The sequence below is a fragment of the Canis lupus genome, chromosome 6 (assembly GCF_011100685.1).
Source record: "Canis lupus familiaris isolate Mischka breed German Shepherd chromosome 6, alternate assembly UU_Cfam_GSD_1.0, whole genome shotgun sequence".
In the NCBI taxonomy this organism is placed as follows: domain Eukaryota; kingdom Metazoa; phylum Chordata; class Mammalia; order Carnivora; family Canidae; genus Canis; species Canis lupus.
Genome location: NC_049227.1, coordinates 16,648,052 through 16,792,230, shown reverse-complemented (window position 1 = coordinate 16,792,230; position 144,179 = coordinate 16,648,052). Strand labels below are relative to the sequence as shown.

General features: G+C 48.9%; 2 long non-coding RNA genes across 7 annotated transcripts; one reads left to right on the top strand and one right to left on the bottom strand.

The window, feature by feature from the left end:
- Positions 1-54,655: 54,655 nt before the first annotated feature.
- Positions 54,656-57,015, top strand: LOC111096245. 2 transcript variants are annotated; one of them, XR_005360348.1, is made up of 2 exons: positions 54,656-55,406; positions 56,849-57,015. It is a non-coding gene; the product is annotated as an uncharacterized LOC111096245 (long non-coding RNA). The 2 variants fall into 2 exon arrangements; XR_005360347.1 differs by having other exon boundaries at positions 54,656-56,023.
- A 3,453-nt stretch (positions 57,016-60,468) lies between these two features.
- Positions 60,469-106,890, bottom strand: LOC102154866. Of its 5 annotated transcripts, none has more exons than XR_005360711.1 (4): positions 106,786-106,890; positions 82,760-82,933; positions 82,239-82,339; positions 60,469-61,003 (listed from the first exon to the last, which is right to left on the bottom strand). It is a non-coding gene; the product is annotated as an uncharacterized LOC102154866 (long non-coding RNA). The 5 variants fall into 5 exon arrangements; XR_005360713.1 differs by lacking the exon at positions 60,469-61,003 and adding an exon at positions 61,721-63,823; XR_005360712.1 differs by lacking the exon at positions 60,469-61,003 and adding an exon at positions 77,202-78,869.
- Between the last annotated feature and the right edge of the window lie 37,289 nt (positions 106,891-144,179).

The following is a 144,179-nucleotide window of genomic DNA, read 5'->3' as shown; positions in this document are numbered from 1 at the left end:
GAGAGAGACAGAGACAAAGGTAGAGGGAGAAGCAGCTCCATGCAGGGAGCCCAATGTGGGACTCAATCCTGGGACTCCAGGATCATGCCCTGGGCCAAAGGCAGGCACTAAATCGCTGAGCCACCCAGGAGTTCCAAGCTCTGTCCTCAATGGGAATCCACTTGAGATTCCCTTTCCTCTCCCTCTTCCTCTGCCCCTCCCCCTACTCTAAAATAAATCTTAAAAAATGCTGGAGTAGGGCTCCCTGGGTGGCGCAGCGGTTTGGCGCCTGCCTTTGGCCCAGGGCGCGATCCTGGAGACCCGGGATCGAATCCCACGTCGGGCTCCCGGTGCATGGAGCCTGCTTCTCCCTCTGCCTGTGTCTCTGCCTCTCTCTCTCTCTCTCTCTCTCTCTGTAACTATCATAAATAAATAAAAAAATTAAAAAAAATTTAAAAAAATGCTGGAGTACCAACACTTATATCAGACAGACTAGACCTAAAAACAAAGACTTCATGAGAGACAGAGAAGGGTACTATATAATTATTAAGGGTACAATCCAACAAGAAAATTTATGCCCCCAACATAGAAGCACACAAATATATAAAAATTAATAACAGATATAATGGAATTCATTGATAATACATTAATAGTAGGGGATGGCAAAGAGATTGAATCAGCAATCAAAAATCTTCTAACAAAGTCCAGGACCAGATGGGTTCCCAGGGCAATTCTATCAGATATTTATAGAAGAATTAATATCTGTTCGTCTTAAACTATTCCAAAAGTAGAAAAGGAAGGAAAACTTCCAAATTCATTCTATGAGGCTAGCATTACCCTGATACCAAAACCAGATAAAGACACCACTACAAAGAGAGAGAGAGAGAGAGAGAGAGAGAGAGAGAGAGAGAGAGAGAGAGAAAGTAAAGGTCAATATCCCGTATTGACAAAGATCAAAAACTCTCAATAAAAAACTAGCATAGTGAATCCAACAATACATTAAATAAATCATTCACCATGATCAAGTGGGAGTTATTCCTGGGTTGTCAAGATGGTTCAATATTATTGAATCAATCAACGTGATACACAACATTATTAAAAGAAGGGCTAAGAACTACATGATCATTTCAATAGATGCAGAGAAAGCACTGACAAAATACAACATCCATTCATGATGAAAGCCCAACAAAGTAAGTTTAGAAGGAATGTACCTCAACATAATAAAAACCATAGATGAAAAACCCAGAATATCATTCTCAATAGGGAAAAATCAAGGCCTTTTCCTCTATAGTCAGGAACAAGACAGGGATGTCCATTGTCATCACTCTTATTCAACACGGTCCTGGAAGTCCTAGCCATAGTAATCAGACAACAAAAAGAAATAAAAGGCATCCAAATCAGCTAGGAAGACGTCAAACTTTCACTATTTGATGATGACATGATTTTCTGTATAGAAAACCCAAAAATCTCCATCAAAAAACTGCTAAAACTGATAAATTCAGTGAAATCACAGGATACAAAAATCACCTTGCAGAAATCTGTCATGTTTCTATGCAACAATAATGAGGCAGTAGAAAGAGAATTAAGGGATCAATTCCATTTATACTAGCACCAAAAACAATAAGATACATAGGATTAAGCCTAACCAAAGAAATGAATGACCTGTACTGTAAATACTATAAAACATTGATGAAGGAAATTGGGGAGCACCTGGGTGGCTCAGTAGTTGAGCATCTACCTTTGGCTCAGGGTGTTAACCCTGGGATCCTGGGATCGAGTCCTGCATCGAGCTCCCTGTGAGGAACCTGCTTCTCCTTCTATCTATGTCTCTGCCTCTCTCTCTCTCTGTCTCTCTCATGAATAAATAAATAAAATCTTTAAAAAAAATTTTAAAAAATAAATTGAAGATGACACAAAATGGAAAGACATTTCATGCTCATGGATAGGAAGAACAAATATTGTTAAAAAGGCTATACTACTCAAAACAATCTACAAATTTAATGCAATCCCTATCAACATAGCAATAGCATTTTTCACAGAGCTGGAACAAATAATCCTAAAATTTGTAGGGAACCATGAAAAACTGAAAATAGCCAAAGCAGTGTTGAAAAAGAAAACCAAAGCTGGGGCATCACAATTTCAGACTTCAAGTCATATTACAGAGCTCTAGTGATCAAAAGGGTATGGTACAGGCACAAGAAGTAGACACGCAGATCAATAGAACAGAATAGAAAACTGAGATGAGATATGAACCGATAACTCTATGCTCAATTAATCTTCAACAAAGCGGGAAAGAATACCCAATGGGGAAAAGGGAAAAGCCAGTCTCTTCAACAAATGGTGTTGGGAAAACTGGACAGCCACATGCAGAAGAATGAAACAGGACCACTTTCTTACATCATATATAAAAAATAAAATCAAAATGGATCAAAGACCTAAATGTGAGACCTGAAACCATAAAAAGAAGAAAAGATAGGCAGTAATGTCTTTGACATTGGCCATAGGATCTTTCTAGATAAGCTGCTGAGGCAAGGGAAACAAAAGCAAAAATAAACTATTGGGACTTCATGAAGATAAAAACGTTCTGCACAGTGAAGGAAACAACCAAAACTAAAAGGCAACATACAAAATGAGAGAAGATATTTGTAAATGACATATCCAATAAAGAGTTAGTATCCAAAATATATAAGGCAAATATAAATCTCAACATCCAAAACATGAATTATCCAATTGAACATGGGCAGAAGACATGAATGGATATTTTCTCTAAGAAGACATCCAGATGGCCAACATACACATGGAAAGATACTCAGTATCACTCATCATCAGGGAAATGCAAATCAAAACCATGAGGTATCACCTCACACCTGTTTTAATGGCTAAAATTAACAACAAAAGAAACAACAGGTATTGCTGAGGATGTGGAGAAAGGGGAACTCTTGCACTGTTAGTGGGAATGCAAACTGGTGCAGCCACTGTGGAAAACAGTAGGGAGATTCCTCAAAAAGTTAAAAATAGAGCTACCCTCCGATGCAGAAATTGCACAACTAGGTATTTACCCAAAGGATACAAAAATACAGATTCCAAGGGGTACATGTACCCCAATGTTTGTAGCAGCATTACCAACAATAGCCAAACATTGGAAACAGCTCAAATGTCCATCACAAGATGAATGGATAAAGAAGATGTGGTATATACACACACTGGAATAGCACTCAGTCATCAGAAAGGATGAAGCAATGCCATTTACAATCACATGGAAGAAGCTGAAAAGAATTATGCTAACTGAAATAAGTCAGCCAGAGAAAGACAAATACCATACAATTTCATTCATATGTGGATTTTAAGAAACAAAACAACCGGGCAGCCCCGGTGGCACACTGGTTTAGCGCCACCTGCAGCTCAGGACATGATCCTGGAGATCCGGGATTGAGTCCCACGTCGGGCCCCCTGCATGGAGCCTGCTTCTCCCTCTGCCTGTCTCTGCCTGTGTCTCTGCCTCTCTCTCTCTCTGTGTGTCTCTATGAATGAATAAATAAAATCTTTAAAAAAAAAGAAACAAAGCAACCTGGCAAAGGGGGAGAAATGAGAGAAGCAAATCAAAACTATAGAGAATAGACTAATAAATACCAGAGGAAGGTGAGGGGGTGGGGAAACAGGGGATGGGGATGAAGGAGGGCACCTATGATGAGTACCAAGTATCCAACTGTTGAATGACTATGTTATACGCCTGAAACTAATAATATACTGTGTTAACAATCAGGAATTTAAATAAAAATTTAAAAATAACAATTGTTAGTATTCATGAAACAGGTGTACACATAGAAATAAAAACAGAAAGGAAAGTGAATATCCATATAAAAAGTATTTAGAGCCACAAATCCCCTCCTTATTTCAGCTCAACAGATGGCTCCCATGTCTATTCTCACCCCAACAGGAGCCTGGAGTTTGATACTCTGGAGAGGACTCTGAATTGATGATTGCCAAAACATACCCTGACCCAAAACATAACTATAATGCTTAAAACTAACCCACTGAGATACTGGGAATCCCAGATGCCAGGGACATGCCCAGACCCCACCTCTAACTCTACACAGAAAATAACCCTAATCCTAATCTTAATACTAACCTTAACCTAAGCCTAACACTAGACCTATCACTAAAAACAAACAAACAAACAAACAAACAAACAAACAAACAAACAAACATTAACCCCTAGCCCCTAATCCATAACACCTAAACCTAACTCCAAACCTAACCTCTAACCCCAATCCTAACTATAACCTATAACCCTAACCAGTAACCTAAACCCTAACCAGTAACCCTAACCTGCTGAGCCAAGCCCCACGTTCAGCATCCCCCTGAACACAAACCCTGAGCCAGAGCCTCATCCTCACCTTCGGTTTCTACTCAGCTCTCTGGGTGGATCTCAAAACTACCTCCACATAGGAACCTCCAAGCTCCAGGACCCTAACCCTAACCCTAGGTTGGGTTCTGAACCCACCCAGTCCCAGAGCCTGGCTCCAAACCCCGAGGGACACCTCAGAGATACAAGAAGACACAGCCAACAACACAGGAGGGAATTGTGCCATTTGGAAGAGCGGCAGATAGCCATGGTAGGAGAAATCCGAAGTCCCCCCTGAGCCAGGACCCATGCTCAGAGTCCCCCTAAGAACAAACCCTGATCCTAAGCCTCACCCTCACCCTTGACCTCTATTCAGCATTCCGGACAGATCTCAAAATACCCCTACATAAGATCCTCCAAGCTCCTGGGCCCTAACACTAATCCTTGGTTGGGATCTTAAACCATCCAGCCCCAAAGCTGGGCTCCGAACCCTGAGGGATTTGGGATACCGGTGTGGCACCAGAAGACTCAGCCAGCAACCCAGCAGGAAATTCTTCCATTTGGAAGGCCTGCAAATAGTGTGAACATGAGAATTCTGAAGGTCAACCTGAGCCAAGCCCTGTGTTCAGTGCCCCCTGAACACAACCCTAAGCCTGAGCCTCACACTGCCCATCACCCTCAACCCGTCCCTCAGGGCAAGTCTAGACACTGCTGTCAGATCGGACCCTCCCACTCCTGGGCCCTAACCCTAACCCTAACTCTAGGTTGGGTTCTGACCCCACCCAGCCCCAAAGCCAGACTCTGAACCCCAAGGTATTTGGGATACCTCAGCAACACCAGAAGTCTTGGGCAGCAACACAGGAGGAAACCATGACATTGGGAAAACCTGGAAATCTCTGGAGCAAGAGAAATCCGAAGGAACCCCTGAGCCAAGCCGCATGTTCAGCACCCCCATGAACTCCAACCCTGAGTCAGAGCCTACCCCTTCCCCTTGCCCTCTACTCAGAACTCTGGGCAGATCTTCACACTCCTAGCAGATAGGACCTCCAAGCTCCTGGCTCTGACCCTAACCCTAACCCTAAGTTGGGTTCAGACATGACCCAGCTCCAAACCCTGGCATCGAATCCCAAGTGATTTGGAACAGCTGAGCGACACCAGAAGACTTGGCCAGTAACACAGAAGGAAATCGTCCATTTGTAATGAGGCCAGAGATGAAGATATCTGAAATACCCCCTGAGTCACGCCCCAAATTCAACGACCCCTGAACACCAACCCTGAGCCTCACACTAACCCTTGCCCTCAACTCAGCTTTCTGGGCAGATCTACAAATTACCTCCAGAAAGGACCCTCCAAACTCCTGGGCCCTGCCCCTAACCCTGGTTGGGATCTGACCTGACCTCAAAATCCAAGTGATTTGGGACACCAGGTCAACACCAGAAGACTCGGCCAGCAACCCAGGAGGACTTTGTGTCATTTGGAAGAGTGGCAAATAGCTAAGCTAGGAAAAATCTGAAGAACTACCTGAGCCAAACCCCATGTTCAGTGCCCCCCAGAACATGAACACTCAGTCTGAGCCTCACCCTAATCCTTGCCCTTAACTTAGCCCTATGAGCAGGTCTCCACCTTGCTGGCTGATAGGACTCTTGAAGCTCCTGGGCCCTAACCCTAACCTTAGGGTTGGTTCTGACCCGAGCCACCCCCAGTGCCTGGTTCCTAACCTCAAGGGATTTGGAACAGCTGTACAACACCAGAAAACTCAGCCGGCAACACAGGAGGGAATTGGGCCATTTTGAAGACTGGAGAAGAGCTAGAGCAGGAGAAATCTGGAGTGGAGAAATCCATCCCTCCTGGATGGTGTCCACACTGATGGCAAATCAAAACCTGCAAGCTCCTGGGCTGTAGCTCTAACATCCACTGGGTTCTGACACTCCCCAGCCCCAAAGCTGCTTCCAAACACCGAAAGATCTGGGACACCTGAGCAACACCAGAAGCCTCAGCCAGCAACACAGATGCAGATCTTACCATTTGGGAAACCGGAAAGGAGCTAGAGCATGAGAAATCTGAAGGAAAACCTAAGGGCACCCACACATTCAGCGCTCCCCTGAACACAAACCCAAAGACTGACCCTTGCCCTAACCCTGCCCCTCAACTCAGCCCTAAACCCTAATCCTAATCCCTGACTCCTAAAGCCTAAACCTAACCCTCATCTGAATTAGAAAATTGGATCAGAAGGGTAAAGATATTTTGGATAGTGGGCAGGCGGACACAGTTGAAAACTGCTTGGGGTTATAATGTGTCATCTGTAGCATTTCCTCACATAGGGTTATGTGGTGCCTCCTTGGGAGAGTGTCCTTGGCTTGGCTAAAACACACTGAATTATTCCTTGTGAAGTGGCAGGTGGAGGTAAAGAGATGACGGCTGCGGAGTCTGAGGGTTGAGATAAGGAGTATTTGTGCTGCTGGGACAAGTTTACTGCTGGTTTCAAATCTCTATGGAATAAGTTATTCCTCCCAACGTGCACGTGAGCACCCCGCCAGAGAAGCAGAGGGGGGGACACCCAACTCTGTGAGGGAGGCCACGCCTACCCAGACCCAGCTCACCCAGGGTGGAGAGGCCACTTGTCCTTATAGGAGGCCACAGGTTAGCAAGAGGCATGTGGGAGGATTATACGAGTGGCCCCCATGCTTTGGGTCCAGTAGAAGCAGTGGGATTTGGGATTACAATTTCCCACCATGCTCCACCAAAACATGGTTAGAACTATGAGGATGAATGAAGGGAAACCTCACTAAAGCGAGCTCTGGATTCTAGAAGGGGAGGCTGGAAGGGGGGCCGACCACTCCGTGTCAGTCACAGGAAGGACTGTCAAGTACAGACCCCAACATCAGGACCCCCCACAGGAGAGACGCCCCAGGGACAGGCCCCAACAGGGGAAGTTCAGGAAATCTCCTATAAGACATTGACGCTGCCCTGCAGCCCAGCCGGGGAGAAACCTCCATCACCCCGAACCCCAGCTTTTCTCCAGGGGACGTTCCTTCAAAACAACCTGCCTAACTTCCTCCTTCTCCACGAAATAATGAACAGGTGACAGGCCTGTGTCTGAAACCTGTAGACACCGACGACAGAAATCCAGGGAGCCACACGGAGACGCAAGTTCCTCTGTGCTCAGCGAAGGGAAGAACCGATGCAGTGAAAATACCTGGTCTGCCTGAAGCCGTCTACACGGTCAGCTCAGTCCTTCCAAAGTCCCAGCGGCGTTTTCACAGGTGCAGAACCAACAACCCCGAAGCGGTGTGGACGTGGCGGGAGTTCCCTGAGTGCAGACAGTCGGAGGAGCCCCAGGAACCGAATCCTTGTGGTGCATAAACACCGACGCGCGGACCCGCCCAGCGGCTCTGGAGCCCAGAAAGGGGGGACCCGGCAGCCCAGCGCACAGCCCCGTGCGGGACCCCAGGTCACCGCACACATAGCGACGGAAACCCCAGCGTCCGCGAGGCTCGCCCTTCCTACGCGGGGTCCTGTGAGCACAGACTCCCCAGCCACCTGGCTCGGGCGCTTCTCCGCACCTGCTCCCCCGCGGCGGGTCCTGAGGAGGCGGGGCTCCTGTCCGCGTGGACGCAGGCCCACCTCCTCCACAGCGGGTCCTGAGGAGGCCGGCCTCTGTCAGTGTAGACGCGGACTCATCTCCACTGCTGGTCGTGAGGGGGCAGGGTTCCCGTCGGTGTGGACCTGGCCCCATGTCCTTCATAGCAGGTCCTGAGGAGGCCGGGCTCCTGTCCGCGTGGACTCGGGCTCAAACCCCTCCACAGCGGGTCCCGAAGAGGCGGGGCTTCTGTCAGTGTGGACACGGGCTCACCTCCTCCACAGCGAGTCCTGAGGAGGCCAGGCTCCTGTCAGTGTGGACCTGGCCCCATGTCCTTCATAGCGGGTCCTGAGGAGGCTGGGCTCCTGTCGGCGTGGACGCGGACCCATATCCTCCACAGCAAGTCCTGAGGAGGCCGGGCTCCTGTCGGCGTGGACGCAGACTCACCTCCTCCACAGCGAGTCCTGAGGAGGCCAGGCTCCTGTCAGTGTGGACCTGGCCCCATGTCCTTCATAGCGGGTCCTGAGGAGGCTGGGCTCCTGTCGGCGTGGACGCAGACTCACATCCTCCACAGCAGGTCCTGAGGAGGCCGGACTCCTGTCAATATGGACGCGGCCACTGGTCCTCCACATCAGGCCCTGTCAAGGTAGACGCAGCCCCATGTCCTCCCCAGGCCCCCACAGCGGGTCCCGAGGGACGCCGGGCTCCTGCCAGCGTGGGCGCGGCCCCGCGTCCTGCTGAAGCTTCCACAGGGGGTCCTGAGGAGGCGGGGGTCCTGTCTGTGTGGACGCGGCCCCGCGTCCTCCCGAAGCTCCCACGGGGGTCCTGAGGAAGTGGAGCTCCAGCCTGGGCAGGAGGCAGGCTGAACACGCGCGCGGGGCGTCAGGGAGCTGGGCTCGGGCGCCCCCTGCAGGAGGCGGAGGCAGTGCAGGATGCGCCGGCTCACGGGTCGGGCGAGACCGCGCCCCCTCCCGGGGACCAGCCGAATCCATTACATTTTTGAAGCTCAAACTGAAGGGGAGCCCAATATCCCTCAACTTCTCCAAAAATAGTTAAGGAACAGTCAATTGGAAGCCATATGAAATGAAAGGTAGGCACAAACTTTACAACCTACACAAAAATTCACTCTAAACTGTAGATAAATTTAAAATTCAAGCACAAACATCAACCCACAAAAGAGAAAAATTGATAGCATGGACTTTATAAAATTAAAACTTCTACTCTGAAAAACCTTGTTCAAAGAACCAAAAGACAAGCCACAGACTGAGAGAACATATTTACAAACCATGTATCTGATAAAGGATTTATATGCAGAATGTACCCTGATCCTAAATCCTAGTTCCCTCAAGGTCTTCTACCTCTAGGTTGGAACTCACGAGCTGCAGTTACTCAGCCTAGTGCTCTCCCTAATGAGCCTTCTGGACAACCAGGTTACCCTGGGATCTTCCATCACCTCAGCCTAAACACATACCAAGCTATCCCATTAACCATTATGTCCAATGCTTCAAGGCTCACCATAACTCCTTATGCCTTTGTCTCCTAAACCCTCATTCCCTAACCATCACCACCTGATCCCTCTAATCTTTCAACTAATAAACAATCCCTCAAACCCTCTAAACACACACCCAATACTGTTGCCCCTCACCACCTAAACAATCACCCTCTCAAACTGTCACTCACTCACCCTTAAATCATTATCCTCCAAATTCTGAACCCACTAGCTCCCCACACACCACCCACTGAACCTCCTAAACCCTCCCCCTGCAAATACACACCAGCTCCTGCCCTCATCCACTCACCCCCCAAAAAACATTTCCACTCAGACCCAGTAACACTCATTCCCTCTTCCTCCCACCTCCTCACACTAAAGCACTCAAAAAATAAGGGTGTGAAACTAAAAGCCAAATGCCATAACCCTAAAATCATACACCATTAAACAATAGAATAATAGAGTCATTATCTATAAACCATATACCATGAACTCAAACCAGATACCATAAACCATAGCCATAAACCATAGCCATGATCCACATGACATGAACTAGAACCAGAACCATAATCATAACCGAAACCAACATAAATATTCATGACAACATTGTTCATAATTGGAAAATGGCACAAAATATGCAAACTTGCCACAAAGGGTAAATGAATACACAATATGGATAGTCCATAAACTGAAATGTTCTTCCACCATATCAAGAATGAAGTAAAATTGTGCAGCTGCTGTGGTAAATTGAATGGCAGTTCCTCAAAATCTTAGAAATAGGAATAATTATTACACCCCAGGGCATATACCCAAAATATTTGAAAGCAAGGACTCTCTGTATTTATTCCCCCAAATCTGTAGCACCATTATGCACAATAGCCAAAAGGCTGAACTGACCAAAGTGTCCACTGAAGGATGAATGAGTAGTATACACACAAGGGAATATTATTCAACCATGCAAAGGACTAAAGTATTGATTCATATCACAATATGGATGAGCCTTCAATTTACTATGACAAGGGCAATAAATCAATCACAGAAAAGAATATTATAAGATTCTACTTGTTTGAAGTATCCAAAATAATCAAATTCACCTATAGAAGTAAGATCTGGTTACCAGGCAGAGGGGACAAGGGAAAGGGGAGTTCGTGTTTAATATACACAGACTTTCTTTAGGTCAAAATTTAAACTTTTCTGAGGTGGAAGGTGATGATTTTTGTATAACAATGGGAATATACTTAGTGGCATACAACTATAGACTTCAAATCTTTTATTTTAAAAAATCTTTTAAATGGTCACTATTATGTTTTATAAACTCACAAATAAAGTCATGACTGAAATACTGAAACATGTTACAACATGAACAAAGATTGGAAACAAACTAAATTACAGAGCCATACAGAAAAAGGCTGCTGCCCAGATTGGAGCCCTTTGTGATGTTTAAATCAATCATGGTTGTGAAGTGAGTGAAAGTCTTGGTAACAGTAAAGTGGGTTACAACAGGAGGAGTCATTGTCACACAGTTCGGGCAGGTGGTGACAGTTGAAGTGGCCTCTGGATTGGATTATAATGAGGAACCCATAATTATTTCCCTAAGATCAGGAACAAGACAGGGATGTCCACTCTCACCACTGCTATTCAACATAGTACTGGAAGTCCTAGCCTCAGCAATCAGGTAACAAAAAGAAATAAAAGGCATTCAAATTGGCAAAGAAGTCAAACTCTCCCTCTTCGCAGATGACATGATACTGTACATAGAAAATCCAAAAGTCTCCACCCCAAGATTGCTAGAACTCATACAGCAATTCGGCAATGTGGCAGGATACAAAATCAATGCCCAGAAATCAGTGGCATTTCTATACACTAACAATGAGACTGAAGAAAGAAAAATTAAGGAGTCAATCCCATTTACAATTGCACCCAAAAGCATCAGATACCTAGGAATAAACCTAATCAAAGAGGTAAAGAATCTATACCCTAAAAACTCAGAACACTTCTGAAAGAAATTGAGGAAGACACAAAGAGATGGAAAGATATTCCATGCTCATGGATTGGCAGAATAATATTGTGAAAATATCAACGTTACCCAGTGCAATTTACACATTTAATGCAATCCCTATCAAAATACAATGGACTTTCTTCAGAGAGTTGGAAAAAATCATCTTAAGATTTGTGTGGAATCAGAAAAGACCCCGAATAGCCAGGGGAATATTAAAAAAGAAAACCATAGCTGGGGGCATCACAATGCCAGATTTCAGGTTGTACTACAAAGCTGTGGTCATCAAGACAGTGTGGTACTGACACAAAAACAGACACAGAGATCAATGGAACAGAATGGAGAATCCAGAAGTGGACCCTGAACTTTATGGTCAACTAATATTCGATAAAGGAGGAAAGACTATCCACTAGAAAAAAGACAGTCTTTTCAATAAATGGTGCTGGGAAAATTGGACATCCACATGCAGAAGAATGAAACTAGACCACTCTCTTGCACCATACACAAAGATAAACTCAAAATGGGTGAAAGATCTAACTGTGAGACAAGATTTCATCAAAATCCTACAGGAGAACACAGGCAACACCCTTTTTGAACTTGGCCACAGCGACTTCTTGCAAGATACATCCATGAAGGCAAGAGAAACAAAAGCAAAAATAAATTATTGGGACTTCATCAAGATAAGAAGCTTCTGCACAGCAAAAGAAACAGTCAACAAAACTAAAAGACAACCTACAGAATGGGAGAAGATATTTGCAAATGACGTATCAGATAAAGGACTAGTTTCCAAGATCTGTAAAGAACTTATTAAACTCAACAGCAAAGAAACAAGCAATCCAATCATGAAATGGGCAAAAGACATGAACAGAAATCTCACAGAGGAAGACATAGACATGGCCAACAAGCACATGAGAAAATGCTCCGCATCACTGGCCATCAGGGAAATACAAATCAAAACCACAATGAGATACCACCTCACACCAGTGAGAATGGTGAACATTAACAAGACAGGAAACAACAAATGTTGGAGAGGATGTGGAGAAAGGGAAACCCTCTTGCACTGTTGGTGGGAATGTGAACTGGTGCAGCCACTCTGGAAAACTGTGTGGAAGTTCCTCAAAGAGTTAAAAATAGAGCTGCCCTATGACCCAACAATTGCACTGCTGGGGATTTACCCCAAAGATACAGATGCAGTGAAACGCCGGGACACCTGCACCCCAATGTTTATAGCAGCAATGTCCACAATAGCCAAACTGTGGAAAGAGCCTTGGTGTCCATTGAAAGATGAATGGATAAAGAAGATGTGGTCTATGTACACAGTGGAATATTAGCCATTAGAAATGAGCCATTTGCCTCAACGTGGGTGGAACTGGAGGGTATTATGCTGAGTGAAGTAAGTCAATCGGAGAAGGACAAACATTATATGGTCTCATTCATTTGAGGAATATAAAAAAAGTGAAAGGTAATAAAGGAGAAAAGAGAGAAAATGAGTGAAAATATCAGTGAGGGTGACAAAACATGACAGACACCTAACTCTGGGAAATGAACAGGGGGTAGTGGAAGGGGAGGTGGGTGGGGGGTTGGGGTGACTGGGTGATGGCACTGAGGGGGGCACTTGGCGGGATGAGCACTAGGTGTTATGCTATATGTTGGCAAATTGAACTCCAATAAAAAAAAAGAAATACAGTATTTCTACTGGTATGGCAGATTTTTCTGTATGTCAGAAATTCACGGACATTAAATTACTTCTCAAAACAACCATATCAGTAACACACCAGGAAAGTATAGAACACATCAAACTTCATGGTGGAGACCAAACCTTACCTGGACACAGTTCACACGATGCGATGTATTACTAAGGGACTCTGTGACAGAATCATATTAGTGGCCACTACGCTGTGGGTGTTGTGGATGAACTGGGATATGGTAGAAACATGACATTTTGGCTTCCCAATCTTGCACATAGTGCCACCAAAAAATGTTAAGACACATAAACAATCAGTGAAATTGCAGAATACAGAATCAAGAGAGAAAAATTATTAGATTGGACAAACTCATAATGAACCATCACAAGGAGAAATTAAGAAAACAGGAAAAAACTTTACTACAGACATGAAAAACCTGTATACCCTGAAAACTATAGGATATTGACAAAGAAGTTGCAAAACAGGCATCTGGGTGGCTCAGTCAGTTAAGCGTCCGATTCTTGATTTTAGGTCATGATCTCAGGGTTGTGAGATTGAGCCTTGTGTTGGGCTCCACCCTGGGAGCCTGCTTAAGAGTCTCTCTCTCTTCCTTTGCTCCTCCCCCTCCTGCTCTAAAAAAAATTGAAAAAGACACAAATAAATGGAAAGATTTTATGTGCTCATGGATTGTAAAAATAAATATTATAAAATTGTCCATTTTACTCAAAGTGATGTACAGATTCAGTGCAATCCTGATCAACATTCCAGTGCCACTTTGCACAGAACTAGAACAACTCTGAAAGGACCCTGAAAAGTCAAAGCAATCTACAAAGAAGAACAAATTGGGAGGCATCATATTCCCTGATTTCAAACTATATCACAAAGCTATAGTAACCAAAACAGTATGTTACAGCTGAAGACACAGAAAGACAAATGGAGCAGAATGCAGAGTCCAGAAACACGTCCACACATAAGTGGTCAATTAATTTACAACAAAGGAGCCAAGAATATGCAATGGTGAAAGGACAGTCTCTTCAATGAGAACTGCTAGGAAAACTGGACAGCTTCAAGTAGAATAATACCAGACCCAAAACTACACCACACACAAAAACTAACTTAAAATGCACAGCAGCTGAGAGGAAGGAGGAACACCAGTACTGAAGTCAGTTAGCCCCAGTGCCTTGATGGGATTCATTCCCAGTAGGGGCTCTGGTGAGGCCTTCAGTGGTTCTGATTTCCACCTGAGCTCCTTTGAGCAAAGACAATGTTGGGTTCAGGTGTCTCCTGGTGATGTTTCCAACTCTGAAACAGTGGCTTTACAAGGGAACAAGAGATTGTGCTTTAGAACCTTCCTCAATGAGGGAAGGAAGAGGGAAATTGAAAGGGTTGAGCCCCAAGGAGCTTTTCCTGCGAGGGACCCTGTGGTAAGGGGCAAGGATAGGACAGCAGGGAAGTGATGGAGAGCAGCCCACCAAGTGTCTCCCTTGAACATGGGAAAGGCTTTATTCTGAGGGCATCACATCAGGGGGCTCCTTCCCTCAGTCCTGACTGAGGATTTTGTCTTGGAGAGGGGTGTTCCAAATATTCACATGCATCTTGTGGCTTAGGGTCAGAATCCTGATGGGGAATCCCTTGCCAGGTATGTGTCTCCAGTGACACTGTGGTCATCAGACACATCAGAGGTTACCTACTAAGGGACCCTCCCATGACGACTTCTGAGAGGTGGTCCAGAACAGGATAAAATGGGCTGGAGTGGAAGGTGTATACCTCACGCAGGAATTCCATCTCTAGGCACCTCCAAGTGTCAGAGTCCTGAGGGGTTCTAAGTGCTGAACCCAATCCCTTCTGCTCACTCTGACCCCCTGCCCCAGCAACTGTCTCCTCAGCCTTCGCACGGAGATAAGACAAGTTCCTTAACACATCAGGCATTCAAGGAATTCTCGTTGACAACTGGTGGGCACAGCTTCTGCTCAGGCACCGGTCCTCCAGGTGCGCAGTACCAAGCAGGCATCAAGGGCGATACCACAGCAGTGTGGGGGCTGGAAGGGGTGCGTACTGGGCTGAACTAATTCTAATATTCAATTTTTAATATCTCCTGAGTACCAGCCAGTTACTGGGGTTAAAGAGACAGAAAAGCCCCCCTCTGTGCAGGGCCTCATTGGGGGCCCGCCACTGACCATGGAGCCCTGAGCACTGACCCTGACCTCCGAACACACTTACAAGCTGGCCCAAACCCAGAACACTCAGGCCTGGGGTCTTTAACCATGGGGGGCATCTTTCCTCAAAACCACACCCTGGAGTGCCCAGAAAGCCCACATATTCTGTTGGCTATTGGCAGGCTGGAGGGGGATAAACCAAAAAAGTGAAACCCCTATGGACAAAATGCAGAGGAGACCCATGAGTCTTTCCCTCTGGACCCATGGACCCCTGGTCCCAAAGGCTGGTGAGTAGGGTTGGGCTGAGAGGCTCTCTTTGCCTTGTTGTTGATCTTTCCTTTCTTAGATGTGGCTTGGAACCTTGGAAATAAATGCTGACTTTATAAGATTGGCTTTTTCAAGTGTTTTCCTGAAACAAGTGGTTGAAGCTTAAGATGTCTTCATGCTGCCATGGATAGGCCCACAGTGGAGAGCAGTCAGAACTAGGGACAACTTGCTTCCCTCTACCTCCCTGGGCTAATGCTCCTCACTCACTTGGTAATGGAATTTCCCATAGGTTAGTGGCAGGAAGAGGTGAGAGGGGGGTGGTGTCGGGGAGGGGGTGCCTAAGGGTCATTTCAGTACCATGAACATCTCTCTACATCAGCGCCATACACCTAGTGGTTCTGCTCTGCATACTGTATCCCCTTAGAAATTACATCTGGGGGATCCCTGGGTGGCGCAGTGGTTTGGCGCCTGCCTTTGGCCCAGGGCGCGATCCTGGAGACCCGGGATCGAATCCCACATCGGGCTCCCGGTGCATGGAGCCTGCTTCTCCCTCTGCCTGTGTCTCTGCCTCTCTCTCTCTCTGTGACTATCATAAATAAATAAAAATTAAAAAAAAAAAAAGAAATTACATCTGGGACCAGATGCTATTAGGTCCCTGTTCCAGGCTCCATACCAGAAGCCCATCTGCTCATGCTGAGGCCATGTATGATGTTATGGGCAGGAGGCCAACCCTGCTCACAGGGGCGATCTCCAGTTGGCAGAAGCAGGAGACATGACATATGCCATGGGAGCGGAGTTTACACGAGGGTCTCAGCTACAAGTCTAATGTTTGATTTGCTGTTCCATGAGTCAGGGCTCATTTTCTGGAAAACTTCCTTATGGCGGCAGCCTTCTCTGTCAACTCAGATTTTCAGAAATATCTAATTGGATTTGATGTCAACTAATGTAATATGAAAGGACCTTATTTGATCTTATTAACTTCAACGCAGCTGAATTAGCAAACATGGGCCCTATTTACCAGGTTGCCATTGAGGAGACAGCTTGAGGTCAGAAAGTACTGCATCAGAAGCCAGCTCCCCAGTGTCATCCCTTTGCAAACTGCAAAGACCTGGGATGTAGTTTGCAGGTACCACTGATACCCTTGCTCCTTGGAAGGTGAAAAGGATGTGAGCTTGAGTTATGGCTGAGAAGCACGTGGTACAGAGACCTGGGCAATCCCAGGTCCCATTGGAGACTTGACACACACATCTGCAAGACCAAGATGTGGCCCATTGAACAGTAAAGCAGTAAGTTTGTCAAAGAAGCAGCCCTGACACCATCTTCCCCATCTACTGGCCTTTTGATTTTTTGGACCTGCTGCTCACAGTTTCCCCATCTCTTGCTCATGTCACCACTGCAAGCATGCCACTCCTGCAAAAGTAACCACCTCCTACCTTCCATGGTCTATGCTCCAGCCATCCTGTGGCTTAACTTTTTAGAACAGAGCACAGAAGAGAACAAGCAGCCATGAGCTAATGCCCGAGGGCTGCACCTGTGTGCAAAGATATGCCATCATTGCGACTGTCTGGATGTGGTGTGGCTACTTAGGGCCTCCTGGATGTCTGTGTTATCCACGCACATGTCACATGGTCAGATGTGCATATATGAGCACCTGGCTATGCCTAACTCTTGTTAGCCAAAATAATATTTGATCTTACAGAGGCTATAGCCCTATATATCAGATGACATTCAATCTCCTGACATTGATGCCCATGAGGAACAGTTGTTCTCTGGCCCAGCCCATATCTTGTGTCTGACTCAGAGAAGGAAAAGAATGCAGGGTATGTTTGCTGGGGCCAGTCACCTCCATAATTGCATGCTCCCTGAAAGGCAGGCAGGAATTCTCCTTCCACCTCTGGAATATGAGTATGAGCTTCCTGAAGGAAAGCAGTCCATACAACTTACCCTTTATTTGGAAAAGGCATATGAATTCAGGTAAAACAATTGGATATCTGGTAAGATGGTACCTTATTCCAAATACTACTCAGGAGTGTTTTTTTTAAAGGAATGTTAATATTATTGTTAATAGCTTAAAAAAGGAATAATCCAACAGCATGGCACTGATTAAATAACAGAATAACCTGGGAACTTTGCAAACCAATTTTGTATAAGAATGTACTTGTGATGGTACTTATTGAAGTCAATATGAATATGCACACAGAAGACATGTGACAATTGTGGAGCAAGTCCAGCCTGGCTCAGGGTTCTGATGATAGGCAGCAATCATTTCAAAGAAGGCCAAGTTTCTAGGGGTCACTCCCATCTCTCCCAAACCTACACATTTTCCTTTGGAGCAGGTGAACACAGGAAAATTATGTAAGAGGCAAAAGAACTTGCTTGTGAGTTTTAAGAGCACTACATCTTTGTCCTCCAGCAAAAGATCTAAGCATCCTAAGAAGGGCTAACCAGAGCCAGGATCAAACATAGAACCTGCCCCACAGTAGGTGTTCAACAAATAACTGCTGAATTAATATACTTGTTCCTATGTGGAAGCTATGTGAGTGATCTGCACATCCCACTGCACATCATAGAATAATCAATGAGAATGCCGGCCCTCTAACAAGGTATATGTTGATTTATTATGGAATTTAACAAATTCATTTTAAAAGGCAGCACAAAAGAGTGTCTTTATAAAGAACATACAAAACCTGTCATGTTCATCATCATACAGATCAACTTTTGGGCAACACAGCCATTTAATTACTTCAATTAGCATTCACTAGATGTCAATTATTAGCAGATGACAACTGGAAAGGAATATTGTCCCAGACATGCATGTTTATTTATGTGTTCAACCATGGGTATAACCATCTCTCTAAATGCTGTGAAACATAGAAAGCAGAAGCTGCCAATTCATTTTTGGAAGTTAAAAAACAGGTAGTGATGACAGAGAAGAAAACAAATGAGATCAAATTATTGTCCTCTATATACCGTGGACATGCTTGTCTGATATAATGGCACAAAGTGGGTGAAAAAGAGTAACTTCCACTGACTTACTCAGGAATACCTGATTCAGGGCAGCCCGGGTGACTCAGCGGTTTAGCACTGCCTTAAGCTCCAGGGGTGATCCTGGAGACCCGGGATCGAGTTCCACATCGGGCCCCTGCGTGGAGCCTGCTTCTCCCTCTGCCTGTGTCTCTGTCTCCCTCTCTCTCTGTGTCTCTCATGAATAAATAAATAAAATCTTAAAAAAAAGGAATACCTGATTCAGGTGCTTCCCACTTGAAAAGCATGTGGATTGACGTGGATGAAACTGGAGGGTATTATGCTGAGCGAAATAAGTCAATTGGAGAAGGACAGTCATCATATGGTTTCACTCATATGTGGAATATAAGAAATAGTGAAAGGGATTATAAGGAAAAGGAGGGGAACTGAGTGGGAAAAATTAGAGAGGGAGACAAACCATGAGAGACTCCTAACTCTGGGAAACACATAAAGGGTTGCCGAAGGGGAGCTGGGCGGGGGGTTGGGGTAACCGAGTGACAGGCACTGAGGAGGGCACTTGTTGGGATGAACACTGGGTGTTATACTATATTTTGGCAAATTGAACTTAAATAAAAACAAATGAAAAAAAAAAAAAGGAAAGCATGTGAAGCAGGTGACTTCAGGTTTACATCTGGGAACAGCAGGCATCAATAGCATGGAGGAACCAGGTCTTGCCCAGTACGACACAGGGACTGAGCTCTGGAGTTTGGCAGTGGGGCACTAGTACCCCTGAGACTTCACTGAGATCCCAAACACCTGCATAGAATTAACCCCTCAAGCCAGACTCCTTGGATGCAGCTGTTGAGACAGAGGCAGGCTGTGTCTGTGCCCTCCAGAGCACTCGGAGGAGCTGCAACTGAAAGAGGTGGTGAAGACACTCTTCACCTCCTCCAGGCACATTGTCCTCCATAGACAGAGAAGCTATCCCAGGGGTCATGAACCACAAAGGCTCATTGACCAAATTAGAATGCTGAAATCAAAAGGTTCTTTAAATAAATTTAAATGGCACAGAGAGAAGCAGAAGGGATGAGACAGAGGAGCACATCACCCGATCCCAGGGGTGCAAACATTCATGTGTCCAGTCTCTCTCTGCCACATTAGCCTTTCCTGCCCGTGGGGAACTGAACTCAAGTCTGAGCAGCAGTTCTACTGCTGGAAGGGCCCAGAGCCAACGGCATACACTGGCTCCATCAGACAGGCATGGAGACAAGGTTGTCTGGTTCCAGCATACCTGCACAGCCCTGAGTGCTCAGGTGAACACCTGGCCTGCTTTGTACCTGAAAGATATGCCAGCACAGCAGCTTGACTACCAACTAAGACTACTGAGGAAGTTTGTGGGTTTGGAGACATGACTGCAGGGAACGGAGGGCAGGTTCATCTGGGAATTCTGAAGGCAATGTCTATAGAAAGTGGAGATCCCTCCATGAGGTAGTTAGAAATGAAGCTAGAGATATAACATCTCTATGGTCTGAATGTTCTTGTGCCCCCCAAACTCATGTGTTATAATCCCAACACCCAAGATGATAGTGTTAGGAGATGGGGCCTTTGGAAGGTGGTTAGATCACAAGGATGGAGTCCTCATGGATGGGAGTAGGGCCCTTATGACAGAGACCCCACAAAGCTCCCTCACTCCTCCAACAAGTGAGGACACACAAGGAGGTGCTATATATGAACTAGGAAACATGCTCTCACCAGACACCTGATCTGTGGGTGGACAAGTGATTATCTCCTGTCCCCATGAGGAGAAGATTGATGGGCTCATGCAGATCCCTGCTCAACCCATGAGCAGCCCCTTGGCCAGAGTCTGTATTGCCTGGACTCCCGGTCAGACTTCACTCCAAGCCAGACCCTGCTTTCATTGTGTCACCCTGGGGTGTGTCATCCTGAGCCAGAATGCCCCTAAGCCAGCATCCCACAGAACATGTAGATGATGAGGCAGGGGTCTCCCAGGGCCAGAACAAATGACACAGTGGCACTGCTCTCCTCCCCAACCTGGTCTTAGCAAATTTCTCAAGCACCCTGGATGTGGGTGGGCAGCAAGCAGGGCCCAAACATCAGAGCCACATGACATGTGTGGAAGGGCAGGGAGCACTGACTGAGGACTTTGAGCTTAACAAGGTTATCCTACATTGCAGTCCTGAGAGATTCTCCAAGGGTCAGGACACTCTTGAGAAGCAGAGAGAAACAGGAGAGAGTGTTTACCCTGTGCAGAAGTGGAAGGGCCTCACCTTGGTGATGTGATCCCATTTTCAAGATACAGGGAAGAAACTGAGGCTTTCAGAACTAGCTGCTCCTGAAGCACCTCTCTCACCTTGCATGCCCCGGGCCCATGGCCTGCAATGGCATTGCCTAGCGAGCCTGTGAGCTCTGCCCCCAGCACCGCAGCAAAGGAGAAGAAGGCCAAGAGGTTTCTCTGGGCAGGGCCCCACTGGCCCCTTCTGGACTCAGTGCCATACTGCCCTGCCTCAAGTCCTGTGTGTCCACCAGAGGCTCCTGGCTTCGCTATGCACATGGCATCCAGCACAGGCGCACAGCTGAATGGGGCTCCAGAGGAACAGCATTCTGCTTCAGGGAGGACAGATAATTATCTGATGCTGGAAGAACAATCAATTTTCTGGGTCTGAAGTTTACAAACAGACTCTTTTGAGGGGCCGCCAGTCCCCCAGGCCTGAGCAGGAAGGAGCTGGGTGGACAGAGGGGTCCGCAGTGCTGCCCCACAGACGTGAGAAGCAGGGGTAGTCAGTGCTCCAAGATAGGAAACTGCCACAAGAACAGGCCCATCCAGATGAGGCTGACCTCTCTGTCATGACCCCTCTTGGTGGGCCTCCTGGACCACAATGGGTCCATGAGCCTCCTTGAGGCCGTTGTTATGTCCAGAAACCCCACAGAAAATGACTCCTGTATGCCCAGGCCTCTGCTGCTTTAGCTCAATGAGCTATAGTGTGAAACAGAATTCAGCAAAGCAAGCATGTGATCTCATTCCCCTTCTCTCTTCTTCTCAGCTGGGAGTCTGCAGCTGACAATGTGCATCTGAAGGAAGACAAAGAAAAGACTAAGTCAGAGGCAGGGCCAGGGATGCCAGGGGTCCAAACAAGTTCCAGCGGCTAGCCTCTGGCTTGTTCCCATGTACACTACCTGGGGATCATCCTGACTTGGAGGTCTCTGGACTGCCCCAGGTTGGTGACAATCTAGAGAATCTCCCCCTCCTTGACATTTTCTGATGTGAATCCTCTGTAGGCCAGGTGTGGTTAGAACTATTCTGGAAGGGTTACCCTGCTGTTCAATGGCCTCAAAAGCATGTCACAATCCCATTGACTAGGCTTTGATTGTTGGACAGAAAGGAGACTAGTACTATTGGGAGACACCCCAAGGTCCGGAAGGGTTTTGAGCTCTCTGTCTGCACTCCAGTTGATATTTTGAGGACCTTAGGATTCCTTCCCACTCTGGCCCTGGTTTGTTATTTGACACCCATGTTGCACACACAGGGCATGAGGACACACATGCTGTGGGGGTTCTTGAGCATGCTCTTAAGCCCACATGTATGTTCACAAAAGCCCTTGCATGTGTGTAAACCTGTGCACACACATGTACGCCCACTTACACACATGCGCACAGACATGCATCCACACAGAGGCCTCACACACACAGATGCAGACACGCAGCCATGCACACACGCAACCCTGCATACACTACACGCGCACACACACCAGACTAATCGAAATTTAATAGACTAATCCACAGTGTCCATTAGGGGCATGTCTTTGTCATTCCCAGAAAAAATTTTCAAGAAAGCACAGGATAAAATGCATTATTTCTTTCTTTCCTTTGACTTGCTTCCAGTAGCTTCTAGTATAGATCACTCAAGAGCAGGAGCTTGAGTGATCTCCTGCCCCCAGGGGTAGAAAGGCATCCAGTGTATCTGGTACAATCAGCACTGCCCAGCAATTCATGTCAGATGCCCTGGAAAACAAGGTGGTAGACATGCCCGGTGATCACACTCTTCTTGGTCCTGGAAAAAGCGTCCTTTCCAGGGTGTGGAGGCCATCTATGATATCCTGGATCTTCTTCTAAGTTGCAGACTCCCCCAGGAGGGTGACCACTAACCCCCTAAGCAGCCACCCTAAAGAGGGCTTTTCAGATCTTTCCCTTCTTCTGTGAGGAAGGCATCTGCTCCCTCAACAATGAGAGAAAATGAAGAAAAAGAGTGTCAGCACCAAACAGAAGCAATTATTTTGGCTTTCTGCTGATCCTCAGGAAGAGGAAACACAACAGCAGCCAGACTGAAGCAAACACCGTGCCTGGTGGCCCTAATGGGCTTCAGCGCCTTAGATGGAAGTCTCTGCTCTAATCCTGCTACTTGGAGAGATTCTGAGAAGAGTTACAGTTAAAATGCAAATAGAATACTGTGACACTGCTCCCTGATGAAACGAAGGTGGGTTACTTAACTCACATTAACTCACTGAAGTCAAAGGTACTTAAGGCTTTGGATTAAATCATATCCAATTGATGTAAACACCCTCATGTTTAAAAATTCATATGGGAAAAATAACGTAAGTGTATTATTTTTTTCCAAAAAGAATGAAGGGACGCCTGGGTGGCTCAGTGGTTGAGCGTCTGCCTTCAGCTCAGGGCATGATCCTGGGTCTGGGGATCAAGTCCCACATTGGGCTTCCTATGAGGAACCTGCTTCTCCTCTGCCTGTCTCTCTCTCTCTCTGTGTGTGTGTGTGTGTGTGTCTCTCTAATGATTAAATAAAATCTAAAAAAAAAAAAAAAAAAAGGAATGAAAACCATGGAGTAAAACTGCTAATTTCCTGTACAGTGTGAAGGGCAGCTCCGGTCTTGCTGTAGACTGTGGTTCCTCACTGGCCAGGGCTTGGGCGAGGTCTCCTCTATTTCTTATTCTCTCCAACCAGGGTGTTTTAGATAGGGAAACTGCCCCCATTCCCTGCCCTCTCTGCTTCCTTTCTGGTCGTTGAGTAAAAGAAGTCCCACAAAGAAAGCTCATCTGTGCTGCTGGACATGGGGTGCTAGGTTCCCCGGAAGAGGCAGTGCCTGGGAGGCCATAGCAGGGGCTTCAGGGAGCAGGACATGTCCTATTTCTGTATCTGGGCACTGGTCACACAGGGGTGCTCAGTTTGGGAAAATCCACTCAGCCGTTTCCTATGAGTATATGATGCCTCAGGGAAAGGTTTAAAGAAATTATATTTACCATAAGCCAAATATGATTGGTTTCCATTGGGTTTTTGGGGTCTATTTTATTCCTATGCTTCTCTTTTCCTTCATATTTCCTCTATTTCATAACTGAGAAAAACTCCCCTGCGTTTGGAGAGTTTCAGGTTTTTAGGATACAATGGGAATTTGCACTTCTGAACTTTGTCCCTTCCTGTGGTAATCTGCAGATCCCCTTTCAGACATGTGCTTGTTCCGAAGGGGCCACAGAAGCACCATGTCACCACTGCCTCACGTGTTGTAATGAAACACCACAGATGGGGTGGGGGGCTTACAAACCATAGAAATTTATTCCTTGAAGTTCTGGAGGCTAGACTTCCAAGATCAAGGTGCCAGCAGGGTGAGGTGAGGACTCTCTTCCCAGTTTGTGAATGGCCAGCTTCTCACTGTGTCCTCACATGGTGAGGAGTGAAAGCTCTCTGGGTGTCTTTTATAAGGGTAGCGATTCCATTCATGAAACCTCCACTGTCCTGACCTAATCACCTCCCAAAGGCCCCACCTCCTAATACCTAATGCCCATCTCTTGGGCATTAGGATTTCAACAAATGAATTTGGGGCTGGGGGGTATTGAACATTCCAGACCACAGCAGAGTGTTCCATATTTCATGAGATGACAAACAGGGAGGAAGGTCATGTGAATGCATGTTCTTGACTCTAACATTAGTAGCAAGTGAAAAGGGAGGAATTACCCTTGGGGTCAAGGCTGGCCCCATCTTCAGGTACCCTACTTGCTCGTGGGCACTGGGGACTCTAGATTTCATTGCCTCACTCTGCCACTGGCTCTCCAGGATTTTGCCTGACTCATCTGCTGTCAATTGGAGATTCGCGTGGTATCCCCATTTCATGACTGTCTTGTGTGTTCTTATGCCTCTGGCCTTAAATGTTGTCTCTCATCCCCACTGTGGGCCATCTTAGTCTCTCCTCTGGGCCATGCTCCATGGTGTCCCAGCTTCTGCTCTGTGATACTCCCCACATGTGGTTGACTTCTGCTTTCTCTGCTCCTTTGCCCATGGGAAACTTCTGGCACCAGCATTTCATGGGACCCTAAGGACTGACCCCAGGGCTGACCTGAAGGGTCAGGAGAAACAGCTGCAGTTGGGTGGAGTCTGCTTCAGGGAGGCTGGGCTGGTCACTTGTGGTTCCAGGAAAATGACCCGTTTCCCAACTTTGCCACCAGGAGTGAAATGTTTTAGACTTTGGCCACCAGTGGTGTCAAAGACCACTGGTCCAGGGACGCTTGGGTGTCTCAGTGGTTGAGCGTCTGCCTTTGGCTCAGGCCGTGATCCCAGGGTCCTAGGATCAGCTCCCGCATCAGGCTCCCTGCAGGGAGCATGCTTCTCCTTCTATGTCTCTGCCTCTCTCTCTTATTAAAATAAATAAATAAAGGATATGAAAAGGATATAGATGAACAACTAGGAGATGAGACACACAGGGCAGATTTGGATGGGTGGTCTTTTTTAAAAAATATTTTATTTATTTATTCTTGAGAGACACAGAGAAAGGCAGAGACAGAGGCAGAGGGAGAAGCAGGCCCCCTGCAGGGAGCCTGATGTGGGACTCGATCCCAGGACCCCGGAATCACGATCCAAGCCAAAGGCAGATGCTCAACCACTGAGCAACCCAGGCGTCTCTGTCATAGCCTTTTAATAAACTGGTAAACATAAGTGTTTCCCAGAGTTCTGGGGGCCTCTCAGGCAAATTAACCAAACCTGACAAAGGGTTGTGGGAACAATGTGTAGCCAAGTAAGACAGAAGTTGTGGGTAACCTGGGTACTTACCGCTTGCATGTGGCATCTGAAGTAGGATAGCAGCAATTTTGTGGAACTGAACTCTTAAGCTGTGGGGCCTGACACTACCCAGGGAGATGGTACCTGAATTGAGTTACATTGTACAATGCCCAGCTGGCATCTCAGAGAACTGCTTGGTGGATGTTGAGGGGAACCCTCCCATATTGTCATTGGGCATTTTGGCATTCCTTTGCTTTTAAAAAAGTTAATGCTATACTTTTTAAATCCCAGCTTTAGGTTCACAGAAAAGTTGCACAAAAGGTAGAGAGAGTTCCCATATTCCCCTACCCCCACACATTCACAGCCTCCCCTCATTATCTGTGTCACCCTGCATGGTGCATGTGTCACAATCGATGACCCTGCATCAACTCGTCATCATCGCCCAGAATCCACAGTTCACCTTTAGGGTGCACTCTGGGTGGGTGTACATTCTGGGGGTGTAGACAAACGTGTGAGGACAGGTATCCACCATTATAGTATCATACAGAGTAGTTTCACCGGAAGCAAAAGCCTCTGTGGTCTCTCTATTCATTCCTGTCCTTCACCTGCATCACCCCTGGCACCCACGGTCTTTCACCGTCTCTGTAGCTCTGCCTTTTCCAGAATGTCATGTAGTTGGAATCACTCAGTACGAAGCCTTTTCAGACTGGCTTCCTTCACTTAGGAACACGCATTTATAGTTCCTCCATGTCTTCCATGGCTTCAAGCTCCCTGTTTAGTGCTGAATAGTATTCCACTGTCTGGCCGGACCACAGTTTGTCCATCACCTACTGAAGCACATGTTGGGTGTTTCCAAATTTTAGTAGTTAAGACAGCTTCCAGAAACGTCTGCAATGCAGATTTTGGTGTAGATGTAAGTTTTCAGTTCCTTTGGGTAAATACCAAGGAGGATGATTCCTGGATCATGTGGTGAGAATATGCTCAGTTTTGTAAGAAACTGCCAAACTGTCTTTCAAAGTGGCTGTGCCATTGTACATGGCCACCAGCAACCTGCTGCTCCACATCCTCGCCAGCATCTGGTGGTGACAGGGTTGTGGATTTTGGCTGTTGTAATAGGTATGTACGGGTATCTCACTGTTTTAGTTTGCATTTCCCTGATGACATGTAATGTGGAGCATCTTTCCATGTGTGTATTTGCATCTCCAAAATCCCAGCTGCACAAGTGCTGGCCCCCAGAGGGCTGGCCTTGGCTCATGGCTCTCCAGGGACTGACCCCTAGGAATGCAGTAGCCTTGATGACACTTTGTAACATGGGATTTCCTTGCATTCTGTCTCTCCTCCCTGCTCTCTCCTGCCTGCCTCCTGGGATCACCTCTTAAATGATTACTATGCAAAAACCTTTGACTCCAGCTCCAAATCTACATAAGCCATTGGTGTATTTTGTGATGATTTTCTCCATTCTACCATCAGGAAGCTGAGGATCAGATGTAGTTACTGCCCCAGGCCACACAGTGAATGTTAGCAGGGCCCTCATTTTGGCCAATACTCTCTGACTCTGGATCAGAGCCTTTGGCCATGGCACCACATGCCCTTGCAAGGCATGTGAAGTATGAGGATGGGTGAGGTGAGTGGGCCCAACACCAGGCTGCACAGAGAGGCCCCATGTGAGGCAGAAACAGGACATTTCTGTGGATGATCAGCATTGGGACCTGCTCCCATGCTTTCTGGTCTTCCCATCCTTGGACACAGGCAAGGTCCAGGGAGGCCCGGGCAGGCCAGGAGCCTGGGAGCCTGGGAGCCTGGAACACAGGTGTGCCCCTGCATCTCCGCACAGCATCTACAGGCAGGGGTGGCCTTGTCAGTCTCCATCCTCAGCACAGCAAAGCCATGTCTCTTCCCATGCCCTTGCTTCTTTGGATGGATGGTGGGGCTGCCAAGGAACCATTACCGGCTTTACCTAGAGGCTTCCCAGATGCCATTACCTCCATGCTGATTCCCCTGGGTGGTAGGAACCTTAGCCAGGAGGGTGTGTTGTTTTGCTACCAGAGGCTCCTTCCTCAATGGGGATCTGTGCTAAAGTCTCAGGACACATGGTATCATCTGAGCTGAATGCACTGTGCAAGAGTAAGGGCCACTCAAAGGCCAAAACTCTCAGATGCATAAACTTCCAATGCCTCACGATCATTGCTGAGCTGAGAGGCTTCAGCTCAATTTCTTATTACTAGTGCTTATGTAAGTATCATATCTTATGACTAATGCAAATAACTGTATTGCAGTCAAACCCCATTTGTATTACAAGGGCCAAAGTTTGTTGCCAGGACCAGTTTACCTGCTGGTGGGTGAGGGGTTTAGCAGAAACATTTCAGAAACACAAGCAAAGTGTGTTTCTTTCCACACACCATCCTGAAGGAAGCTCCATAGAAGCCTGGATGCACACCAAATATATTGCACATCATCATGGGATGAAAACCAGGGATGAGAGCGAGGCTCAGCCTAGGGGGTCTCTGCAGACAGATGACCCAGCTCGCAATTGTTTCCATCTTGCACTCCTGCTTTGCAAGGATAAGAAGAGGGCAACCACAATGTGCATGAAGATGTGTCACCCTATGGCTGAGCTCTGCTTAGCTGGAGGTGTCCAGGGTCACCTTCTGGCCTGGCATGGCCCTGGGGATAGTACTGCGGGTCAGACAGGATCCCTGCTCCCAGACCATGCTGCTGGGAGAAGCCAGATATTTGGAGATTCGGTTATACTCTGGGATGATGAATGCCACGGATATGGATATAGACTGAAGTATTAAGGGTGCTTGTGGCAGGAGGGGACGCCTGAATGGCTTAGGGCTGTGGGTTCTAACAGTGCTGGGCTATACAGATAGACCCAGGAGAGGCAGGACCAGTCCCTGATGCTTTTTTCTGCCTGCCTTTGAATCAAGTCCAGATGTCCCACTAAGCCCAGTTCCAGGGCAGCTGCTTTGATGTGAGCTCTGCAAATTACATCTGCCTAGACCAACACTGAGCACCGTGTTTACAGAACCTCTTTGCATTTAGGGAAACCAGCGGTGAGTAGATCTGCACATGGGCCAGCCTTTCTGTCAGCTTACGTGCAGATAGGCCAGCTTATCCACAAAGAAGCCATTTTATCTGCTCAAGGAACAGTCTGCAAATAAAACAGCTGCCTGCATATGGGCCACGAGCTAGACACACATGCAGTGTCAGAAGATAGTGTTAGCAGCGAGGACTCTAGTCCCTGGCCAGGAGGATCCTCCAACATGCCTCCCCTTCTCTGAGCCTCCTGAAACATGTCCTTTGTGCTGATACCTTCAGCCCATCAGTTACTCTATTGGCCCAAAGCTTGGACATCTGTAAGGCATGCCCTATTTCTTCTAGGCTGACTAGTATGGCATGGACTTATGTTTTAAGATGTGCTGAGGAGGGGCACCTGGGTGGCTCAGTCAGTGGAGCATCTGCCTTTGGCTCAGGTCATGATCCCAGGGTCTGGGGATTGAGTCTCGTGTTGGGCTCCTTGCTTAGCGGGGAGCCTGCTTGTGCTCTCTCTCTCTCTCTCTCTGACAAATAAATAAATAAGTAAAATCTAAAAAAAAAAAAAAGAGGAAGATGTGCTGGGGATTTGTTTTATTTATTTATTCATGAGAGACACAGAGAGACACAGAGAGGCAGAGACACAGGCAGAGGGAGAAGCAGGCTTCATGCAGGGAGCCCGACATGGGACTCAATCCCGGGTCTCCAGGATTATGCCGTGGGCTGAAGGCAGCGCTAAACCGCTCAAGCACCAGGGCTGTCCTGGGATTTGTTTTAATCAGGTGTGGGAAAATGACAGGCATGGAAGCAAATGCCTTGAAAGAACAGTTTATCTCTTATAATTCCCAAGGAAAGGGAACACGCCAGTTCACCACGCAGGGCCATGCAGGGAAGCACAGGTTGGTCAGAAGGCAGAAGGAGCCATGGATGGAGCATGGCCCAGAGCCTCTGTTGTGGCTTCCATGGGAAGGAAAGGGTGAGGCAGAGTCAGCAGCTGAGCAGGCTCAGGGTTGGGTAGTTTGAAGAATCTTGGCAGGCTCTGGGCCATAGGGTGGCTGGTTCTTACCCAGCATGGACAGCAGAGGCCAGGCAGTAGGTGGTGCCTCTCCCGCCTCTCAGAAAATGCCATTTGCCATTTTATCTCAGAGAAGTGGAGCTCATGTTGTCGGGTGGGGACAACTCTGTTTCTGGGTTCCTTGATGCTGGGAGCACCCAGGCTGGGCAGCCATATCTCACCCATCCTCATTTTCTTATTTTCTCATCTCCTCTCATCATTTGAATGAGAGCCTTATGCAAATGCATGCAAAAATGGAGTTCAACAGGTGCAGAATTTAACTTATGGGGTCAGAATCAACCTAGGTTCCTTCTTCCAACAACGCTAAATGTTTTTGGAATCCCAGACAAAGGAACAAAGCAACTCCAAGATTTCGATGGTAGTTCTCTTCAGAGCCAAGCTTCTCCAGCCCCGGCAGAGACTCAGTTTCCTTTGCAGAGGCTACCATGGACACAGAACCCACTAGAGGCTCTCCTGTCAATGGGATCTTGGATGTGTGCCCAATAAGGTCAGACAGTCATCCACCCTGACTGAGGGAGAGAGGGCACCTGGGTCCTAGTAAGAGGACAACATCTGAGCAGGGCTCAGATGGAGCAGATGGCACAGAGAGGGATGTTAATAACTATTCTTGGGAAGGGAATTATGGTCCAGTTGCCCCATTAGGGGTGGCCTAAGTGTGTGGAAATGGCAAGAAGAGAAACATAGTTTGAGCATCTCTTTTGAAAATCAAGTTTTCTTTCTTTTTTAAAAAAATTTTATTTTATTTATTCATGAGGGACACACAGAGAGAGAGGCAGAGACACAGGCAGAGGGAGAAGCAGGCTCCCCTCAGGGAGCCTGATGCAGAACTCAATCCCAGGACCCCAGAATCACACCCTGAGCCAAAGGCAGATGCTCAACCACTGAGCCACCCAGGTGCCCCTGCAAATCAAGTTTTCATATCAAGAGTAAAACATAAAGTGGAATCTGGAAAGATTCAGCTCAGATATTCTCTGTGCAGGTCTCGCTCAGAGTCAGCGTCTGGCCAGGCCACCCAGGGTGCTGCTGGCTCAGGGACCACAGGCACCAGAGGGCAAGGTAGGCAGGTGGGTGCCCTCTATGGCCACTGGCCATGAGGGGGGCAGTGTCACAAGAGAAGTTACCTTTTAAGAAGACTATTGATTCTGTTTTCCTTTGAATTATATTTCTGGGAGCTTTTATATAATCCCAGCCCATGGGATCACACTATTTCTGTTAAATAACTCTTGGCACTGCCATTTGTCTGATGGAATCATAACATGTTTCAAAGTCATCTGGAGATTGGTACTATTATTCCTGCTTAACCAGTGGGAAAACCAAGTCACAAGCTTCTCTGCTTCCCAGAAAGTACCAGGGCCAAGTCTTGAGATAGGGTCCAAGGGGTCTTTGTCTTGCTGGGGATCAAGCATCTGGGTAGGCCAAAAGGGAGGGGGAGACAGCCAAGTCCCTTTCCTGACCATCAGCATCACTCCACTGTCTCCCACCACCCTCCCCAGGACCTGTCAAGGATACTTGGGGTCAAAAGTCTGCCATCACCACATTTACCATCTGAATAAAGAAGCCTCAGTTGGCATCAGGAAAATGCCCCATTCTGTGGGCTTCCAAGCCTCATGTGTGCTTTCCTTCTCTCTGAAGGGCTCACTGCCCCCCCCCCCCATGTTTGGTGCCAACCTGCTTCCCAAGCCCCTGGCCCTGCCTGAGGCAGGTGGAAGCCCTTCTCCTTTGCCAACCCTGGAAATTCTCCATGAATGGTGACTGCTGTCACCTGGAATCAGCCCCACTCAGCCCCATTGCCAAGTGCCACCCACCCAGCACTCTCCTTAGAGCACAGAGTAGGTACTTTGCTGCCATTTCAGAACTTTGGGAAGCTTCTCTTTCTTCCAACATTGTTGTTTCTGCTTCAGCAGACTAGCTTCCATATACTCCTGTGCTACTTTTTCAAGCCTTAATTATGGAACGGGGCTTTTTAAATGAAATAGGCTTGATGCTGGGGTATAATTCTCAGAGCAGTTTAGGCACGAAGACAGCCCTGCAATTAAAGCCTTCTCTGATTAGAGGAATGCCGTCTCTGTGTCTCTTGTACGTGGAAGGTCTGTGTCTCCTCTTGGTGATGGAAAGGGCATCTGTGTGTATAGATGAGGCCTCTTTGTACAAGAACCAGCTCCTTGGGGGCTGCAGGGCCTGGTCTGCCAGCCCAGGTGACCCTATGTAGAGACAGGCTTGGAAGCCCTTCAATCTCTGGGGAGCAGAATGGAGAGCTCCTGCAGCCAAGATCAGAGGACCTCAAATTCCCACCCAGAGTTCTCGTTGTGGTCCATCCAATAGACCTCTGTTGACAGAGCTCCAGGACCAGACCCACCACCACACCACCCCTCTTGGGGCACAGCCACTCCCCGCAGTTTGGGGGCCTCAGCATGCCCTCTCCCTGAGCCCACTGTCCTCTGGTTTGAACTCCTTCCTGCTAAACTCTGGCTCCTGGGCATTCCTCTCCTGCACCCCCTCTGATCTCCCATTTTTTGGAGGAAAAGGTGGGGAGGACTCTTCTTTTGTCTCCAGGTCCGTCTGCCACTGAGCCTTGGGGGTGTCCCTGGAGGGGGCTCATGAGCAGAATGGAACCCCAGGCTTCCTACTAACAGGTGCAGGCCTCTCCCTTCCCAGCAGGTCAGGTGCTCTCTGAGGACAGGGCTCCTCCCAACTCCTCCCTGAGTTCCAGAGCCCACTTGAGGGCTCAGCACAGAGTAGATGCTCTTGAAAGAAGCAGATAAAGAGGCGGTGCTCCTGTGAGACCCATGAAGGACAGGAAGCCACCCCTTGTTACACAGAACAGTCATAACCCAACAGGGCTAATATCCTGCTCCTGGGGCCATTTGGGAGGGAAGCTCAGAATGCTCAATTTAGAAACAGCCTGCTCTCTCGGATATGCATTAGTGAAGAAAGGACTTCAGAACATTCTTGTCCTAGATACGTGGAACACACCAAGTTGGAGCTGCCAGGGCCATGCCCACCTGCAGTCAGTCTGAGAAAAGAGAAGGGCCCTGTCCTTGGCAATGACAGTGATGTATGCAACTGGCTATTTCTGGAAGGTCAGTAAAAACAAATTCATTCTTTATGTAATGGAGAGGCCTCCCTGCCGCTTTGCACAAAGCGACACTAGGTGGTCTGAGGTCAGGGGACCAGGAGGTAGGCTTCTCAGGCTAAGACAGATGCCAGGCTGACCATAAGGGTGAGCATCTGATGCTCCCTGAAGAAAGCTATGTCTGTCTGGTCCAGGGGTGAAAAGCCCCCAGCAGGAGGGGGACCCCCACATGTCCAGTGACTGTGTGGCCCTAGATCATGACCCTGAAGTGTGTCTATGCCCCTGTTCCCTGAAAACTCTTGCTGGTTTTGGTGACCCCCACCCTCTCTCTGCTTCCTGACCCAGATGTAATTTCTACCACGGGTTCACACGTTCACCAAAGAGGAATGCAGGTATCCTGAGATGTAAGGCAGCCCTCTAAGCAGGGGTTGGTGACTGGTGAGTGCCAACCTGGGGGGCAGTGGCTTCCTGAAACCCTTTGTGCCATGTGACCCCTCCCTGCGGGCTATGCCCATCAGAGCCCCTGAGCCACAAGTCTTGACCAGAGGTGGGGCAGACGATCAGTCATACCTTTGGCAGGACTTGTCCTGGGTGCTCTCTGGGGGTTCAGGAACCATCTATGGCCATGCATACACAGAAGCAGGTCAGATCGTGCAAACCCTGGGGCTAAGGTCAGTCCTCGGAGGAGAGGCCTGAACTGAGCTGAGCAGTCCAGGGTCAGCTATACAGATATTCCTCATTCTTCTCATTTATTAGACCACTATTTGATGGGGGTGATGAGATGAGATGGGGTATGAAGACGTTCCCCTATTTTCTTGCTGATGCACATCTGCACATGCACACATGCGTGATCCATACACCCCGGCACTCCTGTACATGGTGTGCCCAGAAGGGCAGATGAGGGCCAAGGGTGTCAGGAAGCCAGATGTGGAGAAGGGCAACATCAGAGGGCATCTGAGACTCTGACCACGCTTCTCAGCTCCAGGCCCCTGATGCTCAAAATGTCCATATCCAACCAGTGTGTTTGTCCACACTCAAATGTTATAATCTTGTCAGGTCCCTGCCACTGAGAACAATCTGAAACAGGGCTAAGGGAGGGGAGAAAAGGGACAGTCTGCCGAGGCCTGGCCTGGCTGCTTCTTCCAGAGCATCTGCAAAGCCGTGGGCCAGCCAGCACCAACGCTTCCTATCAACCACCTCTGATTTGAATGGGCTTTCTGGGCAAGAGAGGCTTCTAAACAACTTCCTTTTTAAATGCTATCCCTCCCCACTACCCTGGAGGTCAGCTGGAGTGCTCAGGTGGGGGTTTCTTTCTTCAAAGCTTCTGGGGAGAACTGCTTATGAGGTTTGGGTAAAAAAACAACACGGCTTGTGGCAATAAATTGTGTTTTCAGAGCCTTCACAAAGGTACCGTCCTGTTCAAAGTAATCAGAGCAATTGTCATGATCCATCCCAAATACATAAACCTAGAACTCTCCACAAGGGGGCAGGTTTCTCCCTTACCTCCAGGAGGCAGGATGCATCTGGCAGGCTGGCTTGTTCTAGCAGGTACAGTGTGGGGTTGTGATGGGGCAGGTCCTGGGGTCTGATGAGGACCAGAGGAGGAAGTGATAAAGCCAGAGAAGAGAAGCTCCGGTCTTCCTACCCCTGTCTTCCCCACAAACCAACAGCCTCCCATGGTGGAGGGCCCAAGGCCTGGTTGGATCATCTCTCCAGGGGCAGTGAGTGGGGGACAGGGAGACCAGCACAGGGCCTGAAACATGCAAATTCCCAGGATTCCAATAATAAGGTGAGCAAGGTTAAGGGGCCTTGGGCTTTAGATCATTCACATTGAAAGGAGAGTGTGTGAGTTTGTGCACATATGTGCACCACATATATCCATGGATATTTCTGTGCTCATGTGAGCGCCTAGACAGCCCCCAGTTTGCAGTCTGTCCTGCAAGTAGCCTTCTGGAAATGAATGCTGAGCTCTCTACATGGACACGACTGGGGTCCCAGGGCTCCCTGGAGCTCTGAACCAGGCATGCAGATGCTAATCCACATTCTGTTAGAGAGAAGTGGCTCGTGGGGGCCATCAGTGAGAAGTGAGAAGGCCTGTCAGTGAAGGGGCCCTGTCACTCCATGGTCTCCTTCTCCCTGAGAGTCTACTCTCCTGACCCAGGAAATGGGGCTCTGCTTGCTGAAAAGCCACTTGGTTGATGCCCTGCCCTTGAGGTTTGCCGGTAATCTCACTCCTGCTCAGGTAAATCATCCACTGGCCAACCTGAGCCTGACTTCCAGAAGCCTGGGTCTTTTCCTTCTTGAGCATCTTCCTCCATAAAATATATATATATATATATATATATATATATATATATATATACACATATATACATATATATATATATATATATAAAATTTAACATTTCTACGCTGAGAGCTGGTGGGCCTCAGGCGCTGGATCTGCTGCCGAATGGGGAAGCTGCCCCACTCCGAATGCAGTGTGGAGAACCCTGCCTCCACACGTGACTGCATCTGTTTATATTCACCTCCTATTGTTGGTGTAACAAATTACTACAAACTTATTGGCTTATAATAGAAGTTTTTTACCTTACAGTTAGGATGTCAGAAAGCCAACAAGGGTCCACTGGTCTGAAATCGAGGTATTGGGCTGGCCTGCATTCCCTCTGGAGGCTCTTAGGAGAGACTCCGCTTTCCTGCCTTTTCCAAGCTGGGGGATTATGCAGGATAACATCCCTGGTTTAAGGTCAGCTAATCAGCAGGCTTAATTCCATCTGCCAACTTCACTCCCCTTTGCCACGTACAATAACACATTCACTGGCTTTGAGGATTGGGACGTGAACATCTCGAGGGGCATCGTTCTTCCTACCTGACACACAGGCTGAGCCCCCATTATGTGTCAGATACTTTGTCTCTGGGGACACATAGGAGAGCTAAGCCAGGCATACCCCTGCCCTCAGGAATGTGCTTTGGGATAATTCCCAAATAAAGGTATGGTTACATTTGGGGGAAGGAAGAAGAGCCAGGTGTTAGGAGAGAGTGTGGGAGTCAGGCTGGATCTGGGCTGTGGGGTAGCTGCTTCCTGGGAGAAGTGACATCTAAGCCACCCTCTGGAGGAGTCCGAGGTGTGTGGTGGAGCTCAGGGCTGGGCGTATCAGGCCAAGGAAACAGGTGTATTGAGTCCTGTCCCTCTGTTATACCTCCAGCCCCAGCACCTTTACTTGAGCCCTTCTGTTCTGTTCTGGGGCCTGCCTGGCTCTGTCCCACATCTGCTGATATGGAAGTGGCATTCTGTGTCTGCCCCTCCCCCATCTCCACAGTGAGAGCACCCCAAGTTCCACATGAGCCGGAACCATGGCCTCTGTCCTCTTCATCTGCCCAGTGTCAGGTGGGCTGGCTGGCTCCAGCTCGGCCTGGTCTAGGTCACAGCCATCCTACAGTCGCTCTGTGCTCCTGTCCCAGCTCTGGGGAGTTGCTTTCCTGGTTCTTGAGTTAAATTTTCATGGACTTCATGCATTTAATTTCATGTCTGCCAATTTTGAGAATTATATTAATTTATTTTTTTAAAAAAGATTTTATTTATTTATTTATTTATTCATGAAAGACAGAGAGAGAGACACAGGCAGAGGAAGAAGCAGGCTCCATGCAGGGAGCCCGATGTGGGACTCGATCCCAGGACTCCAGGATCGCGCCCTGGGCCAAAGGCAGACGCTAAACCGCTGAGCCACCCAGGGTCCCGAATTATATTAATTTCTGAGAACAGTTTTGTGTGAAGCCTTTCGAAACCTCAATATCTAGTGTTCTAATTTTCATTTTAAAATATTGTGTCACTGAAAATTGTCTCTTCCTCTCTGAGCCAATCATCACTTAGGGCAGTCAATTAAATTTCTTATCACTGAGATGTATTTGGTTTGGTTTGGTTGAATAGATAGTTTACTCTATCTTTTATTGCTTTTGGGCTTCAGAATGTGTCATGTGTGACTTCTATTTTGGAACTTACTCAGAATTGGGGGTTGGAGTGGCATAAGGGCCACTCCCCCAGAGGATGAAAGCTGCATTCAATTGGAATGTGCACTCACCCCGTCCTGGCAGAGAGTACTTTTGTTGCTACCCGAAGAGGACAGCTGCCTCCTGAGAGGAGCTCACTGGGCAGCCACTCCAGACTGCACCGAGGCTGCTCTAAAATGTTGGCTGGGCTGTCACTTTAGCAGAGTGGAAGTGGGAGTGTGGGGGTCAACTGCATGGGGCCCTACCAAGGAGAAGCATGGCAGTCACTCAAGGGTGGTGCCTGTTGAAGCCACAGGGAGTCCCTGTCAGGAAGAGGGTATTCCCCATGACCCAGCAGAGGGTCTGCTCTGCAGAAAGAGCATTCACTGGGACAATGGCAGGAGTAGAATGCCTGGTGGTCTCAGCCTTTGCACCTGTCACCCCACAAAAGACCTGTGCTGAACACCATACTCCTTCCAGGCAGCCTGATGGACTCCTGATCTACTCGTGGTTTTACTGCCACTGAGGTCACACCAAGTGACCTGTCATCATGTGGTTGTACATCATCAGCTCTTGAATGGAGATCTAATGTTGCTTTTAAGCTATTATGAACTAATTATTGAGGTAATGAGCTATTATACGTGTTTTTCTTCTTTCCTGAATTTTAAAATTTTACCAGGGACTGGAAGAAACTCTGGAAAATTTTTATGAAAGAACTATTCTATTGCCTCAGAATCACAGCCTTTGATTATCAATAGAAAAAAATGGCACCTGGCTCCATCACTCCCCTGACATGTATCCTCATATAATATCCAAGGTGATCAGATATCAAGGGTGAGGAGTTCTGGTTAAACTAACTTAGCAGAGTTCTCACTAAAACTGGACTTTACAAGGAAATGCATAGATGAGCCCAGAAGTTTCGGGAGCCTGACTAAAGAGTCTAGTAAAGCAAAGAATCTTTCAGGACTCTTAGAGATATTTGAAACATTGAAAGCAAAGACTAAACTGTTGGAAGTGGATACAAACTTAGAAATATTGAATACGAAAATTCTCCAAGGCGTAGAAAAGATGCCTACTGCAAATATTAAATCATATGAGAAGCCAAGCACTGTTCCAGCTACTAAACAAGCTTTTAAGAAACTAGTAAATTAATGTAATTCTCAATGTTCCCAACATTTAAAATTACAACATGTTAAATTAATACTAGTTTTACTACTTTTTACATTTTCAAGACATTTATAACTGAAGCAAGAGTTTTTAATGTTTTGACAAAAAAATGTTTAATGGCCAAACAATCATAATTTCTCCCATTGATCATCAAGATCACTTTGCTGGCTTCACATTGCATGGTCATTTTCATACCTCACACCACAGCCAAAAAAGGAAGACAGCTCTGTGTGTATATTTTAAAAATGACAGTTTTAAGGAAAGTGTCATATTGTGATACTCACACAGACATAAAAAACAGTATGCAATAAAGATGTTATTCTTTTTTTTATGTTATTCTTTTTTTAAAAGATTTTATTTATTTATTTATGAGAGACAGAGAGAGAGAGAGAGAGAGAGAGAGAGAGAGGCAAAGACACAGGCAGAGGGAGAAGCAGGCTCCATGCAGGGAGCCTGACGTGGGACTCAATCCCGGGTCTCCAGGATCAGGCCCTGGGCTGAAGGCAGCGCTAAACGGCTGAGCCACCAGGGATCCCCTGTTACTCTTATAATTAATGAAGGAGCAAGCAGATTGAGATTGTTTCAAATAAAAGTAAGGATATCAACCAACATGGTGAGCTAAGAGTTGTCTGCCATCTCCCCACAAAGAACATCAATTTAGAGAATCGCCCTGGGACAAGGGAGCTTTGTGGAAGTCCAGGTTTCCAGAGAAGTTCCAGATGCCATTAGAGCAAAAGTATTAAAGACGACTAGAGCTACAATGACTTGTTAATGTATGTACTATGTAAAAAGAGGTAAATTGTGACAACAAAAGCATGAACTGTGTGTGGAGGTGAGTCAAAGGGCACAGTTTTTGTATAAAGTCAAAGCTATTGCTGTAAAATAGACTGCTACATCTATAAGATCTTTTATGTAAGCTTCGTAGTAGCCACAGAGCAAAAACCTACAGAACACACACAAATGATAAAGAGAGGGAAGTCAAAGCAATCCACCATGGAAAACCATCAACTGACAAAAGAATCTAGCAGCAGAAGAGTAAGGGAACAAAGGAAAGTACAAAACAATCAGAAAAAAAATTAATAAGATGGTATTAATAATCCCTGCCTATCATTGATTACTTTGATGTAAATAGATTAAATTTTTCAATAAAAAAGGCACAGAGGGGCCAAATGGCAGGGGGGACCAAGACACAACCATGTGCTGCCCACATGAGCTTCAAGGACACACATAATCTCAAAGTGCAGGGAGGGATAAAGATTCCACACAAGTGGAAACCAAAGGACAGCAAGGGTAGTGATACCTGTATTGGCAAATTAGACTTTAGGTCAAAATCTGTAACAAGAAACAAAGTTTATTATATAATGATAAAAGGGTCAGTTCTTCAAGAGGATATAACAGCTTAATATATATATGCACTCAACATAATATATATGCCAAAATGGCATATTTTGGGGTGGTATGTTCTGCTTCTCTGTAAGTGAGCAACAGAAGTAACTCATTGTTACTTCACAAAGTATGTTGATATTATATGCTGTCATAATAATAGAAGAGCAAGACATCCAGCTCAAGTAAAGGCAGTGAATTTGCCCTTTCTCCACCTTTTTGTTCTATTCAGACCATCAATGGATTGAATGAAGCCAACTCACATTGGGGAGGATGGTATTCTTTCCCCAATCTACTGATTCAAATGTTAATCTCTTCTGGAACACTCTCATAGACACACCCGGAGATAATGTTTTACCTTCTTCTGGGCATCCCTTGGCCCACATATGATTAACTATCACACCCTCCCTGGCTCTGCACTCTGAGAACCTAGCATACTGCCTGGTACAAACAAGATGCTCAATGAGTATTTCTGAATGATTCCTAAATGGCTGAGATGTGTGAGCAGCTTCCAAAGTTTATGTCACAAGGCCTTCTGCTGTAGTCCCATTAAAGCCACCATTTGGGAGGTAGGAAACAATAAAAAGTTAGACTTGATCCCCAGGTGGGTCACATGCCCTCAATACATTATCTTGTCAGAAGAGACTTCCAGTCCATCCCTGTGAAGAATGGATGGGACCCATTTTTCATTTCCAAGTAGACTCGTCTTCTCACACAAGAATATGCTCCTGCGTCTCTAGAGCCACAGACCTGGCTGATTCCCATCACTTGAAGAGACCTATGTACTCACTCCCAGAAGGACACCCAGCAGATGGGATGCCCCCAGACCTATCATTACCTGTTGACATTTCCATCACTGGAAAGTTTCTCAGGATAGCTCCTAGCCAGGGCTCTAAAGAGGTTTAGAACCTTAGCATAGATGAGATTTGTCTGGGAAATTACTTTGCACATGTGAGAAGCCACTGGCCACACTATCACTAGCCAACAACCTTTCTAGCACCTTATGATCCACCAGTTTGGAAAAGGCCAGGGTCCAGAACCAATCAAATCCAGCAAAACTGTCACACAGTGGGGAGTCCATCAACAGCCAATGGCTTCTAACATGCAAAGGTGCTCTGGCCATGGTCAGTGGAGCACAGGATGAACTTCACTTCCATTGACCCTTCACTATAACTCTGCAAGGAATTTGACACACAATAAATACTTTCACCTAAAAACCATCCCACGAGGAGGGTATTAATCTTTTTGTGTAGATGAGAAGGTCCAGATTCAGAGGAGGTGGTAAGATGTCCAGCCTGCTATCCATAGCTGGGACCTAGAACTTTGCCCACTATATACTGAAATGTCTCCTGTCTTGGCTAGTATTTGCACCTGTGCCCCATCTTGTGTTTGTTTCCTGGTCATATTAATTAGTCAGGAGGTCTATTAATTAGCATAGATTTTTGCCATTCCTAATGTCAGCTTATGTTGCTCAACTAGTACAAGGCAAGGAAATATGGTTTCTTTTATCCAAAACAGTTCCACAGTTCTGAGGATGAGAAGAAACCCTGCTCAATTTTGGCTTGCTGTTTAACTTCTTTGGCCTGTAACTTGGATATAATATTTGTACTTTTTGCTCTTATGCATCTTACCAAAGGGAAAAGAGAGAGAGAGTAGTTTATAGCTTCCAAAATTCTTTCATTTTCTGAGCATTTGCCTCCCAATCTGGCAGAAAATGAGCAAGGGGACCCTCATCTTGGCTCAAAATGAAGTAGTTGTGAGGCTTCCTGAAGTCCCCATCCAGCCCCTGGAAAGCTATGACCAGGCCATCTATATATCAAAACCCAATAGCCTTCTCCTCTCTGCTCATAATAGGCTTCCTCAGGCAGAGCTCTAAACTTGTTTATTCAATGAAATGGAATGGTACCCTGGTGAGTCATTCCCTTAGTTCAGCAGAACACAAGAATGGCAGAGTTGAGAAATGAGAGGGGAGACAGAGGGCGGGCATGTGGAACTTGCACAACTTGCCTGGCCCTGCTTGGTCTACCCTGTGCAGCTTTGTGTGTCTGCAAAAGAAGCATGACCCTTGTTCTGTCCAGTCAGCTGCTTCCCAGCCGTATGCGACTTCAGGACCAGAGGGGATGGAGAGATGAGGCTGGGTGCTGAGATCAACACTCATCTATTCAGTGCACAACTACTGGCTCTCTGGTCTGTCTTAGCCTCATGGAAATGTTTCCTTGTTAGCTAGAATAAAGTCATGAAGCTGGAGATGGCCTCATCTTACTGGATCATAAAGTGGGGAAGCAGAGAAAAATTGGGACCATTGCTGGATGCTCATTATACCCCTAGTAGAGCTGAGACACTGGGTGTCTCAGCACTCAAAGGTGCTACTTCCTTCTCTGGCTGCCTGTGGCTCAAAAAAAAAAAAAAAAAGAAAAAGAAAAGAAAAAAAAAGAGACACCAGACAGATGCTTGTGGGGCCCAGGAATGTCTCTGCATCTACCATTTGTAGGCATCCATGAGTCAATCAACCTGGTCACTTGGAAGTCATTCAGAACTCATTGTGGAGGCCTTTGCAAGGGCACACCTTCAGATAAGGATAGATATTTGCTCACCCAAACAGCTAATACTATTAAAACAGCCTTTTTTCCTTCTACAGTGAACATTATAACTGATTGTGAAAGCCTGAATAACTTCCCTCTAAAATGGAAGAAAGGGGAAGAATCTGTTTCTATTTTTGCCTCTTCCATTCTAGTGGACTGGAAATTCTAGCCAGTGCAAAGAGATGTGGAAAAGAAATAAAAGTATGAATATCAGGAAGGAAGTTGTGCAAATAGCCTTATTTGCAGGTGATATGATTAACTGAATAGAAAATCCTAAGGAAACTGCAAGAAAAAAGCTTGAATTATGCAACATTACACAATACCAAGTTAATATATAAAAATCAATTGCATTCCTATATACAAATGCCAAATAGTTGCAAATAAAATGTAAAATGTCATTTATAATAGTGTCAAAAATATCAAATACCTATGTATATATTTAACAAATCCTGTGCAAAACCTCTACACCAAAATCTATAAACATTCATGAAAGATATCAAAAAGGAAATATTTCGTGTTTTTGATTGAAGGATTTATGTTATTAGAATGCCATTTCTCCCAAATTGACCTGTTTATTCGATAAAATCCCAATTGAAAACCCAGAAAACTTTCTATAAATTGCCAAGATAATTTTACAATTCATAAGGAAGGCAAAGGTATAAGAATCACCAAAGCAATCTTAAAAAAAACTGATGAAGTCAGGTGACTTACCAAAATTTACTGTAAAGCTGCAGTATTTGTGACAGACTTGCATCAGTAAAACTATAGATGATAGAACAGAGGAGAGGACAGAAATAGGCTGACAGATTCTATCAAATGATTTTTGACAAGGAAGCTACGCCAGTTTAGGAGGGAAAATGGTGCCAGGAAAACTGAATCCACATTAAGAGATAATGAAGAGGGCCTTGATGACTCCTTTCTTCTTAACTGAGGGGTTAGGCAAAGACTTCATAAAGAAGGCACAAAAAGCACAAACTGTAAAGTAGAAGTTTGGTAGATTGCAGTGTAGTGCAGAAAGGGGGAAAAGTGTCACTTTGAGGAGAAATTTGACAAACGCTACCTCCATCCAGGTGATCAAGGTCAACATTAGGAGTGTTGAGTCATGTTGACATAAGGCACCCTTGGTATGATGTGATGTGAATGGCACCTTACCATGTGATCTTCCCAAAAACCCATAATGCCAGTCTGATCATGAAAAAGACATACCGCAAATCTCAGGTGAACGATATCTCCAAAATACTTGAGTACTACTGTTCAAAACTCTCAAGATCATAAAAAGTAGAGAACATCTGAGAACCTATCACAGCCAAAAGGAGCCTAAGGAGACATGAAGAGTAATTGCCATGGGGCATCTTGACTGGGATCCTGCAACAGAAAAAGGCCACTAGGTAAAAACTAATAGAATATGAATAAACTACAGAATTTAGTTAATAATTATGTATTAATATTAGTTCATTCATTCTGACAAACATCCCAAACTATTAAGATGTTAATAATAGGAGAACTGAATGTGGGGCACCTGGAAACTTTCTGTTCCCATAATAATTCTGTAAACCTGAAACTATTCTAAAATTTAAAAATTCATTTTTAAAAAGCTGTAGAAGTGGTGGTGGGGGGAGATGGACAAATTGAACCTTATCAAAATTAAAATTTACTCATCAAAAATCACCCTTGGGATGCCTAGGTGGCTCAGTGGCTGAGCATCTGCCTTTGGCTCAGGGAGTGATCCCGAGGTCCTGGGATTGAGTCCTGCATCAGGCTTCCTGCAAGGAACCTGCTTCTGCCTCTGCCTATGTCTCTTCCTCTCTCTGTGTGTCTCTCATGAATAAATAAATAAAATATTTTGAAAAATCACCCTCAAGGATACTTCCTAACTCATTCTATGAGACCAACATTACCTAATACGAAAACCAGACAAAAACATTACAAGGAAACAAAACAAAACTACAGACTAATATCTCTCATGAACAGAGGTACAAAGATCCTCAACAAAATGTTAGCAAATCAAATAAAAAAGGGAATTATATACCACAACCATGTGGTATTTATCCCAGGTATTCCAAGGCTGCTTTAACATTGGAAAATCAATTAATGTAATCCATCACATCAACAGACTAAAAAATCATATCTGCTGATCATATCAACAGATGCAGAAAAATCCAATACTCATTCATGATAAAAACTCTCTGTAAGGGGCACCTGGGTGGTTCAGCAGTTGAGTGTCCGCCTTTGGCTCAGGGCATGATCCCGGGGTCCTGGGATCAAGTCCCGCATTAGGCTCCCCGCAGGGAGCCTGCTTCTCCCTCTGCCAATGTCTCTGCCTCTCTCTGTGTGTCTCTCATGAATAAATAAATTTTTAAAAATATTTTTAAAAAATCTCTCAGTAAACTAGGAATAGCAAGGAACTTCCTAAACTTGATAGAAGCTATCTATGTGAAGCCAACAGCTAGAATACTTAGTGACAAGAAACTATAATCTTTCCCACTAGGATCAGGAAAAAGGCAGAAATGTCCTTTCTTACCACTTCTTTTTAATATTGTACTAGAAGTCCTTGCTAATGAGATAAGGCAAGAAAAGGAAACAAAAATTACACAAATTAAAAAGGAAGACCTATAACCTTTGTCTTTGTTCACAGGTGACATGATGTCTGTGTGGAAAATCTAAAAGTATAGACAAAAAATCTTGGAATTAGTAACTGATTATAGCAAAGTGGCAGGATACAAAGTTAATATATAAAAGTCACTCTCCTATATACCAGCAATGAATAAATGGAATTTGAAAGTAAAAACATGTTTCCATTTACATTAGCACTAAAAAAATGAAATACTTAGGCATAAATCTAACCAAATTTGTACAAGACCTGTATGTGGACGGCAGCAGAACTCTGATGAAAGTAATAAAAAAAACTAAATAAAAGATAGTGAAGTAAGTCAGTCGGAGAAGGACAAACATTATATGTTCTCATTCATTTGGGGAATATAAATAATAGTGAAAGGGAATATAAGGGAAGGGAGAAGAAATGTGTGGGAAATATCAGAAAGGGAGACAGAACGTAAAGACTGCTAACTCTGGGAAACGAACTAGGGGTGGTGGAAGGGGAGGAGGGCGGGGGTTGGGAGTGAATGGGTGACGGGCACGGGGGGTTATTCTGTATGTTAGTAAATTGAACACCAATAAAAAATTAAAAAAAAAAAGATAGTCCATGGTCAAATATAGAAAGACTTACCACTGTCAAGATGCCAGTACTTCCCAAGTTAATCTGTAGATTCAGTGCAATCCCAATCAAAATTCCAGCAAGCTATTTTATGGTTAAGGACAAAGTGATTCTGAAGTTTATATGGAAAGGCAAAAGACCCCGAATAGCCAATGCAATACTAGAAAACAAGAACACATTTGGAGGACTGATGGTATCCAACCTCAAGACTTACTATAAAGCTACAGTGATCAAGACAGAGTGGTATTGGTTGAAAGAATAGGTAAATAGGGAATTGGAACAGAATAGAGAGCCCCGAAATAGGCCCCCATATAAATATAGTCAATTAACTTTGGCAAAGGAGCAAAGGCAGCACAAAGGGGTACCTACACCCCTGTTTTTGCAGCATTATTTACAATAACCAAGGCATGGAAACAAGATAAACAATGGATTAAGAAAATGTGAGACACACAGACACACACACACACACACACACACAAGAATATTATTCAGTCATATAAAAGAAGGAAATTCTGCTGTTTGAGGCAACATGGATGAATCTGGAAGACATTAGCCTAAGGGAAATAAGTCAAAGAAAGAAATACTATATGGTATGGTACGTGGGATCTGAAAAAAGTCAAACTCATGGAAGCAGAGCAGTGGTTATCAGGGGCTGGGGATGGAGGAAATGGGCGGATGTTGCCTAAAGGTGCAAAGTCGCAGTTATGTACAGTGAACAATTACAGTATGTGCAGCTTAAATGGATACAGTTAATAAGACCATGTTGCATACTGGAAATTTGCTAAAAGAGTAAACTTCAGGTGTTCTCAACACACAAAGTTAACTCTGTGAGGAAATGATATGTTATGTAGATGGGCTGTGTTAATCATTGCACTATATATATGTATATCAAATATTGTGTTGTACACCTTAAATATGTACAGTTTTTATTAAAAAATGATTTTAAATGATTTTTAAACCCCAGATTTCTGGGCTAAACACCCAGGGGACGAAAAGCAGGAGTCTAGGCTCAGCATAAGACCTAGAGATCCCTGCTTGATATGGACAGTTTAACACTCCTTTCCCATTCAATTTTTCTATGGCACTATTTTTTTTTGTGATGAATCAAAAGACTCTTGTTCAGTCTTGCTGTTCAGAAGTGTTGGCTGAGATGACGAACATGAGATTCAGTGAGGAAAATGCCAGAATCCATCTGTGAGGGCTAATAGCTCATTCTGTTTTTGCATAAGTGATGCTGTGTCCCCCTTCATCTCCCTGCTGCCTGCTGCCAGTGCTGATAGCAGGTCCCCCTCGGTGACTAAATCAACTGAGCGAGAGCCCTATCATGGCATGGCATGCTTAGCAGGGCGAAACTTCAAAGTCCTAGCATCCTAGTCATAGAATGCAAAGTATAGTTCTTTCCCAAGTTTTAGAGTGAAGCAGGCAGGCCATTTTTTTCTATAGAGAAATATTACTCCTTATTATTCCACACTTAAGTTTATTAAAAATGTACACATAACAGTAAGAGTAAAATGAGTCCTAAGATCTAGCAACATTATATTGGCACCAGATACCTCCACATCTTAGAGTGAGTTCCAAGACTACCTAGGATCTGCTAAAAGATGAAGAATTGCTCCCAGCATTTGCGACCACCACTGTTGGGCTATGTTTGAGCTGGAGTAGTCAGTAGAAAGCAAATTAAACAGAGTATAACTTTTATATCTTTGAATATATTTTGATACACCTTTAACAAAGATGACTGACATGTTCAGGGATGGTGAGCAGTGAGCAGAAGGCTGTTGGGAAATGGGGGTAGTTCAAGGAATCTTACTGGGGACAGGCTGTTTGAGTTGGGCACCAAATCTAAGTCTCCTTGACAGGAAGGAGCAACGAGCAGAGTCCTCTTGGAGGATTTCTACAGAAACCCTTCCACTTCATGGTTGCTTGGGGTCAGGGAAGACTGCATGCACAGTGACTAGCTGTTGGCTAAAAACCACTCATAAGAAGGCCCTTCTCAAGAGTGGGGGCTGATATCTTTTAGGAACATGGGGGAAAGGGCCCTACTCCAGGCCCCGGTGACATTTGGCTTGGGCTCTAGCCTATGTCCAAGGAAGAAGCACACATAGGGTGGGTTCACATCAGAACATGGGTGCAGTAGGCTGAATCAGGGCCCCCAATGTTGCCCATATCCCTAATGGCAAGAACCTGTGACCTTATAGCAAGAGGCATCCGTAGATGTGATGAAGATAAGCATCTGAACTACTTGGGGGTGTGTGTGTGGGGGTCTTCATAAGGGGAGCCATGAAGATAAAAACAGAGAAGGTGATGTGACACCATAAGCAGAGACAGAAGATGGCTTTGAATATGGAGTAAGGGGCAACCAGAAGCCTCTAGATGCTGGAAGTGCCAGGACAATCTCTCCTGGAATGTCCAGAGGGACCAGTCCTGTTGGTCCCTTGATTTCAGCCCTGTGAAACTGGCCTAGACTTTGGATCTCTGAAACCTCAAGATAATAATTCTGTGCTGTTTTAAGCCACTGACTTTGTGGTTCCTGTGACCCTGTAGCAGAGAATGGACACAGAGGCAGGGAGAGATGCTCTGGGCTTGACTACCCCTCATCCAACCCTCAGGAGGCAGGAACTAATGACTAATTTGTCCCTGGAGGTCAGTGGGTGGAAGAAGCAGAAGTGTGGCCAAAGGGCAAACCTGTGCTCAGCCAAAACACGAGTAGGGCTGGGGTTCTGCCGTTTAAGGGTTCCATTTGGCCCGCGGTGGCCAGAGCTTTCCTCTCTGGGCTCTGTGTGAGGACTGCGGCAGAGATGGGTGCCTATTGTAGCAACACCCCTCAGGGAGAAAATGTGCGACAGCCACTGAACAGTCCTGATGGCAGAAACTCCCTTCCCAAGAATTTTAATAATCTAGAAGTTGTTTTCCTTAAAATTGGGTGTCTAAGTATTAATTGCTTGACTAGGGATTATTTGGGAGCATGGGTTAAAAATTAAATTTATTTTGTCAGTTCCCTCTTTGTACCTATTACATCCCCCATCTGTGGGGGGGCTGACTTCTAGACGGCTCAGGCAACTCCCCAGATTCGAGCGAGAGTGCTCCCCAGGCCGACAGCACACACCTCAGCACGATTGCAGCCAGACCTGCTTAGGGAAGGGTCTCTGAGCACATGCAGAGTCTCTCCATCCTCTACACACAGTCCAGGTCCCTTGCACATCCACACAGTTTGACTGCGTGACATTGAGAGGCTATTTTCACCCCACAAAGGACATGTATGGATAAGCCATTTTTAAGCGCTACAGTTGAGTGCAGCTGTGCAGAGTTTAGAGCAAATTCTGTAATTTGTGGACACAAATGCTCATTAGAATAGAGCTGCTTTAAAGTTGCCTTTAAAGGGTACATTCACTGGTTTGCTTAAAATTGGAGTCCAATTAAGAGCTAACTGGGTCCCCCACTGAGACTGAAAGGTACCCGTTCAGAGGAGACAATTGACACTGAATCTGGGAGAAGAGCTGGGCAGGGCTATTCCTGAACAAGGACGTGGTCGTGAACCCTAAACAATAAGATTTCTTCAATCTCTCCGTTCACTCAGTGTACCCAGCACATGATGCCCAAGTACCCAACACATACCCAGTGTTATGGAAACAGATAGTCAGTGAGAGCCTTCCTTCAGCTCATATTCTGGTGGAGAGACTTAAATCAATCCTATAATATAAGATAATAAATGCAGTGAAGACTGTAAAGCTGGTAGGGGTGGGGTACAGGAGGGGCTTTAGCTCCCTAGTGGGGTGGCTGGCATCAGGCTGTGGGAGGAGGGGTCACTTGATTGAAGGGAAGGACCCAGCCAAGTGCAGATCTGGGGAAAGAGCAACCACTAAAGGTGTAACACATGCAAAGACCCTGAGGTGGGAATTGCCTGGTGAGCTTGAGGAGCGGTAAGGAGAGCTGCATGGCTGGAGAAGAGGACCAGGGAGGGGTGGGGCTCAAAACCCCAGGTGCGGGGTGGTGCCAGACACGGCGGGCCTGATGTCAGCACCTCAGGGTGAGCATCCCCACAGTGTGGAGAACAATTTTGCAGCAGTGAAAATAGGGCAGTTGCTTCCCAGTGTAGACAGGGTACTCACCATGAGCTGGGAGTGTCCTGAGTACTTAACAGAGGCTTTCTCATATGACTTCGCTGCAGGAGGCACAATGGTGACCTCATATTACAGAGAGAGGAGTGGGGATGAGGGAGGTCAAATAATTTTGCCACAGTTTCTCAATTAACAGGTGGTGACGTGAGGATCTCAACCCATGTTTGCTGTTACACACAGCACGATACCACCTACATCTTGGTTCAAACTCTGCTAGTGATGAGGAGCCCTTCACCTTGGCCCTTGACACCCTGCTGGGGAGCAGAGCATCTGCTTTACAGGACAGCCTTCCTTCCTGAGCCCTGCCATGGTGTAGCCTCAGACATGGCGTGAGCTGCTTGTGGCCACACAGGTGCACGTAGCTGTGCAGAGCTCCCTGGGAGGGGGGACAGCTGCTTTGCTCAGTTCTGAGGGCACCCTCGCTGGAGGACACTGTATGATGCTGCCTTCTGAGCTTCGCGGTACAGTGGCCCATGCCCCCCACAGTTGGGAGCAGGAGGAGAAGCATTGCTGAGAGCTGCTTCCCTTGCAGGGCTGTCGGTCTCAGTAGATTTTGCCTCCGGCACCCCCCAACCTTTCAGCTTAGCTAGAACTAGTGACCTGTGATGAGCAGTGTTAGGTCCTTGGCCCCCCAGGTGAGCTCCCCTTGGACATTGATGGTCCGGGGCGAGCGCACTGTGCACCCAGAGGTTAAGGGGAGCTGTGAGTGGAAGGGATGCTGAAGAGTCATCTCCCTGTAAGAAAAGACATAGAAGGCCCCACTCCTGCCCACCCTCCTTTGCCCCGCTGGGAGGCAGCATGCCGAGGGGACTGCGCATCCCAGGCCACACACAGCAGAGCAGGACAGCTCATCACACTGTGGTTCTCAGCTCCCAGATCTGGCCATACTTCTCATCACTACTCACACCAGCAGCGATTAGACCCACGGTCACTGGCACCTGGAAGCTTCCAAACTGCTAAGGGTTGATTTTACAGTTCAGTATGATCAGAAACAGCAGAAGCAGGACTGACTCAGAGATTCACAGAATGCAGGGAAAGCAAAGGCTTCCAGTGGGAACCCCAAAGTCAACAACACTTCTTCTACCTCATTCCCTTAGCTTCCGCCCTCCCACCAGTGGTTTAGGAGGCCTTCCTACCTGCCCCTTGGTTGAGCCTTTGCACAAACGAATCTCCAACAACCGCACATGCCCTGGGGCCCTCACAGCAGCCTTCCTGCCTAATTGCAGCTCCACACCAGCAGGCTGCAGGGAAGTGTGGGATCTGGCGTCCTTTCCCATCTTGTTTCCAACCTACATCTGGGACTGACCTGATGGCAACCAAAGGTCTGTGAGGACAGAGATACCTACAGGATGAGATGAGGAGATTCAGGAAGCCTGAGCAAGAGAGGGCATCACAGTCAAAGAGACAAATAACCAACTTCCATGAACACTACAGCGAGCGACCTGTCACCACACTGGCTCTTAGGGCGGAGCAGGACCTGGCAGCGAGTGAGCTGATAGGAGGTGTCCACAGGAACACAGAAGGGACCAACGTCCTCCTGTCTAGCTCATCTCCTGACTGGATGCATTACTGGGGCCTCCCCCCTGCACCCTTTATGACGGCATCTGGCTTCCCGCCTCAGTAATTGAAATTTGAAATTTGGCCTTGATCAATAAAGGCAGCGGAGAAGAGAAACACATTAAATTTTCCCAGAAGGGCAGACACAAGCAGAGATCTCTGCAGAGCTTTATTTGGACCCTTCTAAGGGAAGCAAACCCATCAGAGGAAATAGATGAGCGATTTCCCTTTCCCTGTGGGATTGACGCTAGTAAGTTTGTAAATGGAAAAGGCAGTCGCCGCCACCAGTCTTTACAGCCCCCGACTGCGAAGTGGGATGCTCGTCCTGTTGCTATCTTAAAACCTGTCTCAGGGGTGGGAGTACCTGCCTGAAATTGGCTTGGACTTAATTTTGCATGACGATGTAGTGAAGTGTGTCAGGAGGAGACACGAAGAAAATGCTGGCAAAGGCAAAGAGGCCGTAAGAGGGACCCAGAGCCAGTCTGGGCTCAGAGAAGCATAAACCGCAGGGCGGGCGGCAGAAGCCAGACGGGAGTGGGTGTGAGTGCGGGTGTGGACGTGCTACTCAGAGAGACCACAGGGAAGCAGAAGCAGGAGAGGAGGCACAAGGCCGTGATTACACAGGGTAGACGTGGCCTTGAGGCTGTTCCTTTGCTCAGGTGACATTTGCCCTGCGTGTGATCTCTCTGTGGCTCGGCACAAGGCCGGGCACTGCCCGCCCATTCGTTCCCTTCTCCCCATGACGCCTGCCACGGATGAGGAACCACGGAAGTGAGGGCAGAGGTCGTCTGGGATAAAACCCAAGGTCAACGCTACGGTTTCCCACAGCACACTCACACGCGTGCACGCGCACACACTTACACACACCCAAGCATGCCCACACGCAGAAACACACCACGCTCACACTCACATTCATGCCCTCTCTTCACAGGCACACACAGTCACTCACACGCATCTGGATCCGGCCACAGCCCAGCCCTGGCTGGACCTGGCCACGAGTGAGGGCCGGCTTGGCCATCCGGGCCACTCAGATGTTCTGGCCCCGAGCCTGGTCCGTCCGAGGCCCTCAGAGGTGCCCTGCCTCTTGCAGCCCATTTCAAATTATAGCTGCTGCGATCCCCAAGAAGCCAGGATTTTAAAAAGCGGAGCTGCCTATTTTTCATGCTTATGTAACACTTCCGTAGCACAGAGCAAATCGGAGCCGGTGTTCAGCGGCGTCTTCTCCCTGCGGAAAGATGCCCCGTCCCCCAGCACCTGTCACTGTTTCTTCTGACGGGGATCATGCTGGATGGCACTGGAGCCTCACTGCCCAGCACGGCTGCAGGCTGTCCCCAGACGGCCAGGCGAGCACGTGCAGGCTGCTCCCGGCGCCGCCAGCTGACATCAGGATCCGTTCTCCCTGAGTCAGAAAGCGGGGGAAAGGCTCAGTTCCATACCTGTCATCTGTTGGGCTCAGTTTTGGGGAGAATTGTCTCCCTCCCTCCCTTCACCTACATGTACACTTACACTCAGCCAAGCGCTCACGTAGCTTGCTGTGACACTCTCTCAGGGCCTTGGTGGCCCTGAGGACTCGTGGTAAACACAGCGCCTGCACGCTCAGGCGCACTGCTCCCTGTGCCAGGGTGTGACCCAGCTTAGAGGCATTTGCTGCCACCAGTCACCATGTGTTCCTGGGAGGCCCCGGAGCCTGCAGAGCATTCAAGACCAGAGGCTGGGGGTCCCCGCTCTGCTCGTCACCGTCTGCAGGGTCCCTAACTGCACCAGCCTGTCCAGGCAGCAGGGCCCATGCCAGCTCCCTAGGGAAAACTGCGGGACAGGCCACTTGTCGGAGTCTAACATGCAGCGAGTGGCGTGTCACTGGCCCAGAGGCCCTGGAAGAGGAGCAGTGGGGAGGGTGCCCTCAAGACTCAGCTGAGCCATGAAGGGGGTTCCTGTCTGTGTTGTCCTGGCTCTCCAAGGAGCACCCTCACCTCCAGGCTCCTCCCACATGCGAAGGCTGCAGGAGATTGTGGCTGTCTCCTCCCAACACACATGCTGGGGAAACAGGTCAGAAGTGTCACCCGCAGAGGCACCTGGGTGGCTCAGTGGTTGAGCGTCTGCCTTTGGCTCAGGTTGTGATCCCAGGTCCTGGGATCTAGTCCCACATCAGGCTCCCTGCAGAGAGCCTGCTTCTCCTTCTGCCTGTGTCTCTGTCTCTCTCTGTGTGTCTCTCATGCATAAATAAATAAAAAAATTTTTAAAAAGTGACATCCACAGAGGGAAAGAGCAATTGGGACAATAGCATTCACAGCCACACAATGAGGGAGGTGCCTGAGCTGGACAGTGGGGCCTCCTATCTTCTTCCAATGCCATTAGAATAGCCCTGTGCTCTGTCCTCTGACCCATGGGACCTCTGCATGAGGGGTGTCTGAGTGTGAGTGCCAGCTCCTGCACCCCAGTGACCTGTCAGCCACCAGCTGTGCCAGCTAAATGGGCCAACCCTGTGGGGGAAGCAAGAGTGGCGGGGGGTTGGGACCATTCCTCCCGAGCCTTTCCCATCTCTACCCACAGTCAGGTTAAGCCAGGTGAGCTGGATCTGTAGGGATGGGAGCAGCAGGGAGGGTCTCCCCAGATACTTGCAGATGGGGAACCAGAGGATTGGGTTTGTGAGGGACCATTCCAAGTTTCGTTTCCAGGAGAAGTAGACTGACTCGTGTGTTCCTCACTTTCTCATTTGTTCACTTCATGTGTTCATCTACACCAGACTCTAAGGTCACATAGGGATTGTGGTAAAGCCCCCAAACTCTCATAATCCTGCTCCTGCCCCGGGCTATGGATGCCCCTTGTTACTGGTAAGAAGGCCTCATGGGGACCCAGGTGGTCAGCACTTTGCTCAAAGTATGAGCTCAGCTGTCCTCAGGGGTACCTGCTCAGGGGTACCTGGCCCCACACATGACAGGGTCACCTGCCCACCATCCCACACCCAGTGAAAGGTCAAGACTACTGACAGGTTGTGTGGGAAGCAGTGGCTCCCTCTAAATAGACCCCTGTGAGTGACCATTAGAAGGAAAGGGGCCCCTAGGAGCCTTGGTGGTCTTCCCAGCCAGAGGGTGGAACTGCAGTTGTCTGGATCAGCCCACATAGCAAAGGCCTGCACAGTGAAGAGAGCAAGCCAGCATTCTGAACACACCTGACTGTGCAGTCTCCTGCTGGGTGGCCTGTCTCCCAGCTCCGGAGCTGGAGCAGCCCGCTGGAGAGGCCCATGCATGCGTCTGAGCTGGCTGCAGTCAGTACCATCAAGGTACAGAGGCAGAAGGGTCTGTCCTCCCTCTGCCCGGTCTGAGCATGCAGTGTATGTGTCAGTGTGTGTGTGTGTGGGGGGCGGGTAGCAGCACCCCCACCTGCAGGAAGGGCAGCCCAGCCAGGAGAGCCCAGGGCGGACCGCAGAGGGGCCTGCAGAGGAGGCCTGGCTCTCATTAGGCATGTTTCCCTCCCAGATCCTTCTCTCTGATTTTATCCTATTGAGGGCTTGAGCTTTTACATCAAAATCCAAGAAGCTATTCCTCTGTCCTCGCTTCCCACTGGCATCCTTGTTTCCCAAGGTACTCAGCCCACCTGCTTGGATAGAAGGATGAGCAAAGCGGTGAGCAGTGGCTGGCGGATAAGGAAGGGGAAACTCGGATGAAATCTCAAGCTAGGGCAGCCCAGGTGGCTCAGCGGTTTAGCGCCGCCTTCAGCCCAGGGCGTGATCCTGGAGTCCCGGGATCGAGTCCTATGTCGGGCTCCCTGCATGGAGCCTGCTTCTCCCTCTGCCTGTGTCTCTGCCTCTCTCTCTCTCTCTCTGTGTTTCTCTCATGAATAAATAAATAAAATCTTTAAAAATAAATAAATAAATCTCAAGCTAAGTGTCTTGCTCCTTTTGCCTAGAGATGACACCATATCTGATGCTTCCTGCCCTTCTGATTGGCTCATTCTGCTCTCTCATTTGCTTTGTCCCCACCTCGTCCCTGAGGAGAGTGGCCGGTAGCTCTCAGCATGTGAAGGCCAGGCTGTGGTCGGCTGTGGGTCTCAGCGGAAGCCCTCCCTTGCCTGGTGCTGGATGCACAGCAGGATGGGGCAGGAGGGGGCTGGCCTGTGTCCCTGCTGCCCCGAGCTCAGATAGCCCCTCTAGCTTCTCTGCTGCCTGGCCTGGAGGCTGCGCCCTCAGCCTGCAGCTCCAGACTCCAGACTCCTCCCACGCAGGGAAGGCTGGTCTGGCTCCTCTGGGCTGCCCGAGCCCTCAGACTGGAGACCTGGTGAGTCAGTGCAGCGCTGCTTCTCCTCCCCACGAGCTGTGGACACCAGGGGAAGCATCGGGACCCTTGGCCTGGCTGGGTCAAGTGTGATCATCCAGGCCCTGAGCTAGGGCCCTCTCTGCCACTTCCCTCGGGCAAGCAAGGCTGGACGCCACCGAGAAGGTCAGCTGGGTCCCGCCAAAGCCACCACCCTGTCCATGGACCCTCGGAGCTACAGGGCAGCAGAGAGGTGACCTGAGGAGGGGCCAGTCCCTGGGCGCCGCTGGCTCCACTGGGCTCTCCACATCAGCCTGGACCGAGGAATTAGATTCTTCCTACAAAAGCCTTGGGGGATTGGCTGGCACTTGATGTCTTGGGAGATAAAAGGGGCAAATGCTGCTAATTATTTGTTTTCCTCAAATACAGAGAATGAGACCTACCCACACACAGAGTGGGCTGCAGAGCTTATGTCCCCCCACCAAGTAGGTGCTTCTATTTTGCTGTGGGGAGCAGGTTGGGCTCATCAGAGGGTGGCCAATCTCTGGCTCTGCTGACCTAAACCCTGGAGGGCTCTCAGGACCAGGGTCAGACCCCACCAACCCCACAACGGCCTGCGGGAGCAGTGGGCAGGGGCCAGGGGTCTGCTCACTGGTGTTACCTCCTTCTGAGCCCTCTGTCCACTCGAGAACTTTCCGTGTGTCTGATGCAGAATCCCACATCCCTTGGGGTTCTGACCCAGGCCCTTGTAGCCAGGCCCACGGCAGCCCGTGCTGCCTCCCAGAGGCCCTGTCCGCTGCGCCAAGGCCCCTGAGGTCACCTTCTTGGAGACTAGCACTTCCATTGCTGATGGAAACTGGCCACTGACAAGTCCGGCAGGAGCCCAGACTGGCTTTTTGGGAGCAGAAGTTTGCGTGGGAGCTGGTGAGGGGGCAGCCGGGCATACCAGCTCTGGAGCTGCATGGAGAACCACTCCCTTCTGCTGCCCCTGAGCTCACAGGGCCAAGCTCTGGCCTCGTTCTGGGGGGTCCCACCCAGGGGACGGTGCTGTCGGCCACGAGTGAGCAGTGACTGCTGCTGCCTCTGTCCGATGGAATGGCATGTATGTGTCTCTGCGTGTGTCGGCCTGTAAGTGTCCGTGTCTCTGTATCTCTGTGTATGTATCCATGTGTCTCTGTCTATATCTCTGTGTGTCTGTCTGTGTCTCTGTGTATGTATCCGTGTGTGTCCATCTGTGTGTGTGTCTACTTGCTCACGGGACAGTCAGAAGCCACAGCCCATGTCCTCCTCCGTCTGGCCTGCTGTCGGGGCCACAGGGAGGTCAGTGTCCTGGAAAACGAGCCCCACAGGACCTGTGACTCAGAGCCACTTCCTCCTGCCCCCGCCTGCCCCCGTAGCTGGAACACAGGCACCCACAACTCGAGCCACAGCCTGACTCACCCACCTGCTAGCTGGATCAGGTCCTGGGAAGGGCAGTGGAGGACATGGGGAGGAGCCGCGAGGAGGCGGGTCCCAAGGTCTCTCAGGGCTTTAGCAATGCCCTCTCTTTCTGCCCAAGGCCCAGGCCGAGAGGGGTGACTGGTGGCTCCCGGACCTGATGCACACAGAGCCACGGCTTTATATCCGAGGCTCCTGGTGTGAGCATCTCACCTTTAATTTCTTCCCCAGTTTCTTTATGGTGATTTTCATTGACAGGTTTTTAATGCATTCAAAAGTATTGGTCTCTTATTTTATAGGTAGAGCTCTTTAGAGCTTACTTAAGAAGTTCTTACTCCAAGGTCCCAAATAATTCAGACACTTTCTAGGCAAAGTTCTTAAGAACACCCTGAATTTTAGTCCTGGATCCATGTGGAGCAGATTCTGTGTGTGTTGCGAAGAGAGCACCCCGCTTCCTTTCCCACACCCTGTGATTGCTCTGTTTTTGCAGGAAGGAAAACCACACAGGAAAAAAAGAGCAATTGGATCCCAAAACACCCTTGGAGATGGACAAAGGGCTCCCAGCCCATACGTACACCCTGGGCGATGTGAAATTCTCCAAAACAAAACCGGAGTGGGATTGGGTTGATTTCAATACACTGTAATCTGAAGAATAAACACGAGAAGCCCTTTCTTCCGGGGACGGCGGGGGGGGGGGGGGGGGGGGGGGGGGGGGGGGGGGAGGGGGAGTGTGCAGTTTTCACAATCAGCTGCATGCCATGGATGCCAGATTTTGGTGGTTTTTCTATTTCCTTCCATTGACAAGGTCAGGGTAGGAGCTGAAGAAAGCTGTGTGTTTCTGTGCATGTGTGCCTGGGTGTCTGGCGTGGGCACAGATGTGCGTGTGTATGTGTGTGTGTGTGTGTGTGCGCGCCCGGTGTCTGCATGTGCTCGCCTCCGAGTGTGTGCATACATGTCTCTGTCTGACAGAGCTGCTGGTAGATTTTCCACTCCAGACCCAGCTAGGCCCCTTCTCCATGAGTGTGGAGATGCCAGGCCCCACATCTGTGTGCCCCGGGGAGTGGGTGAGGGTGGGGAGCCAGAGGGCAGACCCGGGGGGCCTCACAGGGAGCATCTGCTCCCAGAGACATGCTATTTTTCCCTTTGGAGGCAGATCCCATCTCCCAAGCTCTGGGGGGCTTCACACTGAGTCCAGAACCTTCTCTGTTTTAGAGGCAAGAGCAGGTTCCAGGCCTGGGCAATGAGCAGCCTGTTTGCTGCGAGGTGTAGTGTCTGCCCTTCCTGTCTTCTCCCCAGCTCCTCAGCAAGCTCGGGTGTCCATCAGAACTGCGGCTCCCCCTCCTGCTTGCCTCTCTTCCAGGCACCCTCTCCCCTCCAGGACAGCATCACAGCCCAGTCCACCCACTCGGCCTCCTCCACTGTTGCTCAGGCAGGAAAGCCCAGGGCACTATCCCTTCCTTTCCTTCCTTTCCTGGACTCCACCTTCTATGGCTCAGAAGGGGTCCTCTGCCTTTTCCAGCCGGCCATAGACACACAGCACGGGCCACATAGGCAGCCTTGGGAGCAGGTCCCCCAGGGAGGGGGTGTCCACGTCTGGGCGATACCTCAGAGTGAATGAGGAGGAGAGAAGGAATGTCTGAGTTAACAGGTGTGGGCACCCACAGCAGAATCCTGGTCCCCAGAGCAGCTGAAACCCCTCGCCCCGAAGGCCCCTCTGCACACGCAGGCTGGAAGTGCTTCTTAACGAACCGCAACTGCAAACGCCTTTCACTTCCAACCTCAGCCTTGGAATTCAAGCTGGTATTTGAAGCAGCCATGCAGAGAGGGGAGCTCTGGTAGCCAGCAGGACGCTAACAAAGTCAGATTAAGTCATGCATGTGGGCTCTCTCGCCTGCCTGGCTCAGCTGCTGGAGGGAGGGGGATGGAGCTTTCTGTAGTTTGTCTGCACAGTCTAATTTTATTGATAAAGCTCCACAGAACTGTGACCATAATGGGTGCGCCAAGCACGTTGTTACAGATGAGGATCTTGAACACCCATCTTTGGCCGGTATGGACAGAAGGTGAAGGCTGAAGAGGTTCGTCTGTACAAAAGGGGAATTAACTTCATTTAGGAGGTTCTCACTGATAGATCCCAGGGCAGGGGACACTTTTGGCCACCGAGCAGGACTGTCCCACACGTGGTCCCAAGAGAAGGAAACCAACTGGACACCCCTAATTAGTTTGTCTTTAGAATCTGAAGGCACCAAAGCCTCGAGTCAAGAGACTAGTTGGGGGACACCTGGGTAGCTCAGCAGTTGAGCATCTGCCTTTGGCTCAGGGCCTGATGCCGAGTCCAGGGATCGAGTCCCGCATTGGGCTCCCTACCAGGAACCTGCTTCTCCCTCTGCCTGTGTCTCTGCCTCTCTCTGTGTGTCTCTCGTGAATAAATAAATAAATCTTAAAAAAAAATATATATATATAGAGAGAGAGAGAGAGAGCAGCTGGGTGTTTGCTTGTGTGGACCCAGGCACAAGTGTCAGCAGATTCACGGATAATCCAGGAAATCTGAAAACAAACTATGCCATAGCTTTGTGGTTCTTTGGGCTCAACCAGCCTGTGAAACAGGCTGTGCTCTCATCTCTTCACAATGGACCAGACAGTGTGCTTTACAGCCCAGCCTGGCATCTCTTCTTGAAAGGAGCATATTTTGTGTGGGGTCTCTCCATCTGTTTTCTGCACGAACATATCCTGAACACATCTTTCTTTTTTGAAATCTGTTGATATCTCTAGTTTGCTCATAACTTCTGTCTCTACTGGAGCTCTGTTTTCTTTGATGCTGTGGACATTTGTTTACATCCATCCATAATCGTGTTTCAGTTGAGTGTAGAAATACTGGAGGAAATGTGCTGTGTGGTCTGCTATGGTGAACTGCAATAGTGATGTCTGTTTCAAAACCCAATGAGTACACCACACCAGTGTTTCGGACCAGTTCTCTTAGAACCAGGAAGATGGATGCCACAACAGTATCAGCTCCTCTAAGTAATTTAGTATTGATGTTCATCTATATCCTAGGGTCTCTGAACTGAGCACAGACTGTGCTTGAAGTTGAAAGATTATCACACAAATATGGAAAAGAAAGAAAAAGGGAAGGAAGGAAGGAAGGGAATGAAGGACCTCACCACCTTGTGCCCACTAGGATGACCGACCATTATCAGAAAAACAGGCAGGTGCATGAAGAAATTTCGATCCCTGTGCACTGTTGGTGGTAGTGTAAAATGTTGCAATGGTGTCATAGTAGTGCAATGGCCATGGAAAATAGTAGGGAGGTTTTTCAAAAAGTTAAAAGTAGATTATCACATGATGCCATAGTCCTACTTGTGGTCTATCCCCAAAAGCACTGAGAGCAGGGTCTTGAAGAGGTATTTGTACAGCCATGTTCACAGCAACTGTTCATATGGCCAAGAGGCATCCCAAGTGTCTGGTGATGGATGAATGGATAAGCAATATAAGCATATGATGGAACATCATTCATCCTTTAAAAAGGACATCTTGTCATGTGCCACCACAGAGACGAGCCCTGGGGATATGAGGCTGAGTGACATAAGCCAGAAGCAGGACACACGTGGGGACCCCACGCATATGAGATCCCAGCATCTTCAGACTCAGACACAGAGAGTAGATGGTGGGGCCGGGGCTGGGGGAGCAGGTGGGGTCAAGATGTCAGGGGGATGGAACATTCTGGAGCCCGATAGTGGTCCAGCAGTGGGAATGTGCTCTGTGCCCCTGAACTGTTCACTTTAAAAAGGCTAAGAGAAAACTTTCTGTTATGTGCTTTTTTTTGTTTAACACAAACTTAAAACTACAAAATGTAGTAATTAAAAAAAAAAGGCTACTGCAGAATGACAAGATTTGAAAACCAATTTTTATACTATGTACATATTTTTTTTTTAAGATTTTATTTATTTATTCATGATAGTCACAGAGAGAGAGAGAGAGAGAGGCAGAGACACAGGCAGAGGGAGAAGCAGGCTCCATGCACCGGGAGCCCGATGTGGGATTCGATCCCGGGTCTCCAGGATCGCGCCCTGGGCCAAAGGCAGGCGCCAGACCGCTGCGCCACCCAGGGATCCCACTATGTACATATTTTAATGGTATCAAATATGCTTCCTCTTTAAAGACATCACATCTAGGATGGCAGTTGCACTTGCGGAGGGGTGGAGGTGAAGGTGAGCTCAGTAGGAAGGCTCCAGGGGCCCAGGCATGTCAGCTGTACCCGCGATGGCCAGCCGCCCCGGGTCCCTGTCCTGTCCTGGGGCACATAGCTCAGAAATGCCCTGCCCCTCAGGCCAGGGGTGTGGGGCATGTACAGGAGGGAGCGACATCACCCTACGCATGTTCCTATGCCAGTCTGGGGTGGAGACCCCACAAATGATGTGGGCAGAGACTCGAGAGGTGATTTTTAAACGAACCTGGAAGGCATGCGCAGCACCCACGTGAGGGGGGAGGCTTGGACATGTTCTGAGATGAGGTCAGCAACCATTCTTCCGTGTGGGGCTCCAGGTTGATCCGGACTGAATGGACAGGCTTGCTGTCGGGGTCTCCCATCCCCTCTCCCTGGTTCTGGAGCTCAAGCTCGGTTTCCCCGCTGGCTTCCCATTCTCTTCGCCTGTAGAGAAATGAACACCGGGTGCTGAAACCGCCCCTGGTAGGCAAGACCCGCAGAGCTTGGGTGGCAGTGATCCCGATGAGCCGCTTCCCAGGCTCCAGGAGGACAAAGCCGGCTGGCTGGGGCCGGGCAGCTCTCGGGACGTGCCTGCCACGGCGAGGCTGTGCAGGCCACCTGACCCCGTGGGCTGCAGACGTTTGCCTTGTGCAGGATGCGCTGAGGGCTCCTGTTTGGGGACCAAAGCTCCTGGGTAACGCTCACAGGTGGTCAGTAAGTGCACCAGGAATCTCTCCTTTTTCTTTTTTCTTATCAATAGCATCTGATTGCCTTTTTATTTATTTATTTTAGTCTTATATCCTGAAGATTTTATATATATATATTATTGGAGTTCGATTTGCCAACATATAGTATAACACTCAGTGCTGGCCAGCCCGGGTGGCTCAGTGGTTTAGCACCGGCTTCAGCCCAGGCATGATCCTGGAAACCCGGGATCGAGTCCCATGTCAGGCTCCCTGTATGGGGCCTGCTTCTCCCTTTGCCTGTGTCTCTGCCTCTCTCTCTCTCTCTGTCTCTCATGAATAAATAAATAAAATCTTAAAACAAAACAAAACAAAACAAAACAAAAAACACTCAGTGATCATCCCATCAAGTGCCCTCCTCAGCGCCCATCATCCAGTCACCCAACCCCCTGCCCACCTCCCCTTCCACTACCCCTTGTTCATTTCCCAGAGTTAGGAGTCTCTCATGTTTTGTCACCCTCTCTAGTTTTTCCCACTCATTTTCTCTATGGGAATCTTTCCAGTGAGAAAGGGTCCTTTAGCATTCAGTCCCTTGGGCTTTTCTACAGAGGCCCCAGAAAGGTGGGCATAAGGGTACCCACAGTTTTCAATGTAGCCACTGCATAAAGCTCAGCAAAAGGGCAGACGTAGACATTTATTGGGGTCAGTGTCATGCTTGGTGTACACTCTACCATCTGCATCCAAACAAGTCACCCCCGCTGACTGCAGGGAGGTGGAGTCAGGAGGCTGCCACTAGCCAGCCTCAGAGGGCACGCCTTCCATCAGCTCCATGGGATCCTGCTTCTCTCTGTCCCCCAGGCCAGAGGGCCCCAAATGGTGTGATCCATCACACCTTCTCTTTTCCCAGCCCAGAGAAGCTGATGGGTCACCTTGGCCTAGGGCTCATGCCTGCTGCCTCTACTCTTGTCTTCCAAGCCCTGCACCATTGCTGGAACCACAGGGAAGCCAGACTCTGGTGCACGCTGCAGGGCAGTTAGGGGCAGGAATCAGGAGCAACTGCTTGGATTGGGGGGCCAGGCTCCAGGGACCAGGAGGGGAGATGGAAAGTCAGGAGGCATCAAGAGGGCTGCACGGAGCGAGAGGCTTGAGCAGGGTCAGTTAGGGTGGGAGGGAGGATAGGACTGTCCCGGATAGAGAGAGCTGGTGACACAGACACACTCATGATCATGACCCGGACCAGGAAGCTGGCCTGCCCTCATCGTGACTACTCAGCTGAGTGATGTGAGCTCAACTGAGCCTCAATTGTCTTGTCTGTAAAACGAGGTATTGCTATCTGCCTCAGGACCAAGTGCTGAGCACCCCTCAACACGCACTCAGAGCTGTTGTTCACTGAGCAATGGGCAGACAGTGGGCTCGGTGCTCCTGGGCAGGAGAGCGGACACATCGTGATGGGTGCTTTTTCTTATTAGAATTCCAAACCCTCCAAGTAACAGATGGCTCTGGCCACCCCATGTGTCTATGTAATAAGTTATCCCCGAACTTAATGGGGAACTCATCTGGGTCCACACAGGCTGCTGTAACAGAACATCACAGCCTGGGGGGTTTACAAACAATGGATATTTATTTACCACAGCCCAGAGGCTGGACATTCAAAATCAAGGAGCCTGCAGACATGGGGTCTGGTGGGGCTCACAGAGCGCGACGCCTAATGTGTCCCTGTGTGGTGGCAGGGGTGAGGGCGCTTTCTGGAGCTTCTAAGAGCGCTCAGCTCTACCTCATGACCTAATCGCCCCAAAGGCCTCACCTCCTAACACTATCACACCAAGGGTTAGGTCTCAGCAACGTGAATTTAGGGAGACACAATCATTCGGTCTGTGGCAGATCTCTCTTCTCTCATTAAATACACCAGCTGGGGCCTCTATTCACGAGGTGGATTGCTGTGGGCCAGGCCAGACTCAGTAAGTGCCATGTGCCTGCTCTCCTAGTTCTGACATGAAGCGAGGATGATAAATGTTGTGTCCGAGGCTCCAGTGTGATGACACTCTACACACCCATCACCTCCCTTTCTAGGAAGATTGCTCTTCTCTGGGGCAGGGGGCACAGGGACTCCTTGCCTGGGCCCTTACCACTCTCAGGAGGTTGGGGTGGTGGCTCTGGCTCAGGGCAGGATCTTGGCATGAGTGAGTCGGAGCTGCTTCTTACCTTGCCCCTTCCTTCCTGGGCCCCCATCTCCCACACATGGCCCCATCTCTGTCCTCCAGGCTGCTTTGATGCTCTCTGCTTTCCAAGGAGCCAGGCCTCCGTGGGAAGCTGCTTCCTGGGATCTCCTAAATTCAAGCTCAGGTAACCTGCCTGGATATATCAACCTCCCCAGCCTGACATTTAGTACTTGGAGCTGAATTTGGGGGCAAACAATTATCACTCTGCATCATTTTGTCCTGCTTGTATACTAACCTTCTCCAGATCCACTGAGGTTGCAAGAGGACCCAGATTTGAGTCTTGGCTGTAGGAAAATTAGAGCCTTTCCATCGCTGTGTGGTCTCAGGCAAGTCTGATCCCACTCCCAGCCTGACCTTCCTTTCTGCACAGGAAGAATGACCAGTCAAGGTACCTGAGCCCCACCTGCACAGTGCTCCCATTAAAAGGCTGAAGTATGTCCCTTCACTGCTCCTGCCCAAGACTCTGAAGTATTCCAAAAGCATGCTGAAGAATTCTGCATCACCCCAGCCATTCACGGGGCCCTTCGGCCCAGGAAGTCCTCCGTTCAGCACAGGGCCCAACAGGTTGAACACCCCTCCAACTTCCCTCCATCCTCTGCATCACAAACTAGGGGAGAGTTTTTTGCCCAATTATGCACATTATTTAGTGCTTCTGTGAGTAAACATTTAGTGGGATGCTTTTGATAGGCAAAGTGTATCACAGTCTTGTCGTCAGCCTTATATTGGATGTCAATTATAAGCAGGTCCATTAATGTGCAGGGGTAGGAGGTGGCTAAAGAATGCCAGCAGGGGCCTAGGGAGCCAGACACTCACGTGGCCCTTCCAGTGCCCTGTGAAAACAGAGTGTGGCAAAGACAGCCTGGGGGCTTTGTGGACTTCAAGGCAAAAGGGAACCAAAGGTGCATAGAGGATCTCTAATGCTCTAGATGGGATTTAATTCTCTAGAATTTCAATTGTGCCAACATTTAAGCACTCAACAGCCAGCTGTCACTTCTAAAGTCACAGAGTGGGTCTTGTGGGCCACAGACATCATTGACACAGTTTGGTGGGTTTGTGGGGACAACTGGATCTAGATTACAAAGGTTTTTTAATTATTCACTGAGGTTTGGGGGTCAGACAGTGGAGAAACAGAGTCATGGAGAGTTTCAGAGAGAGAGATCTGCATGAATGGTGGAAAGACCAGATAGGTGATGCCAGTACAACACTGTAAAGGTACCTGGAAATCCAAGGACCTGTGGTCTAGAAGGTGAGCTGAGTGGAGACATGTGACCTGCATCTTGGCCATGTGCAGACCCAAACCTGGGAAGGTGGCAGAGGCCGGGATTCGAAACAATAAAAATCCCTTTTATTTTTCCACAGAAATTGAAATTCCTTACACAGCAGCTTAGGAACAGGCCAACATTCCGACTGAGTGCCTTATTCTGGTGTGGGAATGTTCATGACACCATCTAAGTACCGCAAGAGGACATCTAGAAATGTGGTGCTGAGCACAAATTCTAGACTCTAGTGCCTGAAAATCCAGTTCTGAACCAGCCAGGTGTCTTGGGGCAATCTTCCCAGGTCCTCTGTAGGTCTATTTCCTCACTTACAGAGTACAAATACTAGGAGCATATCTAAAACATGAAGCCCAACGCATTATAAGCTTCCACTCAGTGGATGTCAGGTATCAGATGGGAGAAGAGAGGCCATTAGCTTGAGAGCAAAGTAAGTATTTTTCCATCAAGGAGCTCAGACATGGACTCTAAGTCTGATGAAAAAGGCACAAACACTGTGGACTTCAATGACACACTTTCACTGCAAGACAGAGGAACTGGGCCAAAGGTCAACAAGGAAATGCAGGATTTGGAACAACACGGTAAGTCGCCTTGAGCTGTGTGCATCTGCAGAGCCCTTGGCCAACAGCAGAATACAGTCTTTTCAAGCACACATGGAACATTCTGTAAGACAGACCATATGTTAGGCAACAAAACAAGTCTCAGTACATCAAAAGGGATCACAATCATACAAAGTAGATTGTACACCCACAAGAGAATTAAATTAGAAATCAGTAACTGAAGGAAATCTGAAAATTCACAAAAATGTGAAAATCAAATAACATACTCCTATTTAGCCAAATGGATCAAAGAAGAAATCATGAAGGAAATTAGATGATACTTTGAAATGATAGACTTTACAAGAAAACTACAAACCAAACCTCGTAAGCACTTAGATGCAGAAACCCTCCCCCAAATACTAGCAAACCAAATCTAGCAACAGACAAGAAGGGCTGAATACAAGGACCCAGCAAGATTACCCTAGGAATGCACGGTTGAATCTACACCCAAAATGCAATCAAAGCAGCACACTGTCTTGGTAGCCAAGGACAGAAACCACTCAGAAGAAAATGTAAAGAAAATCTTCACAGCCTTAAGTCAGGCAGTGAGTTCTTAGATCTGACACCAAAAGCACAATCACAAAAGAAAAAAATAGAAAAAAATCACACCACATCAGAATTAAAATCTTTCATGATGCAAGCCATACCATCAATAAAACAGAAAGACAACCCACAGAAAAGGAGAAAATATTAGCAAATCAAATACCTGGTAAGGAACTTGTATCTAGACTGCATAAGAGACACAACTCAGTAACAAAAAAGCAAAGGATTTGAATAGGCATTTCTGGAAAGAAGATGCACTACTGGCCAATAAGCACATGAAAAGATCCTGGACCTTTTTAGTTATTAGGGAAATGCAAATCAAAACTAGGCTGAGATACGTCTTCACTCACTCTGAAGTGAGATGGCTACTCTCAGAACAGGTCATAGTTGATGTTGGCAAGGGTGGTGATGTTGGAGGCCTCCTATGTGGCTGGTGGGAGAGTAGAACAGTGTGGCCGCTGTGGCTGCTCAGTGTTCACACAGTGCCACCATATGACCCAGCTCTTCTGCTCCTCAGTACATGCACAAGAACAGTGAAAGCACATATTTGAATAACAACCTGCATACAGATGTTTATAGTAGCACTGTCCATGAAGCAGAGAAATAAAGGCAACTCAGTATCTATCAACTGATGAATGGATAAGCAAAATATGGTACAGCCATATAATAGAATATTCCTTGGCCATTAAAAGGAATTCAGTACTTACAGAAAGAAAGAAGGAAAGGCAAGAGATGTGAAAGGCTGGGATCTGCTACAGCATGGACAGACCCTAAAACACCATGCTCAGTGGAAGAGGCCAATCGTAGAAGACCATGTATGACATGTTTACATGTAGATGAAATATCCAGAACAGGCAAATCCATAGACACAAAATGTAGATTAGTGGTTGCCTAGGGTTTGGAGGAGGGGCTTGCTGGGGGCAGGGAGTAGCTAAAAGGTTTGAAGGTGAAGAAAATGTTGAGGTGAAGAAAATGTTCTAAAACTGTGGTGATTGTTGCACATATCTGTGAGTGCACTAAACTGTGCACTTTAAATGGGAAATGGATGAATTGTGTGGTCTGTCTCAATAAAGCTGTGTAAAAATAAAGGCATTGCATAATGACTGCCTCCCAAAAAGTACAGTATAAAAGGGGGGAATGAATAGCTTCACAGTGGAGAACTCAGACAGACATGACCTCAGTCAAGTGGCCAAGGTCATGTCCAGAGTGATGAGTCATGTTGATAGCAAAGACCCTGCCTGATAGGGCGCAGTGAGAATGCTGCTTCACTTCTGTGGTCTGCCTCCCAAAAATCCACACCCAGCATAATCCTAAGAAGAACATCAGACAAATTCTGACTGAGGTACAGTCAAAATACCTGACCATCTTCCTTTAAACTGTGACGATTACCAAAAAGTGGGAAGTCTGAGAATCTGTCACAGCCAAGAGACCTCTAAGGAGATATGATGACTAACTGGAAGGTGGTAGTTTGGATAGATCTTGGGATAGAAAAAGGACATTAAGGAAAAAGCAAGGAAAAATCTGAATGAAGTGTGGACTTCAGTTAATAATAGTATATCAATACTGGTTAACTAATTATGAAAAACGGGCCATTCTAAAGTAAGATATTAATAATAGAGGAGCCTGGATGTGAAGTACATGAGAAGTGATTGTCATCATTTTCTCTAAATCTAAAGATACTAAAAAATTAGAATTCTCTTTAAAAAATTTTTAAAATAAATGCAGGGCTCTCTGATATCAATAAGCCTCATGAAAATGAATTCATTAATAATCAGGAAAAATCCTCAATGTGCCTGCATGCACACAGACACACGCACACTTAACATACATACACTTAATACAGCACAGAGAGAGAGCCCAGGAGCTGACTCCAGCATCACAAGGAACAGAATCCAAAAAGTAATTACACTGCCAAGTGTTATGCTAATACAATTATTGAAATTACCAGTCAAAAGCAGTTAATGAAATAATTAAGACAGATAGACCTAAAACTTGATTTAAAATTAACCTGACACGTGCATACTATCTAAATAATGACTCTCTCCTGTGATCTAGCCTCTCATTAAAATCAGATTTCTTTGGGAGAAATTATACATTTTGCACCATGATTGGGAAGAACAAATCACATTCACTGCCCCACTAATGAATGTGGAGGAGCTAAACGAAAGCGAATGTGCCCAGCCTTCCCTGGTATGGCGCCATCTGCCACTGTAACCAACTACCGTCCCTCCCATTTTCCCTCAGCAAATGCTAGGAGCCCATTAAAATTGTATCAGTGAAGGACCCTAAGATACTGGGTGTGCACCTGAAGCTCTTCCTAAAGGGAAGTTGGGCAGAGGTGACCTGTGGCACTGGGGTCTTACAGATGTTCTGTGGAAGAGGAAGAAAAATGTGTACCTCTCTCACGTAGGCAGTTCCTACATTGATGTGCATGCATCCAGCTCATTTCTCTAGAGGTGAGGAAACCCAGCCAAGAAGAGAATGGGCTTGTTGGAAACTTATTCCCAAGCTTGTGGCTAGGGCAGGAGCAGCAGCTCTGTGGGTTATGCTTTCCTGCTCAGTACCTCCTTTTACCCTCGTGATTTCCCACCAGAACTCATAGTGAGGTGTGTTGGTCTACAGTGTACCGCTGGCATACCCCAGCTCCTGGGGCCTTGCCCCAGGTTTGGCCCAGTCTAGGTGAACAGTTTTTGCTTGTCCCTGTATCTCCAGGCAGCTGCCTGCAATTGGCCGACCTCAGATTCTGTGTGGTGGCTGCCGCCCCTCCCTCCAAGGGCCATGTTCCTGGCAGGAAGACCTCAGCTAGTATCTGGGGCATGGGCACTTGGTCCTCGTTCACAATAAGCCCTGGAGTTACCTTGATAATATCTTTTAAAATGGGTCCTCTGCTCGGCATTTTTATGAGACAAAGTATTTCCCCCTTAAAATTATTCAAATTCAGTAATATTATTAGGAGAGTGGGAAAACACAGGCTGCTACAAAATGGTCTATTACTGAGAGAGTTTTAACATTCTAACGAGGAAAACCCCTCTCTGTCATGTTTTCATCCTACATCCTGTTTTTTGTATCCATCCTAACAATCTCTGCCTTTTAATCGAGCACCTTGGTCCGCTAATACTTAAAATAAATAATAATCAAGATGGCAGGATAGGAGCTACCAGCACAGGTTGTTTAGCAATCTTGAGCAAAAAGAATTAACATGGGAGGTTCATACTACCCAATTTTAAATGTACTATAAAGCTACAGTAATCAAAACAGCATGGCACTGGCATAAAAACAGACATATAGACTAATGGGCAGAGTAGAGAGCTCAGAAATACCTCCTCACACTTATGGTAAATTGTCCTTTGACAAAGGTCCCAAGAACACAGAATAGGGAAAGAAAAATCTCTTCAACAAGTAGTGTTGGGAAAACTGGTTTTCCACACACAAAAGAATGAAATTGGACCATTAACTCACTCCCTATGTAAAAATAGGAGGGGAGGAGCAAGATGGCGGAAGAGTAGGGTCCCCAAATCACCTGTCTCCACCAAACTACCTAGAAAACCTTCAAATTATCCTGAAAATCTATGAATTCGGCCTGAGATTTAAAGAGAGACCAGCTGGAATGCAACAGTGAGAAGAGCTCGCGCTTCTATCAAGGTAGGAAGACGGGGAAAAAGAAATAAAGGAACAAAGGCCTCCGAGGGGGAGGGGCCCCGCGAGGAGCCGGGCTGAGGCCGGGGCGAGTGTCCCCAGGACAGGAGAGCCCCGTCCCGGAGACGCAGGAGCTGCACCGACCTTCCCGGGCGGAAAGAGGCTCCAGGGAGGTGGAGCAGGACCCGGGAGGGCGGGGATGCCCTCGGGCTCCCTGGGACAGTAACAGCAACTGCGCGCCCAGGAGAGTGCGCCGAGCTCCCTAAGGGCTGCAGCGCGCACGGCGGGACCCGGCGGGACCCGGAGCAGCTCGGGGGGGCTCGGGCGGCGGCTCCGCGGAGGGGGCTGCGCGGCCCCGGGAGCAGCTCGGCCGGGCTTGGGCAGAGGAAGAGGCTCCGTGCAGAGGGGCCTGCGCGGTTCCAGGAGCAGCTCGGAGGGGCTTGGGCGGCAGCTCCGCGGAAGGGGCTGCGCGGCCCGGGAGCGCGAATCCACCAGCGCAGGCTCCGGAGCACAGGGCGCCGGGACACAGCCCAGGATCCCGCCTCCCCCGGGACAGGCAGAGGCCGGGAGGGCCCAGGACAGCAAGAACGCTCCTGCCCCAGCTGAGCAGATCAGCGGCCCCGCCCCGGAGCCTCCAGGCCCTGCAGACGGAGTTCCTGCCGGAGCTGAATCCAGGTTTCCAGAGCTGCCCCGCCACTGGGGCTGTTCCTCCTGCGGCCTCAGGGGGTAAACAACCCCCACTGAGCCCTGCACCAGGCAGGGGCACAGCAGCTCCCCCAACTGCTAACACCTGAAAATCAGCACAACAGGCCCCTCCCCCAGAAGACCAGCTAGACGGACAACTTCCAGGAGAAGCCAAGGGACTTAAAGAACACAGAATCAGAAGATACTCCCCGGTGGTTCTTTTTTTGTTTGTTTGTTTTTGTTTTTGTTTTGTTTTGCTTTTTGATTTGTTTCCTTCCCCCACCCCCTTTTTTTCTCCTTTCTTTTTCTTTCTCTTTTTCTTCTTTTTTTTTTCGTTTTTTTTTTCTTTTTCTTCCCTTTTTTTTTCTCTTTCTCTTTTCTTTCCTTCTTTCTCTCCTCTCTTTTTCTCTTTTTCCCAATACAACTTGCTTTTGGCCACTCTGCACTGAGCAAAATGACTAGAAGGAAAACATCACCTCAAAAGAAAGAATCAGAAACAGTCCTCTCTCCCACAGAGTTACAAAATCTGGATTACAATTCAATGTCAGAAAGCCAATTCAGAAGCACTATTATACAGCTACTGGTGGCTCTAGAAAAAAGTATAAAGGACTCAAGAGACTTCATGACTGCAGAATTTAGAGCTAATCAGGCAGAAATTAAAAATCAATTGAATGAGATGCAATCCAAACTAGAAGTCCTAACGACGAGGGTTAACGAGGTGGAAGAACAAGTGAGTGACATAGAAGACAAGTTGATAGCAAAGAGGGAAACTGAGGAAAAAAGAGACAAACAATTAAAAGACCATGAAGATAGATTAAGGGAAATAAACGACAGCCTGAGGAAGAAAAACCTACGTTTAATTGGGGTTCCCGAGGGCGCCGAAAGGGACAGAGGGCCAGAATATGTATTTGAACAAATTCTAGCTGAAAACTTTCCTAATCTGGGAAGGGAAACAGGCATTCAGATCCAGGAAATAGAGAGATCCCCCCCTAAAATCAATAAAAACCGTTCAACACCTCGACATTTAATTGTGAAGCTTGCAAATTCCAAAGATAAAGAGAAGATCCTTAAAGCAGCAAGAGACAAGAAATCCCTAACTTTTATGGGGAGGAGTATTAGGGTAACAGCAGACCTCTCCACAGAGACCTGGCAGGCCAGAAAGGGCTGGCAGGATATATTCAGGGTCCTAAATGAGAAGAACATGCAACCAAGAATACTTTATCCAGCAAGGCTCTCATTCAAAATGGAAGGAGAGATAAAGAGCTTCCAAGACAGGCAGCAACTAAAAGAATATGTGACCTCCAAACCAGCTCTGCAAGAAATTTTAAGGGGGCCTCTTAAAATTCCCCTTTAAGAAGAAGTTCAGTGGAACAGTCCACAAAAACAAAGACTGAATAGATATCATGATGACACTAAACTCATATCTCTCAATAGTAACTCTGAATGTGAACGGGCTTAATGACCCCATCAAAAGGCGCAGGGTTTCAGACTGGATAAAAAAGCAGGATCCATCTATTTGCTGTCTACAAGAGACTCATTTTAGACAGAAGGACACCTACAGCCTGAAAATAAAAGGTTGGAGAACCATTTACCATTCGAATGGTCCTCAAAAGAAAGCAGGGGTAGCCATCCTTATATCAGATAAACTAAAATTTACCCCAAAGACTGTAGTGAGAGATGAAGAGGGACACTATCTCATACTTAAAGGATCTATTCAACAAGAGGACTTAACAATCCTCAATATATATGCTCCGAATGTGGGAGCTGCCAAATATATAAATCAATTATTAACCAAAGTGAAGAAATACTTAGATAATAATACACTTATACTTGGTGACTTCAATCTAGCTCTTTCTATACTCGATAGGTCTTCTAAGCAAAACATCTCCAAAGAAACGAGAGCTTTAAATGATACACTGGACCAGATGGATTTCACAGATATCTACAGAACTTTACATCCAAACTCAACTGAATACACATTCTTCTCAAGCGCACATGGAACTTTCTCCAGAATAGACCACATATTGGGTCACAAATCGGGTCTGAACCGATACCAAAAGATTGGGATTGTCCCCTGCATATTCTCGGACCATAATGCCTTGAAATTAGAACTAAATCACAACAAGAAGTTTGGAAGGACCTCAAACACATGGAGGTTAAGGACCATCCTGCTAAAAGATGAAAGGGTCAACCAGGAAATTAAGGAAGAATTAAAAAGATTCATGGAAACTAATGAGAATGAAGATACAACCGTTCAAAATCTTTGGGATGCAGCAAAAGCAGTCCTAAGGGGGAAATACATCGCAATACAAGCATCCATTCAAAAACTGGAAAGAACTCAAATACAAAAGCTAACCTTACACATAAAGGAGCTAGAGAAAAAACAGCAAATAGATCCTACACCCAAGAGAAGAAGGGAGTTAATAAAGATTCGAGCAGAACTCAACGAAATCGAGACCAGAAGAACTGTGGAACAGATCAACAGAACCAGGAGTTGGTTCTTTGAAAGAATTAATAAGATAGATAAACCATTAGCCAGCCTTATTAAAAAGAAGAGAGAGAAGACTCAAATTAATAAAATCATGAATGAGAAAGGAGAGATCACTACCAACACCAAGGAAATACAAACGATTTTAAAAACATAATGAACAGCTATACGCCAATAAATTAGGCAATCTAGAAGAAATGGACGCATTCCTGGAAAGCCACAAACTACCAAAACTGGAACAGGAAGAAATAGAAAACCTGAACAGGCCAATAACCAGGGAGGAAATTGAAGCAGTCATAAAAAACCTCCCAAGACACAAGAGTCCAGGGCCAGATGGCTTCCCAGGAGAATTTTATCAAACGTTTAAAGAAGAAATCATACCTATTCTCCTAAAGCTGTTTGGAAAGATAGAAAGAGATGGAGTACTTCCAAATTCGTTCTATGAAGCCAGCATCACCTTAATTCCAAAGCCAGACAAAGACCCCGCCAAAAAGGAGAATTACAGACCAATATCCCTGATGAACATGGATGCAAAAATTCTCAACAAGATACTGGCCAATAGGATCCAACAGTACATTAAGAAAATTATTCACCATGACCAAGTAGGATTTATCCCTGGGACACAAGGCTGGTTCAACACCCGTAAAACAATCAATGTGATTCATCATATCAGCAAGAGAAAAACCAAGAACCATATGATCCTCTCATTGGATGCAGAGAAAGCATTTGACAAAATACAGCATCCATTCCTGATCAAAACTCTTCAGAGTGTAGGGATAGAGGGAACATTCCTCGACATCTTAAAAGCCATCTATGAAAAGCCCACAGCAAATATCATTCTCAATGGGGAAGCACTGGGAGCCTTTCCCCTAAGATCAGGAACAAGACAGGGATGTCCACTCTCACCACTGCTATTCAACATAGTACTGGAAGTCCTAGCCTCAGCAATCAGACAACAAAAAGACATTAAAGGCATTCAAATTGGCAAAGAAGAAGTCAAACTCTCCCTCTTCGCCGATGACATGATACTCTACATAGAAAACCCAAAAGTCTCCACCCCAAGATTGCTAGAACTCATACAGCAATTCGGTAGCGTGGCAGGATACAAAATCAATGCCCAGAAGTCAGTGGCATTTCTATACACTAACAATGAGACTGAAGAAAGAGAAATTAAGGAGTCAATCCCATTTACAATTGCACCCAAAAGCATAAGATACCTAGGAATAAACCTCACCAAAGATGTAAAGGATCTATACCCTCAAAACTATAGAACACTTCTGAAAGAAATTGAGGAAGACACAAAGAGATGGAAAAATATTCCATGCTCATGGATTGGCAGAATTAATATTGTGAAAATGTCAATGTTACCCAGGGCAATATACACGTTTAATGCAATCCCTATCAAAATACCATGGACTTTCTTCAGAGAGTTAGAACAAATTATTTTAAGATTTGTGTGGAATCAGAAAAGACCCCGAATAGCCAGGGGAATTTTAAAAAAGAAAACCATATCTGGGGGCATCACAATGCCAGATTTCAGGTTGTACTACAAAGCTGTGGTCATCAAGACAGTGTGGTACTGGCACAAAAACAGACACATAGATCAGTGGAACAGAATAGAGAATCCAGAAGTGGACCCTGAACTTTATGGGCAACTAATATTCGATAAAGGAGGAAAGACTATCCATTGGAAGAAAGACAGTCTCTTCAATAAATGGTGCTGGGAAAATTGGACATCCACATGCAGAAGAATGAAACTAGACCACTCTCTTTCACCATACACCAAGATAAACTCAAAATGGATGAAAGATCTAAATGTGAGACAAGATTCCATCAAAATCCTAGAGAAGAACACAGGCAACACCCTTTTTGAACTCGGCCATAGTAACTTCTTGCAAGATACATCCACGAAGGCAAAAGAAACAAAAGCAAAAATGAACTATTGGGACTTCATCAAGATAAGAAGCTTTTGCACAGCAAAGGATACAGTCAACAAAACTCAAAGACAACCTACAGAATGGGAGAAGATATTTGCAAATGACATATCAGATAAAGGGCTAGTTTCCAAGATCTATAAAGAACTTATTAAACTCAACACCAAAGAAACAAACAATCCAATCATGAAATGGGCAAAAGACATGAACAGAAATCTCACAGAGGAAGACATAGACATGGCCAACATGCATATGAGAAAATGCTCTGCATCACTTGCCATCAGGGAAATACAAATCAAAACCACAGTGAGATACCACCTCACACCAGTGAGAATGGGGAAAATTAACAAGGCAGGAAACAACAAATGTTGGAGAGGATGCGGAGAAAAGGGAACCCTCTTACACTGTTGGTGGGAATGTGAACTGGTGCAGCCACTCTGGAAAACTGTGTGGAGGTTCCTCAAACAGTTAAAAATATACCTGCCCTACGACCCAGCAATTGCACTGTTGGGGATTTACCCCAAAGATACAAATGCAATGAAACGCCGGGACACCTGCACCCCGATGTTTCTAGCAGCAATGGCCACTATAGCCAAACTGTGGAAGGAGCCTCGGTGTCCAACGAAAGATGAATGGATAAAGAAGATGTGGTTTATGTATACAATGGAATATTACTCAGCTATTAGAAATGACAAATACCCACCATTTGCTTCAACGTGGATGGAACTGGAGGGTATTATGCTGAGTGAAGTAAGTCAGTCGGAGAAGGACAAACATTATATGTTCTCATTCATTTGGGGAATATAAATAATAGTGAAAGGGAAAATAAGGGAAGGGAGAAGAAATGTGTGGGAAATATCAGAAAGGGAGACAGAACGTAAAGACTGCTAACTCTGGGAAACGAACTAGGGGTGGTAGAAGGGGAGGAGGGCGGGGGGTGGGAGTGAATGGGTGACGGGCACTGGGTGTTATTCTGTATGTTAGTAAATTGAACACCAATAAAAAAAAATAAAAAAAAATACTGAAAATATAAGGAACTTGTATACAACTCAATAGCAAGAAACAAACAACTCAACTAAAAATAAGCAAAGGATTCAAAGAGACATTCTCCAAAGAAGACATACAAATGGTCAACAGACAGATGAAAGGATGTTCAATAACTAATCATCAGAGAAATACAAATCAAAACAACAATAATATATTACCTCATATACATTAGAAAGGTTATTGTTCAAAAAACTATTTCTTATATTCCACATATGAGTGAAACAATATGGTAATCGTCTTTCTCTGATTGACCATAAGGGAAAAGGGGATGAAACTGAGTGGGGAAAAATTAGAGAGGAAGACAAACCATGAAAGACTCCCAAGTCTGGGAAGTAAACAAAGGGTGCAGAAGAGGAGGTGGGTGGGGGGATGGGGTAACTGGGTGAAGGGCATTAAGGAGAGCACATGATGAGATGAGCACTTGGTGTTATACTAAATATGTTGGCAAACTGAATTTAAATTTTTTTAAAAAAACTAAAGATTACAAGTGTTGGCGAGCATGTGGAGAAAGGGGAACTCTGGTCCACTGTTGGTGGGAATGCAAATGGGTGCAGTCACTGTGAAGAACAGTATGGAAGCTCCTCAAGAAGTCAACAATGGAATCAAACAAACACTTTTGGGAGGTGGTGAGGTCATGAGGGTGGAGTCCTCATGAATGCAACCAGTGTCTTTATAGAAGAGGCTCCAGAGAGATCCCTGGTCCCCTCCACCATGGGAGGACACAGAGAAGGTGCTGGCCATGAACCAGGAAGAGTCCTTTACCAGAACACAACCATGCTGGTGCCTTGATCTTGGATGTCCAGCTTCCAGTAACTGTGGGAAATAAATTTCTCTTTATAAGTCATCCAGTCCTTTTGTTACAGCAGCCCAAATGGACTGACAAATTCCTTGATTTTTCTTCCATTTCTTCCATTAGTTTTTGTAGTTTTCAGCATACATATTCTGTACATATAAGATTTATTCCTAACATGTTATGATCTTTGCTACTCTTCTGTGGCAGTTTAGAAATTTCAATCATTAATTGCTAGTATATAGATATACAAATGATTTCTGTATGTTGATTTTATATCCTATGACCTTGTTACACTCATTTATTAATTCTACTAGCCCTTTGAGGTTTTTTTCCAGTATTTTCTACATAGACATCATGCCATCTGTGAAAAAAGACAGTTTTGTTTCTTCCTTTCCAATCTGTATGACTTTTATTTATTTCTTTTGCTATTTCACACTAGCTAAGAATTCTAGCATGATATTGAATAGGAAACACAAGAATGTACATCTTTGCCTTGGTCCTGATTCACAAGGAAGGCATTCAGCCTTCTGCTATTTTTTTTTAAAGATTTTATTTATTTATGAGAGAGAGAGAGGCAGAGACACAGGCAGAGGGAGAAGCAGGCTCCACGCAGGGAGCCCGACGTGGGACTCCATCCCAGGTCTCTAGGATCTCGCCCTGGGCTGAAGGCGGCGCTGGGCTGAAGGCGGCGCTAAACTGCTGAGCCAGCCGGGCTGCCCAGCCTTTTGCTATTGATGTTAAAACTAGGTTTTTGTAGATGCCTATATCATTTTAAAGAAGTTCTACTTTGCTGGACTTTTTAAAAATTATGAATGGATGTAGAATGTCTTCAGATGTGTTTTCTGTATGTCATACCATTTTCTTATCCATCTTTAACTTTTCATATTCCACTTACATTTAACATTTCACTACTTCAAGTACAATGTTAAAATATTACAGCTGTATTGGACTGCACCTGCCATCCTTCATGCTGTAGTATAGTAGGTGTATGCATGTGCTACATCTACACATCTTATAAAGCTCAGAAAAAAACAGTACAGTTTTATTTAAAGATTTAATTTTTCTAGAGCAGTTTTGGGTTCACAGCAAAATGGAGACTAAGGTACTGAAATTTCTCATATGCCCCCTACCCTCCCACATGCACAGCCTCCTCTCTTATTAGCACCCCCCACTGGAGAGGTGCACTTGTTATATTGAGGAACCTACACTGGTCCATCATTATCACCCAAAGTTCATAGTTTACAATGTTTTCACTCTTGGTGTTGCATTCTGTGAATTTGGACACATGTACAACATGTACCCATGATTGTAGTGCCACACAGTATTTCTAGTGCCCTAAAGATCCTGTTCTTCACCTGTTCATCCCTCCGCACCCCCAATGGTATTATAGCTTTGACTTTAAGTTATGCGTATTACACAGAAGTTAGGAGGAGCAAGAAAAATAGAACGAGTAGCCTTTTATATATACCTATATACTTACCATTTTTGAGGCTACTTATTCCATTCTGAGGATCTACATTTCCTTTTTCTGGTATAATGTCCTTTATCTCAAAGAGCTTCCTTTAGCATTGTTTGTTATAGAGTTTTTCTGTAATTATTTCTCTAAGCTTTCTAAAATCTAGAACAGCTGTATTTCAACATTCTTAAACGGTAAGTTTGCTGTATATAAAGGAGATATATGGGAATATAAGGGATATAGGGAAACATAAGGGACATAAAGGATATGGCGGTCATAGAGGAACATGGTGGATACAGGGGACATAGGGGGCATAGGAGGACATAAAGGACATAGGAGCTATAAGGGATATAGGGGGATATAGGGAACATAGGAGTACATAGGAGATATAGGGGACATAGGGGATACAGGGGGACATAGGGGATAAAAGGAGATGTGGGGGACATAAGGACATAGGAGATACAGGGTTCTACATTTAAAGGTTTTTGTTATTGTTGTTTTTTATTTTCTACACTTTAACTCTAGTATCTCATTGTCCTCTGATCTCCATAGAGTCTGATAAGAAGTTGGCTGTTGATCGAATCATTAGCCCCTCTATGTACAGTGCCACATTTCCTATTGTTCCTTTCAATATTTGCTTTTTTGCATTGGTAAGCATCTGTTTGATTCTGATGCATCTCTATGTCTTTATTCTGCTTGATACTAGTTACCTTATATTTGCAAATATCTGTCTTCCATCACCTGGGTGATTCCAGCCACTATTTATTCAAATATTCTTGTTTACCATCTTCCCTGTCCTTTCCTCTTTTGAAGCCAACTGCACATATATTAGAGTTTGATCTTCTTAAGAGTGCCTGAGACTGTTATGTACCCACATTTCTCCTTCTGTTTTCACATTAGACCATTTCTGCTGCTCTGTTCAAGTTCATTATCTTCTCTGTCATCTCTGTGTAGCTGTCAAGATCATGTATAGACTTTGTTATTTCTGATATTGTATCGTTGAATCCTAAATTTTTTTCAATTGTTCAGATTTTTCTGCCAAGATTTCCTACTTTTTCATTTTTTGCAAGCATGGTTATTTGTCTCCATTGAGGATATTTATGACAACTGCTTTAAAATCTTTAATACTTCTGCTTTCTGCTAAAATGAAGTTAAAAGGGAACAAATTCAGCCTTCTGCCTACAAAACTAAAACTCAGGGTGGTGGTAGTGATACATAGAGCACTAGTTTTCAGACAGTGGCTCTCAGGCTGCATAGGACAGTGGTCCTTAGGGCATGCAAGGATCTGACAAGGTGAGACTTCTGTTGGCCCTGATGCCTGCAGAGAGAGGTTTTGGGCTTCATCACAGAGGGGAGAAGCTGGTGGTTTCCCTGGGCAAAGAGATGGTCCTGGGAGTGCTGGAAGGCTGAGGAGACTCATGTATACCTGGAAGACCACCAGCAAAGAGAGAACTGTGACCAGAGGGAAAGAACTTCAATGCTTGATGGGTCCCATCGAGTCTTCAGCTGAACACTGACCCATGTGCAGATATAAAGGAACTACCCAAGGGCACAGAATAAAACACCAAACAAGAATTAGAGGGAATAAACCTTGGGGCTCATGAAGAACCAGGAATGGTTTGTGTTCCAACCAGGTCATAGGTGGCTCAGGAAAGCCTCATAACACAGAGGAGACTGTATGGAGTATTCAGAATGCTTTACCTCAGGAATAGAGCATGAGTGGCCTGAGAGGTGACGCAGATCCCAACTCAGAATGTTTAAAATCAAACATAAATATGTCAAGTTTTTTCAAAGTCACACAACTCTATCCCAGAAATAAAGCTCAAGAATAGTTTTAGGAATACAAAACTATCCAGGAGCCAACAAGGAAAAATATGCAGTGTCTAGCAGCCAAAGGGAAATCACCTGGTATACAAAAAAGCAAGAAAACACATCATATGAAGAGGAGAAATATCAGTTGGTTGAAACTGACAAATGGCACAGATGAAGTAATTCACAAACAAAGATGGAATGTTGTTACTGTCACTGTATTCTGTGTGCTCAAGAAGCTAGTGAGGATGCTGGTGATGTTGAGCACAGAGAGAAGAAATAAAAAAGACCCCAATCAGACTTTTGGGGATGAATCCTACAATGTCTGTGATGAAAATTCACCAATGAGATTAAGATCAGATCAGGCACTGAGAAAGAAAAGATTAATGAACTTGAAGACACTTAATAGAAACCATCTAAAATGAAATAGGGAGAGAAAACAGAAAATGAGCAGAAAGTTAACTGGGGGGATGACTTCAAATGGCCTAAAATACATGTAGTCAGCAACCCAGAAAGAGAAGGAAAAGAAGGAAACAAGACAAAATATTTGAAGAAAAAATAACTGAATATATTCTGTATTTGAATTTTTTAAAAACTGTGACCAGCATATCCAAGATACTTAAAAATTCCCAAGCCCAAGAAGCCTGAAGAAGGCTTATCTTAATTAAATTGCCTAAAGAGAGTGATAACAAGAGAATCTTAAATTCAGATAAGGAGACATGCTACATACAGGGGAACAGAGGGAAGGATGAGAACAGGTTCCTATTGGCAAAGTGGAAATGGGGAGAGTGGAATAAGGCCCTTCAAGCCCAGGAGAAAAAACTGCCAATTCAGGGCTCTACAGTCAGCAACAAATGGCGTAAAGAAGGTAAAACATCAACTTTCTCAGACCTACAGAAGCTGCAATAATTCATCATCGCCAGCAGATCAGCACTAAGAAATGTTCAGAAAGTCCTTCAGGCAGAAAGATGACACCACACGGAGACCTGATATGAAGAAGGGGGTGGACAAAGTGCCCAACGACACCACCAGGAAGACCCCAATGGGTAATGGAGCCCTTCCACCCACTGTGAGGTTACTAAGTTGCCATGAAGGAGTGTGATGTTATTTGAAGAAGGATGAAGGTAAAGCTGTGTACTACAAACCCTAAAGCATGCATGTGAGCATGCACACACATGCACACAGTTATAGGGAACCAGCAAAAACGGGATTAAATGGTATCATAAAAATACTCAAATTATCCAAAGAAGGCAAATTCAGAGGAAAAGGGAAATGAAAGCCAGATGGACAATAAAAAACAAATAGCAAGATCACAGAGTTAAGGCTGATGCTCATTAACAGTAGCATTTGATGAAAATACTGTCCAAACCCCAATCAAGAGTCATCACTTTTCAGATTTGATAAGAAAGCAAAACTCAACTGTGTGCTACCTGCCCCACATCCACTTGACTTTTTTTTTTTTTTTTAGGATTTTATTTATTTATTCATGAGAGACAGAGAGAGAAAGGCAGAGACAAACAGAGGAAGAAGCAGGCTCCTTGAGGGGAGCCAGATGTGGAACTCGATCCTGGAACTCTGGGACCACTCCCTGAGCTGAAGGCAGATGCTCAACCACTGAGCCACCCAGGTGTCCCATATCCACTTTAAAAATAAAGATACATATAAAAATAAAGAGATAAAAAAAAATCTACCAGTAACACCAGCCAAAAGAGCCAGCGTCATTGTATTCTTATGAGATAAAGTAGATTTCAGAGCAATGAGTCCAGCCTGGGATAAAGAAGGTCAATGTGTGGCTCCTAAGGGGTCGGTTATCCAGAGGACGTAATGCTACATGCCTCTGCACCTAGTCACCAGGCTCCACGGTACACAAAGCACAAGCCCCATCTGCTGTCTCAGCACCTGGGGCATCCTGGGTTCTCTCTCCATTCACGTTCCTTTCTCCGAGGAATGTGTCCTATTTACTAGGTCTTTTGCATGTTGGGTAGTACTTTTGGGCTGTGTCCACCTTATGAATGTGCTCTGGAGGAGATTCTGGATCCTGTTATTTTTCACCAGTGACGTGTCTTGTTTGGTTCAGCTGGTGGTAAGAGCTGACCTAATTCAGCTGCCCCCGGGCGGCAGCTCCAGCCTTAGGTCTTGTCCTTGGCTGGTTGCTTTCCAGAATGTTCTGTGCATGTGGTTAGTCAGTAGAAAGGTGGGCAGGCTGGCATGCAGGTTCCCTGAACATTTCCTGCTCTCCTATAATCCCCAAGACCTGCAGTGGCCAAGCTCCTGCCACCCTAAGGTTGTCACTCTCCAGCCGGCAAAGACCCATTTGCCTCCCGGATCTGACTCCAGGATGAAAGGAGAATCCTCCTTGAACAACTCCCCCCCGAACTGCTGCTGCTGCTCTCTCCCCAGCCCTCAAAAGGCTCCTGTTTGCCTTCTCTACAGATTTCCTAGTTGTTTTTCTGTGAAGAACGGAGTGTGGCGTGATCTTACAAAATCATTACAGGAAGCACAGGCAGCAATTACCCATCCACTTTTAGGCCGCCTTCTGCAGGAACCTCACATCCTTTGAGTCACGCTGGGGGAAAGCGTACGTGTCATCTGCTCCGGAGGTCACGATGGTTTCCCTGCGTGGGTGAGAAACACACAGTGTCTCGTCGGGGACACTGCAGCCCCATGAAAGCCACCGACCGCACACGAGGAAGAGAGAGGCCAGGCACAGGCCCCTTTCATCTTGCACCGCAGGTCTCCACTGCAGCGCCAGCTCTTGCCAAGGGCCCATCTCCCTTCTCCCTTCAACGCCCTGCCCTGCACCCCCACCCGAAGAGTCTCCACCAGGAACTCCCTGATTCACTCTCCCCTCCACTCCTGGCTGCTCCCTGGCCCGGCCCCTGCTCAGCTCCCTGCTGCCCCTTCCCCGCCACACCCGGAGGCTCCTCTAGACAACACCCCACCCACTCCCAGTCAGTGCCCCCACAGAGATTTCCCTGATCTGCCTCCGGGCCCCATCCTGCCTCATCCATCAGGACTATTTCAGAGTTCCTTACCCCAAAAAGCCCGCCTGGACCCCCCAGTTGGAGTTAGGTCCTTCTGCTCTCCTTAGAACTGCTGCTGTCCCAGTCGACTCTGGAAGTCTCAGACCCAGGTGGCCACTGGTGCAGCGGGCTTCCCGGTTCCAGCCAGCACCTTCACAGTGAGGGCCACAGGGCAGCTCCACAGCTCTGCAGTGGTCAGTGAGAATGAGAGGCGCCCCCCGGCTTGGCTCTCCCCACATGGCCCTCGATGTGGCCTGGCCTTGGCCTGGGGCTACCCGGGCTCTGCCCACGTGGCCAGGTATAAGTTCAGACTCGGGTTGATGAGCTGGATGCTCAGGGTCCCCCTGAGCCTTACAGGCTTGCAGAGGTGAAAGCAGGTGTGGCCCCTCGGAGCCTTTCTTATTAGCCTTCCCTGGAGGAGGATCCAGCGGCTGGGCCAGGGAGCCTCTGGGGGAAGGGATGGTCTGAGCTCCTGGTGCTGCTGGCCATCAGAGTCCATCCTGAAATGAACAGAGTAGAGCCCACAGGAGGCCTGGGAGCAGACCCTGCTCCACTATCCCTGACCTTGAGGTCAGTTTCCTTGTCTCTGATGGAAGCTTGACAGTACTGGGCCCCACAGACCCCATGGGGCTGTCTGACGGTCCCCCTCAGCTGCCTGGGTGACACAGTGGGAGGAGGTGGGAGGACAAGCCTGGACTGAGAGCCAAGTGGCCACGCCACAGCCCTGGGGCATGAGCTTCGTGGGGGTGCTTGCCACCCCATTACAGACGGGACACTCTGGCTGAGGCTGCTCAACAGTGTGGCTGGCCACATGCCTCGAGCGAGGAACAGCCAGACTGGTGCAGCACAGACGCTCCTGGAAAGTTGTTAGCTGCGCCTCGGCTCCCACCTCTATACTCCTGTCTTCTCAGGAGCATCCAGGGGACCCAAGAGCTCTCTCATTCCTAACATTTGACTTTGCTCTTGTTCAAAGCTGATGGGCCACAGTTCAATGCCATGGGAAATGCTGGGCTTTGTGAGGATGAGTGGGCCCACCCACCTTCCAGAATGAATGCGGCATGTATGTATTCACTGGACATCTTTGTTTTACCCAGCCCACATCTGTGGCTGTTGAGTCTCAGGGAAGGAGTGGCACCTGGGCATGCCTGACATTCTCCAGATAGACACAGGACCCTGTTGTGCCCTTCCCTCCTGCGCCTTGCCCTCTGTCTCTGCCACCTTCCTCCCTCCTCCTGCCCACCCAGGCCCCAGGACCCTGGGGTCACCAGAGCAGCTAATGGATCACTGCAGTTTCTGAGCTGTGGTCTTGACTCATCCTACCTCTGTTTCTTGACTCATTGCCCTGTGACCTGCTGGAAAAACAGCAGTCCCAGCCCTGGATTAGTCCCTGGCCCCTGGGCTTCTTCCTGATGCTCTCCCAAGTCATCGAAATAGCCCAGATTGTGTGCACCCATCTTTTCTTTAAATATTTTTTGAGCAGAGCTGATTTTAAAAACATAAGTTATGTCTGTTTGGGCCAAATGCAGTGACTTCTCTCAGACTGAGAAATAAATTTATTAAAAATAATTCTGAAAAAAAATTCAAAAAAATTAAAAATAATTCTGTTGCAATGAAAGCAAGGCTGAGGTAGATCTGAGCCACAGTTAGTGTGAGTCCCCTGGGTGCAGCTGTGGCAGAGTCCCCTGGCACTGCTGGGCTAGAGGGCAGTGCACACAGCCACCCACTACCCCTACTTGCCAGGCCTGGACTGTGGGCAGAGAAAAAGAGAAAGATAAGAATTGATAAGGAGAATGGGTTGGCCAGGGGGGGCCACACAGATGGCTATGGGACAGAGGACGGTGGAGAAAGGACAGGTGCAGGGTTTTCGGTCCAGGTTGGGGGATTGGGGGGCAACCAATCCCTGTGGAGACTGGCCTGTGCCAGGGCTGTGCCTAGATATAGGGGCACCAGCAGCTGCCTTTGCTGCTGTGACTTGACTGGCAGGAAAACAGAGTGGGAAATGAACCTCAGTCAGTGTGGTCCAGGGACCTCGTCAAGGCCAGGCCTGCAGGCTGTGCCCGCTGTACCCGCTCAGGTGCCCAAGGCCACAGGGCATCGCCACGGCCCTATTACCATAAGCAATAATGCAGAGGTGTGATAAAAGCCATCTGTCATTCATAAAAGGTGATGTCGCCTTTTTGCAAAACCATAAGTCATCCTGGGGCTCAGCCAAGAAATGGCCCATAAAATCCTGAGTAATGGCCTCAAAGCATACTTTTCAATATAAAGAATATTCTAGGCAGCTGTTTCTAGAACTTATCTGTGTGCAGTAATTTTATACCCAAAACAATTACTGGGCTCAGTGTCTGATGCACCCCTTCAGCACCCCCCTCATTAGCAGCAGTAAAGTGTCTAGAATGTGTGATGGTCCTGTGAGCACAGGATCCTGCCCCCCAGTGACAAGTGGTAGGCAGTGCTGTGCTCGTGGGCCATGCCCTTTGCCGTCGGATGCATCGGCACGCAGGGGCCTGGGGGGACACCCACTGTCTTCAGGATCTCCAAAGTTACCAGGGAGGGGGAGCTCAGCCTGTCCTGAATCTGTTTCTATGGTAATGCAAGGCCAGCTGGATTTGTCCGCATTGGATGAGGGCAGGCATCCAGGGATACCGATGACCCCAAGGCTGGTGAGTGACACAGAGCGTGAACTCCACCCCAGGTGGACTCGTTCCCAGAGCAACCAAGGCTTGCCTGACTGCACAGGGGGGCGAGGGATGGTGGGGCCGTGCCTGCCTTGGGCACCACTCTATAGCCAGAAGGGAGCGGAGCTTGCTGGTGGCTCATGAAGACCCAGGAAGTGCTTTCTCTGTCCACCCTACATGAGGCCCCCGTCTGCTTGGGGGTGAGGCCAGGAGAAATCTCTGAGTGCTTCACTCTCTAGAGCCACAGCTCCTGGATGTCAGAGCAGGGATGATTCTGAGGCCCCACTGTATGTCCAGGACATGTCTCTTGGAAGGAGAGAGCAGCGGGGTGCATGCACGGGCCCTGCAGCCCTGGCTTCCAGGCACAGAGGAGCAGCCTGGGGTGAGCACAGGCCGAGATGTCTGCCAGGATGGAGACACACACACTGTGGCTGAAATGGGCACTGCACAGAACCAATCAGCCAAATCGGTAACAGCAAAATCGATACCGCTGCTGTCACGGAGTCAGTCACTTCAGTAACACCGGGCGTGGGGCTTTCTCGTGGGCCCACGGCACTGAGGTCGTAGGGAGCCACCACTGGGCGCTCTCCCGGCGGCTACACAGGCCACAACCACTATCAAATAGAGTAGTTGTGTCTCCACTTGCCTGAAGTCTCGATCCTTGAAGGCCTATTTTGATTCACCTTGGGTCATATGGACTATTTTAACTGGGAGTCAGGTCCCTGGGTTCCCATGCTGGGTCAAGCAACTGTACCCACCATGGGAAGTTTTAAGGCAAAGTGACTATGACCTTGGAGAACGTAGGGCAGGTGACACTCCGGTGGGTAGGCTGCGGCCTGTCTGATTACTAGTTTACATTCATGTGGCCACATCAAGGAGGCCCCAGTCCCACACTCTTGCCCCTAAGTGGCCATTCTGTAACCAAAGCTAGGCAGGGCTGGCCAGCAGAGCTGGAGTACCAGCAAGAGCTAGCCCGGCCAACTGAGCTGGTATAGTCATTATGGGGTGCTAGCTAAAGCATATGGTTGCCTCTCTGGTGGATGTTCCAAAATTGACCACGCTGGTCGTTGCACGCATCTATGAACACACAACAACCACGGAACCAGCACTAGGTGCTATGTGAATTACAACTCAAGAAAGCTGTTTGAGTGAAGGAAAGGACCTGAAAATTCTGGAATCAGTGATCACTGCCGGGTGTGGGATGCTGGGGACCGTGGCCAGCACCAGGGCCACCGCTGAGAGGCTGAGCGGCTTACCTCAGCTGGAGAGCCGTCTCTGCTCTCCTGAGAGCGTGCTACTGTCACCTGCAGCCCTGGCCACCCCGGCATGGGGATGCTGGGATGGTGAGTATGTTGTGCTGCCTGACACATGCGGAGTGTTTTTCTATCATGAAGACATCTCCTGAACCAATGGGGGTTTCAGCAAAGGTCAGAGGCTCCTTCTCAGCTGCAGGGAGGGGTCTGACTGGAAATGGGCACCATGGGCACAGATGTCTCTGGTGCTCTGGGTGAGAGTTATGGCCATGCCCCAGACTGGCCCTCCTACCACCCTCCCGGCAGTGGAGGGTTCACTTGGAGGCCCCTCTCTTCTACGCTCCCAAGCGGACAATGAGATCAGCCTGACAGATGGGCTGACTCCAGGCAAGCCAAAGCAAGTGGGAGTCTGTGTGCTCCATGAGTCACGGGCGACTGAGCCAGGCAGCTGAGGGCCATGCAGCCCTGAGGTCAAGGTCATTGTGAAGATGCCTGTGAACAGGGGCTCAGGCCTCGATGCTGCTTGCTGGCCAGATGCAAATGGATACAGGGTGGAAATGCTGCTGCGTCCATGCACACGAGCCGGAGATGATCCAGGCGCCCTGAGGGAGCCCTGACAAGAGGGCATAAAATGAGGAAAACTAAAGGAGTAGATAATACTGAGAAGAGACTTCTGCGGGGCCAATGGTGAAGGGAACATTCTTGTATAATCACGGTGCAAGAGAAAACCAGTCTCATTTTCCAGGCCTGATGCTTGGCATTTATACAGAACTGGCTTTTGTATCAACACAGGTGGGCCAGAGCCTGGAGGCCCCTTGACATTTGCCACCTCTCCTGTGTGCTGGCGCCCCTCTACCCAGGTGGGCTGTTGTCTAGGGTGACCCTGCTCTCTCCAGGTTCCTGGGACAGTGTGCGCTCCCACTTCAGAGGTACTGTGGTAAGTGGGGTGCCACCTCATTTGGTCAGAATAGCAGCAGGGTCTCTGTGGCCTTCTCCAGTTTGCCATTGTGAAAACCGAGTCAGAGCGAGGAAGGCGCTGGCCAGGGTCACACAGGTGCCTCGCACAGGCAGGGACTGTGAGTGCCTTTTCATTTTTTTCCCAAGTGCAGTTTACATAGATAAAAGCTTCATAAACTGAAAACACTTGTGTACTTCACACTCAGATCAAGAAATAAAAAGATCCCACAAACTTAAAAATATCCACTCTCACTGACAAGACTGGAGAATCCCAGGTGCTCATTTTTAGTATTGTCAGTAATTTTAGGCATTTGCTTCATTTTGTATTGGCCTTACTTTATACAGTTGACCTCGAATGACACGGGGGTGGGGGGGAACCAACCCACCACACAATCGGAAATCCTCGTGTAACTCTGACTCCCCAAACACTTAACTACTAGTTTACAATTAACCAGAAATCTTACTGATAGTGTAAACGATTAACACATACTCTGTATATATATTATATATTGTATTCTTATAATAAAGCTAGGGAAAATACATTACGAAGAAATCATAAGGAAGAGGAAATACATTTAAAGTATTATACTGTATTTAGTGAAAAAAATCCTTGTGTAAGTGGATCTGTGCAGTTTGAACCTGTGTTGTTCAAAGGTCAAGATAATTTTATTTTCCTTTCCTTGATGCACAACAGATGCTGAGCTTACCAGTGTTAGGTTTTCCTATGTTCTCATGTGTGCACTGGGCTACAACTCTGCCTCTAGTTCCAGCCTCACCTGCATCTCTGCCGGCTGAGCTCTGCCTGGGAGAGCTGCAGAAGGCGGGTGGAAGAGCCCTGGTCAGCGAGCCTGGGCCTTGCATCTGACAAGGAAGTGCACACCCCTGGGCCCCTATTCCACTGTGAGAGATGCAGGTGACTCCTGCATGGAAGAGACTCTCCTGGGAGCCTGGAGACCCCCAACTCCACTGCTTGCCCTGTGAGTCCAAGGAAGGGGAAACAATACTTTTGTGAGGACTAGTCCAGTCCATCCTTATGCCCGGATGGGTCAGAAAACACCACTGAGGAGAGCCGCCAAGGGCCTGGGCCTGCTCAGTCCCTTAGTCCCTCCTTGGCTGTGAAACTCTGCTAACACGTCAGCGCCCTTGCCTCTCAGGGTCCGAGCTGATTAGATCTAATTACAAGACCACCTGGTGCAGCAGAGCAGGTCCTGCCAACTGGTCAGGGGGACCCCACTCACTGTCCCTTCAGAAGTGACCAAAGGGTGATCATGTCACTGAAAGGCAGTGCCTCACCTCCAGCCCCAAGCCCCTCACCTGCCCTGCACTGTGCAGCCTCAGGCCAACAAGGGGCCCCACATGTCTGGTGCCTGCTCTGCTGTGAGAACAAAAGGTTGGTCTTACAGTCTGCTGGCATTTTGGAGTCAGTTCTCCCCATGCCAGCCTCTGCCCTGGGGTACCTACATGTTGTAGTTGTTCCTGCAAAGGCCTATGAAGTAGTAGTGCTGTTATGACACCTATTGCAGAGATGGGGACACTGAGGCACAGAGAGAGTCAGTGACTACTGGGTTCTGAACTCCTGCAGCCATGGGTGCTGCCCTGCTGAGGCCCCAACACTCAAGGCTGTGGATGCCTGGACACTTGTGAGGCTGCTTCTCTTGCACCTGAAGCCTCCTTCCCGTCCTCCACACACACTGAACCAAGAGACCCCAAGAAGATGCAGCATAGCTGCCAGAGAATGGGTTGGTACCGGGTTTTGATTGTAATCCTTGTCAGGAGATTCAGGGGTTGGAGTGTAACGGAGCTTGACAACTACCTTCCCATTATAGAATCTCCATGTCTCCAATTCCTGGGAAATGACAGGCTGGTGCAGGCAGGGCCCAAGATGTGCCGGGCTGGTGACAGAGACACTAATCAGGGTGGACACACCTAGCGACAGCGACCTGTCCATGGCACCTGTCAGCATGGCCCTGCGTTGGCCGCTGGCTGCGCCTGGAACATCCTCTCAGAGCCTGGGCCCACACTGAGGCTGGTCCCTTCCAGAGGGACGGGGTCCACTCTGAAGACAGGAGAGCAACAGAGGGAGTCTGGGGAAGAGTGTCATCCCTCCAGAGGGTGGCTGCATGGGAAAGGAATAGCATGGAGGGTGGGGAGCCCTCCCTGAGAGCCCTAGCTGCAGCCCAAGGGCCACAGGGCAACACAGGAGCTACACCCTTGGGTGGCCTTGGGAGTCTGCCCAGCTTGGGCTGGCTTAGGACAGTCCAAAAGTCACTGGGCTCTGAGTTTGAGCTAATCCTGGGGCTGGTCTCCTAAGGGAAGGCCCAGCCATAAGGCAGTAAAGTCTCCTTCCTAAATGTACCATAACCTTTCCTCCTCCTCCTCCTCCTCCTCCTCCTCCTCCTCCGTCTGCCCCTCCTCTTCCTCCTCCATTTTCCTCTCTTTGCATGCCTTATCTCCTACAAAGTCTGCCTGCTTTCCTGAACCCTTCTGAATTCCAGGTTTCTCTGGGCATTTGTTTCAACTAGAATATCTTTGCTACTTGTTTCCATAAACATCATACCATGGACATGTTCCACTGTCGTCAAATATTCTTAACAAACATGATTCTTAGGGACAAAATGATATTCACCACGATTGTGTCAGGATGCATCTCCTTGCTGGTAGGTACTCACCTGGTCTCCAATGTTTCACTATAATGAATTAAACTTCTTACCGTACAGTGTGGGCGGGGACTCTAGTTATTGTCCTAGGGTAGATTCCTGAAGCAGAACTGCTAGGCCAGAGCATGTCTGTTTACTCCAAAGTGGCATGCATGTGTGTGTGTGTGCGTGTGTGCATGTCTGCGACAATCTCAAACCTGAGAAGAAGTTGCAAGGGCAGTACAAGGATTTTTTTCTGACTGCTCTAAAAATAAATTGCTGACTAGGAGGTTCCATCACTCCCAAATTTTCCCACAAACCAGGACACTGTGCTGCATCAGGACAGCACAACTATCAAAATCAAACCAGGAAATGGACACTGATGCTTTGCTAATCCTCTTATACTGCATTAACCTACCCTCCGCCCCACCAAAGGGTCCAGTTTAGAGCCCCTGCCAGCTTCTTTACTCTCTCTCTCCTTAGGAGGAGTATTTCGTCTCATCTTGACTCTCGTGATCTTGGTGCATTTGATTACAGGTCAGCTATTTTCTGGAGCATCTGTCCATTTGGGTTTGTCTGATGTCTCTTTGGGATTAGATGCATCCCTGACAGGAATGCTGCACATTAGCAGATTTAGAAGATCCAGGTATAATTTGGTTTCAACATGTATGAAATTTTTAAAACCCAGAAGAATGAATCCATCTACTAGTCTTTGCCTTCAGGTAATGTGTGTCTCTCCTTCACTCAGACTTTTCTAACAACCTCAGTGAGATTGTGAGCATTTTCCACATTAACCCTCTGTCTTTCCAAACAATTGCTGAGTTGTTACTACTGAGATCAGGTCTCAGTTTGTCCCTATTACATTTTCCAAATCACTGCTGACTTCTACAGGAAAGTCATTCCTATAGATATGTAAAAAGTTCATTTTACACATCTTGTTGACAATGTTCTCATCACATATTTCCCCCTTACTTCCTGCCTCTTGCCCATCCCTGGCTCTATGCCCCAGAAACTTTTGCTCAGGTTTGCAGGTGCCGGCCACATGGCCAGTCCTGAAGAGCACCTGGCAGGGAAGGGCCCACCATGGTGGTCTCTCCAGAGAAGGTGGGGATCCTCTTCTGCCATCCCCACCCCACACCTAGCTATAGTCCCTCTGCTCTTTGCTCACCAGAAACACCCCTGTGGTCTGTGACTACTCACCCACGTTCCAGCTTCCTGTGCTGTGGACAGTTTGTGTCTTTTTACTTCATTTGTTCTTTATATATTTCTTAAAATTCCAGTGTCCCAGTGAGAAGGAAAGGCAGGGAACAGCACTGACACCACCAGCCCATGACCATCCTAGCCTGCCATCTATGATGGGGGAGCTAGAAACAATGGAGATCCTCCCACATTCACTAAAGGAGCAAAGAAACATAAATGAAGGCCTAGCAAAAATGCCTCCCCTCCTTCCACAAAGATCATGCTCAGCGGCAGTCAGAGCACTACTCACTGACTATCATCTCTCACTCATCCCTCAGGACCACCGAAGCCTGGGCTCCTATGGTCAGCCTGTGGCTGTGGGATCACATGCCCCTCCCTGCATGGGGGAGCCCAGGCAGAGAGGCCTTGGCGCCAAGGTCCCAGGGCCCTTTGGGAGCTGTCTTTCCTCGATGACCCCCAGTGAGATCTGTACCTGGGTGGCTTCCTGAAAATCCACCTCTTGATCAAGGGGATCTGAACTCCAGCAATTGTTTCCTGAAGATCTGGATTACAGAATGGAGGGTTCCTTGGTGAAATCTGCATTGTGTCTTTTTTCCAAGGGCATATCCAAAGACATTTTAAAAATACATGTGGAGAAAATTCAGGTTTTCAGAAATAGTATGTTACAAAATAAACTGCATGTTTCCTCTTTTCTGTATAAAACAGAAAACACATGGTTATTTTTAGCTTCTGGAGCTCCACTGGGAATGGGATGGTAGCAAGTGCCAGTGTAGACACAGAGAGGTCCTTATGAGCTGCTCAACCCATGCCATCCAAGTGCCTTTGGAAAGGACGCATGTAAGCAAAACCTTATTCTCACCCGTGTCAATGCTGGTCTAAGTAACAGTAACTCACCAGTAACAATGAGTTACTGGTCTACGTAACAGAACTCACCAGTAACAATGAAGGACACCTGCTCTGGGATGAACCCAGTTAAGGTCCTGTAGCTCCCAGACTTGGTTTCCTTATGTGTAAAACCAGGATAGTGAAACTGAGACCTTAGGCTTATAATGAAGATTTCATAAGAAAAAGTACCCAAAATGCTTGGCACACTATCTGATACACTCAGTAATGGGAACTGCTTGTGATTGTACCATCAGTGTTTATCTTTAGATTCTGGTATTTATGCACTAAATCAGCTCTGCAGGGACCAGCAGTCTGGAAACTCCCTCTTCCTTGAGGGAATCGACCCCACATGTCCTTCCCCTTGCCCACAGGAGGTCTGGGAAAAAGAGTAGCTTTGAGGATTTCACAAAGCAAATATCTGAAAGAGCTCCCAGTGACCACAGCTAGAATAATTTGAGGAAAAACTAATGGTTTTGAATATGTCATTAATAATGACAGTGTTAGATAATCATCCATAGACCAAGTGAGAAGAAAGGGCAGGGAACAGCACTGACACCACGAGCCCATGACCATCCTAGCCTGCCATCTATGATGGGGGAGCTAGAAACAACAGAGGTGTTCCCCACACTCACTAAAGGATCAAAAAAACATAAATGAAGGCCTAGCACAAAAGTTTCCCCTCCTTCCACAAAGATCATGCTATGTTTATATCATACTGATATAAACATCCAAATAAGTATATAAATGTGGGAGAAGGAACAGTGTTTTCCTACAGGAAAGCTCTTGTTAATAAATGTAGAAGGGATGAAGGAAGTAAAATATCACCATTAGGCACACAACATCATAACAATAGTTTCTAGCCACTAGGCAAAAATCTGAGGGGAAACAGCATTGGCAGCGCCGGGAAGCATCTCCCCCAAGGTATGGACCATTGCTCTGGGTGGGGCTTTTGAGACATGGTTGCTCTGCACATATTTTTAGATCAGAGCTTCACAAAAGCACTCTCCCTGCACTCTTTTCCTTCACCTCGTTTTTTTTCATGAGAGTTTGGTTTACCTGCTAACTTCAGGGTGATTCTAATGTACAACACACCACATGCAATGAGACCGAACGGAAACATGTAAACACGGGCTAGCACCTGCAGCCACACATCTCAGCATCTTACCCACCACTGACCCCAGGCCCCCAAGAGGGGCTGAGGGTAAGGCTCTGGCCCCTTTCTCATGAGGAGTGAGGTCATGGTGGGCTAGAGAACAGATTAAAGACTGAGCCTGGTGCCCATGCCCACCCAGCTGCCCCAGAGGAGCCAGGAGAAGAGGGGCACAAGAGACAGCCTCCCCAGGATCCACACACCAGAGGGCAAAGGAGAGAAGCTATAATTTGAGAAGTTCCCCTTTGGTATTTTCTTGAAAGGCCATAACAAGGACTACAGATGCTTTTCTCTTATTTTTGGATGAGGGTTGATGTTTCTCTACATGACAAGGGGTCCCAGAACCACGCAGATGAGGGCCATCTCATTTTGAGGTCTTTGGTGCAGATAGGACGCCCATTTGCATCCCTCCCTGTCAACAAGGGATATTATGATGTTTTCATCTCTAGCCCTCTGATAGGAGAAAAGGAATCTTGTTTCAATTTGCATTTATTCAATGGCTTGTGCAGGGAAACCATCTCTCATGTGTGAGGCACCATCCAAGTCTCTATGTCATTGTCCACCAGAGTTTTCTCTCAAAGCTCTTTACTCAGTAAAGGTCCTAAATGTTTTATGTAATATTGAATCTATGGTCCCACCACACCATTGCTCTGCTCTTATAACTGGGAGGCTAGATATACGAACCCTTCATGTTTTCCCCATGGGGTCCGGTTCTGAAGTAGAAGGCCACGTTCAGGGACATCTGAACATGGGTTATTTTGAGACCCTGACCTGTGGCCTGAAGGACACAAATAAGCAACAGCAGAAGGGAAGACTTGCAGGCTCCCCAGGGCAGGGGCTGGGGCAAGAATAATGCTGTTTGGGGCTGAAGATGCAGCGGGAAGGGAGCAAGACAGCCAGGACGTGCTCTGGTGGAATCCAGTCTGGTATAGGGAGGAACCGTATTTCAACCCTCTTGGGGTCTCTGGCAAGGCCTGAGAATTAGCAAGAGAAAAGGACACAAGTTTATTTAACCTAAGTTTTCTATAACATGGGAGCCCTCGTAAGGAAAATGAAGACCCAGAAAAATGGCGAAACTGAAATATTCCATGCTAGTGTGAACAAAGAGGGGAAACTGTGGGAAAGTATCTGAAATACCTAGAGAGGGAGTTATTTTAAAAAGGTCTCAGAACTCTCTTGGCCTGGACTCCCATCCCCTCAGCAAGGCCATTTCCTTCCTCCTGGGGCAAGAATGGTACCTGTCATGGGGTCTGTCTCTTGTTCTCAGGAAGAAAGGGAGAGATAAGGATGCTCTCCCTGAACCTGTTGTTTTTTACTCAAATAACCTTATGCCAAACTCGGCAGATGGAGCAGGTGTGGTACATGGTATGGATGGAGAGAATGGGGTGAATGGGGCAGGTAGGGAAGATGGGGGGGTGGATGGGGAGGGCGGAGAGTATGCACTGGGTGGTGCTGATGGAGGGGGCATTCCTGCAGGCAGCAGTCATTTCATCTTTGTCATCATGTTCTACTTGTCTATTAACAGTATCTGGGCAAAGTCTGAGCTTGTGTGGCATCTAAAGGAGAGAAGACACCCCCACCATCCCTGTCCAGGATGCTGGAAGCCAACTCCAAAGCAAACATGGCTCAGGGGCAGTAGAGGTGATAGTGGATGGTTGCTGAGCTTCTGCTTCTGGTCTAGGTGCTCACCCCACTAGGACTTGAGGTCAGGGGACTCCACTAAGGGCCTGCGCTTACTCCAAGAGACAAACACTTGTGGCCCTCTGAATGCCATGTTCTCTTTAGATCTGGTTGCAGTAGATGTTGTCCTTGTTCTACCTCCATTTCCTACTGTCCATCTACTATTTCTATGCACCTAAGCTCCAGGTCTTTTGCTCTCAACATCCAGTTTCTGAGTATTTCACAGAGGGCTGCCCTCTGGCCACAAGAACCCCCTTCCCTTGAGCTCCTGGAGGGATGGAATTGTCTGGGGATTACAACACTTAACTGGTCATTGACAGGAAGGGTTTGAATCCAAAGCCTTTGCCTCTAGACAGAGACACCTTTGAGCTGTGACCTGTAGTCTCCAGAGTCTCTCCCCCCACCCCATCTGCTTCCCCCTGGCATGCCATCACTTCCAAACTATCAGAGTCTGCTTCTGAAACCCAAGACAGGAGACACCCACCCACATTCACTTGCCAGTAAATGAATTCTCTTCCCAAAAAGTTGCCTGTGGGGGGAAAAAAAAAAGTTGCCTGTGGGGTGATCAGAGAAGGTAGAGAATGGTGATGGAAAACTTGAGACCATCTAAGTGAACAAAGCTGTCATACCATGAGTCCATAAAAAGATGATGCCAAGAAATGTCCTATGGACCAAGGAAAGGGATCCAGTTAGAACAAAGAAAAAGTAGGTTGCAAAACAAAGTATAGAATGTGATTCCATTTCCAAGGGGGGGAGAAAGCATTGTATAGGACTGTGTGGTAAACAACTTAACCTTGCCCAGAGAGAGGCTTGGCCTTGCCCTCAGCTTCCGAGGGGGGATGGCTAAACGCTGGATGCCTGAGCCCCATGAGAAAGTCTGTGACTTGGGGTGGGGTTTTTGAGTCACTCAGCATCAGTGCACCTTCCAGAGGGGCTGTAGAAACATCAGGTACAGGAGCAGCAGGTGACAGAGCCCCAGGAAAGACTGGCAGCTGAGCTCCGGTGAGGACATGTGGCTGCCAGGAAGGAGTGCCGTCTGCAGAGGGCTGGGAGCTTGGAGCTTGGAGTCTGGATTCTTCCCTGGGTGCCTTCTCCATGGGTTATTTTAACCTGTACCCCTTTGCTGTACTAAACCACAGCCATGAGTGTCTCAGTTCTCCGTGAGCTTTGAGTGGCCTCCTAGGGAATCTTCACGTGCAGGTGTGCACATGCACTGCTCCCTCCAACCCTGAAATAATGTTAACTCCACATACACGACAATGTTTGTGAGGCTGAAGAACCATCCGGAAACATCCTGAAAATAGATACCCCTGGGATACAGTACAGGGACGTCTATAAGTCCCACTTCTGCTTTATCACTCAGCAAAATGCAGTAGACCACTTTCTACCATAAGTGCAGCTGGAAACTTTAGTTTGCACCTAAACCTATGTGTGCTGCTTATTGACATTCTCCCTATTGCATAGCTTGAGATTATGTAAACCAATCACCTGTCAGTGCAAAATGAAAAGAAAGCTGTTTCTATGAAGACCAAGATAAAGTGATTTGGAAAATCAAGATAAAGGCAAACTGAACTTGCCTTAAAAATTGATTTTTTGAATTAGGTACAGGCAAAATAACTCTTAAATAGAAAATAATTCTTGGATATTTGGAAGCATTCTGGTCTTAGATTGCTTTGCAAACACTCGATTTCTCTGTTCACATCAGAAAAATATTGTAACTGCACATCTTAGGAAAACAAATTAAGGATGTGGTTTATACTAAAAATGAAGACTAAATAAAAATCCAATCCTTAGACGGTGTTCACTTGGGAGCCTTTGGCCCCATATTGAAACATCCAGAGTGGTGACTGGAGCTAGAAGTGGCCACCTGGGGATGGCAGCCAGCAGTGTGGTGGCCTCTGGGCAGGGTACAGTGAGGTACAAGAAGACTTTCTGGATCAATGAAACTGTTATGCACGCTAACGGGACGTTCTACATTTGTCAAAACTTATCAACAGATGGTATTAGAACCTGAAGGTTTCACTGTATGAAAAATATTACATTAAACTTATTGTTAAAAATTAATGCACGGCCACAAATTTTAAGTTAAAAATATATGTAAGGTATGTTTGCTTCCTTATTTTCTTATTACCTGCTTTTACCAGTTTTTATGATTAACTGACAGATCATGCTGGCTTCAGAAAAGTGTTTCTTCTGTTACTTTCACAATAAAGGAAAAATGTATTTCAAAAATTTATTTACTTATTTTAGAGACAGAGAGAGACAGCATGCAAGAGCAGGGGGAGGGGCAGAGGGAGAGGGAGAGAGAATCTCAAGCAGACTCCCTCTGAGCACGGAGCCCAATGTGGGGCCCAACCCCATGACCCTGAGATCATGACCTGTGCCGAAACCAAGAGTTGGACACTGAGCCAGTGTCTGGGGCTACCCAGGTGCCCCAGAAATAAATGCATGCTAAATAAAGTAAAATGTAATCATTTTCATCACCAACGGGGGTGGGGGCAGGATCCTCCATGAAAGGAAAAGACTATCCACCTTAGAATAAGAACTTTTCCAATTAGAAATCTGAAGTTGAGGCATATATGTGTCCTGGAGAGCTGCCTAAAATATAGAAAACGTCCCATCTTTTAGAATTCTAACATGGCAGAGGATGCAGAGGGAAGAAACCTACCGTCACCCTCCTTTCACAATGGTGATCAGTGCCCAGGAGGGGAGCCTGCCTGGCCCAAGCTCTCTAGCAGCACACCCAGGGCCAGGACATGGGCCTCCTTGCTGGGCAGGGAGTTGCCACTGTCAGCAGTGGTGATGTTATGAATACAAATGTGAAAATGCTATTAAACACTGCTTATCTGCAGAGACATTTTCACCCTTGTACCTGCTCCAATCAGACATGTGGCCTCTAACTGCAGCCGGTCTGCAGAGATACCACAGAAGCAAATGTGTGCCATGAGATCCCCTTCTTCCCCTCTGCATCTGCCTCAGACTTCCCTTCTCATCTTTCCCTCAGAAATAAGGCCCCAGGCCCCTGGGGGGCTGCACATACCCAATACCAGGCTTGACAATGATTACAGCTTTCTCTTATTGAAGACTGAAGGGAAGGACCTAGGGCAGGCTTAACTTGGCCAGAGACACTGCTTTGCTTTCACTGGGGTTCCCTGGTATGCTTTCAAGTTCACGTGCGTGGTGTTGACTTCTGGGGGGGAGTCTTGTGCACTTGAGACAGTCAGTGCCTTGTCCAAAAGCCCAAGTGTGATACACAGGGTGATGGGACAGATGGTTGCAACTCTGGAGGCTGAGGTGGTCGTCCTGGGTCTGAGACCCTGGCACATCTCTGGCAGGGACACTGCACTGCATTTGGGCCTTCAGTGGCCCAGACTAACAGGGAGCTCCACACTTACAGGGAGCAGAGGATGGAGTCCAGGCTGGTGCTCTGGGCAGCTGAAGGCAATGCTCTCCCAAAGGATCACTTACCATCCTCCATCTCCCAGAAAGGGGGCTTCTAGCCACTGAGACTCTGCCCACTCTGGAGTTTAGATACTACTAGAAGTTCTGTGAGGTCTGATGGGACAGGCTCACTCTTTTCAGGAGTTGAGGCAAGATGACCCCTCAAGTAGGCTGCCCAGGGGAAACAGCCCAGCCTTGCCTGCGGGGCTGACTCTGGCCTTACCCCAGGACCCAGGATGTGGCCTAGAAGGAATGCAGTGAAAAGATGCTTCCCTGATTGATGGGAGAAAGGTGCTGGGTGCAGGCCCATGCCCTGTGGGGTAGGGGTCACCTGTGCTGGTGTAGACCCCTCCCCACCCACAGACTTCGCATAGACCCAGCATAGCAGTGCCTGCTCTTGGCCACCTGCTGATGCCAGGCTGGGCTGAGGCCCGCAGTCCCATCCCTCTGCAGCTACTCTGGGCTGGGCTCACACTGTGGTAATCCGTGCACTTCTAGGATCCCAGGGTCAGGGACCAGGGAGATCAAGGAGGTCAGTGTGGAGAGATGTCTGGAGACAGGCCCAATCAATGGTGCCACAAGAGGGACCCCCTTTGGAGATTCACGTCAGAGGGCATCAGCAAGTTCCTGCCACTTGTGAGGGTGGGGTGGGGATGAAACACAGGCACCCAGATGCCCTTCCGAGCCTTTTCTCAAGCTAATACCTTATGGAGGTGATTCAGCACAAGTCCCCACATACTGCCACACAGGGACCCCATGCCCAAGGACCATCCCAAGAGAGAGCAGCTATGAGAGGCATCTCTTCTTGGGGTAACTCCCTCCCTTCCTTGGGGTTCTCCTTGCACTGTGCAGCTGGGGCCTCTTGTCTGCAGACACCCCACAGCAGGGGCCGCCCTGACTCCCAACACAGCTTCTGCAGGAACACACTGCTTCCAAGAGAGGAGGTCACACACAGTGGACGCGGAAGGACGGCAGCTACTCCGTCTGACCAGGCCCCTTCTCAGTGTTGGCATCGCCAGAATTACAGCCTTTTCAGAGGGGCCTCTGTCTAGTTTTCAAATTACTGGTGATCACTTCATATTAAAGATAATCTTCCGATTTGGAATGAAGACTTAGAATATGCACATGCTCTGTGAGTCTGCGTGGCTGAGGTGCAGGGGCTTGTGGTCTGACTCTGGCCATGTCCAGACAGGCCTAACTGCTGTGGGCAGCGCTGGGTACCAAAGAAGTTGGCTCCTCCAGAGGGAGGAGGAACGTGTACAGGGCTGTGGTTCTGTCTTAGCATTCCCGAGTCTAGACATGGGATAAGAACTTGGGTTGAGGGGATCCCTGGGTGGCGCAGCGGTTTGGCGCCTGCCTTTGGCCCAGAGCACGATCCTGGAGACCCAGGATCGAATCCCACATCGGGCTCCCGGTGCATGGAGTCTGCTTCTCCCTCTGCCTGTGTCTCTGCCTCTCTCTCTCTCTCTCTCTGTGACTATCATAAATAAATAAAAAAAAATTTTAAAGAACTTGGATTGATCCTCAGGGTGTGGAAGGAAAGCCAAGGGCATGCAATGTGAGCACAGCGTGTGCAGGAATGTGGGCGGCAAGGACTGGGGACGTCTGTGCACCTGTGCCTCTGTGGACCCTCTCAGCCATCACCACCCCTGAGAAGGCCAGATGGCCACACCCATGCATGGTTTCTGAATCCTCACACAGTGGGAGGCCTTGTAGCCTGAAAGAAATTGCAGAAATTCATTTTCAGTTTGGTGGCCTCATGCCACTGAGGGCAGTCCTGTGCATCCATACCGGGCACGACCACAGGCTGCTAGCATTCCAGTGGCCTACATCCTGTTCATGGTCCAGTTTCTTTTCCCAGACGCTGCAGGGTCCCCAGCCTCTGCAAGAGAAATCCTCAAACAACACGGCAGGGGAAGAGCAGGGAGAGGGGATCTGCCGTCTACCCCAGAGTGTGTCATGAACCAACATGCAGTTTGACATATAATTTACACAACCCTGGGTGTCAAAAGGTCCTGTGATGATTCCTCACTGAGATGCCCCGATCTAGGCTACAAGAGATCACCTGATTTCTTTCTAAAACATCCCAAGTGCACACAAGGGCATGTCTCCATGTACTTTAAAGTCAAAGTATCCTTACTACATCCCATTTCCGTTGCTTTGTGGTGAGCTCTGCTTAGAAACCTTTTTCCTGGGGCACCTGGGTGGCTCAGTTGGTTAAGCGTTCAGCTCTTGATTTCAGTTCAGGTCCTGATCTCAGAGTTGTGAGACTGAGCCCTGCTTTGGGCTCCGTGCCAGGCATGGAGCCCGCTTAGGACTCCCCCTCTCCCCCTCCCTCTGCCTTGCCATCCCCCACCCTCAGTCTCAAAAACAAAATTTCCTAAGCTTATGGAGGGACCTAGGGCTGCCTGAGATGCTGCAGTCCACTGGTATCTACTGCCTGAGCCAGCCTGCAGGTCCAGGGCAATGAGGGCAGAAGCTGGTATTCCCTTTCATCAAGAATGCAGGGTTGTGGGGCACCTGGGTAGCCAGTTGGTTAAGTGTCTGCCTTTACCTCAGGTCACGATCTCAGGATCCTGGGATTCAGCCCAAGTTGGGCTCCCTGCTCTGTGGGGAGTCTGCTTCTCCCTCTGCCCCCCCCCCCCAACTTGTGTTCTCTCTCAAATAAATACATAAAATCTTAAACAAACAAACAAAAAAGAACACAGGCTGTAACTGAGTCAAAGGGGGTCCAGCACCTCAGTCTGCAGCAGAAGAGCAGACTCTTCTGCTCCTACCCCCTCCCCCCAAACAAGCATGACTTGAGTGGGACTAGACATTGGCCACGCTGACAGAGTTCAAAATGATCCTGTCAAACAACCACAGAAAAGCAAGAGACTCAGGATGAACTAAAACCAAAATGGGAAAAAAATGAAGACATTAACAACTGTCCACTACACAAAATTGGTTTGTGCCTTTTAAGCTCCACATTCACAACATCATGCCACACCAGCCATTATGTCACCAGGTCCCCTCCTCAGGTCTCTCCCTGAGCTAACTGAAACCATTCCCAACCTTTGTTTACCCATTGTTTGGTCTGCTCCCGCCCCTAAATACAAACTGCAAGAGGGTGAGGACCAAGCCTGTCTTACCCTGGGGCACACCTGTCTGGAGTGCACAGGTATCGTCTAGCCATCTCCCCAGGGGAGGGCTTCTTCCAACTGCATGAAGGGTCTGTATGAGCTACAGGTGGCCCTTATGGTCTCCCCAGCCCCAGGCACCACTCCCAGTGTAAGCAAATCCCCATCACTGTCACATCTCCTCCACATGACCACCCCCCTTCATCATCTCTCACCCATGAACCCCACACACATTTTAAGATGTGGAATCTACCAAACATATGACTCGCCCCAGTTTTCATTATCGAGGGTAACCCGCCCACACACAGTCTGAACACGTTTGGTGCACAAGATCATTATGGTGACTCCAACAAGCTGAAACAAAATCAAAATACAGTGGACACATCAGCAAGTGTGGCCAACGATGTATGGATAAATGCTAGAATTTCCAAAGCCTTTTAAAAATATTGGGAAAAATACTTGAAGTATCCCATTGTCAACCTTTTTGGCATCCTGAATTTTCCCCACCAGAGTTTTTTGATCAGACTTATGTAACTGGAATCACATGGGACATCCTCCCTTAAGACTGCATTGTGCGCATCAGTAGCTCGTTTCCTTCCACCAAATAACAGCCCATTGTGTGGACAGAACACAGTTTAGCCATTCTCTACACGGGTACGGGGGCTGTTTTCAAGTTTGGTTATTATGAACAAAGTTGTTGTAAATATTTTTGTACGAGCCTTTTTCAGACATGGGTTTTCATTTCTCATGGGTAAACACCTAAGAGTAGGATTACTGGCTCACAAAGCAGGTATGCACTTAATTCTGTAAGAAATTGCCAGAACTTTCCCCAGAGTGGCTGTCCCATTTTACACTCCACACCCCTATCTGTGTGTAGTGTCTGGTAGCATCTTATTATAGTGAACCTCATTTACATTGTAGTGAAGTCCAATTTATCAATAAGACAAACAAGTTGGAAGCTTAAGATGCTACACAAAGACTTCCATGCAGCTGCTTCCCCTGCAGAGGATTTACCCAAGGGAAAAGAACACATGTGTCCACACAAAAGCCTGAACAGAAGCGTTCACAACAGCCCAAACCTGAAACTCCCACATGCTCATCAGCAGAAGAATGACTAGAAAACTTGCCCGATGGCACTCAGCAATACAGGAGGACTCGTTAATAGCAAAGACATGCTGAGTGAATACACCACTAACCAGGGCACGCTGCATGATTCCACTTAGTTTTGGGACCTGTTCTGAAAACATAAGCTGTACTATACAGTTGTATTATTTATCTAACACCATGTTCTGTTCTTTTCCTGTGTTTCCTTAAGCCCAGTGCATGACTCATCACTAACTTTGCCCTTGTCACCCTACCTCTTGTTTGCACACTGATTGTAAGAATCTGATGAAAAACAGGTGATATTTTTCTTAAAACTATCTTATGTACCAGGTCCCAGATGGTGCCTCACTGTCCAGAAGACTGTGAACCTTCAGTAGTTTCAAGACTACCCCTCAAGTTTCAAGAAGCCCATTACCTTCCTTTCACATACTCATATCCCTAAACAATCATGTATAAACTGCCCCTAGATTCAAGAAGGCAAGGCAACTTTGGCAATGATGTCTGGCCTCTTCACTGGGCTGCCCTTCCAATAATAAAGCTTGCTGTGCTTCAAAATTGGTGTTCCAATCATTGGCTCACTGTACATCAGGTGCATGAACAAAAGGACAAATCTCCACAGGGACAGAAAGAGGATGGGAAGTGCCTGGGACTGGGATATGAGGAGTTGGTTGGGAAGGAGCAAAGGGCAACATCTCTGGTGAGGGAGATGTTCCAGATCTTCACTGGGATCTGGTTACATGGGTGCTCACATTTGCCCAAGTTCATCAGAGTGCACACCTAAAGTGGCTGCGTTTTATTTTGTGTAACTTATACCTCAATAGAGCTCATCTTTAAAAAGACATAAATACTGTTTCTGGCTCAATACATCTTCCTTAGGTAATTCCCCTCTTCTGCGGCAGCACCACCAACTGAGTCACAGCTTTGCCTTGTGTCTACAGTCTCAGAGCACTGTCTTGACAACATCAACATCCTCTTCATTCTCTGTAGTTACCTGCTTTGCTGCTCTTTCGTATACTGGACAAGATAGAAACTTCAGAAAACAGTACATTCGGTCATTCATTCATTCATTCATTCAGCTGGTCAGGCAACCAGTGACCAGTGTTTATTGTGTCTGTTAGCTCCAGGCACTGTATTAAGTGAAGCTTGAAGTATCAATAAGACACAATGTCCACCGTATATCTTAGAAGAGATAGGGCAATACACCATACACAAAGATAAACTCAAAATGGATGAAAGACCTAAATGTGCGACACGAATCCATCAAAATCCTAGAGGCACACAGGCAGCAACCTCTTCAACCTCAGCTACAGCAACTTCTTGCAAGACACATCTCTGAAGGCAAGGGACACAAAAGCAAAAATGAACTATCGGGTCTTCATCAAGATAAAAAGCTTCTGCACAGCAAAGGAAAGAGTCAACAAAACCAAAAAACAATCTACAGAATGGGAGAAGATATTTGCAAATGACAAATCAGATAAAGGGCTACTACCCACGATTTATAAAGAACTTATCAAACTCAAGATCCAAAGAACAAATAATCCAGTCAAGAAATGGGCAGAAGACATGAACAGACATTTCTCCAAAAAACAACCTACATATGCCAACAAGCACATGAAAAAATGCTTCCACAGCACTTGCCATCAGGGAAATACAAATCAAAACCAGGATGAGATACCACTTTATACCCGTGAGAATGGCTGAAAATAACAACTCACGAAACAACAAATGTTGGCGAGGATGTGGAGAAAGGGGAACCCTCCTGCACTGTTGGTGGGAATACAGGCTGCTGCAGTCACTCTGGAAAACAGTATGGAGGTTCTCAAGAAGTTAAAAATAGAGCTACCCTATGACCCAGCAATTGCACGGCTGGGTATTTGCCCCAAAGATACAGATGCAGTGAAACGACAGGACACCTGCACCCAAGGTTCACAGCAGCGATGTCTACAATAGCCAAACTGTGGAAGGAGCGGAGATGCCCTTCAACTGAAGAACAGATAAAGATATGGCCTATATATACAATAGAATATTACTCAGCCATCAGAAAGGATGAATACCTACCATTTACATCGACATGGCTGGAACTGGAGGGTATTATGCTGAGTGAAATAAGTCAATCAGAGAAAGACAATTATTATACAGTTTCACTGATATGAAGAATATAAGAAACAGGGCAGAGAACCATAGGGGAAGGAAAGGAAAACTGAATGGGAAGAAATCAGAGTGGGAGACAAACCATAAGAGACCCTTAACTCTGGGAAACAAACTGAGGGTCGCTGGGGGGGGGGTGGGTGGAGGGGGGGGTAACTGGGTGATGGGCATTCAGGAGGTCAGTAGTGTGATGACCACCGGGTGTTGTACAAAACTGATGAATTATTGAACTGTACTTCTGAAACTAATGGGCTATATGTAGGCTAAGTGAAGTTAAATCAATAAATTAAAAAAAGAAGAGGAGATAGGGAGATACAAGGTGAAATAAGTACACAATGGCATCACTAACTGGTTGTCCAAGTCCAAGTTCCGGAGCACAGCATGACCACGAAAAAGGGATCCAGGCCTTCTCCAGAGCGAGGAGAGGGTGCAGAGAGGCTGTCTGAGGCAGGTGCGGAGGGAGGGAGCACAGGAAGGACATCAGAGCCGGGGAAAGGGATTACGGGAGCCCGGGGATGCCCGGGGCTAGAAATAGGGTAGAGACGGAGGGGGGAGGGGACGCCGCCTCCCACACCACTTGTTTCTGTCACCCGGGAATGTAAAAGCACAACTTTATTACTTCACATACCGGGCCACCACCTGACCACCCCAGTCACCCCTCCGCAGGGGCAGGAACAGACCAGGACCGCGAGGCCGACTCTGGACTCCGCTGGGGGCGTGTGGGGGGAGCAGACTCGCCGGGGTCACGTGGCTTAATAATGCATGGCTAATTACAAAAAGCCGCAGAAATTGCTATTAAAACCCTCCTTAGGGGATCCCCGGGGGGCTCAGCGGCTTAGCGCCTGCCTTCGGCCTAGGGCGTGATCCCGGGATCGAGTCCCGCATGGGGCTCCCTGCATGGAGCCTGCTTCTCCCTCTGCCTGTGTCTCTGCCTCTCTCTCTCTATGTCTATCATGAATAAATAAATAAAATCTTTAAAAAAATAAAACCCTCCTCTACACTCGCGATCAGAAGATAACCGAAAGCAGTGTTCCCCTTTTCCACGAAGACTTTCTCAACCAATTGGATTCCGTGACGCGCACGTGACGCACTTCCGGGGCCACGCCCACACCCCCAGAGAGGAAGTGGGACGCCCGTCTCCTCTCGGAGCCCTGAGCGGGCGCTCACGCGCCGGGGAGAGTTCGCCGGCAGCCGGGGAGGGGCAGGCTCCAGGCGGCCGCCGCGGGACAGCCGCGCAACGAGGAAGCCGCGGCTGGCGAGCAGAGCTGCCACGTTCACGGGGGGGGGGGGCGGGGGGCTGGGAGTCACCTTCTCGCGAGGTGACAAGGCCGGCGGCGCAGCCCCGTCGCCTCCCGATGGCGTCACAGGCCTGCGCGGGCCCTGATACTCAAAAGTGGGGCCGGCTGTGCACGCAGGCTCCTGCCCAGGGGCTGCCGCGGCCGGACGCACCAGTAAACACCTGCGGAACGGGACTCCGCGGACAAGACAGGCGACACGCGCTGGGGGGCAGGGGGCCAGCCTCCGTCCTTCAGCCCGCGCCTGCGCAAGGCTAGCCGCCACAATGCGCCTGCGCCGTCTTCATCGCCTTTTCTCCTCGGGCACATTGGAGTCTTTGCTAAACCGCCGCGGGGACCAGGCGATTCAAGTCGAGGCCTTCTTGGCCCGCCCAGTTCGGCGTCACACGCTGCACCTGTGCTTTCCGCCTGCAAAGGGGCCCTCCTCATCTCGCCTAGCGACCCTCTTGCCCCGCTGCCCCCAGTGTCTCCGATTGGGCGCGCAGGACCTACCTCTCCTCTCTCTCCCTTCCCTGACCTCTCGTAGCCGCCATGTTGTGCAGCTCTGCGCGTGCGCGGGCCCCTCCCCCCTTCAGCCCCCCGGCGGTTTGCGCGGTGGTGTCGGGCCTCTGCGGCAGAGCGCTGTGCGCGTGCGCGGCCCGGAAGGTCTTTCCTGGTTTAGCGCCTCTAAGCGAGGGTGGCCCTACACGGCGCTTGCAGGGTTTTCATTTTTAGCGTAAAGTATCTCCAACAAGGACGTCACGAGAATTATGTTTTCCTAAATAAACATGATTTTTAAAAAAGATTTATTTTAGAGAGCATGAGTTGAAGGAGGAGCAGAGGGAAAGAGCCCAATTCCATCTCACAACGCATGAGGTCCTGACCTGAGCTGAATAAGATGCTTCACCAACGGCACCACCCAGGTGCCCCACACCAATGCTCTTCCTTGAACATACTTGGGGACGTCACACTTGAATGTTCTCCTGTGGCCTGGGTACCACTGATCATCTTGGCTCATTTTGGTTCTAAAAGCCCGAGGCCAACAGAGGTCCTTGTTGCCTTGTTGTCTTTGTATTGTTTGCAGGGGAGGTGGCTTCTCTGTAGGGGACCCCCGCCAAGAGACCCTCCTGGACTTTGCAGAGAGTGCGGGGTCTCCCCAGGGCCAGTTCACTGACAAGCTCAGCACTATGTGGAATATTTCCACTTTTAGATGGGGAAACTGGCCCTGGGACGCCAGCTAGAGGTGTTGCAGGGATGATTGCTTGGCCAGAGTAAGTCACCACCACCTTTGCTCCAACCCCAGCTCTGAGACCTTGCCCTCCAAAGGGCAGCCTTCCTTTGAGGCCACAAAGGATGCATGCACAGTCAAGGAAGTGGGTGGGAGAGGCTGGTTCAGAAAAACCCGAGAGCATGGCCCAGTGTGCGGGACAGAGGGGCCAGTGTCAATCCCTGGGATGCTAAGGTTACCTGTACAATAATGGGGAGAGAAGGTAAATGCCATGGCCATACAGACTGTGCAGTCAGGACCTGAGGGGTCAGAATGATGCCTTCTTTTCCCTTTGGGTGGGAGATGGGCTGGGTGGGACTGCAAAGACTTCTGTCAGAGTTGGGCACTCAAAGGTGCCCAGAGCTCCCTCACACCCCCAAGCCCCCTGAGGTACCCATGCATCTCACCACTTGTTTCTTGAGATTTGGAGCCTGTGACTATGGGATACCTGGGTGTTGGGACGGGGAAGGGGATGGGAGTATGTCATGTCCTAATCACTGTATATGCAGGAGTGATGCATTCATACAAGACAATGAAAACAAAGGTCAGAGAATCACAGCCAGGCCTGCAACCCAGTGTTTGGAATGAGAACAAGAAGTCCATGCTCAAGCTAAATGTAGGTTGGGAGGGAGGATCTCCAGGAGGAAGGCAGGGGACCTGGCACCTCCAGGGTGGGAAGGGGTGAGGGAGACTTGGACCTGGCAGATTGAAGGGGGTCAGGCCACCAAAGCAAAGTCCCCATAAGCAAATTTGAATGTGTCCTGCATTATGGGCGAGAGCAGTGTTAGACCAAGATAGACATGTATCAATCCCAGAATGTTGCCTGGAATTTCTATTCTAATTTAGTTTTAGATTATATTTCTGCTTGATCTCTTTTTCTTAAAAATGGAATACAACATGGCAATTCTAGCTATCTCAGTTCTGGTTCATCAATATTTTATTGGCTAATTAGAATTAATTATAATTCTGGGATACTTAACAATGCCATTATGCAATTTCCACTGTTGCCAGTGGAGAGTGAGATCAAGTGCATGTGGCGCCAACAGAATCTGTTCCTTATCGGCCACTCTAATGGGGTCACATAGTGTAGCCCTGGGTGGGTGACCCAGTCACTGAACTGCCTCCACAACCCTACCAGAAGCCCCAGACTCAATCCTGGGGAGTTGAAAGCACTTCAAGGATCAAGGGAATAATGACAGACATAGATGAGACAGCTCACAGGATCCTTTAGCGGGATCTTTTCAAGATCCAGCCCAGATGGCTTGTTCCTGAGTTCCCTCATTATCAATAGACGTTTTATCCTGTTTATCTGAATTATTTGTGCAGAAAATTGGTTTTGCCTAGTTGGGAAGACCTGTTTATATGCACATTTCTTTTTAGACAATCCCTCTATTGTCACATATTTTTTTCTATCATCTGTTTTTTAGTAATTCCTGGCAATAACCAGAAGAGGCATTAGAAGGCCAGCCTGGGTGGCTCAGTGGTTTAGCGCTGCCTTCAGCCCAGGGCCTGATCCTGGAGACCTGGGACCGAGTCCCGCATCAGGCTCTCTGCATGGAGCCTGCTTCTTTCTCCCTCTCCCTGTGTCTCCGCTCTCTCTCCTTCTGTCTCTCATGAATAAATAGATAAAATCTAAAAAAAAGAAATGATGGTCACCTGGATGCAGGTCTCAGTGTTTCCTCCAATGTGCTCTCCTACAATAGGTGAGAGTGGAAACTGCTATTTTTAGATGAAATTTCTTGGGGGAAATAGTTTCTGTTTAATCAGTAATCCTCTGGCTAATTTTTTGAGGTGAGGTCTCTGGCTAATTTTTTAATCCAATATTTATAACACTACCTAAGCACTTTGGGATCAATGGATTATAATAGAGAAAAGCGCTTATTGAGTTCACATTACAAGTGGGCCTTGGCAAATAAGGGTACAGAGAAGATGCTAACAAACAAGAGGGGCGGCCCATGGGGCCGAGAGAGAGCATCTGAAAACAAGACAGGAGTGAACACATATCTGCAGCAGGACAGCATCGGTGCCTCCCAGGAAAAGAACTGGGCTGTGCTAGCTGATCCCCACACATCTAGGAGCAGTTCATCTGTCCTGTCTGTCCCTGACAACATAAAGAGCCTGGTGCCCTGCCTGGCCCTCTGCCTCTCCAGCTCCTTTCAGGTGGTTATTTTTCTATTGCGAAGCTGAGTACCCATAATGAAGTCTCTCTTAGTCTTGGGGGGTCTGTGAGGCAATGTGTTTAGGGACCAGGAGAGCAGGCCCCCACCCCATCCCCCTGCAGGCCCAGGAGCAGGAGCCTGAGCCAGTGGGAAGGAAACATTGCCAGCACTAAGGCCAAATACCTTTTCTGTAGGAGTCATTTTTTTCTTTAAAATCACACCACATCTAAATTTCTTTACATTTACACTAATAACTTTATCTCTCAAAATTATAATTGCTATTCTTTTTGGGGCAAGAGATTAAATAAGGCGGACACATCACAGTCTCCTTTTCAGCATCCTCTAGGAGGCTGGACCTCTCCAGTGACCCCATGCTTTCCCTCACCGTCCAGAATCTCCAGGACCCTGGACTGTGGCTGCCACCAGCCTTGAGCCATCCCTTCCCTCCCACAGCCCTGCTCTGCTGGTCTGGGACCTGCTATGCTCCACATCTGCATTCACAAGGGAGCTGGGAGGTTCCTGTGGCAGGAGCTGAGAAGTGCCAACCAGGCCTACTGCTTGCACCCCAGTGGTCTGGTCTTTCTGGAGACATCTGGGAAAACACTGGTTCTTGGGATTCCTAAGGTGGGAGAAGGCTGGTCCTGGGGGCACGCGGCCAGTCCCTGCTCAGGACAGAGTGTGAGTGGTGAGGTTTACCTCTACAAATGCGGAGACCAGGCTGGGCTCTTCTCACCCCCAGAGTAGAGATAGAAGATTTGAAGGCTTCGTGGGACAGGAGTATTTGTCCGTGCTGCTTCTGAATGGAGCCCCCCAAGAAATACACAGGGATTGTGTTTGTGACATGGGTGCAACTCATGATGCCCAAAGATGTCAAGTGGGGCTGGTCGTTGGAAGTCTGTGCAGCTCTTGACAGTCCTCACAGGCCACCTGGCCACAGCCAGCCTCTTCTTGGGACTGGCCCAGGAGACTGCACAGCTGTGCACCGTGGAGCCTGGAGGGAAGGAAGGAACAAGGGCTTCTGATCACTTTTCCTTGGAGTAAGTAGGCAGCCCATATGACCCCTTTCAAGTCCTATCAGCAGCTGCAGGAGTTTTCCCCACCAATTCTCTGCCATCCATATGGGCAGCCTTGCTTTCAGGCTGTAATTAAGGAAAAAATAAACATTACTGGAGACATTACAGGATGTGACACTTGCTGCCCTCTTTCTGAAGCTGTAAACGTGATGGATGACCCATTGTTGGATTATTATGAAAGATGAACTAGCTTATGAATTTCAGCAGAACCTAAAATATCATCAATGAGCACCGTCAGCTTAATGGTTCATAAACCAGCTGCTTAATTGTTGTGACACAGAAGGTCGAGAAAGATTGCCTGGCCTTTTTCCAAAAGAGGTTAGCCGAGAACATGGGTTTTCTCAGTAGCCTTCCGGTTCTTTTTCCTTCATGTCCTACAGCCAGTGCCCTAGAGACTTCCAGAACCTGCCTTCTATGCGGGACATGTTTTTCTTGGGCAGCAGCATGGTTGTGCACTTGGAGCCAAGTGCAGGTGACCAAGCTGGCCAGGGCTCAGTTCACATGGAGTTCAGGGCCCCACGGGCAGGTGACACACTCTGTCAGAGGACACAAAGGTTACAGGTGCCTGTGAGTGTACAGCACCTCTTGGGCACAGACTCTCCCATGGATCCGAAGCCTGGGCACACAGAGCAGTGATTGAGAGAACGGGCTTGGAACAGGACAGATCTGCCATGAACCTGCTGCATGACCTTAGGCAGGGGTGATCACGCCCACTTCAGAGGGCCATCAGGTAGTACAACATAGTGAGATGCCTAGTGTGAGAGTGTGCATAAACCCAGCCGGTAGGCAGGTGGCAGTGACACACATTCCTCTTCCAGGCTCCTCTGGCTACTGGAACCCCCTAGTTCTGTTTCTGTTTAAACCTCAGCATTATAAGCAGCACAGAAGGCCTGTGATAGGAGGGCAGGGTCTGCACGGCAGAAAACCTGGGTCCAGGAGATCTTACCTGGTGAGCCCAGGGCTTACCTGACTCCAAGAGGTGAGCAGCCAGATGTGGAACCAACTGAGGAGACCAGAGAGGTGGGACTTTACATTAATCAGGTGGGGGAGGGGGACTTGTGAGTGAAGGGTGGACCAAATCAGGGGATGTTGAGTCAGAACCAAAGACAGGTGCTGTGGATTTCCTGGAACACAGGAGAGATGTGTCCTGAATATCAAAGCAGCATGGTCAGAGCGATCAGCTGTTGTTCCTAGACAGCAGCCTGGAGACTCACAGTCACCACAAAAATCGAGATGTGTTAGAGGATGCTGAGCAATGTTGTACTGTAGGGGGGATGGGCCTTGGGATAATCGCAAAGGTGGTCACTGGCATTTGTTATTCCCTATCATTTGGTTCAGCTGCATCAACAGGAAGCCAAAATAACACTGGCTGCAATAAGCCAGAAGTGCATTCTCTTTCTGGTGAAGGAAGCATGGAAGTTAACATTCCCTGCTTGTATGAAATTTGCAGAGGGGTCACTAGCGAGCAGGAATTCCTACATCCCACTGTGTGCGGCTTCTGTTTTCCCTTCCATAGTGGCTCCAGCCTTCATATCTGGTCACTCTTTGGCTTCAAGGAGGCCTCCAGAAACTCTCAGACACCATTCCTCCCCAACCTAGATGCCCACCTGCACTGACTGCAAGGGATTCTGGGAAATGCATCAGTAATTCAGGTGGGAGAAGGGGGTATCGATATTGCTTGTGATGTTGGGATATAATGAAAAATATCTGTTTTGGTCTTCATGCCCAGGTCCTAGCCAGAGCTCCTAAAACCTTCGTACTTTCCTAAGTGGTGACGGTGCCAGAATCTTTTGTTCTAATATTTGAACTTTGACCCTAGTTCCCAGCACAGAGCTCCTTGGAATTTCCTGGGTTATTGGAACATCTTTTGTTCCAATGAGGTGGCTTTTGGTGGGTCCTGGATAGTCATCAGAAAGACCAAACCTTAATCAGAAGCTTGGGACTTGAAGCCCCATGCCCCACTCTCCAGAGAGGGCAGAGGGGCTGAAAATGGAGTGAATAATTGATCATTCCTGCGTGACAAGCCTCCATAAGAACCATGATAGAACAGGGTTTGGAGCACTTCCAGGTTGGTGAACATATCCACCTGCAGGGAGGGAGTGCACCCCAATGCCACGAAGACAGAAGGTCCTATGATCGGGACTGTAACGGACTTCATCCCGTGTGCCCCTTCATCTGGTTCATTCATACCCTTTATCACATGATAAACCAGTAAATGCTCATACGTGTTTCCCTGAGCTCTGTGAGCCACTCTAGCAAATTACTAAACCCAAGGAGGGGGTCGTGGGTTGTATAGTGGTCAAACAGAAGCACAGGTGACATGGCTTATGACAAAGGCCGGAAGTGAGGGCAGCCCTGTGGGGTCAAGCCTCTCACCTGTGAGTGTGCATCGACTTCTGGAAGACAGTGTCAGCACTGAACTTAGTTACTAGATGCCCAGCTGCTATTGGAGATTCGGTGGGTGTAGGCAAGCCCGTGGGGTCAGTGCTACAGGTGAGGGGTTCTTCTGGACATGGGCTGGGCGGACACCCCCGTGTCACAGGCCTCTCAGTGTTTCCTCTTCTCTCTCTCTCTCTGTTTTGTTTTGCTTTTGGCTTTTCCTCTGATGAAGTAGAAGGCCCCTGAGGGAGGCAAGCAGCCGATTAGCAGGTGCTGGGTCAGAGCAGCAGAAAGAGGAAGGTAGGAGGCAGCCACAGCCATGCTGTGCAGATGACAACAATTCTTACCAGTGGAAAGGTCAGAAGGAGAGGGATCCTGTGAACAGAGCGGAGGATCCACTGGCAGGATAGGTGTGAGTGGACCAAGAGGGGATGGTGCCTCTCAGGACAGCTGCCACTTACTGGAGAGGAGGACCGTGGCAGGCCAGGCTGGGGCAACATGTGGGAGAAGGCCGTCAGCATGCCTGTAACCAACAGGACACAGCATGGGCAGGGGGTGTGTGGATCTGAGCCCATGAGGAGGCTCCTCGGGGGCATGTGAGTGCAGGAAGCAGTGCTGCAGGGGGAAGGCGGTGCAGGGCTAGGGCCCGGGGCTCTGATGCCGAGGGCTCTGGGTAAGGGAGCCAGTGAAGCCAGATTAGAGCAAACCACACCAGGGATGTGGAGAAGGGAGGAACCAGTGTGGGGGGTTTCAGAAAGGAATGAGATCCATGGTAGGGAGGGTGGCGGAGAGGGACCTCATGGTCACGGGCAAGCCTGATGTGTGGGTCTGTATGAGGCATCGCGCTCGACCTGAGTAGCCTTTTACTCCTTCTGAGCCCAGCCACCAGCCTGGTCAATGACTTTTTAAAAAATTGTTTAGAGACGCCTGGGTGGCTCAGTGCGTTGAGCGTTTGACTCTTGGTTTCAGCTCAGATGGTGATCTCAGGGTCATGAGATCAAGCCCTACATTGGGCTCTGCACTGGGTGTGCAGTCTGCTTAAGATGCTTTCTCTCCCTCTGCCTTTCCTCCCTCTCTCTCTCTCTCTCTCTCTCAAACAATAAACATTTAACAAATTAAAATATGTTTAAAGAAATACTCTGAAATCCCTACCCAACTGTGCTTTTGGCATGTGTGTCCGACACAAGGCGCTTCTCACCCTCTTACTCCCACTCCTGCTAACATACAGTTATGTTGTGTTACTCAGCTGTTAGGGAACAGTTAAAACTAAGCTATTTGTTGCCCTTTTATTCAGGAAAGGCCTATGAAATATGAATTCTAATGACAAAGTTTTGGTCATCAATGCTGTTCACTTTCAGCAAATTTTCAGGTCTCAACAGACTTCCTTCATTATGGGGTGGCCTGCTTCTGACACCCATCCTTATCTCAAACTGGACCCATTGGAGGCGCCTCTCAGAAACGCACACAACGTGCGTGATGAAGCACAGACTTGAGAGGATCAAAGGGAAGAGGAAATATCTACAGAATGACGTGTTTCTCCTGGATTCCCACCCGGCTGCCAGAGCAGGCCTGCCTGTGGGGGTTGAGTCCTGTCACGGCGCCAGGACACTGCTGGTGTGGTGCTCGGCCTCAGATCCGTCACCTGGGCTTCCCAAGTGCGGCCCCAGAGGGGCTGGCGGCGTGCGCACACTGCCTGCACAGAGCTGCCTCAGGGCTGGTGGGGAGGCCGATGGGGCAGCGAGCTCCCCTACTTCTCCCTCGTCCTTCATCAGTGCAGATCGGATGAGAAGGCATAGAGATCACACAGGGACCGGAGCAGCCAATGTCACACAGAAGATTTTATCCTTGCTGAGACGGGATGCTCGAGGGAGATGTAGACTCCTTGGACCTGCCCGAACCCACAGAGAGAGCCCATCGAACAAGCCCCTTCAGTGAATCCCAAGTGCATTCAAGCTTGAGAGCCACAGCTTCTGAGTAGTGACCAAGGTCACTGGAGGTCAGGGAGGCTGCACCTGTTCCGGCTGGGTGACTCAGGCAAGTCCCCTGCCCATTTGTCCTATTCCATGCTAGCTGCTCTAATAAAAATACCACAGCCTGGGTGGCTCATAGACAACATCTATTTCCCAAAGTTCTGGAGGCCCAGGATCAAGGAACCAGCATGGTCGAGTGAGGGCCAGCTTCTCACCATACTCCTCACTCGTGGAAGTGAGGGGAGCTCTCTGAGTCCCTTCCGTAAAGACGCTAATCCCCTCTGAATACCAGTGCATGGGTGTTAAGAGTTACCACATGAATTTGGGGCACACAGTAGTCATTCAGTCCAATGCACTGCCTAAGCCTCAAATTTCTCTGAGGCAAACTGGAATAACATCTCTCTTACATGTTTTAGAACTAAAGATTCTCCTGGTTCCAAGTAACAAAGATCAAAGCCAAACTACACCAGACAAAATAGAAGTTAAAGCATAATAATTGTATTGGCTTGGGTCATTGAAAACTTCCTAGAGATCCAAACTGTGACCCTGGGCCCACTCTGTGCATCTGCCTCACTCAGGAAGCTCCTCACAGACAGCAGCGAGGCAGCCCTGGGCTTGTGTCACTCTTGGAGTTGGTGACCTCTGCCCCCAGATGTGTGTTAATGTCAGCCTGGAAGATGGTCTTACTGCAGACCAAGCGCGTGGCCAGAGGGACCAGGAGCTCGGATGGGCCAGGAGCTGCCCCAACGAGGCGCCCCCAGATCCCACCAGGTGGCAGGGACAGAAGAGACAGTGCCCCAGCAGAGCTGGCCCAGGCTGCAAGGGTCGCAGCTGTTCTCAGCACTGCATGATTTCCACACAGGATTGCTGGAGGGTTTGGTGCTGCTCCCTCGGAGCCCTTGGAGCCCTCAGGCCCTGCAGATGGGCCTGGTCACATTCACAGGTCTACGTGACAGTGGCATTCCCAGGACACTCGGGCCTGAGTGGGAGATGCTGGAGCAAAGACTCTCACACTCACTTCTGATTCTAGTGGCTCCTCAGGTAGGTTTCCCGTCCCTGCTGGATGTGGGGGTAGGTACCCGGAGTGGAGGCAGAGACCTCTCGCAAGGGTATGCATTGCCCCCTCCCCTGACGCCCGCCAGAGATGTTGTACTGGCAGCCCCTGGAGAAGGGTCCACTGAGCAATCTTTTATTCTGCGAAGTAAAAATTAAAAGCCCAGGTCCCTGTTTACAGGAAGGTAAAAAAAAATCATAGTTTTCAATGACAGCAAAGTAGTCATTTAACTCGATACGAGCTGTATACTTACAGTGTCTGAATGTTTCCTGATGGAAGCGTTTTCCAGGGCATTTCTCTCAGCTGCTGGTTCTGTTGGCCAGCCACACAACAAGCTAACACCCAGGGCAGCCCCGGTGGCTCAGCGGTTTAGCGTCGCCTTCAGCCCAGGGCGTGGTCCTGGAGTCCCCGGATCGAGTCCCATGTCGGGCTCCCTGCATGGAGCCTGCTTCTCCCTCTGCCTGTATCTCTGCCTCTCCCTCTCTCTCTCTCTCTTTCTCATGAATAAATAAATAAAATCTTAAAAAAAAAAAAAGAAGAAGCTAACACCCACCTTGGAGGACAGTTCACAGGGATGCGGGAGGAGGAGAGCTCTGCTGCCCAGCACCACTCCGACAGGAGCGAGAAGACACCACCTCCGTCGGCAGCAGCACCTGCTGGGGCCCATCCCCGAGAACCGGGTCCACCAGCACGCACCTCAACTCTCTGGCAGGCAGATTCCCGGGGCTCAGGAGCTGAATTTGTCACTGGCCCAATGTTCTCCTTCGTGGTGCCACCCACACGGGCCTCTCTTCATGGGGCCTGAGCCCTTTGCAAGGACTGTGTCCTGTGTGCTCTGAACAGACAGCTGTTGTCAATGGGGACTGGAATTACTCGGGGGACATGAGCCCCTCATTTTACATTGCCTTCAACTCATGGGATCCTTAGAGTCGTGACTCCAAGGCAAAGCTGGGGGAACTACCAGTTCTTCAGCAAACTGAGCAATCAGCTCTCAGCCTAACAGAGCCAAACTGGGTTCCAGGAGCAGGTTTTCTTTCTTTCTTTCTTTCTTTCTTTCTTTCTTTCTTTCTTTCTTTCTTTCTTTCTTTCTTTCTTTCTTTCTTTCTTTCTTTCTTCTTTCTTTCTTTCTTCTTTCTTTCTTTCTTTTGTTCGTGTTTTTTTTTTTTTTTTTTTTTTTTTTTTTTTGAGCAGGTTTTCTTAAAGGAAGCTATGATCCGCTCTGCCTCCCCACCGGAAGAGATGACAGTGGTCTCCCAGCTGTGAGGTTAATTTGTGGAGGACTCTCAGCTCTGGAGTCAGAGCACACATAGATGGCAGTTGTCTGGAGCTTCATTGCATGGCTGGAGGACTTCCCTGTGCCCCGGACAGGATTCCCCCTCTAAGGGACTAGACATACTGCTTCTGGCCACGTGCCATGTGTGTCTTCTGACCCCCTCCATTTCCGCCCCACCCCTGACCCACCCTCTTATAGGAGGCAACATGCCAGCTGGGAAGGATCCTGGCCACTGCCAAGCCTCCAGCCCGGTCTGACTGTTCCCATAGTGTGGTGCTACTCGGTCTGTCCCCCTTGGTGGAGCCCCTCAGCACCACCCCGGGGGTGTGACAGGGCTGAGCAGCCTCCCACACAGGTGGATTAGGTGAACATACTGGGCCACAGCAGGTACCTTTTAGCCCAGAAAACAAGCCAGCGGTTTTCAAACTGTTGTGCTCAGAGAGCACTTTACAAATCAGAAATATTGGCAGGCATCATAGGAAGGGTGAAGCCAACCACAGAAGTTGCCCCCATGCACCACCAGGCTGCTTTGGCATTGAGATGTTTATAGCAGTGTTCCCTCTCGGGTGTTCTTGAAACCAGGGCTTCATATCAAATCATGCCACTAGCTTCACACCATCTGCTCAGGCGAGGTGCTGTCTCAACGGCTGGCAGCCACACAGCATGGCCCAGATATAACTCTCGAAGCCCGAGCAAGGGCTCCCACCTCTGAGAGTTCAGGGGCTTGGGCAGCAGGCAGGAGGCATGGTGGAGTCTGCTCACACAGTGCTGGCCTGACCATCAGCAGCTCCACTGCCACCGCCAGGGCATTGCTTCACCCCCAACCACGTTGTAGGCACCAGGAGTGTTCGACCGCTCTCACTGTACTGTCACCAGTGGGAACCATGTGGGCCAGGTCTGTGGGCTCTCTGTGACTGGCCACCCTTGGCCCAGCCCGACAGGAGCACAGAGCCAGGGTGGGCAGGAGGAGGCTGTTCTAGAGTGTCTCCCCTTGACTTTCTTCATTCAGTCCTGCTGTCAGCAGCTGTGCAGGAGCTCCCCTTGGTGTGGCCACGTGTGAGGCACACAGGGCCCTCCTGAGCTCTGAGCTGCTGGAAAGACAAGCAGACATTGCACGGGCCTGACAAGAAGACCAGTGGAGACCTTGCCTGGGCTGGGAGGCTGCTCTGAGGCTCACAGGCTGAACGGTTGAGGGGGCAGGAGTGAGGGGTGGGGGTGCTGCCTTCTAACTAGACATGCACTGGAGAATTTCCTCTCTATTGGCTGTGGATGCGACAATGCTACTGAGCAAATGACCCAAATTAAGCAGCTTCAGTGAAAGATCATGGATCCCTTCCTCACAGATCTGTGGGTCAGCACGGGCTTGGGGGTGCAGGCATTTGCTTGAGTCTAGGTCTGCTCTATGTGTATGTGTCTTATTCTTCTGGGTCCATGGTGGCAGCAGAAGCTCAAGAAGAGAAACCCAACCCCTTATGCACATTGCAGGACTGGCTGGCATCAAAACCCACCAAAACCCCACTGAGAGACAGGTTCCTTCTGTGGAAGCCAAGGGCAGGAGTGCTACCTGCAGAACAAGATCAAGTCTGCCCTGCCTGGGCACCTCACCTCAGTACCTGCTGCAGTCATGTGCCTGGAGCAGCCGGGGTGTTGGTGAACACACCCTGAGTGAGACCTTGCATTCCTGGATCTCTGCCTCCAGGATTAAGTCTCTCCAGAGCTCCCCAAGGCGAGAAGCAGCCCCCTGAGCATTGCCTCCACTTGCCCCAGTGTCCTGCACGACCTGTTCCATCAACCCGAATATGCAATCCCAGCTTGACACGTCTGCACGGTGGTGTGCAGTTTGTGCCAACGGAGCCGCTGCGCCTTCCATTGCCACCTGGAAATGTTCTAGTAACCCTCCAGGCTGGTTAAATCAGCAAAGTGTTTTTGGAGAGGGCCTCATCCTGAGCTCCAGCCCTCATGGTAAAAATGCTGTGAGGAAGGTCCTGTGGGGAGGGTGCTAAGTTCCAGTCCCTGGGCGGTGGGGTTGAGGGAGTGTAATTCTAGCAGAAAGGCCATGGAGTAGGTGGTCTAGCGACTCCCGCTCTGAGGCTTCACACCTTCCTGACTCTGTGTAGGAAGGAGGGTGGGGAAAGTGGGTTCCAGTGGTCAAGGGATCTTCCCAGCGGGCACCTGCCCAGGGGTCAGCTATTATGTTCATGGGCAGGAACCAGAGCCCAGGTGAGGGGGACCACTCTCAGGGGTTTGGGTGACAGGTCTTGGCTGCCAGGCACCAGGGCAAAGTCTCCTGGGGGGCAGTTCAGGGTCCCATCCCAGCCACTCACCATAGTCTGCTAGCCCTGAGGACAGAGAGTCCCCCTCTTGGGGACGAAGTCAGGTGGAGAAACAATGTCTATATGCATTCATGCTGAGGAGGGAAAACAGAATCAGCATGTATGAGTGCTTATTGTATACTTGATTCTATCCTGGGTCACAATATAGTCCAGGCTCTGACACATACCAGCCCCGTGACCCTGGAAAACCCACCTTAGTTTCCCGAAGCCTCTGTCTACTTATTCTTAAATTGGGCAAAATAATCCCTCCTGGCTGGGTGATTGGGAGATGACATGGGATAGCCCCTTTCTGGATCCAGATTGGCAAGCCCAACCACGGAACCAACAACGCTATCACACTTAGCTCCCTCCCCACCTCCAAGAATCCTCCTGACCATGCAACAGGGAGCTAACCATAGACTGACACAGCCTGCTCCCCAGGTACAGAGGTCATGGTAAGAGGTGGCTCCTAAGACAGCTCTTCTGGGGGCCTCTGCATTTGGTGACCGTATGTGCTGGGATCTGCCACCTTGCCTTCGAGAGACTAAGCAGTCTGCTCCCTCCCAGAATGCAAGGCAAGTCTCCGGGTCTGGTGACATCAAGCATTTGTAAAACCCCGTGCAGCCCCAAATATTCCCTTGCAAGGAAGTTCAACTCATCCCCAACCCGTTACTTACAGAAGTGCCCAGAGACTGCTGGGACAGGTCACCATCTGGCCCCCGTGGTCAGGCCTGGGGCTTCTCAAAGCCGTATCAGCTGAAGTAATCTCAAAGCATTCCTGCATCTGAGAACGAAGACGTTACCCCGTACCTGGGAAGAAGGGAGTCTGATGCATGCCTGGTGATGGAGCATGGTGGTGGGTATCAGGAACAAATAGACACTTCAGCACAAAGTTTTGGAATCTAGATTGCAAAGAAAAGGCAAAATCACAGGATTAAATATGTACAAGGAAGCTGAGGTTAGAGTTGCCCATCAGTTGAACGTGGCCTCACTCACTCTCCTGTAGGCCACCACGGCCACAGCAGGCAGTTGTGATTTCATGAGGCCGTGTTGGCAGTTTCCTGGCTGTAAACCTGCACAGAGCCCTTCCTGGCCTCAGAGAAGGGGAAATCCAGAAGGCCGCCTGCCTGCCGGATGGTGGACCCAGGGGCTGGTATGGTGTTTAGGACATCAAGCTCCAAGAAGACGGTGTGGTGTGGCACGGGTTGTCACATGTCACCAAATACTTCATCTTGCTGAGTGTGCTGTGAAAATATGCCTCACCAGGAAGGGCTGGGAGGTGTGTGTCTTCAAAATGCTCTCAGCAACCAATCATAACGTCTTCCTGGTTTCCTCTCAATGAGTGAGTTAACTGAAATCTTTGACACATGAATATTTTTTATTTGCTTGAGGGTTGTGATTTTTATCTCTTTGAAAATTATATTTTGGCAATCTTAAATTATTTTTATTTTATTTTATTTTTTAAAAGATTTATTTATTTATTTGCTATTTGAATTTTCTTTTTTAAGATTTTATTTATTTATTTATTTATAATAAATTTATTTTTTATTGGTGTTCAATTTGCCAACATACAGAATAACACCCAGTGCTCATCCCGTCAAGTGCCCCCCTCAGTGCCCGTCACCCATATTTATGAGAGACACACAGAGAGAGGCAGAGACATAGGCAGAGGGAGAAGCAGACTCCCTGTGGGGAGCCTGATGCAGGACTCAATCCCAGGACCCTGGGATCACGATCTGAGCCAAAGGCAGACAGTCAACCACTAAGCCACCCAGGTCCTCCCCCGCTTTTTAAAAAATTATGTTTAGAGTGCACATAGATACCACCTTAAACTCTTTGTGTACTTCAAAGGCTGGGATAAGGAAGGAAGGGAGTAAAGGCCATTGGGTAGTCTTGTCAGGACTGTGATGTGGAGGGGAGGAGTGGCTGGTTTGTAGAACACTGACTCATCTATCTATTAACCCATCCACTCATCCATGTATCTACCCACCCCATATCCATTCATCCATCCATCACCCACCCATCCACTCATCCATCCACCTATCTATCCATCCATATGTCCATCTGTCCATCCTTTCATGGTGCACCTCACCTGTGAGGGTCTGGCAGTAACCTCAGGAGAGACTTTGGCAAGAAGCAGACAGAGGGGGGTGAGGGCCACTAGACAAGGTTAAGTCCCTGAGTCGGTGGAAGGCAGCTGCTTAGAGGAAGCAACATCTGAATAGGCCTTGGGGGTGGGGTTGGGTTTTAACAGTGGAGACGGGAGGAGCAAGTGTTCTCATGTTTCCAGAAGAGATGGTGTGAAAGGAGGCACAGAAGTGGCAAGGAGGGGCATGACCAATTGGGGAAAGTGCTGGGCTCATCAAGGGTGTGAAGAGGTATGCTCAGAGGCAGCTTCATTCACTCACTCTGCACCTGGGTGGGGCCCACAGATATTCATCAAAGGTGAGCATGTGGAAGGGCCTGGAGGCTACCTGAGCGTGGCCCTCTGAGGGCCTGTCTCTCTCAGGAGCACAGTTAGGGTGCCAGTCCTCCCTTGACATCTCTGGGACCTGGCTCTTCATGACAAAATGACAGATGGCCTCCACACACCTTGGGAGCCCTGATCCTTTGCAAATGCATGCTTGTCTTGTATCCCTGGTGACAAAGATATTTGTTTCATCAAACCCCTCATTCTCAGCCTACTGCAGCTCTGAGAATCCCTTTGTTTATCTTGGTAGATAAGCAAAACCCCTCAGTCGGTCACTGACTGCAGTCTCTGTCTGCTCAGGAGGTCCAGCCGTAACACTGCCTCCACCTCCACCCCACCCCACAGAGCTCTGATCTGGAAGCCATGGTCCCCAGGGGAAGGATGGAAGGGCAGTGTGAAAGGAGCTGTCTCACTCTGGGGAGGGGTCTTGTGCTTAGGAAGGGCTAAGGGAGTAAGGGAGCCTTCTGAGGAGTGGGTCCTAGTAAACCCCCTGTGTTCATAAAACCCCACACTTGGTTGTCTATGTCTTGTGACTGTTGCATATGCCAGCTTGTGGCTTTGCCTGTCCTCTGCCCCACTAGAGCCACATGCAGGAGATGCTGGTCAACCTTCATGGGCTTCCTCTTTCTTCTCCTAAGTTGTCCCCAGACTCCCTGATTTTGCCACTCCTTGGCAGAGCCATTAAGACAGTGTGAGACCACCCTGCCTGCCAATCTCAGAGCATCTGAGGAAGGCCAAGAGGCAGACTTGAGGCTCTTGCCTGTGGCCCAGCCCAGAGACTACGGGGTCTCTATGACAGGCCAAGGTAAGCCCGGGCTCTGGAACATGGGATGAATGGGGCTCGGTGGTAGTGGTGGTGGGGAGGTGGTGGTGGTGGTGGTGGCAGGTGTCTGGTTAAGTCAGCAAATGGTTGGGAGTGTTCAGAGGTAGCCACATCCCCAATAAGCACCCAGTGGGAAAGAACCTCTGTTTTTTTCTTTGGCTGCTCACAGCCATCTCTTACAATTTTTTAAAAAATGAGCTTCTCATGGCACCAGCGCCAGCCATCTTCCCACTGGACATGCACTTTCTTTCAGCCTAATCAGAGCCCCCAGCTGGAGGACTGTGGACACTGTCATCCCCACTGTCCTGGTTTGTTACAGTCACTTCCCCATTAGAAATTCAGGATAACCAATGACAAGGACAAAGACAATTAATAAATAGAGGGTGTTGCCTCTCCCCCTCACTGGGTGCTCTTGTCTCCTGTCTGAGGCACACGCTCATCATCACCCCTGACCAGATCCACGAAGATGCCCCACATGAGGACACTCAGAGGCTGCACGTTTGTAGTTTGCTCTGGTGAGGGGCTTGGCATTGTAGTGAACAGGGGCCCCAGGAAGGCCCTGGTGGTGGCCACACGACTGGGAAGTGAGGTGACTACCTGGTCACAGGCACCCTGCGTGAATGGTTAGAGGAACATATTTGGCTTTTTCTGGCTCGTCCTGAGTTGGAAGTGATGAGGACCAACAATGCAGGTTGTTCTCTAATTTTTGCAGCCACTGATGAGGTCATGACCTCCTGGGCTGGTGATTGCCAATGCTGTGGGTGGGAGCTTCCGTCCTGCATCATGGTCTGGCCAAGCCACACATCGTCTGATACCATGCCTGTCTTATAGGACGAGGTGCTCAAGGCCCAACCAGCCAGCCCTCCCAAAGAGGGGTCCACTTGGAGGGAATGCCCATGTCGTCAGACAGGTGTGCACAACGTGAAGGGACTGCTGGCACCAGGGAGGTCGGGGTCTCTAACAGGGTCCCTTAGATCCTGCAGAGTGATAGAGGTGTCCCTGGCACCATCCAATAGGGGTGAGGAAAGGTCGAGGAGTGGATTCCAAGCCCCTTTCGTCGGCAACCCCCTAGTAACTTTGTTGTGATGTTTTATCTGCTTTTATTTTTTAAAAAATTTTAAATTTTATTTAAAAATCTATTTTATTAAAAATAGAATAAAAAATCCTTGAATCTAAATCACTTCAATGTTAGGAATCAAGAGGATTATTTCAAAGGGAAATGGACTTGACTTGCCCCCTGCTTCAAGGGAGACCCTGCCTGCGAAGTCTTTAAATGCAGCCTTGCTGGAAGCAGGACACCTTGTCAGTTCAGCCCTGTCTTGAGGCCCAAGTGCATAGGTGTGCCTGTCGCCCCTTCCTCCAGAGCACCTAGACTGTGTGGGGGGGACCTGTGCATTAGGCAGTCATCACATGCCTCCTGCCAGGGGCTGCAATTTCCTCCTTGTGTGGGTTCCAGCCTTGCTTTTAATAGCACCCACACCATTACCAGGAGGAGGAAATGGGCCCACTTACTCTGTGCAGATAAGAATTCCATTAATGTTCTAAGAATTCCATTAACGTTTGCTCTGACCTTTGCTAATTCCAGCATCATTAGCAGTGCATACGTTTCAAAATCTCCTTAATGCCAAAAAGCAGTAATGGGTGTCTGCTATGCTTGCTTAATGAGCCATAAAATGAACCAGTGGGTGATGTGTTTCTTGCCATCAAGCCCCTGGTTAAGTAATGGCCAGGCCGGTGGAATGAGGCTATGCATCTTGTCACCAGACAGCAGCTCAAGGCACTGGCTTTTCTAATCACAATTGATTAAAAGGTAAAAATATTTATATGCACCCACCTTATTTTCCATTATCTTAAAAAAATTTTTCTCAGTAATTAGTTTCTCCATCATCATTTTGAGAGAATGTTTACCATCATTGATCTTTGTTTCTTTAATTATGATAGATCCTCATGGGAGGCTCCCCCAGAGGCTGGGCCTTCCTCCTCAGGACCAGCCCCTACCTCCTTCCCTGAGGACCCAGCTCCCCTGTCAGCTTCCCTGCTCAGCTTCTCCGTTCTCCTGCCAGTCAGGGCCCCACACAGCTGGCCCAAGTCTCTGTGTTAACAAAGCCTGTATCTTTTCATTAAGGAGAAATGTGAGAAAAGCGCACACCCCAAATCTGTTACTCTACCACATTTTTTTTTTTTACATTTGCTTACATCAAGTAGCATTTTTAGTACATGCAGACTTTTTAAGTGGTTTCTGTTTCAGTGTGCATATAATACTGTTTTAATATATAATTGGCACTATTTTCTCAAGATCTAAGTCATTTTGAAAACTATTATTGCAAACAATTGCATCACATTCCAATAAACTCGTAAGTCAAAATGCACCTTCCATCCCTTGAACGCTGAAATACTCTTCTTCCCCTGATATACTTCAACAGATAATGCCACAAATATCTTTAAGAATGGAAGTTGGCCTTTTTGTTGTTGTTATTATGTGTTTATTTGCTTGTTTCTTCAGATGATGATTTTTTTGTGGGGTCAGTTGTGTTGAATAGATTTATGGGTCTAGATTTTCAAAAAGGCTGTGCAGGGGGGATCTCTCTGGAGGGAGCTGAGTGATAGGCCCTAGAACAACTTCTGGGGTCAGATGGGTCCCCTCGCTTTGTTCTCACTCCCGTGTTTTGTGAACTCCTCCCAGTTGCAGTCCCTCCGCTTTGTGCGGCCAGAACCCAGCTTCCAATGGATGGTGGGCTCTTCCTTGGAGATTGGGTGGTAAAGACTGTGCCTCCTAAGCCTTTTTGTCCCTCCTATTTGCCCCCAGCTTGTTCCCTCTGGGGAAGCCCACATCCTGTTGTGAGCAGCTGACAGAGAGTCCCACATGGCCCAGAACCCAGGGCAGCATCACCAGGGGCCTGGGGCTCCGACAGAGGCACTGAAGAACCAGCATGGGATGTGACCTCTCCCAGAGTCCAAGCTGTGACATGGCCAGGGTTGGGGGTAGTTGTCTTCCCTGACTGTAGGCCTGCAGGGGGAATTCTGATGGTGCACCCCTCTCTCACTCTAAGACCCCTGTCAGGAGCCACACTCAGATGGTACCTTGATGCCAGGCAGAGGCAGCATCCCACACTTCAGAGCCACTTTCTCTGGGCTACTCAACCCTGGCTTCATTCTGTAAACAGAGCCTGAGCTCTCCCTAACTCCCCTGTCAGGCTGGTGGTATGTGTGGGAGAGACAAGTGAATCTCAGAGAGCCAGCACACAGTAGGTGCTCAATACATGTCAGCCACCGGCTTCTCCAGGCCATGCATTTATCCCCTGGAGCCCAATGCATTTGCATGCCCTTCTTCCACTTCAGACTGGATGCAGCTGTGCACTCTTCTGGTACCTTGAGGGAGCACTGGGATGCCTGTTCAGTTAACAAAGGGGTGAAGGGATTAGCAGGCCAACCAGAGGCCTCCATGTAAGGGCAAGGCCACTGTCAGCCCCAGAGGACTGTTTCTAAGGGTCCGGGCCAGGAGGCCACGGTGTAGCCAGAGGTATGGGTCTGGGGACTGCCAGCGGGTTTGCCTGCTGTCCTCTCACGGCATCTCCTCTGTTCTCCGTCCAAGGCCCTGAAGCCAAACGATTCAGTGAAGATAGAGAGGGGAAGAGAAGCAGGGTGTGGATGTGTGGACGCTGGGGTGTGCCAGGGGAGGCTCACTGAGCCTCGCTGGCTTGGACCAGTCACTCCTACGCTCCAACAAGTGAGACCAGGCCACTGCCCCTGGGGCTTATACACCTCAATGCAGCTGTTCCAAGAAAGGGGCCAATGCACACACTTCTGGGTGGGGCTGGGGTCTCCCGATCCTTGCAGAGAAGCATGGGCACACACACACCAACACACGTGTGCACTCAAATATACATGCGTGCACACACACATATGTGTGCATGCACGTAAACAAAAGAATGCATTCTTCATCCCTGAGAGCTTCCCGAAGGGGCTCATCCTAGTTTCCTGTGACAGGTGACAGGTGTGCAGCCTCTGAGGTCTCGGGACTCTTGGGAGATGCCCCTCTGTGCAGTTGTGGACCTGTAGGGAACAGGCCATCCTCATTGTTCCCCTGCCCAGACCTGAGCTCACTCCCTGACCGACCTTGAGCACCTGCCTACTCTGCCTCAGTTTACCCACAGTAAGCAGTTGGACCAGAGCATCAGTGGGGTTATTTCAGCTTCAGCCATGGAGGACTCACCCCTATGCTACCCAAATCCTGGCCAGTTTTTCCTGCATCCCTGTGGTTTTCTGACAAAGAGGGGCATGCTAGCACTTGAAATGTTCTCACCTCTTGCTATTTTTGCAAGAGGCCTGAACGCAATTGTTAAAAATAGAAATAATGAGGGAAGGCAGAAGCTTCTGACCTTGAGTCACGAGGCCAGGACAGGTTCCCAGTATCCTCCCGGCTCACGATGATAGATGATGGTCGCGCAGCATGTGTCCTTAGCTAATTTATCCTTGGCCTAGAGAGAGAGAAAGTTTTCTGCTTGCTTTTTTTTTTGAGGGGATGTTGCTGGAAAGGTGCTTCAGGACCAGTAGCTTTGCCTGCTCTGTTTTGGGTGCTCTCTGGCTGGCAGTGCTGGGGGGAGCTCACCCAGGTGCTCTGAATCATCATGCCACCTGTGCTGGCCAGAAGCCAGCAAGGCCCACCAGACATATTCCTGCTCCCCTGAGTTGACCCGTCCCCCTGCAAAGGGACCATGAAGGCTGAGGATCTTCCAGCATCCTTGGGAGGCTGTTTGTCCATAGAACAAGGGCTATCCTCCCCGAGATTCCACAAAAAGGCCGTAGGGCAGGGCCTGGGAGGTAGTGGGACTCCAGCATCTGACTATTGCAGGCCTACTCTGGAAAATACAGAAGTTTGCATCTGGAAGGCCCTTGGCATCTCCTACCCAGGAAGGTTCAGGACAGCAGCTTCTTTCCACTCTCTTCCCACATACACAGCCACCCCTTGCCCCATGCTACTAACCTCTCCCAGACAAGAGGCGCCCCCACCCCTCATGAGTCATAGAGAGAGGCAGGAGATCTTGAGAGAGGCCTGCATCCACCACCCACAGCACCTGGAACAGAGCTGAGATGCTGTACCCATCCTGGACTTAGGTCTGCACAGATTTAGAGCTTCTTTTTTAAAATCCAGGACGCTGCTCAAAGCTCACAGTTGTACCTCCGCCTTCAGGTGCTGAGACAGGGAGAGATTCAAACCAAAGGGCTTTCTTGCAAGTTGCAGTGTGGAGAAGGCATGTGGATGTGGCTGGGGAGCGTGGATCCATGCAGGAGGGCAGGTGGGAAACCCTGGCCTGAGGGAATGCATGGGTATGTTTTGGAGATGGGATGGGCATATTTAACTTTTTGTCGTTTATAAATTACTCCAAGGCAGGTTCTGGATCAGTCCCAGGAGCGATGGGACAATGGCTGATTGCACCTATCTGCTGTGACCAAGGGGGCATTTTGGCATGGGTGTTCCCCCCGTCCTGCCTCCTTAACTTTTGCATAATTCAAGATTCACAGTGTGGTTCCTGCTAAAGTGAAGAGGGTGCATATGTACTTGTGTGTGTGTGTTGAGTGTGTGTAAATGTGCGCATGCACGTCCCACATATTTGCCTGCGTGCACCTGTATGTGTCACATGTGCATACACAGAAACAGACTACGGAGAGATGTGTGTGGACCTGCCCAGATACTCAGCTGCACTCTCTGCTCTGAGTCCCCCTCCGCTGGGCCCCCCATAGTTGACAGCTGGGGGTAAGTCTTGCTGAGGCCCAGGCTGCGGCAGGTACATCCTGCCACCAGGACAGAGTGGCTCTCTGAGTCCTTACTGAATAGGAACTACACCTCCGATCTGGGGATTCTCAGGTTTTCCTCTGTCAGCCAGGACGATGACAATATGGAGAGGCCCCGTCAGGCTTTAACATAGTGTTCCAGGGGTGTAGGCTGGTGAGAGGCGTCCAGTGGTCTTGCTTTCAAAATCAGCATCATCTACCCAAGATGGACAGGGAGGTAGGTGCCAGGTGGGTTCCAGTAAGCAGGGCTGCTGTGGAGTCGGCTCCAGTTACCACCCCAATTCTGACCCTTCCAGAATCAGTGCATGGAGGGCCATTCTGTTAGCACATCCAGGCTCGACAGAAAGAAAAGGAAGAAAGGCATCTGCTGATGCCCCAAACAGAAAATCAGTTAAGTACCCTGGGCCAGGAGCAGAGGGTTTAAGTGAAGGAAGAGCCAAAGTCCAGAAGGGGCCAGGCGTCTGCGACTCAGCCTCAGCAGAGACAGCCTGTTTCGTGCTTTGTCCAGCCTCCCTGTCCTCCTGCTACCGTGATCGCCCAGGAACAGAACACATGCAAACACGTGCCACTGGAGACACACGGAAGCGAAGGCTGGCATCATGCAGGGGCAGGACCCAGGCATCCGGTGTCTCCCCCAGGCGGTCTGGGGAAGGCTACTCCCAGCGCAATCCTTCAGCTGAGGCCTGACCACCACTGTGCGAGCGCCCTCCTCCTCTTCCTTGGGGGGGGGTGAGGCCCCTCCTGGGGTCCCATGCTAACTGGACACCCCACCGTATGCTGTCTGCATCAGTCTCCTTCCTTCGAAAGACTTCTCTCGACTATGAAGTCCCCAGGCACAACCCCAAACCGTCCCAGTGGGCCTTCTGCCAACACTGCTGGGTCCCCTCTGGGCAGGCTCCCTGTTCTGAGCACCTTCGGACATCTGACACATGATGTGCCTGCAGGTCTGCTCCTGTGCCCCGACTGGAAATGGAGGCTTCAGCCCACAGAGCTGGGCCGGGGTCTGGAGTCCCTTCCGGCTCAGGACACCACATGGCCTCGGGGATCCCTGAGGCTGCTGGCCTGCATGCCATGCCACGGCCCTTCCCACCAATCTCGGTGGGGCCCAAAGCCCCAGCCCCTGGACAGGCGGACAGAAGGGTGGTGGCAGGGGTGGACGCAATGAGCCCCCAAAAGAGGACAATGTACCAGTGGGAGTGTGCATGAGTGCAAGTTCAGAGGGCAGGCTAGACATACGCTGGATTTGCTGGGATGAACCCCCCTGTGACGGCTCTTCTTTCCAACTGAGAAGACTCTGAGGTTGAGGCCCTCTTTCCTCCTGGAAGGTCAGCAGTGGAAGGTCCCCACTGTCCACTCTCACGGCCCTGGATGTGACCCTAACTCTGAAGGGTCTCTGCTTACCCCTCCCCACCGCCCTCTCTACAGGGCCATGGTGGGGACACACGGGCTCTGGGGTCATGGTGCACCCAAGCCTCGGGTCCCTCATCTCAGGCACAGTGAGGGCATCCCCTGTGGGGTGTCTTGTGACATAGCAGAGTGGAGGCACCCAGCCCCACACCCAGCAGACGCTGAGTACATGCTACCTCCCAGATCCCTACTGCCCTGGGACCTCTGTCGGCCCTGGCCACCCAGTGCCTGCTGCCTTTGGCCTGGGCCCTCCCCCAACACCCTGGTTCTAGGCTGCCCCCTAAGCCGGGGAAGACAGTGGAGCCCAGCCAGTGACATGCTCAGGGTCAGGCCCCATGGGGGGAGGAGGGAACAAGGAGGAGGGACAAGCCAGCCCAGTCACAGAGGGCTCATAGGTGCCACAATACCTGAAGAGGCTCTTGAGGTGTGTGTAGGAGTCTCCCAGGAAAGCAATGGAGGGCCCGCCAGGCCATGGGGTGAGTGTGAACAAAGGGCTTGCATCCCCAGAGCCCTGGAGGGTCTTTTCAGGTATCCCACTGTACTTCCCTCTCCTGGGTTTCAGCAAACTGTCTTTAAGATTTGCACCCTAGCCTGGCATGCTCACCGGAGAGAGCCTGGACCTGTCTGCAGGGATCAGCCTCATGCTCAGGGGAGGGCAGACTGTCCAAGGTCAGAGGTCCTAACCCTGCCCGGAGGAGGTAGGGGCTGGCTGTCCTGAGGGAGGCCCTGGACCCCAATATTTCTGTGCAGAACCTGAGGAGGGGCTGGGGGGATGAGGGAATGTCACCTGCAGCCCACCCCAGGGCAGGAAGAGACAGGGAGAAAAGAGGAAGGACAGATCTGGGATGGGGGGTGGAGTCAAGGGACAAACTCAGAGCGCCCCGAGAGGCTTCCCTGCCCACACTGACCCTTCCCTACTCTCTCTGAGGCCCCACTCTGGTCCCAGAACTCCACCATCCAGGCCCAGAACTCCAAGCTGCACACATAGCCATTGGGTTGAGCTCCAGAGGGGCCAAGTCAACCCAGAAAAGCAAGGATGCTCACACAGACGTGGCACTGGCCTCGTCCTTGGCCGGTGGCCGCTGCCTCTGCCTCGGGGGGGTCCCTCAGAGGCTCCAGGGATACGTCTCCCCACCCCACTCGAAGGTGATCCTACTCAGCCTGAGGATCCTCTGGGTGGTCTGTGCCAGAGGGAGGAAGGGGCATCAGGGCAGGACTGACCCCCGCCAGGGGACTCCTGTGTGCGAGCCCACCAGGTGTGTGTGGTTCTTGGGACTGGCTGCTGGGGTGGGGCCCAGGGCTCTGAAGTCCAGGAGGGAAGCCACACACTTGAATCAAGCAAGAGGTATGGCCCTACGTCAACACAGCTGTCCTCTACAGAATGTGTATCAGTGGAAACTTTACCAAATACTCAGTATTTAAAATATGCAAACCCAACTATCCCTTTAGGAAGAATCCTCTAACGCTGGAGCGGGAGCCACAGATCCAAGGCCATCCTTCTTGTCAGGGGGCTGAAAATGATTTCTATATGTTGTAATGGTTAAAGAAGGAGATTTTGTGACACATAAAAATTGCAGGAAATACAGGGACACCTGGGTGGCATGGTGGTTGAGCGTCTGCCTTTGGCTCAAGGCGTGATCCTGGGTCCAGGGATCGAGTCCCACATCGGGCTCCCTGCGAGGAGTCTGCTTCTCCCTCTATCTATGTCTCTGCCTTCTCTCTCTGTGTGTGTTTCTCATGAATAAATAAAATATTTTTAAAAGTTATAGGAAGTTCAAATTTCAGTGTCCATGAATAAAGTTTTACTGGGACATAGGCACTCTGTCACTGGCTGCAATGGCAGAAGTATTGTGACAGAGGCAGGCTGACAGCCTAACTATTCACAGAAGAGCCGTGACCCCTGTCTACTGCAGAAACCCAAATTTCCTGTTTTGGGGTTTAAATTAAAGCCTCAGGACAGAAAGGCCAGAGAGACCAACACCACCATTCCTCCAGCCTTCTGTCGGCAGAGGAAAGATGACAGATCCATAGGACCTGGGAATAATTGGTCCCAATGCAGCCTGGGTTTGGGGTACCAAGTCCATGAGGCTAGCTGGGCTCACCCTCACAGGGACAGAGAAATGGCTGGGGGTCTGAGGATGGTGCAAATGCAGGTGACTCCTCTCCCGAGAAGAGGCAGAGCCGCAGACCACGGGGCCGCAGGCAGGAGTCTGGCCACGGCAGGCGGCCCAGGGCCTATGGCTGCTGGAAGGCTCCCATTCCTAGGGAGACTCCCCAGGAAGCCCCTATGGATTTCTCCTCCAAGAGGATGGTGCTGGCCCTCCACCGTCACTCCCAGCCTCTCCCTTCTAGTCCCTCTGATGCCATGTCAACCCAGTGGATTCCCCTTTGACCCTGGCACCTCTGTACCTTGTTATGCTGTTTATAGGATAGGTGGCCAGGACAGTGGCTGGCCTAGGCAGGGGTCAACCATCTTCTGTTTAACTGATGGATTTGGACTCTGGGGTGAACTGAAACCCCAGCGCATTTCCTGCACCACTTTTGCTATAGACTGAATGCCTGTGTTCGCTCCTCCTACCAATTCATGTGTTGAAAACAGATGCCCAATGGGATGGTGTTAGGAGGTAAGGCCTTTGGGGGTGATTAGGTTATGGGGTGGAGCTCCCATGGAAGGGATTAGTGCCCTTATAGGAAGAGACCCCAGAGAGCTTTTGTCCTTTCAGCCATGCAAGGACACAGTGTGAAGACGGCCATCTAGTGTCTAGGAAGCAAGTCCTCAGCAGATATCAAATATGGTGGTCAGTGCATCAACCTTGAACGCCCAGCCTTCAGCCACCTGAGTGGGCGTCCTGTCTGAAGCTGGACCAGCCCATGACCTCCGTGCTGGACCGTGGGCAGACCAGGAGCTGCCGGGAGGGTGCAGGCAGTGGCAATAGCCCCACCTGCAGACCTGGATCTCCCCACCTGCTTTATCAACAAAGACCATGAGGGAGCTCGGGACCAGAGTGTAGAAGGAGGGATGGACAGTCTGCTTCTTTCACATTCAGTGATTTTGATCCGTAAGTGCTTAAAATAACAAGAGCCATATCCCAAATACTCACTTTGTCCCTGGTTTAGCAAGTGGAATTGGGTCCATGGTGCAGGCTGCTCCTCCCACTCTGGGGTCTTCCTGGTGGGGGTGCAGCATCAGAGTTCAAAACCCAGGGCTCTTCTTTAGGCTGGGCGGTTCCAGTGGTCACCTCTCAGGAAGTCAGGAATGCATGCCCGCAGATCACACCTGGGCTTCTGCTGCCCGGCCGTGCTGGCCTGTTGCCTCCCCCAAGCCCAGAATCAGGCTGGGGCAGCTCCAGATCCCTGGGCAACCTGTCCCAGGAAGCCCCACCCCGCCAATTCCGGGGCTCCCCCAAGTCCATCTGCAGAGCAAGGCATGTTGGCAGGGTAGGGGAGCCCAGCACCGAAGCAGAAGGACCAGGACCCACGGATGTCAGCACTGCTGTGGGGTCACCATGGGCACCCAGTATACCTCCACTCCCTGGTTCCTGCATCTCCACTTCTCATTTTACCATATTCGGAGTCCAAATTGCCAAGGCCTCTGAGAACATGGACATCTTTGCACCTGCTTTCTCAAGGGATGGGCCAGGCACACTGAAGAGTAGTGGGTAGGAGAGACAGACTCTGGAAGGAGGCTGCATTTTCCAGGGAGGGGTCAAAGGCAGCCTGGGCCCCTTTGGGGTCCCCTGAGGGTTGGGGTCAGGGGCTTTCTAAAGGGTACTCGGTGTCCCCCCAGCCTCTCCAGGGCTCCTCCTTGGCTCCACAGAGAAAATAAAAACTTCCTTAAAGGCACCAGCAGGGACCATGTTCAGATCCCATCTGAAGGACAGCAGCCTGGAGCAGGTCCTGCGCAGAGGGATGGAGGAGATGTCACCTGGCCACAGGGTAGGGAGCATGGGGTCCCTGGGGTGCTGATCCTGAGACCCAGCTAACAAAAGTGCTCCAAAGGAAAGTGAGCTACCTCGGTGCTTGCCTGTCCTCTAGCCTGGGTGTCGGTAACATGAGCTTGGCCCCTGAGTGAGATCCCTTCAAGAAGCTTCTGGACTCCCCACACATATCTGTCCCAATCCCTATTTCCACCATAGCCCCTCTGCCTCCCAGCTTCTAGGTCATCTTCATCCTGCACTTGCCCTGCCTCACTCACCCCAGCTGACCCTCCTGAGTCTTCTCTTATCCTTGTCCCAGCAGCGCAGTGTGGGCCCTGGAAGCTGGCCTCTCTCTCTCAGGGGGCCGAGCTCTCCTTTAAGCCTTTGCATGAGGAGCCATGCATTTGGTGGCATTCATGCCATTCTTCTTTGGGCCAAATGCAGTGATTTCCCTGGACTGAGAAATCTTTTCAAATTCTTTTGCAGTGCCAGGAGGCTGGGGATTGGAGCCACAGTTATGGGATTCCTAGGAGACAGGTGCCCCTCCAGCAGGGACTCAAGGCAGTGATAGGAGAGTATGGAGTTTTTGGCCTTGACCACTAGACACAGGCCTCACTGGGAGGAGTGCAACAAACACTGACTTTTGTCTTCTGATAAAGAGAATGGGTTGGCCAGGGGGGTCCACGCAGATGGCCACGGGACAGAGGACAGCAGAGAAAGGACAGGTGCAGGGTCTTCGGTCCAGGTTGGGGGATTGGGGGGCAACCAATCCCTGTGGAGACTGGCCTGTGCCAGGGCTGTGCCCAGATATAGGGGCACCAACAGCTGCCTTTGCTGCTGTGACTTGACTGGCAGGAAAACAGAGTGGGAAATGAACCTCAGTCAGTGTGGTCCAGGGACCTCGTCAAGGCCAGGCCTGCAGGCTGTGCCCGCTGTACCCGCGCAGGTGCCCAAGGCCACAGGGCATCGCCACGGCCCTATTACCATAAGCAATAATGCAGAGGTGTGATAAAAGCCATCTGTCATTCATAAAAAGGCGACGTCGCCTTTTTGCAAAGCCATAAGCCATCTTGGGGCTCAGCCAAGAAATGGCCCATAAAATCCTGAGTAACGGCCTCAAAGCATACTTTTCAATATAAAGAATATTCTAGGCAGCTGTTTCTAGAACTTATCTGTGTGCAGTAATTTTATACCCAAAAAGGATTACCGGCTCAGTGTCTGATGTACCCCTTCAGCAACCCCCTCATAGGCAGCAGTAAAGTGTCTAGAACGTGTTTGATGGTCCTGTGAGCACAGGATCCTGCCCCCTGGGTGACAAGTGGCAGTGCTGTGCTCATGGGCCATGCCCTCTGCCATCAGATGCATCGGCACGCAGGGGCCTGGGGGGACACCCACTGTCTTCAGGATCTCCAAAGTTACCAGGGAGGAAGAGCTCAGCCTGTCCTGAATCTGTTTCTACGGTAACGCAAGACCAGCTGGTTTTGTCTCTGTTGGATGAGGGCAGGCATCCTCTCTGGCCAGGGCTGTAGGGGACCCCTCTGACCACCTGCCCCGGGCAGAACCTGAGGTGTGCAAAGGACAGGGAGCCTCAGGGGAAGAGGCCCCCGGGAACTGCTTGGGGCAGACCTGGGGCTTGCACCCAATAAACAGAGGAGACTGGAATTTTCGTGATTTGGCTGAGGAGGTTGTCAGCACTGGCTATAGGGGTGGGTCAATGCACTTCTTCACATGCTGCCCCCTACCCCTGGAGAATTGACACCCCCATACCAGGAGGAGTAGCAGCATGGGATTTGTGCTCTAAACCTGGAAATTTGAGGGCTCTGTATAAGAAGTTTTGATGTAATTTAGCCTCTCATTTGAATCTTGCATTTGCCTCCAAATATCAGAACTTATTTGTCTAATATCTATATTTTCATCTCTGCTCAGCAAAGCTGTAGATTCCATTACACATAAAATAATGTTTGATGAATGCCTTTTAATATCACAAGATGCCTCTTCCTAAAATTATTCCTCTCTACCTAGGAAGAGACAGAATGATGTCAATGGAAACTTGGAGATAGAAATGTCTTGCAAGTTTTACTGCTCTGGCTTTCTTCATTCAGGCTAGCAAGCTTTGCTGGGCCTCAGAGTGACGTCCCCAAATGTTGAGACGAGGGGGACTGTCTGGCTGGTAACAGGTTCGATTACTCTGTCCCCTTCCTCCCCCTGACCCTTCCCTCATCAGGGGCCTCAGCCCCAGATGAATCGGGTACTCCCAAGGCAGCACCCCAAGGCCTTGCAGTCTGGATCTGGAGGCATCTGCATTGTAATGTCTGTGTTTACAAGGAAGCGTGCATTTTGCTGCCGGCTGCGAACCACATCTGGGCCAATCCAGCCAACCGCGTCTAGCCAGCCCTGCACCCACAAAAGCTGCACAAGGGCTTCTGGGAGACCAAGCGCTGAGGATGCCCCTAGCTGTCTGCACACTCTGCCCAGGTGCCAGTTACCACCTTCTTCCTTGACCAGGTCCTGCTTCCAGGCCTGCTTGCATGGCCCTGCAGAGGAACCTCCCAAGCTCTCCCAGCAGCAGGGATCTCGTACTACCAGCTTCTACAACTCTCTACCCTGTTTTCCATGAGGCCCGAGCCTCTGCTTCCTTGGGGAGGCCTGTGCATGCTTATTAAATGGTGAGTGGCTCCTGCGTGATGGCACTCAGCTGAAAGGCCTTCATTTGGAAAGGAAAGGCAGAAGCAGTCCCCTGTGTCTATTGAGCATTTTCTGTGCTATGCACAGGGCTTAGAGCTCTGGCTCCCCATTAAGACAGGCTGACCCTGCCCTCCCGCATCCTTCCCACAGCCCTGGGAGGACGAAGGGTACCCCAACCACTATTGCTCAGGGCAGAAGCCAGGCTCAGGAATCCGAGCATTGTCACACACTCATGGATGGGATGAGACCACAGCTGGATAGTAACCTGGCTAACAAGACCCAGGGCCCTGCTCCCAGTGACCCACCAAGGCAAAGCAGAGTTGCTCCAAGTGTACGGACTGACTCACGTGGGATAGGAGAACTCTGAGCACCAGTGATGGCATGTAAAAGGCACTAGGCACTTCCAAGGCAGCTTGCCACATACACATCCCTTTCAGAGCAGAGAAACTGAGGCCCCAGAAATGTATCCATATGCTCATCATCACTTTGCCAGTGAGAGATGGACCCGGCTGAACCCAGGTCTGCAGGGCTCCCTGCCCCACCTGGCCCCAGGTGGCCCCAGCCAGCTGTGTCCACAGCCTCCCTCCAACCACCTAGTCCTGCCCCAATGCATACACAGCTATAGGAGACAGTGTGTGACTCTGCAGGCCTTGCTTCCTCATAAAAAGCAGTAACAGGAACTCTGCTTTGTAAGGGTGATTCGCTATGTGGCTGCTCTTGGTGGCTGTTGGCTGGTCCCACCTCCAGGTCCTCTGTCCTTCCAGGGCTTGCATCTGGGGTCCCATCCGGACAGGTGACAGGGCCTGGGCGGGGGGAGCTGCCTCCTTGTTTTCAGAGGCCAGTGTCTGCAGGATAAGGAGTCCTCTTCCACACCTGAGGCCGACTCAGCTATGTGCCCAGGCAAGACCTGGCTCCCTGACAGCAGGAAGAGGCCTGAGGCCCCCTGACTCCTTCCCATTATGCCCTGGGTGCCCAGTCCTGCTGAGGGCTCAGGAAGCAGAGGCTCTGGTCATTTTTTGAAATATTTCAGATTATTGTAATTTGCTGATTTCAAAGTTCAGGGATTATTGTAAGCAGCTTCTTGGTATGAGTTCCAGGGTGACAAGGTTATGTGGAGCCTTCCGGCAGGGCCCTGTCTGGCTTATTCCTCTATCCCTTGAATCCCTAGCAGAGGGCCTGGCACACAGTAGGTGCTCAGCAAACAATGGCAGACTTGAACAGATCTGGGTGATCTGTACTCCCCCTCATCCTCGCCAGACTGAGTGCCCCAGACGCTGGGTGGGTGGTGTGACAAGACACAATGAATATAAGGCAAGTAGGGTCCCAGCCTCCAGAAGAAAGCACCTGTCACTGCAGGAAATAACACTCATCAAGACGGTCCCAAGAAGGTGAAGCTCAAACCGGGGCCTCAGGAGATGAATGAGAGAAGGCAGTGCAAGGTGACCTTAGAAGCAGGGGTCACTTTGGCCAGAGCAGACATCAGCCTGGTCCCAGCCCTATTGAGCCACCAGGGTCTTTCCAACAGACTCAGCCCAGATCTTCAAGCACGTGCTCCTTCTTTCCTGTCTCTAGGGGCTGACAACGTGGACTCTAGGATTCTCCACGGGATCACACATTACCCATAAGCGTCCTACTGGTCACTAAGTGTGGCTCCCATGACCAAAGGGTGACACACCATGAGAATCTTCCAGGACTCAAATGTGTGCTCTTCCACGGAGCTACGGAAAGAGCCCTGGGCCGCAGCCGATGGATAAACTTGGGTCCTAGCTGGGAGGCACAGCGTTTGCCATATGATTAGGGATTACAGCTGCTTTTTGCTTCATTGACACCAGTTGAGTCGGCTGAGGGCAGTTTGGTTAACCATCAGTGAGCACATTTTCATATTTGTAACCTGTACCAACCTGATAACTGGTTAAGAACTACATATTGAGTATCTGGACTGTGAGTCACCCTACCCCCGCAATCAAGACTGGTGTGTGCTCCCTGCCTTCTGCCCCATGAATCTCTACATTCGCTCTATTTTCCATCAGGGAAAGTGTGATTATTTTATAAATTCAAGGGCATTGTTTTATCATGTAAGATTATGACTGCAAACCCACTCTCCTCCATGACACAGGTAGAGACACAGGGTATGGCCATGGCCTCTCAAGAATGCCTCGCTGTGTTGAGTTACTTCCTTCTGCAGGCAGTGGTGGGAAGCTTGGGTCTGGCCCTACCTGGCTCAGAGCAGGACACACAGTGAATTTTTTCATCATGCTCCTTCTGAGGTGGATGGAAATAAAGTGATGTGACTAAGTATGTGGCATGGAAATGGAAAGTCAGACCTCACATAAATGATGTCAGGTGGCAACTGGGTATGCAGAACATGGAAGCAGGGTGAGGGGTAACAAGTGAAGGCGTGACGATCTAAAACAAATGAGGGAGCAAGCCCACAGACTTCTGGGCAAAGAGTCCTTCAACAGCTCGTGCAAAGGCCCTGGGGTAGGTACCTGCTTGCCTAGGAAATAGTGGAGAGAGAAATACAGGACAAGTCAGAGAGGTAGGGTGGAGGCAGATCCAGGATGGCCTTGCAGGCCATGGGCAGTGCTTTGGATGGAGAGTAACTGAAGGGCTTTGGGCAGAAAACCAACATGTTTCATTTGTCTTAATAGGATCACTCTGATGCCATCTGCAGTATACAGCAGGGGGTGGGGAGGGCAGGGCAAGGACAGAAGCCAGGAGACCAGGGAAGAGGCTATCCCATCAGTCCAGGCAATCAACGCCAGCTTCAATCAGCCCTGGAGGTAGTAAGAACATGTTTTGAAAACTGCATTAACAGGCTTTATGTCCAAGATGATTCCAAGATATCTTGGCCCAGGCAAATATTTGACCAGGAGGAGTATTGTGGCAGCAGGGGGACTTTGGTCGTGGACATACTGGGTTTGAGATTTTCATCGGTCATCCCAGCGGAGAAAGCCACTAGGGCATGAGTTCTGCAGGGGCAGATGTGGGGCTGCCAGTGCACTGATATTTAGTGGGACTGGAGGAGACACTGGGGTGCATGGAGACAGGGGTCCTGGGCCTGAACTCACATCTCCAAGTGCAGGATCCAGCCATAGGACTGCCCAGTGAGGGCGGCAGACATGCGGTGGGAGGTTGGAGGGGATTGGGATCTGCTCAGTGGTCTGGATCTCAGGGCCAGAGTCGGGGAGATGGGGAGAAAGAGCCGTGGAAGCCCAAGCCCATGGGGGCACGGCCACACATGTGTTTCAGAAGCTCCTCCTAGTTGAGTGGAGTGTTTATAACAAACCTCTGGTGAGTGGATGGAGCAGCAGGTCTGAGAGACGCAATTTCCGACCCTTCCTGGTTTGCCAAGCTGTTTTAACACTGATAAGTATGGAATTTACAAAGTGGATTTTCAGCACCTATGAAACAATCACAGGATTTTTCTCCTTCATCTGTGAAGTGAAAGAAGCGCTCACTGCTTAGAGATGGGATGGCCTTATCTGTGGTGTCTGAAGTGGCCGGTGACTTCCCATCCTTCTTATCCACTTTGGAGCAGTTTCCATAACATATTAAGTATCTGTTCGTTAAGTGTCTGGTAAAGGTCAGGCAACACAGGCCTGACTTTTAAATAAATAAATAAATATTTGACCATTTTCAACTTCTCCCACAATGATGAGTCTAGCCCCATTTTCTAGGCCTTCCTTTGAAACTTTTTTAAAAAACACGCCTTTTTTTTGTACCTTCAAGCTGGTGCAGGTGGCACCATCTCTTTAGGGACTCTGCAGCCAGTCCCACTCCCAGCCCTGTGCCTCTCTCGGGGGCAGGGGGTGCCCACACGTGTTCCCTCTGCCCCTTTCCGAGGCCTTACCTCTTACCACCTACCCCCACCTCTTCCATCTCTGAGCGGCCTCCAGCACTGCTCACTTGCTAATGGCTGTGCTTTTGGCTTGCTCTGCATTAATTCATCCCTTCTTTATTTGGGATTTTTAAAGATTGCTCTTCTAGTTTCTTGGAACAAAAAAGCTCAGTTCATGTACATTTGGTCGTTAGCATGTTGGAGTGAGTGTGGTCATCACCCCAACCTCCCTCTGAGCACCCTTCAGTGGCTGCCTGCGGGTTCAATGGGTGCTGCTCTTACTTGCTTTCATTTTAAAATGAAAAGTGTGCAAATTCTCTTCTGGCTTCCTTCATAAGCCCCAAATTATATATGAGTGTTGTTATTTGTGGTATTTATTTCCAGGTAGAAATATTTTTAAAGGTGAGCTCTTGTTTTTAATAAACTGTGCTGTGTTGAGTGAGCAGACTGCAGATCATGTATGCATATGCTTCTGCATGAATGTATCATATGTACGTACACTCAGTGAACAGACTGCAGATTATCTGCCTTTGCAATTTCTTGACATTTTCCTTATGGTCCACAGATGGTCAGTTTTTATGGCTATTCCATGTATGATATATATAAATCGTGTATTTGAGCAATTCAAGACATACAAAATAAAGTCAAGTTTTTTTATTGTTTTCTTTGTTCATTTTTGGCTTTTTGAACTGTTGCTTTAAATTAGGACAAAGAAACCCTATTTTCCAAAGACCCCCGAGGCTGCGGATGAATGGGCCAGAGGCTCCTCCTGGTCCACTGAATGCTTCCCCACTCCCCCTGCTCCAAGCTGCCTCAGGAGACCCTCAAACCCAGACTGGAGGGACACTGGTCTCAGCTCGCCTTCTCCTGGGGAGGGGGCCATCTCTCCTGGTGGTGGCACATCCCTGTGTAAGCTCTGCTGGCCCATTATCCCATCACCCCTGCCTGACAAGTCCAGTTCCACGTTCCCTGATTCCACCAGACAAAAATTAAAACCACACATCCCATGATGTCTGAACACAGGTGCCCAGTGAAGCCCATGTCCTGCTCCTCCTCCCTGCTGCCTGCCCGCCCCCAGCTCCCAGAATAGCCTGTGGCCAAGGCTGGCCTGTGGTAAACAGCCCCAGAAGCTTCCTCAGTGGGTCCTGGATGAGTAATCCCTAGGAAAACATCGAAGGGTATGAGAGGTGTAGGTGCCAGGACCTAGTGGGTGGGTCCCTCTGGGCCTCCCTCTTGCACCCTCCTGGAATGTTCTCTAGTCATTTGGGCAGGAAAACCTGTCATCCTCCCCTGATGGGCCTGGAGCTTCCAGGACAGTCTTTCTCCAGCAGCTCTGTCTCTTCACCTCATTGCACACCCCCCTCCCGCCCTTCGTCCTTGTGGTGGGGGGTCCATGTCACGGTGACCGCCGTACTGACCTGCCCTCCATCCACACCGCCCTCCATCCCTCACACAACCGTCACCATTATGCCTGTCCTACACTGCCGCTCTTCTTGGACCTCACCTCAGTCACCCACAGGAGCCCTGTATCCATGGTGGTTCTCAGCCAGGCCAGCTGTGGCTTCCCACAGCCAGGGGGATGTTCAGGGTGCGAGGCTCACCTCCTCTGTGCTTTAACCAAGACTGAGGACTGACTGGCCGCTGGGGGAATCTGGGCAGACTTCTCGGCTGCCCTAAGCACATTAGAGCAAGCGGCATCTCCTCGTGTTGCCTGTCCCCAGGGATCCAGCCACAAAACCCAAAGACCCAGAGTCCACAGTCCTGGGCCTGTGCCCAGGCCACGTGCTCCCTCTCTGCCTGGAAAACACCTCCCTCCACCAGCCACCGGGGAACTCCATCTGTCCTCTGGCCCAGACCCTGTCATCCCCACTGCTGCAGCCCATCGCTTTCTCCTTGCCCCTGGGAGGCCTCCTGGGCAGATGTCATTGGATGGCACCCTGGGGACTGTACTCTCACTGAGGCATCCTCAGAAACCCAGAGCCCAAGAGTCCAGGCCCTCTAGCTGGTCTAAATGGGAGGTTGGTCCTGCCTTGCCCCCAGCCATCGTCCCATTTCTACACTCCCTCCCGCACAAAGTTCTTCAAAAGTCACGTCTGCCCTATGGTCCCCACCACCCTCTGCTTCACTCAGGACTCCTGCCTGCCTCACCTGGCCCCACCAGGGCCCTGTGGGTAAGACCACCAGCAGGCCGACATGGCTTGGGGTGCTCCTTGTCTGCTTACCAGATGGGTCACCTCCCTCCTGGCCTCAGGGGCAGAGGTCCCAGGGCCCAAGTCTTGGCCCTGCCACCCATTCTTTCCTGATCCTTTGGGCACGACCTATGGCTCTGTGTACACCGGCAACTCACAGTCCAAAATCAGACTCCTTAACCCTAGCACCCAAACCTGGTCTTCCAGGGCCCATCCTGGGGCACTCCCCTTCCTTACCCATGGCAGATTCTTTATTCTACTTTCAAATGTCTGAGCCCAGGACATGGGGAGCCCACCCCACCCGGGTCTGACCTGCCACCTCCCACCTTTACGGCTGTGCTGCTGTTGCCATGTGGGCACAGCCCCAAGCCAGCCTTTCCTGCCCTGAGGCTACCACGTCTCTCTGTCTCTATCGTCTGGTGGCTGCTGGCCTCCTGTGGGTTGCCCTAGCCTGCTGTCTCCATCACTCAATTCCAACCTTGAGGAAACTGCCAGACATCATCCCATCCTAGGACCGTGTCACCTTCAGCCCCCCACCCAGACCCCATTCCCACAGACCTCCAAGTTGCTTATTCTTTCATGTGCACATTTCTGACCAAATGTCACTTTCTCAGGGGTCTTCCTTCACCTCAGCCAGAATGTCCAATTCCCTCTCTCGGCTGCACCAATTTGATTTTCGACATAATTCTTGTTACCACCTGACTTATTTTACATCAGTTCATTGGAGCTCCAGCCCCCAGAACTGTTCCCTGGTCTCTGACAAGGCCTCATGTCAGTCCCCTGGGGCCCTTCCCAGAGCAGCCCAGCCTGGCCCCCAGGCCTTTGTCCAGAGACCATAAGGCAGAAGCCTGAGGAGCTTCAGGCACTATGTGCACGTGTGCATGTGTGTCTGTGTGCATCTGTCTGTGTATATGTGTGTGTGAATGTGCCTCTCTGTGTGTGTCTGTGTGTGTTTGTTTTTTGTGATTTCCACAGATAAATGGATTGAACCAAATCAAATTACTCCTCAGAGCAAAGTATAAAGACACTAGGCATAAAAATTCAGCCAAGGGTTTTCATGGTCCGTCCCCTATAGCATGTGCTCGGTTTTCAAAGGCCATTTCATGTGTGCACCTTAGCTTGCTAACACCTGACCCCAAGTTGGATGGTGGCTTGTGGTCTGCTCTGAGCACCTGCTCTGCACCAGGACAGAGTTGTGAACAAGGCATCATGGAAGGCTCCTACTTAGTGGGGCATGTGCCTTTTAGGGGAGACAGGCCATAAACAAAAACAGAAGATGTTGCCTTCCAATAGTG